Here is a 144,179-nt window from a genome sequence, read left to right as displayed (position 1 = left end):
TTTCCTGAATTACAAACCTAATATAAGATTTACAAACCTCATAACGCATCTCTTTTTTACTATTTTTCTTCTATACTTCACTCTTTTACAGTAAATATTTTATTCATTTTTTACTAAATAGAACTTTTACTGAGTTTAACCATAACAATTACCTATGTTTTCTTTTTTTTATATAACTTTGTATTTAACTTTAATTTTGTACAAACTGGCTAATGCCGTTTGTTGTTATAATAAATAAAAATAAATAGTAAATAAATTATTGGGTGTTTACATAAGTTGTGGTTTTTTTTCCCAAATGAAAAAAACAAGAGGACACAACAAAAAAATATAACGAATTGGTATTCTCCTTCATTATTTACAGCTTCTTGCCTACGTTCTAAAAGTTTTTCAATGTCTGTGCAAAAATAACCATTCATTCTTGACTCGAGGAATTCGTCCGACCATGTCCGCAATTTGACGTCATTATTAAAGGAAACGCCGAGAAAATTGTTCAAAAGTGACCGACAAAGGTGGAAACCTAACGGCGTGAGATCTGAAAATATAATGGATGCCGCAGGACTTCCTAAACAAGCGTTTAAAAGGCATTTTTCGTAATGTTGGCATTATAAGGGAGGGTGGAGAAGTTCTCGTGTTGCAAAATAAACCCATACTGCTGATTTGGCCTTTTTAGTTAAATAACAGTGTGGAGAAATTATCAAACGTTGATTTTTGTTGTTTTGACTTAAAACACGTGGAACCTAAGCACCAAACTTCAGGATTTTGTCCATTGATTTAAGACATGGGACTAGAATGCATCTGCTCAGCCAATTATATGGTGGTAAGATAAAGATTCTCATAAAAAATATGGTTTAGCAATCCTTATCAAAGTCCACAAGTCGTCAGGTACGCTCTATGTTTTTCAGGTCAAAATTACCGTCTTTGAAATGCAAAAATCTTCAACGTACACTGCGCAAATATTGCGGCAGTTTAAATAGATTTATTACCTCAATCAAACTCAAACAGAAGAAGGTATCGACAATGCCCATTTTTGTTTACTTGACATTTAATTTTGAAGGCTTGTAATCGAATAAAAATAAACATTTTACGTTAAAGCAAATACATGAGCTGATAGGATATTTTTTTTCGAACGAAACTATTTTCTTTCACTTTTGATGCTCAATCAAAACCTAATGTTATTAATGATTCGAATTGTTTAAGCATCATTAAAAAAAAAATACGTGTTGCAAAAAATGTCTTGCCTAACCATGATAAATTCATGGCAAGTCGGGATCTGAAACAATTAACCACTGTACATTATAAATAAAGTGAAATAAATTAAAAAATAGCCCAGTTTGAAACCTATCCTTTTTTGTTCATTTAATTGAAAATATATATTTATCCATACAGATTCATTTGTTTTGTTCATTAACATCAAACAAAAGATTTAAAGTTAACCTTTTTGTATCCACTACGGTGGCGGCGCTTTCCCGAGCAATGCACAGAGTATAAAATCTTAGCAGTACTAAGCTCTCAGTTTCCGGTCCTGGGTAGCTGCGGTTCCCCCTTTCCTGGTTGCAGCGCCAGCCCCAAATCCGATCCTTAAACTTAACGGCTGGGGCAGGATTAAGGATATTTGGTATTTTATCCCGATACAGTATACCCTACACAGTGAAAACATTCATCGCCAATCGGCGTTTATCTCGCTAAGGTTTCATACTTAGTACTAAACTGTAAGTTAACTGTTCGGATAGAGTATGTTTAGCGATCATTCTCTCCATGCAAAACTGTTTATTCGACGTGTCATTAAAATGATATTATGTGATGTAATACAAACATTCATGTCGCAACTAAGCGATGATAATTACAAACGTAATAACGATAAAACGAATAGTGATTTGGCCGGATATCAGATATTCGGCGAGTCTCTGAGCCAGATAAAAAAATAAATAACAGTACAATCAGTTACCTAAAGAATAGAAAATTATTGACAAATTTATTTTTTTAACTTTTTGTACATAATGTTATTTGTACATTGGCGGGTTTATTGCCAAATGGCAATTTCTACCAACCAACCAATAAAATAAAAGTTTTATTCTTATCATCCAAGTTACAGAACATATTCAATGGAAAAAAGATTAAAAAGCTAAAGATATATAAAAATTGAAATAAACGTAATAAATTACCTTTAATCAAAACTATTACTCAATGGGAAAAAGAAAAAAAGAGGAAAGAGGAAAGGAGGAAAGGAGGAAAGATTAAGGAAGAGAAAGGAGATGTTTCTTCAGGCGTGATTTAAACAGAGATAATGTAGTAACATCTTTGATGATCGATGGGAGATGATTTCACTGTCGAGCCGCATGGACACTATATGAGTTAGAGAAGAAAGAGGAATTGTGGATGGGTATTAAGAGAGTGCCTTGAGAATAAGAACGAAGAGGTAAACCATGAACTGGAAAGCGTTGAAATTTTTCACGCAGGTATATATTAGCGTTAGGACTATGAAGTACATTGAACAGAAGTGAGAGGAAGTGATAGTCTCTCCGCTGTCTAATTTTGAGCCATTTCAGTTGCCTACGATAATCAAAAATGTGGTCTTATTTTCTAATACCAAAAATATACCTTATGCATGTATTTAGAAGTCGTTCAAGTTTATCTAGTTGCTCACAGCTTAAATCAGTCATGGAAACATCAGCGTAATCTAAAATGGGTAGTAGTAATGCTTGTACAAAAGTGCATTTAGTATCAATGGGTAAAAATTTTTGCAACCTTCTAAGTGAGTGCAGACTGGAACATATTTTGCGGCTTAATTCATTAGTTTAAGCTTGCCAGCAGAGATGTTCATCCATTTATAATCCTAGATTTTTTACGGATTTCCTATTTTGTTAGCCAATGACGTAATGCCATTCATTATTTTACAACAAATTAGTCTATAATTCATAGTATCGTCACTGTACACTACGAAAATAATACAAGCAGCTTTGGCTGCTTTATTCCCTCGATTGAACGCGACCAAAAGTAGGCGAGGTGTCGAAAACGCTCACTTTCGTCTAGTTGATATTTCATTTTTAAGGCTATTAAAAAAAACGTATCATGAAAGCCAACACCATATCTTGTAGATCAGAAAAAATCCTTTCAAATGACATCAACTTTTTCTGATTTTTTTTTAACTTTCGATGCTCATTATTAAATTTGGGAAAACGTGGACACACTTATGTCAACACTTATACAAAAGCCTGTTCGAAATTAAAAATATCAACATTTGACCAACTCATTTTTTGCTTCCGTGATTTTTTTATTTGTCACATGTTGAACGCTCTCTGTCATGTGCCAGCCGCTTATGTGAACTATGCTCTGAACTTTTCACTTACTCGTATATGTTTAGCTTGTGAGTATAATTTAAACTCTTTTTATGTTGCAGACTACTTCACATTCTATTTTGAAGGCTTGTTATCAAATAAAACAATATTTAACGTTAAAGCAAAAACAATATATTGTGGCAGAAAATTTTCTTTCGAATGATGAAATTTGTTGATCTATATATAACCTATACAATTTTGTCAAACTTTTGGTGCTCATTTTTTAATTTGAAAAAAAACAGACACAACTTACAAAAAATATCGAATGAAAAAAACATTGTTTGCTTAACAAATAATAGCCTCGATAAAATTTTATTATCAAATAAAACAGTCGATTTCCAAATTCACATAATATTTTTGAGAATATTTTCCCATTAATTTTACAGCGTGAGTATTGCAGTGTGTATCTGCATTCCTATTGGCGGACGATTTAACGTTTAATTACGTCATCAATTGCGGTGGACTTGTGACGTCACAGCGAGAATATAAATTTAGAGGCAATGTACGCGCGGAGTAATCGACGGTTTGAATATGAAATGACCATCGTTTATTAACTGGTCCAAACCTTTTTTTGTAGATATAAAGCTGTATTTTTTATCGAGCAAGTAATAATTTTAATTTCAAACAAAAAAGCGCAGGCTTTTAACTTTGTATGAAAACATTCGAATTTTGCTTTGAATACGAAAAATATTTTTCATCTACTTTTTACCTCTGATTTTTTTATTAATTATTGTTTAATACATTATAATTTTAATAACGTTAAATTAACCATCAGGAGGCATCGGCAGAATATGGCCTAGCCAACCGCATAGACTCCGCTTGAAGACAATTGTCACCTAAATTTGCTTCGCCCGTTCTCTTATAACTTCATTCTTTACAAAATTGAACCACCACCCACCCAAAATTCTTCTGAGACAGCCTTAACCACGCTTGCCTACTTTACAAGGCATCAAGTTTTTGATGCCCTGGACGTCCGCTACTAACTGTTTGTCGGCAGTTAATGTCTGAACCTAACCTGACTTGGGAGGATGCATACGCGCTAGCAACCGACAAAGGTACCTGGAGGCTCTTTGTGGACACCGTAAGCCCTAACTAAGGTGAAATGATGATGATGATAATTTATTTACTCGTATTTAATTGCATTAAAATCAATCAAACATAAATGTTTGCCGCAGGATGTAAGATTAGTTGTTTACAACGGAGTTCTAGGACCGACCCTTTTCACGAAAACAATGCATGAAATTAAAAAAATAATAAGTAAATCAGACTGAATGCTGTTGAAATACGATCCTTCAGATGAATGTGTATTTAAACTACGTACGATTAACGAACTAAATCGACAAATGAACATCGCGTTGTTTCGGACATGTTGAGCGAATAGACGTTGAAAGAACAACTAAAAAGATTTCAACAATGTTGAGTGTGTCCAAATGCTTGCAGACTGGCTGGATTTCCTCCCTAGGGAGTTAATCATATTTAAATGTATTTCAACAATAGAAGGTGATTTGGTTCAGCCGGATGAATCTCACCCATGTGATAAAGGTTTGAGCTCTTCTACTACACAAAAGTCAACAGATGGAAGAGTTGAGGAAATGTGGATGTTCAAACATGGGCAGAATGGTGAATGTTACAGAGTTTGTAAAGTGGCCACTTAAACCAGCAAATGACAGGTCATAAGCCCTGTAAATGCCTAGACTCACATATTTCCTTCTCAAAAATGTTTTCCCTCTCTGTTGAAATACTTAAATAAAAAGATTTGTATGCAAACGTTTTTGGATAAAAAACGAGAAAGATCATGAAATACCTACCATGACAAAATCCAAATTGCATTTTTACTTGTATTAGTCACCCGAAAATTGATTCTACTGAGAAGAAATGTAACTAAACATTTTTTGTATGTAAATAATTAATTATCAAAACATTGAACTGCTAAAAGCTGCTGATACGAGTAGACGAAAAATCGCTAAGAAACATGGAATTAGTACACGACTTAAAAATCATATCTCAAAGTAAAATGAGTGATAACATTTTATGTTACAATTCGGACAGCCTTTGACAATTCTAACATGTAGTCCAGTTCAGTAATCATTGACTCTACGTAAAAGGTCTACGCAGTTACCATTTTGGTTACTCTGTTTATACGACATGTAATTAACACGCATCAAAGCATGTCATCGTTATTTCTGTCAATTCCAACAGTGTAAATGCATTTATGGCTATCAAATCCTACATAAATACTTAAAGATGACATGTCTAAACGTGCGTGCTTCATCTTACCTTCATGTATTAATTATCAACATGCGTTGCAGTTGGTGTACCAAGGCAGTACCCTATGCATTATTAGGTGTGGAATGGGAATAAAAATAACAAAAAATATGATGACGTGTTTCATTTGTTACAAACCATTATATTTTTCGGTAAGCAGGTGGCCTATTAGGTAGTACAATGTCTCTAGAACTATAAAACTGTGTGGAAGTGGGTAGAACTATGTAGAACTGGTTCTGTCACATGATTAATGGTCAAACGGTCTCGCTTACGACACTGCATACTACGATCTTCTTGTTTCACAGGGACAACACTTTTTCCTAAAACGACCAACTTTTTGGTTCGTGTGAAATAGATTTCCCTCCCTCTTTACCTTACTCGCGACTAGAAATGGGTTGGATCAAAATAACGTTTATAATTTTTTTAACATATTTTTTAATTTTTGCAAATAATATTTTTTCTTCCTAGTCTGTCCCTCGTGACAAGATCGTCACCACCATGTCATTTTCTCGAGACAGTAGTCCTGTTTCCGTCAACTTCAGTTCTTGAGGCCTTGGTGCGTCTGACTGCCTAGGGTATTCTTAGCACCTCCAGCACCACATCTCGATAGCATGTTTTTTGTAATGCGTGGGTTCAAATTGTTTTATTAGAAATCTAAACATTTGACCCAAGAAAGCAACTAACCATTTTTTGTTTAATACAAAACTTAATTTTGTGCAAAACCAATAACAGCACACATGACGTTTTATTCTAAGTAACGAAATCAGATGACAAATCCACTGCAGTTCAATTCAGTTATCGCCGTTGCTTTCGTGCTTTTTAAGCAAATTCCTTATTTTATTGAACATTAAATAAATACCTACGCATATAAGCATAATATCATTTTCTTATGTCACCTCCAACTGGTGCACGAGCTCCTCTAGCAAAAACCTTTTTTTTTTAAATCTTTTTTTGCACCACAACAAGCCAGAAGGCTCAGCTACAATGGTGAATTACAGCGCAGAACATCCAGGCTTGAGAATAATCACTTTGAATTTTTCATTTTCCAGGAATAGAATCTTTCGTGCGTCAGTCAAAAGTCTAAGCCATTAAATATTTTTTATCTTGAAAATATTACTTTTTGGTCAAACATTTTAAATTATTTTACTAAATGTAAGTATCAAATATAATAATAATAATAATAAATAAATAAATATTTTAGCCTTGTTTAAGTGCATGTTCTGACATGGTGGTGTTTGAATCCCCTTTAACTCTGTGTGTAATTTATGTATTTTTCGTAAAAACTATGAATACCGTATACTACGGTGACCGTAAAGGTCATAATATATTTAAGTATTTGCATGTTGGTGTAGTGAGTATCCTGATGAAGAGATGGTTACATCTTAAAACCGGTAGAAATAAAAAGTCGGTAAGTGGTTGAATACTTATATGAACTAATATTTATTAAATATCTTATTAGAAAAATCAGACCCTCCACGCCTCTAGCCGCTCGGTATATACAACTTCTTAATGATAAATGAATTGAAATAATGGATAGTCCAGCTTATTTGCAATCTCAAACTACAAAAGAAAGACCCAATATTTTTCGTAAATAAAAACGCGACCCATCCTGCGACAATTTATTTTCGAAGTTCAATGGTGTTCAGTTAATTAAAAATCCAAATTGGATGAGCCTTGCTTAGCAAAAGTGTCTTTTTTAGACACAAAGTGACAATGAAAAATGTTGTTTTTTTCTACTTTTACATATCAAAGTAGCTACAAATTATACCCGCTTGAAATAAGCAAGTATATCAAACAATAAATTTAATTTTGTCTCGTATCTGCGGCATATTTTTTATTTTGAAATAAATTAAGATGAATGAATTATTCAAATGAAGAGATTATCGAAGCAAATACGGATAAAACATGTATTTTTTTCTTTTTATTATGGAATCTGGTTTGACTTGTAGGAATAACTGTTACCATTCAATAACCTATTCCCTTATAAAATGAAAAAGTAATTAATTGAACGTTTGATATTACTTATTGTATTGTGTTACAATAAGATATGTATGTACATAAACGTAATTATTTATGTGTTTCGGATTACATTAATTGTGAGGATATGTGGTGACGGAGAATTTTGATAAATATGTATTTGAACCTAATTTTCCTGTCACTGTATTAAATATGCCTCCTAAATACTGAATGTGAAAAAAACAACTGCATTTTTGACCTTTTATGCCTAATTAAAAAAAAACAAAATCGACGTTTTGTTGTCCCATTTTCCGTACTCCAAAACTGAACCGATTTTGTTATATTTTTTTTGCAAAAGTAATCAAATAAACCTTTCTGTATTTACACGTTTTGAGTTTTTCAAAAATAGTTATCATATTTGCATACCGTGCACCCAAAGACAGCAGATAAAAACTGACGATTTTATGGGTTTTCGGATAGTTCTAGTTCTCATAATAAACTATGAAATAAATAAAAAATATTATTATTAAAAAAGAAATGGGCCCACACACAGACGCTGAAATCTTTGTGGCCATTTTATCCAAACTACGCCATAGCGTAAATTTAAAATGTATTTTTTAAAGTGTAGTTATGTAATAAAAGTTCTATGTAAATATATGTATGGAAAAAAAAACATGAATAAAGCAAAATTATAAATTAAGCAAAATTATGATGACACGCCGATGGTAAATATTTATCGTGCCATAATTCAGGTTGAAAATACGAAAATACGTTTGTTTGAAAGAAAGTCAGACCGCGTTAACTGGATTTGGCCACCTAAACCAGCCAATGATAGGTCATAAGCCCTGTAAATGCCTTGACATCCATATTCCCTTATTTAAGGTATTCTCCATCCCTGTTGTTATTTGTTAATCTTAATGACTCCCGAGGGGGTGAAATCCAGTCTTTTGTCCACGAACATTTGGACAAACTCAAATATTGTAATTTTACTAAATTTTATTAAATATTTGTATACACCACTAACTGACTTTTCTTTATCTATCGTTTTCGAGACGTGCCCGTCTCTTCGTCAGGACACCAATTAATCTAACATGCAAACCAACATGCAAACGTTGTATAAGGAAAAGAACATATGAGGTGTTTTCACAATAATATTTCTCTGAATTCGCAAATCACCTAATCAATTAAAATCATGACCTTAATAAAAATACAGGAGTTAAAATCTTACATACGAATAATAAAGGGTTTACAGTAAAAATATGGAAATATTTAATATCAATATAAATAGGTGAGCTTTGAAAAATAATTTTCCTTTGACCAATAATCAAACCGATTTCCAATATAGTCCTTTATACGATGTTCCACTGTAATGTTCACCCTATTAAACCTATTAAGCTTACCCCCTCCCTCCTTCCCCCTTACTTTTTTCATTGATTCTCAGACAACATAATTTTTTCATAATTTAATCAGTGCATCTTAGTTCACGTGCGTATTAAAATGCATGTCGTGTTGGTTTTATATGTTTGTTCAACAACTATGGTGAAGGTGTATAGTGGGTTTTGCATGTTGGTTTGCATGTTGGTTTAATTGGTGTCCTGACAAAGAGACGGGCACATCTCGAATCCGGTAGACATAGAAAAGTCGGTAAGTGGTTATTTACAAATATTTTATAACATTTAGTATTGATTTAAAATTTGGTTCTACACTACATTATTCCTTGACTGGCTGGAATTTCAAACACTTATCCTCACCCTCATGTATCATAATATATGATCGATCGGGTGTGGACAGGGGGTGATGATGATGCTGACAGTAGTTACTTTAATACTTAGAGTAACAATTTCTGGCTGCGTTAAAAACCTACCCATTACGAAGCGTAATCAAATTACATTTTTCACAACCCTTTTTGGGATATTTTCAACTTTTCGTCGGCCACTGTCAGTCACATGAGCCAAGTGCTGAAAGTTTGTTCGTTGTTTTGTGATTAATGCAATTTTTCGGGATTTATACCCTTCATCATTTTACTGAAAATTGATTAAATAATTACCAAAAAATTTTATTAGCTTGTAATGGGGCACACTCAAACATAAAAATACGTTCTAATAATAAAAATGTTCTAATAATAAAAACGTTATAATAATAAAAATGTACATGTATTTCAATGATTATGATAAAATTATAAATTAACTTATCAATGAAACATCTTGATTTAGTTTTATTTTTTATTATTTTGACCAACGAGCGCTTTCGCCTAAGTAGGCATCTTCAAAACTGGTGAATTGTTTACAACGTATACAGTTTTTATACTCTTATTAACATATATTCGAGATAATATTTTGTAATTATTTTAACAGGGGACACAAAAAACATAAATATTTACAACTAGTTTGCTAAACAGTTAATTTTTGGGAGGTTTTGGACCGAAATTGGGATTAAACTTTTGTTATTTAAAAGGTGAGAAAAGAACAAAAAAGAACACAGGGTGAAGAATTACAACAGAGTGGAAATACACATTTTAATAGATAAAGTAAGCACAATACTTTGATTTAGTACAATAATAAAAAGTAAAACTAAACCATGAAGTGTCATTGATAAGTTTATTTATAATTTTATCATAATCATTAACTATGGAGTTTTATCAAGAAATATCAACAACAAAAAATCAATATCATACACATATTTTATTTATTAGTTGTGTAACACATATTTTTTCACCTTTTTTTTAATTATGATAAATTTTTTTCTTTATTAATATTTTTCCCATGTCATAATATTTTTTACTGATTTATATAAAATTGTATTTTGTGACTTCACCTTTTTCTAATAAGAGTCTAATGTTCACCTTTTTCCTAGTGTTGTGATCATGTTTATATCAGCATTGATAAAAAAAAACGAAATTTCCTTTTTCATTTTTCAAAAATTAATATTCACGAATATCATCGTACTTCAAAATATTTTTTGTATAATACAGGGTATTCATTGAACCCTTTCACATCCGAAACCACAATAATCAGATGAGCAAGAAGACCTATTGGCATATTACTTTTTTTTTTTAGAACGAATACAATTTAAACAAATAAAATATAAAAAAAGTAAATAGTTGCTTACTTCTGCAGGGGTGAAACGAGGAGGGAGGGAGGAGTCTGATACTGCGCCGCTCTCCCCTCACTTTTCACCTGCAGAAGTAAGCAACCATTTGTTTTTTAAAATATTTTTTTTTTTAATTTTCTTTGTTCTAAATATTTTTTTTAAATGCTTAAATGTCTTCTTGTCCATACTGATCATCGTGGTTTCAGATGTGACAGGGTTTAAAGAGCACCCTGTATATGTGAGCACTTTTTATTCATTTTACATCAAATTTGCATTTTCGTATGGGTTTTTTTAAAAAATAATTCTTAAAGCTTTCAACAATATTTTGAGTTTGTACAAAATTTTGTAGACAAGGACTGGATTTAACTCCCGAGCTGTTAATATTTACATATTACAACAGAGATGAAGAACACTTTACAGACGGTTATCTAGAAGTCTAGGCATCTACATGGCTTATGACCTGTCATTGGCTGGTTTAAGTGGCCACTTTACACACTGTGTTACATTCACTATTCTGCCCATATTCAAAAATTCCTTCAATTCTTTCATCTGTTGATGTTGGTGAAGTTAAAGAGCTGAAACCTTTATGTAGGTGAAATAATTCAATTACATAAATCTCACCCGCTAGTTAATTTACTGTTGATTTACACTATTTATTATATAAGAATGTGTATAAGTATTTTATTTATTTTTTTGCCCACGCGCAGTTACCATTTCTTTTCACAAATTTATTAAATTGAATCCGGGTCATGATTTAGCAATATTCGGGTAACATATTGAATATTTTGAAAACCTGAAAATTCTTCGCCCGAATTCAAATTTTGTGGTAGACTCCTGGTAGTGTAGGAGAATTCTTTTTTAGAATTTAGCAGAGTAATTTACCTTTACAAATACTATTTTTCTTAAACTGCCTTTTATCTTAGATCCAGAATTCTTCGAACAAGTCGACACTGGGGTGCATTTTTAAATATTATTTTAATGATCGGTTTTTGAGCAGACGCGAGAGGCTTATTGATTTAATTGTACCTCCCCATCCTATCATGCCATAATGTTATAGTTACGGTACTTACAATGTAATGTAGTTATTTGAGATTATTTTATTTATTTATTCATACAAATACATATAAACTTAAAACGATAATAACATATTTCTCACACTGTGAGGCCAAAAACCCTGTGTTGAGTTGAAATACAACATAATAAAAAGTGGAAGCATGCACATTATTAAACAATAGCAAAAATAAAAAATAAAATTTATTACCTTGACATTTATTTCAATAAACATTTGGACAACATGCTTAATAGTAAATAAATATATGCAATATCTTGAAGCAGTCTCCAGCAATAGTCTCTTCACTTGGACAAAATCCAAACTTGTACACCTCTCCTGAAAATGGCTTTCATTTTGGAGAACTTAATATGTTCATCCAAGGCATTAAACTCTTGTGGCCTCAAAAGAGAAATTTCGAAAAAATGTTGTTGAGGGTTGGAACTCCTACCCTAGTTGGAAATTGACCTAAGACATGATGTTTTTGTTCCTATGTGAATTTGTTACATAACGAATAAATATACGGAACTTTTACGGAACACGAGAGTAATGACGACAGTAAGTCGAACTGACTACACTTGGATTACATACTGGAATTGAGTGACTGCATTGAGCTGACTTGGTTGGACTTAGTCTTTTGGCTGACTTTCTTGGACTGACTGGACATTACTACGTACTGTGATCTCTTTAAAAGCCGCGCCTCTTTGTTCTTCATGCCTCTATGTCATAAATGTATTGCAAGACGTTGCATGTAGACAGACGTTGTCTGTGAAATACTGTTAGTCTCGCAGAATATGTTGTATTGTTTTCAATAATGAACTGCTTTGTCGGTTGTCGCTCTATACTTCAGTACTATGACCCCTACGAAGATATGGAAACGTTATCTTAATTTTGATGATAAATTAATTGTTTGTATTCTGTACATTCAAAATATTTATCAATAATTTTTCCTAAATAATGTTTAATACAAAACATTCTGAAAAATCACAGTGGGATAGCCTGAAGAAAAATTTCAATTCAAAATATGCTCTGTTATTCTGTAATTGGTACACCATTATATGGTGTTGTGTGTAATTAAAGGTTTTTTTAAGACAATCACACTGCGGTTTTACCAAATGTTACGTATTTGGTTTAAAAACAAAACATTTTTTTGACTCTCCTACGTTAATTGAACGTAGTTATGCAAAAAACAGCCAGCCATAGAAAAGTGAAACTGAGATAATAGCACCTTTGTGAGAAAAGTGAATCATTAAATCTACACAACATTTGGAATGTTTTTGACTTTGACAAATGATTAACAATTAATTTATTTTAGTTGATTTATAAATTGATTGAAAAAAATAATATACATACTTAATAAAAGGGAATCTATATAAAACTTCTTAATATAAAATGAAAACGGAGTGTTCTCTGTTTATGATAGTCTCCATCTAACATGGCACAGCCTGTTCTAAGATAAAGATTTTCTATCTTTAGAGAATAAGTAGTCATATACTAATAAAACAATAACATAAAAAAGAAAAACTGAAACTGAAACCACTTAATTATAAATGAATAGCTAATCAAATGTAAGAAATTAAAAATCGTTATTATACAAATATAAAGTATATATATGTGCCAAAAATACATGTAACCTAAACATAAATAATATAGAATGATATATAATGAAACAAGTATAAAGCAATAAAATACATAAAAATATAAATAATATGTGTACCAATTATATAAAATACTACGTGTTTTGATTTACATATGTTTTTTTTTTAAATCTCTCGCTACAATATTTATATGTGCAGTTATTTCTATTTTAAATTTTGTTTAACATTTTGAGTATTTTATATTTGGCAATAAATCATTAAATATTTTTGGCTTAATTACATTGTTTTGCTTTTTACCAAAGGCGGTTGATACAAATGGGAAAATACAGTTAATTTGTGTTGCTGAACGAGTGTTTATATTTTGTTGGGTTATTTTGACCTCACTTAATTTATCGTGTAATTTAAGTAGGCATCTCACAAACAATTGTCTTACATCCAATACCCTTAACTCATCGAATAGATCTTCCGTTGAATACCTCAAGGGTTTTTTGAGAATGATCTTCATGATCCATTGTTTACTGGTTCAAGGATTGAACGAGAACAACCTCCCTAAGCTAAATTGCAATATGATAGTTTGTTTTTCGCCTCATAAGTTGAGCATTCAAAATATTTCTTAGGTTTTTATAAATGTATCCTGATTTCCGTATTTGCTTGAATATTTCTATAATTTTTTTGGATTACAAAAAAAAATCTTATGTTTGAACAGTGTAAATAAATTTTTAAGTACCGTAAGGTTTTTCTAGTCCCGTGGGTGTTTTCTGCAAATTGAAAAATTCCGTTTTCGTGATCGACACATTTTTCAGAAGAGGATTTTTACAGTTTTTAGTATAAAAACGGTCCGGCTGTTCTTAGCAGAACATAGAATTGACCTTACTGCAGCCGTTAACACCAATATCTCATTTTTTTATAATTTTTGACTGCTTGCCTTCTGCATAACTACGTTCAATTTGTCCTTATTTTTTTCACTATGAACCTGCTAGTCTACAAATTAATACAACATTTTTTTCATAAAAAGTATTTTCTGTTATTAATATTCTGGCGAGATAAACTTCTTTATATGCAAATAATTCGTATTATTTTATTTACTAGACTTGCTGCATCTTTCCGTCTTGGCATTTTCCTACTTCAGAAATAAAGTAAGCACTATCCAAACCTCTTTTCTTTATTTCAATGCTAACATACTCTGTGATCCTTTTATATTTACCCTTACTCCGTTAAACCTTTGTCTTTGAACTAAAAGCCTTTGCTCTGATGAAGGCTAGCCATTTACATACTAGTGCAGTTTATGATGTAGATATGTAAACCTACAATCTCTGGCATACTTTTGTGTTCTAGTTTTATTTAATTTTAGCAAACAACGTTCTAAAAAACCTGAATATCATTGAATTACTATTTTATGTTAATGTTTTTTTTTGTGTCCGTACAAGAATTCAGTTGTCTGTTTAAAATGGACTTTGATTCCTAGGAAATTGTTTTCAACCCGATAGTTACTTTTAGGTGAAAAAACTGAAAGAGACAATCAAGCGTAAAATTCAGAAAATTATACAAAATCTTGTGCCAAATCTTGGCCTGTTTTATTTGCTGTTTTACCCGGGCAGTGTATGGGATTGGCCCTTAATAATACACTTAGAATAAAGTGGTACAATAATATACAACCAGATTTCAGGTATTTATTTTTTAATAATTTGTATTAATATTAAGTCTTATGTCACAAAAGTATCGTTATAACGTACACTGGTAGATCAAACTTATAGTGTCTGGGTCTGGAAGGTCACTCCACTGTTTTTCACTGACAATAAATAATTTCGATTTTCGCAACTTTTTTCTAACATAAGCTTCTTAGAGAACATATTTTTACGCCCTGAATTGAAAATTCTACTCAAAACAGACTTTTCAGGATTCGTGGCTTTTGCCTGAATGGCGACGATGTATAAAAATAAATTGTACCAAATAAAAAGCCCCCTGCGTAACTCTACATTAGGTCAGAATATTTTTTGTAGTTTTATGCAGAATACATTTGATTAAATTTACCTTAAACATATAAAAACTGTTCATACCCTTAGTGTATAACTTTTTAAGGCTAATCAATGTAAAAGTTTTGAAATATTTTATTAAAGATTTGTATGTAACCACTCACCGATTTTTCTATTTCAACCGGTTGTGAGACGAACTCGTCTCTTCGTCAGAACACCAATTAAACCAAAATGCAAAACCCACTATACCTTCACCGTAGTTGCAAAAAATATAAAACCAACATTCCATGCATTTGAATAAGTAACCTTTATTTATTTATTGAACTTTTTGTACTTAATGTTATTTGTACATTGGCGGGCTTATTGCCGAATGGCAATTTATTCCAACTAACCAATATAATAAAAGTTTTATTTTTATAATTCAAGTTACAGAACATTCAACAAAAAAAGATTAAAAAGCTAAATATATATAAAAATAGAAATAAACGTATTTGTTTATAAATTACCTTAAATTAAAACTATTACTCAATGGGAAAAGGAGGAAAGAGGAAAAAGGAAAGGAGGAGAGAAAGGAGAGAGAACCTTTACATGCACTGATTAGGTTATAAAAACATTATGTGCTATGAAAGAAATAGTTGAAAAAAGAGAGGGATGGGATGAAGGGAAGGGCGTGATGTTTATAGATATAAGATGACCATTCCAATGGAACACCGTATAATGGACTATATGAAAGGTTGTTTGATTGTTGATCAAAGTTACATTATTTTGTAAAGGCTTCCTAAAGTGAAATATAAAAAAAAAAAACAACGCGTACGCCTGCCATGCAAGAGGTCTCGGGTTCGATTCCCGACGTGGTTGATATGAAATATTTGTTTAAAAGGGTATTTTCACACTCGTATGACACTGTCATAGTTTTCAAAGGAAAAACCTGGTATGAAACCTTCCACAAAGCTACTCTTGGAATGAAAACAATTAAAGACTGGTTCTCATTGAAAAAAAGGACAAAGGATAACTTCAAATTAATGCTGCATTCGTGTCATAAAAATATATTGAAATATTATGATAATAGTATTACTTGTTCCTGTCCACAGATAAATCAGACAAAAAAGATCAAATATTTGGGAGTAGTCATTGACTAACATCTTCGCCTGAAATCTCATATAGACACAACAACTGATAGATTAAGAAAACTTATTTGTGTATCTTACAACCTAAAAAATGTGTTAGACCTCAGCACTCTTTGATCGGTGTATTTTGCACTATTTCAATCAGTGGCAACATATGGCATAATAGGATGAGGTGGTTGTGTTCAGACAATCTACAGACCGCTCATGATATAGCAAAAAACCATACTAAAAATAATATTTAAATATCCTCCTACCTTTTCATCGGATTTTTTGTTTAAAGAGGCCAAATCCTCTTAATTAGACAAATCTATTATAAGTCATGTCTGATCAACTTTTGGACCACAAGTAGTGAACAAAGAACACAACAGTAAATAATAACGAGATTTTCCTCAAAAGTAAATTACTACGTAACAAAAAGTAAAATAACTTTGGCTAGGAGACATTTCTCTGTGGTAGGTCCAAGAATTTTTAATTTACTAGATCAGGTTACAAAGGAATCTGAGTCATTTTCGAAATTCAAATCTGGTTTGAGTAACTGGTTTGCTCGAACAGGAATGGATTTCTGCGATCAAATGTGGACTAACTGGTAAATGATTAATATGTATTTATAAATGTAAAATATAATAATGTATAAAGTATCAATGATATGTATAAACTTAATATTTATGTAAATGTATGTATGAAATATAATTTAAATATGTGTGTGCGAATATATATGTATATATGTGTGTGAATGTATGATTATGAATGCATTACAAGTGCCCCGATTCAACACGGATTTTCTAGCGAGTCAGAGCAAGTTCACAGACATGGGTCGTTCCTGATTGTGTTGCTATAAACTGTGTCTCTGTCCTTAATAATTAATAAATAAAAATAAATAGTTCCTGGACTGGTACCTGAAGCGTAAGACTGATCATCTTACCTTCATGTAACAAAAATGATCAAGATACGCTGCAATTGGTGTACCAATGCAGTGCCCTATGCACCGTTTGGTTGAGAAAGGGAATGATGATGATGATGATGATTCAGGTACACTGAAAAGGTGTTTTTAGGGGAAAAAATCATTAAAAACATCTTTCGTCTACTTCAATCGTCCATCAAATACCTGAGTACTGGTTTTTAGAAACTTCTTTGAAACGTCAAACGCTGTTTCATAAAAATAATATAAAATCGAACTTTCTTCGGGATTACATCTCAACAAAAGAAGTTCTACCGTAATCCTGAGATATTGCACATAGTGCCGACATTATTTCTGGTGGTTCTACCTCGTTCCTTCTAGTGAAAATAATCCAGGGGAATATGAGACAGAAATAACATTTGAAAAGGAGTTTGCTTTTACGTTTCCAGGTAGAATGATATGGTTTTATGTTTGCCAAATCTCAGGATATTCGGATATTAAATATATCGATTGAAGTTATTACGAGTTCGAACGTTTTACTGTCGAAAATGGGACGTTCAACATTTCCAGATTGACATATTACAACAGAGATGGAGAACATTCAGGAGAAGTAATATGGAAGTCTAGGCATTTACAAGGCTTATAACCTGTCATAAACTGGTGTAAGTGGCCATTTTCAACACTGCATATTACCTACCATTTTGCCTATGTTTTAACATCTATATTCTTGAAATTTTTTTATTATCGTCTTTTTCCGTGAATCAACAGATGGAAGAATGGTGAACAGTTTGTAAAGTGGCCACATAAACCAGCCAAAGACAGATCATAAGCACTGTAAATACCTAGAGTTTTATATTCTCTTCTCTTAAATGTTCTCCATCTTTTTTGTTATATTACTTCTTTTTGCGGTGTCTTGTCAGGTCCTTTCGACGTTGGTGACCTACAGTAAAAGCATCTTGGTCTTGCGCTACTCCTGCTTGTTAGATGTACACGCCATCATAGTAATTCCTGGAAAAATATGACCAAAGTGGTTTCTGGTTGCCTTCTTCAGTGTATTTTCCTGTAGAAGCTACATTCTCTTAGCATTGGTTGGTTCTGGTTTTGGGGCGCCAGAAACTCGTCATTCATCCTCTCGTTATCTGCTGTGATCACATCGTTAAGAGTGTGATCCCATTGCCCAGGATTCGCGACGTAGACTCTAACAAGTCGGACTAGTCAATAGTGTTGCCGGTGGAATGCAGCTGGCCATTCGCAGTATTTAATAGAATCACACCCTCCAGCAAGATGTGACTCACTGCATCCCTACTGACGGTTCGAACCCCTATTTACTTAGTTTAATTAATTTCCATGTACCTTTTTATCGTACCCGTCACACCAAATTATTTGACTGGGACTTATTTGAATTATTTGAGAGGTATCGCTAACCAAAAGCGCTATCGTCCGGGTTTTGGGTTTAATATAATCAATTCCCAGAGAAAATCTCGTACAAACGTTTTGTTATGACCTCTCCTTATTGTTCGACCAGAGAGTGTCAATGCCGTTTTTAGGTAAAGTTGCCTCACATCCAGTACCCTCGTTCACTGGAACAACGGTTCTGATGGATATGTTGGAAGACGCCGGAATATTATTCTAAGCAATAATTTCTGCGAAATTATTAGAGGCTTTAAAATGGATGCCGCCCAACCTCCCCAGCCAGCTATTCCATAAGTTGCAGTAGATTGAAGCAGAGCAAAGTGCATATTTCTGAGAGTGCCAACATCCAGAATGTCGAACTAGTGAGCAATAAATTAAGTTGAAAACAATTGATGTCGCACCATTCATTAAAACAATTAAAATATCATGTTGGAAAAAAAAACAACCATTGGAATATCAATGATGACCAAGATATTTTATAGAATCTACTCTTTTCAAAAGTGGGAATGCGTTATCAAGGTAGATTTTAAGAGTTTAGTTGAATATTTTTTTTTTTAATGAATTTTTTTCTTACCTTATCAATGTTGGCTCTATTGGTTGAGCATATTTATGGTATCCACGAAATCTGTTCAGATTTCTCTATCCGCAATCCAGTGTGTCCCAAGTCAGAGTAGTTTATTTATTCATTTATGCTATTATATAAACATAAAAACTTTAACATTAATGTAAAGTTAATTTGATTGTCTAACTTGAGTACGAGTCAAAAACAGAATGCACAATATATACACAATTAAAACACGTGAGCAGGAGAGAATAGATGCCTTCAAGATGTGGTGTCAAATGCTGAGAATACCATGGACAGCCAGAAGAACAAATGTCTCCATACTGAAGGAACTGAATGTAAAAGTTCGCTTATGGGCCATATGCTGCCAACGTACTCTGCGGTTCTTTGGACACATAGCTAGACGTGACCCAGAAAATCTGGAGATAATGATAATCACGGGCAGTGTGCCAGGACAAAGAAGCAGAGGCAGAGGCAGAGTTGCAGCTTGATAAATCGACCAGGTGAAAACAGCGTCACGGTGACTTTATATGGAGCTGTGGAGAGGGCGCAGAGCCACGAAGAGTGGAGACGCATTGTCAATAGAATGGCTGGAGAGAGTACCAATGATCACGATGCTCAGAACTGAGGAACGACAGAGAAATATAAATACAAATATGTATAAAAAAATAATTAATTAATTATCACAGTCACAAATCGTTTGTTTGTACGTGACGAAAACGAGAGCAAAATACGACTTCGATAGTGTTTGAGTGAGATGGATATTGAAACGATTATATTTCATCCTGCCCCATTTAAGCAGCGCGTAATTAAGCACGGGTCCAAATGATATTTTTGCTACGTCAACATTCAAGCATGGCAATACCACTTCAGACTGTGCATTGAAAAAAATCAAAAGAGCGCCCGTGACAAGCGGAATAAACGTGTAGCTTAACTAAATATAAAATTTATTTTTTTTATATCGAGGAATCATCGCCTTACGGCGTGTAATTACTATGTAATTGAATTTGTAATCGTATTGTCGTTTCAATTTGCCAGAACACGGAATTTTATTATGTATTTTTGTCCATAGTTATTTTTAGGCTTCCTAAATACCCTATTTTATTTTTATATATTTAGAACATATGGTATATTACCATATTTAAAATGGATGATCATAACATCTGTCTGAATCTTGACAATTAACGTAAATTTTCATATATAAAATCGGAATTATTTAACTCGATGCCGAATCGACGACAATGAGATCGGTCGAAGTTTTATTTAGAGGAATGATGCAAACAGCTATAGCTTACGATAAGATGTTGGCCGGATGTACCTTTAAAAACTGGAACCTTTCACATAACACTATTATTTGAAACAGAAAAAAACTTTGAATGTCTACAAAGAAGATTTTAAAGAATTTAACGTGGATGATTGGTGTCAAGAATCAAATATTTAATGTTTATTTTCATTTTTATTTAATTTCTAAAACATTTGACAATTTTTCTTTCAAATTTTTATATTTAGCCAGGTAAACGCACAAAACTTCATAATTTTTGCTTGAAAGAATAAAATTGTAATTTCAAGAGAATGCCTTTGATATTTTGCAATTACCTGATCTACATGTTTTAATTAGCAATACACAGTGATTATTGAGGCTCCGAGATTATTTAAGTTTTGAATCCTATTTTTTATCTTGATTTTTCACACATCTTGTGAGAAGGTCGGACATAATTTTTGTCCACATTTCGGAAAGATTCTCATCTTCACTGGTTGAGTAACACTGGTGAATAGCGTATATTTTGTGATAGATTTGATCTGCATTTATTTGTTCGGCTCACTTTTTTGCATTGTCTCACAACAATGCGCAGAGCGTAGCTGTCAACCAATAAATGCATCATTTAGTTTTGCTATGTAATTAAATTTCAATTTTTTTGTAAATTTTTGAAATCTGTTGATACATTGAGTGTTGACATTCTTTTATTTAAAAAAAAAATGACATTTTTTACACTCCTCGCAAAAGGACGTTACAATATATAGGATTCGAATTATTCTACGAGATAAAGGTATGACATACTTAGACATATGATTCACGTCCTGTAGCTCAGAGTTGTTAATACTAAAATTCATTTTTTTTTAATATAACTTCACAGTTTGGTAATACAAAAAATCAGAAATTCGTGTTTATTTTTAAACATTTATTTATTTGACAATATCAATATTATTATCTCCTTCAAGCACATTTTTTGGTATCACCTTCAGTTCCGTCAGGAATTCGGTATTTATTTCATCTGCCGTCACCAATCGTCTTTTCATAGTTATCTCATTTTTGGGAACAGGAAAAAGACGCAGCGGCCAAGTCCGGTGAGTACAGTGTGTGATAGTCTATGCGGTCTGGTTTTTTGTCGTCGCGAACAAGCCACGAGGCACAAACGGGCGTCAATCATTTCCGCTTTGGAATAATGTTGAAAATTTCCCGATCACACCTGTCAAAAACCATCAACGTTTTCAAAATGGCCAAAAATTGACGGATAACTGACACCAAATGGGCAATCGAGCTATATTGTGGGCATAACTACTGACATATAGTAAGGGATATAAATATTTTTTAATTTTCCATCCTAAAAAAGAAAAAGACGTAAAGTTTACTCAAATTACAATGTTATTTTTTATGTAATAAGTAAACACAGGGAATCATACCTAAATATAGACAAAAATACTCAAAAATTATTTAACTGATGGCACGATTAAATGTTCTACAAAGATTCTAACTTTAAAAATAAAAAAAAACAGAATGTAATAAAACGAAGAACGTTATTTATTAATCATTCATAAAAAAATCATTCCTTACTTCTAGTGCACCTACCAGGTATTCGAATTTGAATTATTTTAAGCAGATCAGGGAGCATTATGGTGTCCAAAAAGAGTATCCAAGCATTTATATCGGCTGCCAGGTCCTGTGCGTCCTCCCAAGTTAGGGTTGCGTCCCGTAGTTCTGACATAAACTGCCGACGAATAGTAAGCCTCGAGATCCTGATGCCTTGTAAAGTGGGCAAGCGTGGTTAACGCAGGAATGAAAGCATCCGCAGTATAAAGTCTAGTCAACCATATCACCTCCGCTTGATGACAGTTGTCACTTAAGTTTGTTGCGTCCGTTCTCTTTTACCTTATTCCTTAGAAAGATTCTTCTGAGATACCCATTGTCAAAACTCAGTATTTTGCCGTTTTGGACCCTAGTGAGATGGCACGATTTGCATCCGTAGAGGAGAATTGGTGTTGTGCAAGCGTCATATAGGCAGAATTTGGTTTTCACCTACTACTCCTAGCCGCAATTCCGTTATATTAGAAAGCTGCCATTTTCTTCAACATAAACTCTCGATAAATTGGTTTGACAGAGCCAGGGGATTTTGAGCATCATGGCACAAATTGTTAAACTAAACATGGGTTTTTTGCAACATTGTTTTTGAAACCCATGCATGCTGAGTGTATATTTTTTTTATCTTCGGTGACCTGAAGACCCCCGACTGAATCGTCAATTATAACTGCATCATCGGCATACTCTAGGTTGCAGAATTTAGGGAGGAGGAAATAGATATTTTTTTAACAAATTACAACTGGGATGGAGAATACCTTAAATAAGGGAATATGGAAGTCAAGACATTTACAGGGATTATGACCTGTCATTGGCTGGTTTAAGTGGCCACTTTACACACTGTGTAACATTTACCATTTTGCCTATGTTTGAACATACATATTTCCTCAATTCTTCCATCTGTTGATTTTAGTTGAAATCCAGTCTTTTGTCTATGAACATTTGGACAAACTCAAATATTGTAATGATATTTCTTAATTTACTTGAATTTACTTTCTTAGGATGAAGTCTTGACAAACTCCGGTAGTAACTTCAAAGCAATCTATGACAACATCGTTTATTCTGATTCGGCATTTACTACTTAAGTGAAGGGCTTTAATAAGTTAGTCGTACGCGGGTGAACCAAATAAATAATTATTATTTACTTTCAAATTTAATCTCAATGTACAAACATTTTTTTGAGATAAAAATTGAAGCCGGTTGGACGTCGCGCCGCTTGAGGTAAACGTGTTTTTGTGCGCCGTATAAAATACTTCCCACGCGTGGTCCTTATTTTACTGCATGTCCTTAATTAATAATCAATAGACTTCACTCTCTAGGCAATAAGTTCCAGGACATTGGTGACTCATTTCACATGAAATTTAGTACATATAGAACGGCTCTTCTTCTTTATTTCATTGGTAATAGTTCTAGGTAACTATTTGTTACTATTGTTAAAAATTTGTTTTAAACTTCTTTCTTAGTGTTTTTTTTTTCTTTTTTCGTTTATTTTCTTGAATTAATTTATAAGTAAAAAATATTTCCCTTTATCATTTTTTTTACATCATTATATATTTTTATACATAAACATATACTATTTACCTAAATATTAGTTTTCAATAATAATACAAATATATATATTTTTTTAATGTTATTCAAAATTGTTTTCTTAGTTTTTTTTAACTGGTTCAAAGTATTTCTAATACTAAATTATCTTTTTTTTATTGATAATTCTATAACTGGTAATATTTTATTATTTTATATAGTTTATATTTCTTAGACTTTCTAAATTAATAATATTGTTTTAAATGCTCTGTATTACTTATGCTTCCATGTATGTATATTTAATTGTATTTGAAACTAATATGTAAAAGGCACTAAGTGCCGTTTATTTCAAAAAAAAAAAAAAAAAAACAAGTGTAGTAATTTAGGGAAATAATACGCACAATTACAAATAAAAAATAAATATTCCATATATTATTTTATCAAACCTTATATTCGTAAGACATACATCTTTGCAATATAACAGAGGTTTTGTTATGGTTAGTTAATAATTCTGATTACAATTGCGGTATGTGATAAAAGTATTCAAATTAAATCAAGCATGCAACGCTCGGTGCATTTAACATTAGATAATAATTATACCAAACGTCATACATCAGTAATAGTGGCGTACATAACACGTGCCACACACGTGCAACGCACAAGGCCACGTCACATTTCACGCTGCTACTCCCTGATGGCTAATTAACTGTAAATTCAATTAACTGTGCCATGTTATCAGGACTGACTGCCATCAACATGCTACTCAATTATTACAAATGCTACATTTGGGCACTTGAATTAGACCGAATGCCTAATTCTACGACATTGGAAAATAATAATGTCTTATATGGATTAGAAACTTAACGAAAAATTTAATGGAACAGATACTTGTACAAGAAATTTGAACAACATTTTTTTATCACGTAGACTCACACACCCATACCAATACATGTTTATCAGGGCCTCGATTACAAAAAGGCGTTCGGACGTCATACCTTCACCATGACGGTATAGTTAAAAGTAAATTCTTATTTTTTTAAACATTTTGAACATAATGTTATTTGTACATTCGCGTGCTTATTGCCAAATGGCAATTTCTTCCAACCAACCAAAAAAATAAAAGTTTTTTTTTATAATTTAAGTTACAGAACATATTCCATAGGAAAAAAGATTAAAAAGCTAAAGATATATAAAAATAGAAATAAACGTACTTTTTTATAAATTACATTAAATCAAAACTATTACTCAATGGGAAAAGGGAAAAAAGAAGAAAAAGGAAAGAAGAGATTAAGGAAGAGAAAGGAGATGTTTCTTCAGACGTGATCTAAACAGGGATAATGTAGTAACATCTTTGATGGTGGATGGGAGATGATTCTACAGTCGAGCCGCATGGACACTATATGAGTTAGAGTAAAAAAAGGAATTGTGGATGGGTATTAAGAGAGTGCCTTGAGAATTAAAACGAAGAGGTAAGCCATGAACTGGTAAGCGTTGAAATTTTTCACGCAGGTATATGGGAGCGTTAGGACTATAAAGTACATTGAACAGAAGTGGGAGGGAGTGATAGTCTCTCCGCTGTCGAATTTTGAGCCATTTCAGTTGCTTACGATAATCAGAAATGTGGTTATATTTCCTAAGACCAAAAATGTACCTTATGCATGTATTCTCCCGAGTGATTACGAAGGTACACTACCGACGCCCTACATTTAAGTTTTGAGGTAAGTACATCGGTATTTACCGCTGAAACTATTACCTGATGGTACAAATATTTACTTATCAGAACTGACAAAAATTTGATTCCACTAAGGAGTTTTCGCATTTATTATAATTCGTTTGATTTTTTAATCATTCTAATGTGGCCAGTATTTTTCTTAAAAGCCTATTAAAATACAAAAAATAAATAAGTGAATTTTGAAGTCGAATCAAATTCTAATATAAATGTCGATTTAAAATCTAAACGGTTAGATGCAATGGCTAGTTGCTATCCTATAAACATATAAGAGCACCTTGTCTTAATAGTAATGCCACCATAAAAAAAAAATGTGGTAATTTTTATCCATATGTTTTACTTTCTTCCTGGGTGTATGAGAGAAGATATAAAAAAGCGTCTTTGGAATATCACGGTAGATATATAAATATAGACGAAAGTTAAGAATAATTTTTTAATAATTAGTAAAATTGGTATAATAATCATGTTCAAGCGACTATATTAGATAAATATTCATTATAAAATGGTTGGCGCATTTGCTAACCATGTTTGAAGACCAGAATTCGATTTCTGAATTTTCTAGTTTTTGTCGTTTTTTTAAAAATGTTGCTTTATTTAATTAAAATTTAATGGCAAACACAATGTGCATGAAGTGTTGGTCTAAAAGGTGGTTTTACGTGGCAATATTTAATTGTCCCTGGACTGAAACTTAAAGCGTAAGAGTGATCAACTTTATTTCAAATAAATCTTAATCATAACAGAATTGCTATCCTCAAATAGTTGTAAAGTAAATAGGTTTTTTTCTTCTTAGAATTTAAAATAAAATTTATACAAAGGGTAAAAGGTATTTATTGAAATAAATATATAGAACAATTGAAGTATACGGATGTTCAAATATTGACTGAACTGACTGGTAAATCTAACGCACGGTCAATATGTAAATTGATCACTAAAATCAGCCAATGTCAGGTTTTAAGCCCTATTCATATTATGTAAATATTTGAACTAAATAATGTTCATTATTTTTGTTGTAACGTTTTTCTCCGTTTCTTAATTTCACTCAGTTGTTGATATGTTTGTAATTCTGTTAAAATTATAAGATTAAAATTAAATTTAAAGCATTTTGTCTTTTATAACTAACTATTTATCTAATTACTGACCGGTGTTGAAGCCGCACAAGCTAATTAAAGCCATAATTTTATATCAAGAACAAATTTAATAATATTTACAATACACATTGTGCTTTTATTTTAATTTTGTAATTAATAACCACAAAGCTAGTGCTTCCAATGTAAATTGTTTAATTTTTTTTTTCTGTAAAGAGGATACGCGGCAGAAGACAATTTTGACACATGGGTATTTTAACATTGTTTTTCTATCACTCTTTCGCAAATGCTTTCCTGGTTCTGTGCAAAAAAAGCAACTGCACTTTGGGCTTATAATGTCTGACCAAATTTGGCAAAATGGACGTTTTCTTGTCCCGTTTCTCCTAGCCAAAACTGATCCAATCAGGTTTTTTTTCTTTTAAAAAGTACCAAAATAGCATTTCTGTGTTAGTATTTTTTATTTATTCAAAATTATTTATCATATTTGTATGCCATACGTACAAAAACGGCAGATAAAACTGGGTACTCTTATAGGTTTTTGGGTAGTCTTAACAATTTATCCATGAATCAAAACTATAGACACGCCAAAAATAAATATTTTAAGTGTCTTAAAAGCACTGCGTTAATACGTATGTATGAAGAAAATCTGCAAAAAAGATTACAAAACTTTTCATTTAATTTGAACATTTTAAAAAGAGCTTGACGGGCTCTGAAAAATTGAAATTTCAGTGTACTAGCCTAACTTTAGCTCTAGATTTGTAAAAATATTTTTCATACAGGATTTTTTTTCGCCATACCTTGTTCACACAAAATACTAAAAAACCCGATGATGTTATTTATTTATTTATTTATTTATTAACGGAAATTGTCCATGCATACAATTTAAAGGGTTTAAATATTACAATAAAAGAATAGTTTAATACATTTAAAACGAAAAGAAGCATTGACAAACATAAGGGACCTCTAAACAAGAACTACTATTTATTGAGTGCTCGTTTAAATCGTTGTAAACTGAAACCAAAAAAGTTTAGATCTTGTCTTGAGTTAACAATACGACAAAGACGGGTCATTGGAGAATTAAGGCCATAGTTTGTTCTATGCTGATCGATGAACAGTACTTCATTGTTTCTCAATCTACGAGTCGGAATATTAAATATAATATATTAAACTCAATACGCCAGAAAAAGGACAAATTATAGTTTTCCATCTTACAGACATTACCGTGGTTCTTTTTTTATACACTTCTTAAGATGTCGCAAAAGCGATAAAACAAGGTATTTCAAAAAAATATATATTGGTGTTGTCAGGTGCAGTAAGATTAATTCTATGTTTTGCTAAAAACAGCTAGGTCGTTTTCATAGAAAACCCGTAATAATCATCTTCTGAAAATAGTTTTGATCACAAAAACAACATTTCTCCATTTGCAGAATTCACCCACAGCGCTAGAAAAAGCTTACGGTATAAATACTCATGAAAAGATTAATGCAGCAAAAAATCTAGTATTTTAAATAAATCAAGGTGGATAAAAACAGTGTTTTAATTGTATAAATTCGTAAGTTTAAGACTATATGTTATTAAGTTAAAATATGTTTCAATACAGAATGTCACCCTATACATTCAAAAGTTGTATGAGGTGTCATTCAATATTAGGTCTGTCCTTAGAGTAATAATGCACCAAGCTATAGAGGAGCCCAAACGAAGAAAAATCATTATATGACTATTGGGTATTAAGTTAGTTACAGTTCGCAGCAAAACAATAAACCGTACTCAGGTCGAAAATTGACAAATGTTTATTAATTTTCATTGTAAACACTTTAAAACATGTACAAATACATGTGTATTTATTATTGCAGGGTTATTTAAATTAATTTTTCTAGAATTCGCCTCATTTTATAAAACTGAAAATACATGTGTGTGTTTATTTTATTATTAATTAGTTCGTTTTATTCGCAATATACTTATGTGACTATTATTAGGACATGAATTCCAGCTCCATGGAACCAAAGTCTGGTGTTTAATTTGTTTGTTTGTCCGTCACATCTCCGAAACGGCGAGTCGTAGCGGCCTGAAATTTGGATACGTCATTTATGATGTGATTTCAAGGTTATCGTTACTATTTAAGAGTAAAATATGAATCGACCTCTATTAAATAAAAACTCAAATTTTATATGAATGCCTAGTGCGGCCCCGACCTATTGCTTTTAATCAACTGTCATTATTAACAGTAAACATAATTTAACTCACAAATTTATCCCTTTAATTGAGAAAAAATATTATTTAAAGTATATATGTTGATATAAGAAATGTTTTTAAGCAACATAATACAAGTTTTGGAACAATTAATGCCAAAAATCAATGGCAATCATGGGAAAATATTCGAAATCAATTACCTTTGAAAACTGACTTCTTTAACACCTTTGACGCTCCTACTGCTGCAACCAAACATACTGCAATTCACCATAGTCGATTTTTATTTATTATAACGTAAATATTCTAGTTATTTACAAACAAAGCCAGGCACAGCGACAAAAGCATCCGACAGAACCGTTATGTGTTTGTTGTCAAACAAAACAAAATGGCCACTAATTTGTTGCTAACCAACATCGCTTGCGTTCTATGAAACATAGAGATAAGTTTTCTCTATATTTTACGCAGTATTACTCTGAGGGTCGGTCTGTTTTTTGCAAAATACATATTTAAGGTCAGCTCAACTTAAAAAATTACCTAAATTCACACATAATTAAATCATTTTTGAAGTTATTATAACAAATAAATAAAGTGATTCTTAAAGTGTTAATTAGTTTTACTTTACTTTAGTGAAAGTATCCATTTATTAATATAAGAGGACATGTTCAATACATAATGACACAACATACAGTTTTACTAGAGCTAGGTGTTTTCTGCAAAATTAATATATTAGGTTGTGTGGGAAGCCAGACTTTAAAAATCATTTAAACTAGTCAAATATATAATACAGTATTATTTATCAAAGTCAAAATCTTTCAGTGCAGTAACGAAGTGAAAAAAATCATCTTATCATCGTATTTGACGTCCATGTATACAGCGGGACTATAGAACAATTATACGCAAGCAGCTTGGAATAAGTTAAGGGTCACATATAATAACGCATACGGGCAATTATTTGGACTGACTAGGAGAGGTAAACAACTTCGCTGCCCTAGTTCGCCAAAGAGCCTGGAGCCTATGGGAACGCCTGAAAGCTCCAACAACGCGCTTCTCCAAGCCACTGCAGGGTGGATCCATTCACCCCAGTTCGAGCAATGGCGGAATATGCTGAAACCACCATAAGTGCTTCAAATATAACATTTATTATATAATTTTGTTTTATATGGTCAAATTGGCTCTGCAATGTGTAGCCATTTTACTGGGAAAAAAAAAAAAAAAAAAACTTTTGTGTAGATTAGACGTAAAGCACTCTTTTTATAAAAGTGCTATTATTTCAGTTTCTTTTTTCAGCAGCTGGCTATTTTCTGTATAACTACGTTTAATTATAATGATGATTCAGAAACAGTTTTCACCAATAAACTTAAATGTTTTCATATTATTTAGTAACTAAAGGTCTTCTCAATTCCACTAACTGTGCGGGAACTTATCTGAAAGCCTCTAACAGATATTACCCACTTAAGATATGGTTCCGACTAACAGGTAATTAAGCGAATGTAACTACATAAATAGTTTGATTGAATCACGGTCGGGCTGTGTGAAGGGAACAGTGGAACAGTGGAATAATTGTGGAATTCCGCAATTACAAGCACCAAACAACAGATTAGTGGGTTCTACTGAATCTACACAGAACAAGCACAACTCCGACTTACGACTGATATTTGCCCTATCTATTAGCGGGTCTATTTTAACCCATATCACCCCACTGCATACAGTCAAAAAAATATGATTTATTTTATTTTTTAATTTACATATACTTCAACAATATTTTTAATTTATCCAAATTTTTACAGACGGTGACTGAATTAGACCCCCCAGGGTGCTGTTAATATCAACATATTACAACATCATCATTCCCTTTCAGCACCTTATGGTGAATAGAGCACTGCAACACTAATCGCAGGGTATCTTGATTATTTTTATTACTTGAAGGTAAGGTGATCAGTCTTACGTTTCTGACACCATTTATTTATTTACAAACATAATGTTATTGGACATTGTTTGATACAATAAGTCCAAATTCCATGGGACTTAAAGTCCTGTGTTGAGATGGGACGATCACACTACAGATACATGAGTATATCACCACAAATGTAGGATAAGAAACATAAAACATATTTGAAAAAACGTATATATGGCACATCAATATGGTTAACAAGCATTTGGAAAATCATCAAGGAGTTTCCTACTCAAATTCCTCCCACTAAGGAAAATCCAGTCTATAACATCTTTCTTTCCACGGACTATAAAATATTGCAATGTAAAAACACCCTTTTAAAGAAATATTTCATATCAACCATGTCGGGAATGGAACCCGAAAATTCTTGCATGGTAGGCAAATACGCTGACCATTACACTGCAAGGCCGACGATTATATAAGGCATATTACAACACTGATTAAAAACATTTTAGTGAAGAGAATACAGAAGAAGGGAAAAGACTGGTCATAAGCCCTGGAAATCCTTAGACTTCCACTTTACCCTCCCGATAATGTTTTCCCTCTCTGTTACAATAAATTTCAATTTTGATAACTGGCTATGGAAGCTAGTGGAATCTTGCCTTGTTTACAAACATTTGGGCATACTTGAAATATTGTTTATCATGATATTTTAATTCAACATCTATAAAACAACTTAATGTAAAAGTTCTGTTACTATACGCACATAAACATTATTCTCTAACTTCTATAACTTCTTTTACAAATACAAGAGTTACTAGATACTCCACCCTGATGATGCAAAAACAATTAAAAAATTGAAACAACCTTTGGTCAAAGAGGATTGGCCTACTACTCGTTTAAAGTGTACAATCTTCTTCCAGTATCCATAAGAACAATAAGTAAAGACTCACAATATAAAATTGCAATTAAGAAATGGATAGTGGAAGTGGGTTGCGCACGGATCGATGAGTGGATCAAGCCAAATAGGTCAAATTTGTGTACTGGTCTACAGGTCTATACAAATCGGTTATGTTTTTTTTTATTATTACTTTAGTTTATACTTAATTACGTTTTTTTAAATTATTTTTATGTTAATTTTGTAAAATAACGAATTTAAGGCATGTTTTAATTTTTGTAAAATGTTTCCCTCGGCACGGGACACTCCAGTGAAGAAACACTATTCTGTATAAAAAAAGAATACAAACATTGCAAAAGTATCATTAAATAAATAAATATTAGTTTCCTTATAAAAAAAACACTAGACGCTTAAATTAACATAAATATAATATTTTGAGTTTATCCAAATTTTTGCAGACAAGGAAGGGATTCAACCCACTGGGGTGCTGTTAATATCAACATTTGACAACAGAGATGAAGAACATTCTAGAGAAGGGAATACAGAAGTCCAGGCATCTCCAGGGTGTATGACCCGTCATTCGCTGGTTTTAGTTTTAGTGCTGCAGAAAAGCGTTTATTTTGTATTTTTACTAACATATCTTAACTACTTACCCACTAAGTTATCGGTGGCACGCAATTTTTAAGAGAGGTCAATTTTACAAACTTTTATATTTTACTGACTTGACAGGCGCCTTGGCGCAGTTGGTTAATCAGCTATCTGTGAAACTGGCGTATCGGGTTTGATTCCCGCCAGTTGCAAGAAAAAAAAAAAAATATTTTTCTTAATTGGTCTGGGTGTTGTGGTGTAATATGATTCACTGCCTTCCCACCAGCTGACATGTCTCTAAAAAGAGGCTTGGTGGGTTGTTGTTGTCAATAAAAAATATAACGCAAGTATTTTTTCAGTTCATTTTTTTCAATTCAAGATCTTCCTTGTTAATCAGTTGATTCTCACCAACATCAAAAAAGGTTTCAGCTCTTTTAGTCCACAAAAGTCAACGAATGGAGGAGTTGAGGAAATTATCAAAATGCTTATAGTAGTTTTATTTACTATTAACTCAAGTTCCTCTCCAAGCACAAGAGCTTGTCTCTTTTTTAAAGAGGAACAGCATTAAAAAAAAATACTAAATTTATAACTAAGGAAATAAAATACAAAACTGCCATTGTGCATGATCACTGTTTAAAATAGTTGTATCTACTTTAAACTCTGTGTTAGTCTCTCTCCAAGCACAACAACTTATGTCTTTTTAGAGAGGAAAAGCATTAAAAAAAAACACTAAACTTAACTTGTAATTGAGGGGGTTAAATGCAATACCGCTACTGTGCATGATCACTGCTTTTGGGAAGACCAACTAAATTAACAGCATAAACCAACAATATTTTGAGTTTGTCCAAATTTTTGTAGACAAGGACTGGATTCAACTCCCTTGGAGCTGTTTATATTAACATATTACAACAGAGCATATTACAACTCAAAATATTGTTGATGAATACACCTGGTCCATGAAGATGTATAGAAATTGAAAAAATAATATTTTCTAAGACCTGTCATTGGCTGGTCATAGTGTGGAAGCAATATATATGTTCAAATATGAGCAGAATGGTCAAACCAGCCAATGACAGGTCAAAAGCCCTGTGGTTGCCTAGACTTCTCTATTACTGTCTTGAAAATGTTCTTCATTTTTTTTTTAATAGGTTAATTTTTTTTTACTTAAACCATTAACTATGGGTCAAACATTTAACTAAATGTTGTTAAATATTTGAATATAACCACCTACCGACTTTTCTATGTCTACCGGTTTCAAGACGTACCACTATACCAACACCTCCATCATAGTTGTTGCATAAAAATTTTAAACCAACACTTCATGCATTTTAATAAACAACCCTTAGTACACTGATAGTGGTTGACTGATTGTTACAACTATGGTGAAGGTGTATAGTGGGTTTTGCATGTTGGTTTAAATGGTATTCTGACAAAACGATGAGTTCGTCTCGAAACCGGTAGACATAGAAAAGTCGATAAGTGGTTATATACAAATATCTTATTTATTTATTAATACTTTTACATTGATTGTATTCTATTTTTTATACAGAATAATGTTCCGTCACTGGGGTGTCCCGTGCCGAGGGAAACATTTTACAAAATGTGAAACATGCCTTAAATTAGTAATTCAACAAAGTTAACATAATAATAATAATAAAAATACGTGATTAATCTAATCAACCTAATTATCATTAACATAATAAACAATATAAACTTAAAAATCATAACAAATATAACCAATTTATACAGACCAATAGAACAAATTTCATAAACAGTACACACATTTTACCTATTTGGCTTGATCCACTCATCGATCCGTGCGCAACCCACCTCATTTATCCGTTTCTTAAAAGCAATTTTATATTGAGAGTGCTTACTAATTGTCCTTATGGATAAAGGAAGTAGATTGTACACTTTAACCGAGTAGTAGGCAAATCCTCGTTGACCAAGGATGTATCAATTTATTTTTTTTGCAAAATCAGGGTGAAGTATCTAGTAACTCTTGTATTTGTAAAATTTAATAGTTTTTTTTAATGTGAATGTAAAAACATAGTCAGAACGGTGAATGTTATACATGACAGGTCATAAACTTTATTGTTTCCTTCTGAAACATACTATTCCGCTGTTGCAATAAATTTTGATCTTTAAAACTCTCCAAGGAGTGAAATTCAGCCAGTCTACAAACACTTTGACATATTAAAATCATTGTTAATTCCAAAACCCTTTATTTAAAAATTAAATATACTAAAGTGTAGCATATGAGACAAATTGAAACATAAAACTGATCACCTTATTTTATTGTAACAGATAATTAATATACGATAAATTGAATTTACCTGCCCTATGCAAATGTAAAGTTTACCTTCTCTCTGTTGAGTGCCCTATGCAAAATCAAGTGTGCCCAGGTGTATTGTTATTTACTTTACGGCAATTTTTGCCTTAATTTTTTTCTTGAAGTTTTTTTTATTAAAATAAATTATTAAACTAAAAACAAATTTTTTTGTTATAAAATTCCTTTCTGACATAATTTCAAATTTGCAAATGTAAACACAAAACATTTTTAGCGATAAATTAAAGGATTTTTTTTTTTAAAACCTTTCTAATCCCGAAGGATTCGAGTGGGATTTAAATAAACCAACACAAATTAAGTGTCCTGTAACATTAGGTAGGTACTTATATTTAAGGGTGTACTTATATTTTAAGGGTTGATACTCAAACAACTCTCCCCACCCCTAATTTTGTGGCTTTATGATTTAACCTTTTATTCAATTAGATTTTACTAACGGAATAATCAAATATAATTTTACATTGATATGAATGTTGAATAAATTGTTTATTTTTAAAATGAATCAATCATTTAAAGTTTGAATTAATACATGTTTATATAAGTTTATATTTTGACACCAGAGACAAAATAACAAATTATAACCGTGTCACTAGAAGTCGAGATTTGCTATTTATCAAATCTTCTATGGGCAACCTTTGTTTTAATGCCTAATGTTCAGAATGAGTAGGCCAGTCAATTCGTCGCATAACTTGGAATTCTTTCTGATAAATCATTTCGCTTTTCGTAGATTTTCCATTAACACAGTGTGAGATGAAGATGGATTGTCATAGCCTAACCCAAAATCTTGTAAGTTGATGATCTTAAATATATTGTATGCCATTATTTTATTGCCCTCGTTTATCTTTGCTAGATAGTTTGATGATCTTTTTGTACAGATTCTTGCATGTGCTTCTTGATATAACCATAATTAATTTATTTATTGACATACTTATGCAGTTCATTCTAACAATGTTAAATACAATTTATTATAATAAATACAGGTACTAATCAAATAAAATACAATTATATAAAATTAAAGCTTTGACAAAAAAAAATACTTCCTCAAATCATGATCCAGTCTTTCTTATTGATTGTTTAAATCTATAAAGACTTACAGCACAAAAGTCTCGATCTTGTCTCGAGTTTACCATACGACACAATCGGGACATTGGGGCATGCAAGCCATAGTTTGTGCTGTGTTGATCAAGGAACAGCACATTATTATTTCGAAACTGGCTGATTAAAACATTGAATGCCACTTGTTCCAGTAACGATGGTACATCAATTAAGCCATTCAGTAAATTAAACATATATATGGAGTTAATGTTACTTCTACGTTTTTGTAGACTTGAGATTTTTGACATTGACTCCATTTCTCCGTAAGTGTAGTCTTCTCTCTCGAGGCTAATGCATTTCTTAACGCGTGATGTAAGTATATGGAACTTAAAGGCTCTTTTAAGACTTAAAGATATTAGTATTTGAATAAAAATTCAATTTTATTTAAAGAATAATTTAATTACGAACATATTTTTATTTTATTTTATTGAAATAAACGGCACTTAGTGCCTTTTACGTATAAGTTACAAATACAATTAAATACACATACATTTAAGCATAATTATATGTAATACAGATCATTTAAAACAATATTCTAATTAACAAATTAAGATAGTCTAAAATAGACAAACATTATAAAAAAATAAAATGTTACCAATTATACAATTATCGATAAAAAATGATGATTTGATATTACAAATACTTTGGACCAGTTATACCAAAAATATATGACCAAACAGTCATAAATATAAATAAATGAACTGTTTTTTACATGTATTTATAAAATTTCGTTGTTTACCATTCCTAAAGATGATTGCTTTGGCAAAAGCACTTAAAAGACAATAAATAATTTGCAAAAAAAGTTTGATTGACACTTTGTTTCATTTTTTTTTCAAGTTACAGAATATAAATAAACACATACCTACATTACAAGTACGCGTGTGCACCCACAATATTGACATTTTTATAAGATTGTATTTTGAGAGGAAAAACTGTTTTTTTAATGGTAGTAAAACAGGCCGCTCGCATTCTTCAGTCATATACCAGCCTTTGAGGGTAGCCCAAAAAGCTTATCAAAAATATTCGTTTTGAGCATGTTCTTTAATTTATCGAAAGAGGTCCCATTTGGCTAAAATGGGCGCACTGAAGAGGTCGAGAAGGGTGAGAGGGGGTTAAAAGTTAAAAGGGGAAGAAAGTGATATTAAGATGCTTCAGACCTATAAATCACCATCGAAGCCATCCACTTTATAAAATAAGTATGTCCGTTTTTCCTAAGTAGATTAAAAACGACAGAAGAAATATTTTTTCAGCTTTCATCATTCTATTATCCCCACTTACAGTCATAGGATACTCCATTATTACTCTAATCGTGTTGTATTTTTATTTATTTATTTAAAATTACACTAGTTCAAATATTAATGAACATATTAAGGCTTTTTAGGCTATGCCCGTATCAAGCCATAATAATTTATAATAAAAATACATAGTTAAATTTATTAGATTAAATTATAATGACATGTGATGTAATAGAGTAATAATCCAAAAAAAAGTGTAAGTAATAAATAATAAATAATACAATTCCAAAGAATACAATGCAAAAAAGATATTTAGAAATAAATTTTAAAATATGAATTGTACATATTAAGATTCACACATAATCAAATATAGAAAACAATGGTATCATTAAAATCAACAAAAGAATAGTAAAATATAGTAGTATTAAAAAAAGACCAAATAATAGTATCATTGAAATTAACAGAAAAAGAATATATAAAAACATAATTGAAATAATAATTGAGATATGTTTTCTAAGAACTCACTCAATAATATAGTAAGAAATATAAAAAATAGGAGCAATAAATCATATGCCAAATAATATTTATTTAATTATACAAAAATTAAATAATACAAAAATACATAATGAAAAAATATCAAGACGTAAAAAAAGCAAATAAAAATTAAAGTATGGAAGGAAAGCAGATTTGTAAATTTTTGCTAAATGCGAACTTTCAAAAATTGACAACCTCGTCCCTATCGATGTGCAGCAACCAATTGCAAACATTTTTCTTAAATACGTTGGTACTTGTGGATCTATATTTGTTGCATTTTCAAATTTTTATTTGTTGCAACAGAGAGAGAAAACATTTTTGACGAGGAAATATAGAAGTTTACGCATTTACAGGGTTTATGACCTGTCATTGGCTGGTTTAAGGGACTTCAGTACACACTGAGTAACATTCACCATTCTGCCTGTATTTAAACATTCACATTTTCTCAATTCTTCCATTTATTGATTTTTATGAAGAAAAAAGCTTAAACCTTTATCACATAGATGTGATTCATCCGGTTGAACCATTTTCCTTGCTTGTTCTTGCCTAGTAGGTAAACGCAAAATACATTATATGAAAGATCGTATAATGTATGATCACCTAAGAAGGCGGACCTTACGGAACTTGAGGTTTTTTTAATTTTATTTAAAGGTTCCTACTTATATAACTGTAGCTGTCAACTTAAATTAGAGGCGTTGCTTCTCTGTAGAGATTCTTCAAGATTAAAGTTAATTCAAGAAGGCTCTGGTTCTGCAGAGGCCCACAAATATAAGGACCCTTAAACACGACTGTTTCAGGAACTGGACGAGCAGGACAGGAGCAGGAAAGAGTAACAGAGCCAATTGCACTGCCTTATATAGCTTCCATGGGTACTACTACCATCGCGCCATTTCTCCCTAGGAGAAAGTAGAGAGGATAGACCGCTTTTATTTGATCAAGTCTTCCTTGATTGTCTTCGTCCTACGTAACCCTTAATTTCCATTTCATATATATCTCTGTTTTACCATTATTTTGCATTCATTCGTTTTACATGACCAAAACATCTCAAGGAATCTTTTTTAATCTTATAAATTACACTTCTCTCAGATTTGCACTCTCGCCTGATTTTTGGGGATTCAAATTGCATTGTGCACTGCAAGTCCAGCTTTGATTAACATATTTTTATCAGTTATTACTGTAATTAGTACGTCCTTTATTTTGTTGCCCGCATTCACTCTGTTTCCAACATATTTTTCTAATATTCCATCCATATAATTAAGAATAGTCCAAAAGGAGCGTAGAATCATATTTGAATACATCGCACTGTGTCCAATAATTCCCCTACTATACTCCGCTTTTGCCGCATTCGTGATGTCACCGTGTAATGTTGCACCATGGGAAAAAAAATCATAACACAAATGTAATGTAAAAATTAGCAATCTGTTAATTTTTCTAAAATTTTATTGACGAAAACATTGATTGACACAACAGAGTAGATAAGTAAAGGGTCATTTAATTAGTGTAATTGAATTAACGAAATTTAAACTTAAAATATAAAACAAACTTTATTTTACACAAAACGGATATTTTTATATCATGTAAAATAACATTTGATGTTTTGAAAATAATTTCGGTCAAATGTCTACCACAGAGTTGTTTAGTCCGTGGTCTAATTTTAATATTTCTCTTATTAGATAAGCAAAGTAGGGTAAAAAAATTTACTACCCTGGCAACACTAACGAATTTTTTTATTTTGTTTCTTCGACAATCTGACAGATGAAAAAATAATTCAATTTTTTAGTAATGCATTTGCTACTTAACATTTGTTTGCTAATAACGCATGAAATGTGATACCATCCTGTTTCTTTAAGATCCTAGCAGTATTTCTACACTTCAAAAAAATACAACACGGCATAGTTGAATTCACATCAGGAGTTGCGTACTGAGCGACGTCTACAAAGAAACTAATGGGTCAAAACGTAAACCTACTCATTTATGAGTAGTTAGGTCGCCACCTATTTGATGTGCGTATGCGGTTTCTGGACTATTATTAATTCTTTGCTTTCATCTTTTGAAAACACACTTTTTATATACAGTCTTCAAGAAAATACACTTGCTAAAGACATTCGATGTTTGCATTTATTTTGCAATTAGTAACCTCACTTTTCTTTCAAATATTATCCCTTTTAACTTTCTTATGTTCATCATCAATTTACTCTTTGGGCATACATCATATATACTAGGTACTTGTTACAAAATCTGTTTGCAAAAAAAACTGCATCGTCAACGTACAACTAACAACTTGCAGCAAAATTATAAATTTTTCATGCAGTTATCCATGAGTAGATAAAACCACCATGCTGACATTATACATCCTTGTTTTACGCTATTTGAACTCGCAAACCACTATGTGAATCCTTTTGCTTCATAAATAAACCAAAATACGTATCTAATGCACCGGAACCTGCCCACAGAGAACCATGCAAATCAAAACCGGTATTTTTAGCCCTAAATAAATTCATATCTTTTTGAATATCATTCCTGATTCATATTTGTTCATAGCAAAGTTTCAGTGTAATAATGAAGTAAATTTTATATTTTTAATCCTTTTTATTAACTGCAGATTTTTTTTCTAAGTTTTTGGCCTAATTCATACTTATCTTTATAAAAAACTCTATTCGATCGCAATTATCATCCTTAAAAAATAATTTCAAAAGAAAGAAACCAAAACTATTTTGCGGTTTGCTTATAGCAATAGACAAAGAAAATAGAACGCCACATAACTATGTTATTGCATACAAACCTAGCCTCTTGTAAAATTTAGAAATATTATTTTAACACTTTATATACAAAAACAGTTTACATACATATGCATAAGGGCGGGCATATTGCCATAAGTAATTATTTTCCTACCTATCTAAACCGTTCAATTTATGAAAATCAGTGGTATGTTTATGAACATATTGTTGGTTTTTAAAATAATTTCTTAACAAAACAAAATATTGTTTTTTTTTTAGAAGTTTAAATTGACTAAATATCAACACTATACAATGAAGAGTGGTGAGGGGAAAGAGGGAAAGAAAGAGAGAAAAAAAATCATATTCGCATACGCAAACGCTAATAAATGGATTCCTACGTTTTTTTCCTCTCAAAACAATTAAAACATTTTCAAATTTTTAATTAATGCGAGGATTGGCCTGTTAGCGATGAACGGACCCGGATTTTATTATATAAGTTTCTTATTTCCTCTCCCAATGAAGTTATCTCACATGGTTTGTGGGAAGTTCTACTCCCCCCCACCCCGATTCCTATTTTATCCTCCCCACCCGATCTTGGCCTCCCGAAACTAACGGCCAGATAATTCACTCGCTCGAGCGCATTTGTTACATTTCATTGGAAGAAGTGTGATTCTGCAGTTATTTTTCTAAAGATGTAAATAACGAAAATTGTAAAATTATGTCTTTTTTCAAAAGTAATCTTAAGAAATGAAGAAATAATACAAATTTTATTTTTAAAGCATTAACCCTTTGATTACTCAATATATATGACATAAAAATAAAAAATTGTAGTGCAGAATTGAGAAAAAACTTTAATAAAGCACGTAAAAGCTCAGAAAGAGATGGGTAATTATAAAAGAATAATTGGTTTAGAACATTTAAAGAACTCCAAATTTAAAGCTCACGTCGGATTAAAGCAGGAGAGTATAGCTTTTCCGAGTTTGTTCAACGTGTATGTCAATCCGCTACATATACAAATTTACAATTAACATGTTGGATATTTAATAGGTTTGACAAAAGTTAACATTATATCATACGCTGATGACATGTTACCGCTAGCTTCATCCTCAGCAGTTTTATGGCAATAACCTTCAAACTTTGAACCGTTTGCCAAAGATTGCTGAATTAAATATAATCCTTAAAATTCGAGATGGTTGTTTTCAAGCCAATAATCTAAATACACATATGCCGCCACTCTTCTTGGGCGATATTGAAGTAAAAAAAAAAGTTATTCAAATATCTAGAAAATATAAATGACGAAAACTGTGCAGTCAATTCTGTTATACGACGACAATATCGAGCCTTTTGTACACCAGCATATATGCTAGCACAAAGATTTTATCAATGCTCCGTAGAAGTGAAGAACAGATTGTTTGAGCTCTATGCGCGCAGCAATACATCAGCGAGGATGAACTGCTTTGACACCGGATAATAGTCGTCAGAGAATGGTTGGAGAAAAGCCATAACATCATAACTAGTCAATTGATGAAGCACTTATAGAAATTGAGGTTGTCGCAGCATTAGAGCACAATGCTTAGCTGCCATTCTTTTTATTATATTTGCCCTTCCAAAGGTGACTTCCCAGATTGGTGGGAAACGGGGTTGATGAAAATTATTGCCAAGCGCTGCGATCGGCTAAGTCCTGAACCTAATGCGTAAAGACCAATCACTCTTCCACCCATTCGGCAAAAAATACTGGAACGACTCATATGTAACAAATTTGAGTCTCATTTAAATGTAAAATATTTCCTCATTATATTGCTTAATATTTTAGGTGCCTTTAATCATGCTTGCCAGCCGATGATTCTATCCAAACTACGACTTTGAAAAATACCTGCGAACTTTTTTATAATTATAATCAATCTTCTGAACACTTCTTGTAGTCTTGTCCCTTTATTCCTCTCTGTGATTACCAAATGGAGCTTCTCGCTACTATCCATGACCCCGTTATAGATCCAGTCAGATAAACAGATCTAGTAGCTTCTGAAAAAAAATTCAAGGCTTCTTCAAAGTTCTGTAATCGTTTCGGCGAATTGATCATGTCCAATCAATTTGATCCCAGTGAGTTAAAAATTCACTTCCTTTTTTTCTCAATCCAATGAAGTTTATTTTATGTACTTCTGGATTACCTTCCGTTTTGCACAAATATGCAAAGGCTACCAGATTACAAAGAGCTCTTTCGGGCAGTTTTTCTCGTTCGACAATTATCAAAGTGTATTTCCGTGTATGTTGGTACCGCCAAGGAGACTTATGTCCTCAAATTCAGTGTTCGGTATGTGATAAACAAGCTGCCATTCTTCTTAATTTGGTTTTCTATTCTACATTTCATTCTAAGTTTCATTAACTTTAAATCCTTTTCTTCTGCAAGTACTGTGACAGAAAACAATTTTCAAATACCTATAAATCAAATTATCTGTCACCGCATATCGTCAGAATTTATGAAACACAAAAAAAACCGAAACACAAAAGTGTATCAATATTTTGTATCTTTTTTGGGTGATACCGTGTATGTTGGATTTGATCCGACGTTTCGGCTACCATTGCAGGAGCCATCTTCAGGGAAAACTGTGTGTTTTATAGAGAAATGTATGTGTTTATGTACTAGTAATTTGTACCGTGTCACAGTCAGCAGTAGGCACATTTCTAGTTTTGTAGGAAAGAATAATTATGTTTATGTACTAGTAATTTGTACTGTGTCGCAGCCAGCAGTAGGCACATATCTATTCGTTTTTGTCATATGTAGTGCTGGGAACCATGTTGATGACCACAAAAATGTATGTTCGTATCTATTTTGAACTAAATACAATAATTAATATCAAACTTTCGAATATGTTCATCAAATGTACATACGAGTATTTGCTCAAATTTAGCAATAGCAAAGCATTGCCAGGTTCAGCGCTTTTACCATAAAATGTAAGCAGTAAGCACCTTTAGTATTTATTTATTTATTTATTTTATTTATTTCATTTTATTTGGGATTTTTACAGCTATTACATAAACAAAATAACTAGAAAAATCTTAACAGTACTAAAGCCAATTAAAAAAATCCACTGTAAATATAATGACACATAATATATAAGAAAAGAAGTTTAGTAATTGTATTTGTGTGACGTTTGTATTCATGTGTATGTGAATGTGTGTGTGCGTGAATGAATGAGGGAGAGGATACATGTGCGTGTGGGAATGAAAGAGGGAGAGGGTGCGTGTGTATGGGTGCGTAAGTATGAAAATAATATATTTGCTTAAAACTTGTAAATTGTATTAAAAATGGTACAATAAAGAGCTTAGTAAAAAGTTAGAAACCTTTTTGTTAAATTTCAAATGACGAAATGATATAAATTGTTTTTTTTATTTTTTTTTTAAGTATGTTAAATTTCAAAACCGTATTCTGAAAGAAAAAAAGCATTTTATTTTTTAAATTAAACTGATACACATCGAATGAATAATGTGCGATGAGTCCTATACAATACAGTAGGTAACCACAAAATGCAGTTAATACGGAATAATGACAACAATAAAATAAGGTTTGACAATACGCGAACGTTGATTCAAAACGAACACACAAATGCATATTATATGCACCTACATAATATATAAATAAGATTAACATATAAGTTTAATAGAAATGATTCGGATTATAAAAAATCAGGTGTCACAAACAGTTGGCCCGCAGTACGGGGATACATAATTATATTAAAAGATCTTCTCACTATAAAACTTATATATGTTCAGGGATAGAGAGCAACGGAGAGGAGGATGCGGACAAAGACAATTTATTACCTATGGCAGTTTTGATAAATTTAATATTTTTGGTAAATATATCTATTTCGTTAAATTTCCTGTTATACGTATCCATAATACGGTTAATCGTAGCGTTTTTTGACGAATTTGTTCTGCATTTAGGTATGTGGAAAAGTTGTGTATAACGCGTTTGTCTCTGTGGTACCTTAAGATGAATGCGGTTAACCAATTTGGGGGATTTGCCTGCTTATCACTATTTCACTGATGTGAAAGATCTCATTACAAATTTATGTTTAAGTATCTGACCAGTGAGTAGCTCAATCTCAAATAACTATCGACGTGCTTAAAAACATGCTAAGCATTTGAGCGATCACAATGAACAATAATGAACATAAGTCAACGCGTGTGTAATATCTAAGTCACCGCTTGTGTCGGTTTTATTTGTGTTTTCCTCGTAGATGAATACAGTTCATTGGCAAAAAATCGGCGTTTACTATAAAAAATATTACAATATATTGCGTTTGTAAAACAGTAATGAGTATCTAATACAGTGAGAATTAAATGACAATTACTAAGGCGACTACTTTTCTTGACATTTGGCTTGCAATAAACAGCGTGGTAAATAATAAATAAATAAATATAAACAGCAGTTTTGAAATATTTTCCATATTTACACCGGTGAAATTCAAATATGTGATTGCGTAGCAGGATTATACGTCGTGAAACGTAAATTTTTTGACATTTATTATTAGGTGTTTACGGATGTTCCATTGTGATTGCGAATACGATATACACCCATGGTGACAAATTGTTATCGCGTCCCTTATTAGCACGTCGATAATTTTTTGTGATTGAGCTACTGCAGTAAGTTGGTTCTGGAAGCCAGGAGATAGAGCCGTCTGAAATATGGTTGTTCTTATCAAAATAATGCATGTTACACAACATATCACTAAAACGAGATAATTCTCGGGTGTAAGCCTTGCAAAAGCCTAGACTTCTTTATTCGTCTAATATTTGTTTTAAATTTGTGCGATTCTAATCATCCTATATTGTAAAATAGACTAAGATTTATATCCTCTGCATTGTATGTTACGTTACATCGATAAATTAATTCTCGTTGATGTATATAGGTACGCGTTTCTCGGCACAATCTGAACCAACAATAGCTGCATGTCAACTGGAGGTAACCATCCTAAATTACATTTCAAATTCCTGTTACAATGATGTATTACTGAAAACGAGAAGTCACGTCTAGAAAACTGTGAAATGTGGTCCTCCAGAGAATACTGGGAATCACTTGCTTGGCAAGATTACATCACAAAATATGAAATACTCGAAGACGTCAAAATAAAAAGTCACTTCAATAGCGTAAAGAACATCGCATTTCAATTAATGAGTAATTACCTTCTGTGTCTTCGTTCTCTCACGTACATTCATAATGCTATCATTTGTGATGAAGAATAGGTATTATTTTATGGCAACCATGAAAACAAAACTGAAATACTGTTTCATTCGTTAATATTGTGGGAGGGCTTGTTTCTGATCCTAGTGTTAACATACGTTGTCTTCGTTTTTTCCAATCAAAACGATCTCCAGAAGTAAAAAAAAATTGTAAAAATTACACCTCAAAAATGTTTTGAGTATGTCCAAATGCTTGCAGACTGGCTGGCTTGATTTCCTCCGAAAGGAGTTATTTATAGTAAAATAAATAAAAAACTTTGTTTTTAACATCTAGCTTTTTTTTTCCACCGACTGGTTTCAAAGCAAACAAGCTTCTTCGTCGAGGATTACGTAACTAATGAATTAATTCCTGTTTTATTTTTATCGTGTTTACTAAATACTATACGTAGTCCCAATAATTCAAGACTTTTTTCCTTACAAGGGTGGTAATTTGATATCAATAATTTCGAAGCTAGACAGGAGAGGACTAAAATAAATTTTATAATAGGAAGAATATAATAGGACTAAAAGAAATATATTCAAATTTGTTGCAACAAATATGGAAAACATTTTTGAGAAAGGGATATAGAAATCTAGATATTTACAGTGCTTATGACCTGCCATTGGCTGGTTTATGTCGTTACTTCACACGCTGTGTAACATTCATTATTCTGCCTATGTTTGAGTATCCACATTTTCTTAACTCTTTTATCTGTCGAGTCTTGTTAAGTAAAAGAGCTGAAACATATACCATGTATTTATGTGTAAATGCAGTAGAAGCTTTGCCTAGTGGGTGAATTGGTTCAACAAATTGGCGAATTGGTGGAACAAATTTGAAGATTAATAACTCCCTCGGGAGGAAATTCAGCCAGTCTGCAAGCATTTGGACATACTCAGAACAATATATCTATGGTAACGAGTAACACAAAGTTAAATGTAACCAAGAAAATAAGGGATATATTATTTTAATAAATGGTTTATTTATTTATTTACATACACAAATTTATTGTACATTATTTGAGACATAAGTCCCAACTCTATGGGACTAAAAGTTCTGTGGTAAGATGGGACGAGCAATTATTTGACACAGACACATGAGTATATCACCACAAATATAAGATCAGAAACACAAAAAATAATTTTAAAAAACATATATATAGCACATCAATATAGTAAACAGTAAACTAAAACATACGAAAAATCATTAAAGAGTTTCCCATTCAAATCCCTCCCACTAAGGAAAATCCAGTTCTTAACTCCTCTCTTGAAAACAGTTTTTGTCGTTGAGAGCTGAATACGCTCTTCTAAAATATTAAAAACTATCAGTGCGATAAATGAGAGATGTCTCTTAGCAAAAGTCGTACGGGTTTTGGGTTTGACATAATTCGTGCTCTGGGAAAACCTCGTATGGACATTTTGCTGAGACCTCTCCTTATTGTTTGACCATAAGTATGTAAGCGCTTCTTTTAGGTACAGTTGTCTCATATTCAGCACCTTCATGTATTGGAACAATTGTTCTGACGGGTATGTTGGAGGGTGCCAAAATATAAATCTAAATAGTCATTTATGTGAAATTGTGGGAGGCTTTAAAATGGATGCAGCACAACCCCCCCAGCCAGCTATTCCATAGGTTACCGTGGATTGAAATAGAGCAAAGTACACACTTTTGAGAGCGTCACTAACCAGAATGTCTCTAAGAGAGCAGAATAGATGGTACAGCTTTCTCAATCTAAAGTTAAGTTTAGTTTAGGTTGTATTTGTATTGAATCAATAAACGTTATTATTAATAAACTGTTTAATATAAACGTAACGTTACAGCTCTTTAATTTCATATAAAACAACAAATAAAAAAATGGAAGAAATGTCTATTTCGTTAAAAAAAAAACATTATACGTTTTTGTAACATGTAATGTTACATTTTTCAAACAAATATAATATTATATTACTCAGTGTGTAAAATGGCCACTAAAACCAACCAATGACAGGTCACAAGCCATGTAAATGCCTAGGAATTCATGTTATTTTCATTAAAATGTACTTCATCTCTGTTGTTGTATGATAATTAAAATAACTCTCGAGGTAAAATCCAGTCTTTGCATACAAAAATTTATTAAAAAAAAATGGTAAATAAAATACGTTTATTATGGGGGCATTCAAAATTTAAAATGTGAAATTAAAAGAACAAAATTTTTCCCTCTTTATGATTTTATAAAAGAATCATCATCGTGCCCTATCCGCACGTAATGGTGCATAAGGCACTTTATTGGTGCGCAATCGCAACGTATTTTAATACATTTTTGTAATAAGAAGGTAGATTATCAGTCTTACGCTTCAGGTGACAGTCCAGGGACAGTGAAATATTCAAGTGTAAAACTTTTTGTTACATAAATACATTTTTTGCACCACAGCAGAGCAGGAAAATTACAGTGGTGAATCACATCACAGAACAAGCTTGAAAAAATCGCAGTTAATTTTTGTGTTTTTACCGGAAATCAAACCTGAAACCTTCCGCGTGTGAGTCAAGCGTCTTGACCACTTTACCACAAATGCTGCATTTCATCTCAACCATATCTAGAATCGAACCCGAGACCTCTTGCATGGTAGGCAAACGCGCTCACCACTACACCGCGAGGCCGACTAAATACACTCATAAAAGAATACAAGAAACTGATTTTTATATTTTCTCTAGTCTATCGCTTTAAAATAAGTTTTAACATATTGTAGGTGTTAAAAATCTCAATTTCGTTTTTTGGGAGCAGCTGTTAAAATAGAAACATCTTCTCAAGAACATTTTCTGAACATTTTTCTCGTTTATAATATTTTCAAGAGTGTTATTTTGAAAATGATAGGATAAAAGGACATTCTTTCACCTTTCGCGTGTGTTTCCTGGTATTTCGCATTCATTTAGACCAAATACAAAAACTCAGACGATATTTACGAAAAAGATTCACAACGATTTCTTTTGTGTATGCAGAGAGGTCACTCATTCCGGATAATTAAGGTCTCTTGGAAATAGAAAAACAAAATCATGTTGTTCAACAAATATCAGTTAATTTTATTTTTTAAATTTACGAATGCCTGAACTTGTAAAACTTGTATTTATTTAATACTTTACAATAATATAAATATTATTTCATTGAATTAACAACGTATATTTAACTGGGAAAACCCGGGCCGAGGAAGACATTTTAGAATTTTAATTTTGTGTGATGTAGACATATTTTTTTTTACACAATCAATTGAACGTAGTAATACAGAAAGCATCCAGCCGTAAAAGAGTGAAACTGAGATAATAGCACTTTTGTGAAAAGAATAACTAATCAAATCTACACAACATTTTGAATGTTTTTGACTCTGACAAATGAAGAACAATGAATACGTTAGTTTTTTTACATGACAAACAATATTCTAATTGTGTGTTTGACCAGCTTTAATGATTTTTCAAGTACCGTGAGATTTTTTTAGTGATGTGGGTGTTTGATGCAAATTGAGAAATGCCATTTTTGTGATCGGCATCATTTTCAGAAAGTGATTAATACAGTTTGGCTGTTTTTAGCAGAACATAGAATTGAACGTACTGCGCCCGATAACACCAATATCTTATTTTTCCAAAACTGTGAACTGGATGCTTTCTGCATAAAAATGTTCAATTGTTTTAGACTTTTAACGTAGATAAACAAAACATAATTATATCTAGGATATTCAATAAACATTGCAATAATATCAACAAATGACTAATTTATGATTTACTGCGTTATCTTTATTTTATATATTTATTCATTATCTTTATTTATATTTCCTTATTTTTATTTATTTTTTTATTATTTTATATGTACTTATGTATGTTATAAGTATCGTGTAATATTATTTGTTTATTCATATTTTTTCTCTTACTAATAATTAATAATGTGACGTCACTGGGGTTACCCGTGCCGAGGACACTTAAGAATATACTTTATATTTGGACCCCTGTATTTAGTAGCCTTACGTGTCATGTACAAGGTTAAGGTACTCGGAAAAAAACGTTTTTGTTTGTCATGGAAATGGGGTGTTCGATCACTGATTTTGGTTAATTACCTTTATGAGTCCAATCACCATTGTTGCAAAGTTCAAGAACAATGGCGCGCGATAACTACTTTTATCTACAGTGTGGATGCGTAAAGTTTTGACTGTACATAATATAATATACTATCGCCTGGTAACAGAGGACTTCATGGATTTCTATAAAACGCCAATATCACATAAGCATGAAACGCGCCAAAAAGCGAGAGGAGATTTCATAGAAAGAAGAGCCATAAATGCGTATGGAGAGAGGACCAGGGCGTATATACTCCCTCGCATAGTAAAGAGACTCCCGGACGAAATAAAGAATAGTGATATGAATAAAAACTAATTAAAATTGGTTTTAAAAAACTTTTTCTTAAATTCTTAGTTTAGTGTGTAAAAAAAAATTACAAAAAATGGGGAAACCAAACAATTTAAAACAGTGTCAAAAAAAGTGTTTGTTAATTATTTTTTTTATATTTCGTTATCAAAAAAGACTTGATTTACTTGTATTTAATTTTTTAAAACTTTTATTTTATTGATATTTTTTAGATTTTTTAAAAAATATTTTATGTAAACATTATTATATTGTGTTACCAAAATGTTTAAAGAGAGAAATCCCTGCAAAAAAACTGCTTTTGCAGTTTGGCGGGAATTGTGAAAAAATGTTTAGAAGAATACTTATGTAAAAAAAAATAAAAAATAAATAAAATAAAAATATATGTTAAGGATATTCCATCTTTCCTGCATTCTGCTTCAAGATTATGGCGTTGTAAACTGAAAAATAGGCACTGAAACAACAGATATCTGATACTCTGTAAAGAAATATCATCGCATAGACAAAAGTCAACATTCCTTAATTTAAACGTGTATAGATAACTTCTCATAGCTCCGTGTCCGGTAAAAATTTGGGTAATTTCGAAAGTACTTTGGTGGTGATGACGGAAGTTTGCTGCATCAGCCAGCGTTAGGAAAAACATTTTAGTGATTTTACCTGTAGAAGAATAGCGGTAATAATCCTCCCAACGCTGCTGTGTATTTTCTTTTATACAGCGTTTAGCCAAGCTAAAGGGAAATTTTGAGAAGAAAGGTACCGTTCTTTTACAAGTTGTGGCTCTTTCTCGTTCATCCGCTCTCTCATTTTCTACGATACCAGCATGTCCTTTTATCCAGCATATATGAATGATCATCCCTCTTATTTACATCTATATTATTTATATTACAAAACACACAATGAAAGAACAAAAACCTCACATAAGCTATACACTTGTGGAGCAGTTGATTCAATATTGATTTGGACGAATAAGACAATCCGTTTTACTTCTACCTAGTTCCTCTATCCATTTTTTATGGCCTTTTTTTAAATCCGCACATTGCAAGAATGTTTTTATTTTTTAGCGTCGATGAACGGTTACCATTTTTTTTCTAGCAACCATTTGTAAACAAAAGATTTCAATGCCCTTATTGCCATCAGAGAAACCTAAGTACATCTTAAGTAAGTTTTTTTCTCTCAAATCCGATTAAGAGAACCAGAACCGTCACCACCCCTTCACTGGCCAAATCATTCAATCCTATTGAGCCCAAAAGAAATAAAACGTTACAGTGTAGAACTATCTTTAAAATCAATAGTTTGCGTCTACCCTGCCAGGAAACGAAACTAGGACCTCGAGTACTGTGAGCAAACGCGCAAACCACTTCACTATGAGGTGGATTCATTTCCACTCGATTTCGTCTGGGGTTTTATTTAAGACACAGAACTGTATTTTTTATCCGCCCAGACGCAGAATTTGCGTAATTTTTAAGGGTTTAATATTTTTTGTTTTGGTCTTATGATTTCGGGCGTTGAGTCCCAGAAAGTTCAAATGAAAAATCTTACAGCCTCTCGAAGCGATTCAAAGATACACGTATGAAAATATTTCAGTCGCAATAAGCGTTGAACATTGTGTTAGAGTTATATTAAACCAAATCTCAAGCTGAATTTATCCCTCCCCTAGTGCAATTCAGTACTACTCAGTTTAAGAAACTGAAATGTTAAAAGTTATGTTGAAAAAATACAAATTTTTACTTCTTTGAAAGCATATTACAACAGACAATAAAAAAACTTTAGTTACGGTATATGGAAGTCTTGGCATTTATTTTAATTATTTGTTTTTATTGGAAATTCTAAGTCTGGGTGAGGCCCCTTTATTGCGGGGTGTAACGCGATCCCTTTACCGGGGCTCTGGGTAAAGACCTTAACGGCTGTGATGACGCAGATGTAGTGCATCAGTATGGGTGCGCACATCTTCTCTCAGACGCCGCACCGTGGCGCAGTTAGTTAGTCAGCGTCGCGAGTTCGATTCCCGCTTGTTTCAAGAAAAAAAATCCGACAAAGATTATTTTATCAATTGGTCTAGGCGATGTGGTCTATTTATCAAGCGCGCTCCACCCATACATACTGTGGATGCGGCGCATCCTTTGACTGTTTGAAATTAATAATACGTAGTTTACTATAAAAAATATGAAAATAATATCTTAAAATATTCCAAAAATTATCTTATTCCATATTTCCAGTCAATTTACTGAATATCAAGGTACCTTGGCCTTGATAGTTGATCGTATTTGTTAGACGCGCTGGAATCTGGATACTACTCTCCCAGTCCTATTACGAGTGATCTAATTCCCGCGCACGCGCATTAAGGTTCATAGCGTTGTCATATTGTTCTACAAGACTAATAGAGATAAAAGCATGCAACTCGTATAATGCAAAGAAAAAAATTCTCCTGTAGGATATAGCATAAAAATTTAAATAGCGTATTATTGAAATTTGGCCAAAACACGTCGAGTTTTAGGTACTTGTAGAAAATTTATGAAGCATCATTTTCTTAATATATAAACCCAAGCGCACTAAATAAAAGTGATTCTATGCTATGTTGATTTCAATCAAATATTTATATATGTACTATTATGCCTACTCAAAGTAAAGACATGTTTTTTTTTGTCAGCATCCCTACTGATAATATATACCGCACGCCCCTGGTATTTATCATAACTTTTCTTCAAAGTACTTCTTTCCCACCTGCTGACGAGCTTCCTAAGTAGAGGCTTAGTGGGTTATTCCTTTTTAAAAAAATGTTTTTTTTGAAGTCCTAGATATACTTTAGGCTATGCACTGTTGGAAGACAGCGGCGTCAGGTAGGTTGTTTTGAATATGGCAGCGGAGGAACAATTCTAAACCCCAGTTAGCAAAAGAAATGGCTGAGGTCAGCGTGTTTGCCTACCATGCAAGAGGTCTCGTTCGATTGGATCACGTGGTTTACATAAAATACTTTTTTTCTTATAATGTGTCTTTACACTAAAATATTTTATAGTCCTTTGACTGGTACCTGAAGAGTAAGACTGGTCTTACCTTCATGTAACAAAAAATGATTAAGTAACGCTGTGATTGGTGAACCAATTCAGTGTTCTATGCAACAATAAGTGCGAAAAAATAATAATGAATATATTTATTTATTCATATATATCAGAAGAATTGAAGAACGTTTTAGACAAGGAAATATGGAAGTTTTGGCTTAAAAAGGCTTATGACCTGGCATTAGGTGACAAGGTGAAAAAATTTACTGCCCTATGCACCATCATGTAATGAATGGGATAATTTTTTTACCCTTTTTCTTTTTTTTAAATTTTTTCAGTTAGAACTTTAGCGAGATGTCGCCGCCATATGTGTGAAAGGCGTCCTAAAGATAGACATTACAGTTCCTGCTTCTATTGCCTCCCTTTAGGGGTTATGCAGAGGGAGGTTCTATTAAGGTACTATTAATACTTAGCAAGTCAGGGGAGATATTACCGGTTCTCAGTACTAAGTCTTCGCTCATTTCGGGAAATCAAGACTCGGAGGTATTATATTTCATATCAATGGTGTTTTCATTGAAACAATTTTAATATTCTGTCAACTGTGGTTTATTTATCTTATTTACTACTTCATGAATTAAAGTTCAAATTCTAGTCAAACATTATAAACATTTAACGCATTAAGTTTATTACAATATTTTGAGTTTGTCCAAATGTTTGTAGACAAAAGACTGGATTTTACCCCCTAGGGAGTCATTAAGATTAACAAATTACAACAGTGATGGAGAACATTTTAGAGAAGGTAATATATAAGTCTAGGAATTTACAGGGCTACTAACCTGTCGATGGCTGGTTGAAATGGCCACTTTACACACTGTGTAACATTTAACATATTGCCTATGTTTCAACACCAATTAGTTTTTATTATTAACCAATATATTTACATAAATGATAGATGTTTTTTTTATTTTTAAAACAATTCTACTTTTATAAATCTAGTAAATGTTATAACTGTAACTTTTAAAAATGAGTATTGCCGTATTGCTTAAATTCTTTCATCTGTTGAGTTAAGTAATGTTAAAGAGGGAGACTTCTATTGTTGTGAAGAGCTTCATTTGATGTAAATGTAAATTCCTCGACTTACATATTCCCTGCTCTAAAATGTCCTACATCTCTGTTATAATTTGTTAATCTTAATGACTTCCTGCTGGTCGAAATCGAGTATTTTGTCTACAAACATTTGGACAAACTCAAACTGGTCAAAGAAGAAGATTAAAAAAATTAAAATTGTTTTCAGGCGTTACCTAGTATTTGAAATAATTCGATCAAATAAATCTTTTCACTACAATCAAGGTTTCGGCTCTTTAACTTCAATAAAATCAACAGATGAAAGAATCAAAGAAATAGGGATGTTCAAACATTGGAAAAAAGGTGAATGTAACGCAGTATGTAAAGTGGCCACTTAAACCAGACAACGACAGGTCATTAAGTTGATGTTAAACGTGTAAATAAATATCAGTGAATATTTGTATATGACAATTTACAGACTTTATGTCTGCCAGTTTCGAAACGTGTCCGTCTCTTTATCATGTCACTAGTTGCGCTTACATGCAAAACCCACTATACACCCTATCTTTATTTACATTTAAATCAAGATAAAAATAGCGTTATCTGAATATTTGAGTTTTTTGTCTCCTCCTCCTTTCCTTCCCATAATCTTCTCTTCATAGTATAGTGTAGATTTTCAGTTTTTTTTTTGTATAATACAAAGTAATGAATATGTATATTGTATGGATATGTTTTGTTTGATAGTAAATTGATAATAGAAACTATATTAATATACCTAGAACATGTTCATACGCTTCTTATTTTTTCAAGCTTAAAAGTTAGGGTAGGTAGAAAGAAATTGCCTTAAGGCAGTTATTTATGACCGCCCTTATTTGTATATTTATTAATTTATTTACGGAAATTGTCCATTTAAACAATTCATAAGGATAAATATTTCTATATAAAAACAGGTAAAAACATTGAAAAGGAATAAAAAAAGCATTGACAAAAATGAAGAATATCAAGACGCAATCTAGACCTTTTATTTAGTGCTCTTTTAAATCGTTGTAAACTTAAACCAAAACAATCCAGACCTTGTCTTGAGTAAAAATAAAAATAATTAATGAAAATATTATGTACTTGTCTATGAAGTGTTAAATAAATAAATACGCCTTCACCATAGTTATTGTACAAAATTAATAAGCCAACGTACTGATAGGACACATGTTTTTAGAACCTGGTGCCCAGGAAATGTCCAAATGGATTAACAATACAGTTCTGTGTGTAAATTAGACAAGAACCTTGGACGACTATTTTCGACTCAATGGCTGCTCTCAGGTAAAAATCCTTAATAATAACAATAAAATCGAATGGAGATAAATTCGACTCATTAGGTAGTGATTGGTGTGTCTACTATTCTGTTCTCGGGGTTCTGGGTTCGATTCCTGGCAAAGTGAACGTGAAATACTTATTATAAAGGTAGTTTAAACTAAAATATTTCATTCTACCTCGACTACACTAAAAGTGCAGGACTGAAAACCTTATCAGTAACAGATGATTGAAATACGCTGCGTTTTGCTTACAAATGCAGTGTCTTATGCACAACTCATTGTAAAAAATGGAATGATGAGGGTTTGGTTTGTTGAAACGTTTCAAAAAATGTAAGGCAACACTTGTATGAAATATAACCACTTTTTCATACCTTTTTGTTTCCCGTCTCTTTGTCAGGACGCTACTCTCGTTAACATAGAAATTTCACAATGCACCTTTACAGTAGTTGTTGCACAAAATTTAACAACCAACTTTATTAAAGGACACATGCTTTTAGAAACTAACTTACTACATAAAGCACAAATATATCAATAATTCAGGAATAATACACACGAAAAAACCCTCCAGAATATTTTTTTTATTTTTCAATTAAATTCGGTGAAACATATTTCATCCTTGCATGTGCTTTAAGCACAATAATTATTGCATTAAATAAAAAATAAGCTTCCATTGTATTTCTCATTATTTATTTATCTATAAAACCATGAGGTTAAGTATGTTTACGAATTTAGTACAAATGCTCGGAAAATCTGCGCGTGCGCCACATTCTTGGGGCAATTTCACCACGATATTATTAAAGCCTTGCAATCAGCTCGTCAGTCGGCTTCTTGCCTCCGTGCTTTAAGCTCGTGTCTAAAAGCTCCGGAAATCCATTACGTATTTCACGTTCTTTCACGTTTCTTATTTAATATTTAAGTGAATCTTAAAAAATGTATCATGGTTCAAACGGCTAATTATTTTTACGGTACATGTAGGTGGTTTAAATCATTTTAGATATTAATATAATCATTTTTATTTAGTAATCTTTTTTGTTAAAATCATGTATTTTTTTACTCTATGAAATATTATTTTCTATTTGTGAGCTTTTTGTGGGGCTTTGACATGTTAAAATCATTTTGATAATTGTGTGACAATAAAAATGAGAGGAAAACTGTTTCATACAATATTTTTTTGAAAATTATTTTATACGCAATATTAATTATTTGAATAAACGTATTTTATGTTTAACATAAAAATAATAATTTTGAATATTTTCAGCTTTCAGAGAATGAAACAATCCATGTAGAAAATTAAATTTAAGGTTTTAACAAATAAAACTCTATTTTTTGTAATAATTACTTCTGGAAATTAATTTTAAATAATGTTTTTTCGAACAAAAGGATTTGTTCATTTAAAATATTGATGTTTTCTTAGCCTTATTTTCAATTCGAATTTTCGACTAAATTACTTTTTTTTTCGCTTTTTTTCAAGCACATAATTAGTTTATTTTATTTATTTATTAATACTGAAATACATACTACAAAAAATATTAACGTATCTCTAACTCCATGCCACTAAAAGCCCTGTGTTGACAGATAACTTCTTCACACATAGCTTATGTCCACCTCAACTGTAGTAGTTGGCGCATTTGATTAACACATTTCGGATACTGAGTTCAATTTTTGGGCAAAATGACATGAAATATTAGTGCAATAGATGGTATTATACTTAAAATGTTCATTTTTTATTTATTGTCATCTAAAAGGTCTAAAGCATAATATCCTACTTTCCTTCAATAGATGATAAAAATCGCAGTTAGGTTAGGATCCTATTTTGATACTCAACGGACTTACATTGTAAAAAAATCAACGCACTTATTAGTCAAAAACATATTTGACAAGGCTATATGAAAGTTTTGGCATTTACAAAGCCTATATATAACCAATCGCGGACTGGTTAAGGTACCAGTCCCGTGACGAAAATACTCTTATTAATAAATATTTTATATTTATATGATGGAAATCGAACTCGAGACCTCTTGCATGGTAGGCAAACATCCACGAGGCCAACAAAACATTGTATTCATAGAACTTCTTTATTGCCCGTTAATTATACTGTAAAATTAACAATAAACAATAGAAATTGATAATATTTAAAAGAAGGGAATATGAATTTCTATGCATTTACGGGGCTTACCACCGGTCATTGGTTGGTTTAAATGACAACTACGCTGCGTTACTACACTTATAATACTACACTTGCCACATTTTGGTGCATAGGGTACCAAATTAATATTTTCCTAATTGCTTATACTACTCTTACGCTATGAATAAAACGTTCATAGGAACTAAATTACTTGGTTCAAAATACACTTAGAATTCGAACCTTAATATTTTTTGGTACTGACGCATTTCCTTTAAAAAACAAGAACGAAGGCTTTTTTTAATCACAACAGGCCAAAAGACCCAATTACAGCGGTAAATTACAATACAGAACACCCAGGCTTGAAAAAAATCAAATTCAATTTATGTGTTCTCACCGGGAATCGAACCCGAACCTTCCATGCGTGAGTCAAGCGTCTACACCGCTACATCACGTGGGCCGCTTTAATGAAACAACACAAAATCATACTACGGAAAACTTTACAATATTTTGATTACATTACATTTTTATTTAAATAATTTTTGCGTATTTTATTTAGTTAACAAATCGACGGTAGAAAGGGACTTGAGACATAAATTCAATTTTACAGAGGAGCCAATGAAACTTTTGTTCTTAAATAAAAAAAAGTTAAATTTTTATTTGAAGCTATGTTGGAATGACGCCAAAAAAAATTAATTTTAGTTTTTTACAGTTAAAAAAAACAAACTTTAATTAATTGCATCGCGCTTAAGAACTTTTTTCTTTCCGCTGTCGATATATTTTTTTTTATATTTATTTAGGGCGTGAAAAATGTCTAGTGATGAATCCTATGACACATATTTTTTTCCAACACTTACATAAGTAGGTATACGAGAATCTTAAAATAAGACAAGTGCATCTAAATGACTGTATAGAAGATCCTGTATTAGTGTTGGTGCGACATGGGGGTGTCACACTGCGCATTTTTCCTCTCCGCGCTTATTTTCCTGGTAACAGCGGATGGTAAGAATTTTTATTAATTCATTTCTTTTGCGTAATTTGTGTATTTTTTTCTTCTGTAGGTAATAAGAAATACTATCACTACTTTACATTTTTCTAACATTGGCAGAATGGTAAATGTAAGGTGCACAGTGTGTAAGCGATCAGTTAAACCAGCGAACGACTGACAGGCTTCCATATTATTATTTATGCATTATTTAATGTTTCTTCAATGAAGGTATAATTTACACGCTTATTGAAAGTGAATGTATAAATCAACAAACAAAAAAACACAAAAATATAGTCAGGTTTCAATAAATCAATACACATTCTAAAAATATTCATATAAATTAACACAAATAAAATAATATTGTTAGTTCCATGTACTGCTATCTTCCTTGTTCTCATTAAGTCCATAATAGGCCTTTTTTAGAAATACGCCTTTAATAAAAATTTTGAATTTATTGTCCGTCATAATAAGGACATTGTCGGGTATTATATTGTAAAAGATGTGGTTACCTTACTTAGCTTTAATTTCAGGAATACTAATTTGTCTTTACTTTAAATATTTTCATTATGTTTTTCTGTATATAAGTTCGATGTATTTTTACTAACATACAAAATTTTCTCATGAATAAACTGACTGTATACCATAACGTCATAACATATGTCATAACGTTTAATTTTTTTAAAAGATTTCATAGAGAATTTTGAAAATGTAAGTTGTGAATACCTCTCACTGCCCTCTTTTGCAAAACAAAAACTGCGAAAATATCGGCAACTCAACCCCACACTAAAATGCCATAAGATATAATAGTGTGAATGTAGCTTAAATAAACTATTCTTGATCTAACTACATCCGTTATTAATCAGATTTTCCTCATGGCATATTGCTGCATATTATTAATACTTAAAGCACTAACTTTTTTGTCAAACATTTTACTCAATGTTTATAAATATTTTTATATAACCACTTACCAATTTTTCTGTGTCTACCGGTTTCGAGACGTACCCGTCTTTTCGTCGGGACACTAATTATATCAACATGCAAAACCTACTATACAACTTCACCATAGTTATTTAACAAAAATATAAAACCATCAAGACATGCATTTTAATAAGCACATGCACTGATTAGATTATAAGAATATTTTATGTTGTTTGAGAAATAATTGAAAAAAAGGAGAGGGAATGGAAGGAGGAGCTTGAGTTTAATAGGTTAAGGGTGACCGTTAATGCTAAAATAATATATTATTTTTTTTAAAAGAAATATTTGTGTTCTTATGATTTACCCAAATATTTAATTTTGAGGGCCATTTTCAACGAGTTGTAAATAACTCACTATTAGAAAATGGAATCGAGTTGGGGTAGAGTGGGATTCGAACCACGGACCTTTGGTCCGTGAGTCCGAGACACTAGCCACAGGACCACAACCCGATTGTTAATGTTAATGAGTATGTTATTAAAATAAGTGTTAATAATTTTATGTACTTTAATTTATTTATTTTTTCGAAATTACATTATTTTACATATTCATGATTTATCAAACCTTTTTAGGCTGTGCCCGTGCTAAGCCATAATAATTAACAATAAAAATACATTGAGAAATTCATTAAATTATAATAACAGGTGATACAATAGAAAAACAAGACAGTAAAACAAAGCATAAATAACAAAATTCTAGATAAGATATCGTAAAAAAAAATGTACAAATAATAATAAATAAATTATACAAAATATAAAACAAAATTCCTACTTAGTAAAAAAAAATCGTTAAATAAATCAAGATATGTAGAAATGTATATAATAATATATGCTCCAGATAAAAATTTAAGTTAAAAATTATCCTCAGTACACAATTTGACACAAGTCAGATTCAGAATTTTCTAAATTGCTCTGCAATTATTAGTTATGAACACACCTTTTAAATATAATACTGTTTTTAGAATTTTTTAAAGTGGTAAAAATTCGGTCCCAAGAAACAGAAATTTCCTTGTCCAAAACTAGTATTTACAAAAGGTCCTGTGTAACAAACGGTTCCTGTCGATCTGGTCTGAACATTTTGTTGAGGTCTCATTTTGTCATTCATTCGTGTTCCAGAAGTAAATAAGAGTTTCTTTAAAAAATAGTTGCCTCATGTCTAAGACCTTATAGTTCATGAAAAATTTGTTGGGTAGGATCAAGGTAATCTGTTGACAATCTTTAAAATTAATTTTTGTGACATAAAAACGGGATCAGGTATAGTTTTGGCACCTCCTCCCCATCCGATAATTTCATAGGTTTCTACTGATTGGAATAGTGCAAAGTAAACGCCTACTAGTGTTGTAAGATCAAGTATATTACAAAGTACATGATAAATAGGAGCCAGTTTTTTTAAGTTTTGCGTCTATACAATTGACATGAGGATCCCAGAAATTTTATCTATATATTCCCATATATTTAATACTGTCGCATTTTTCAATTGGATTGCACCAACACTTTATTGATCTTTTGTGACAAGTATGTATTACAAGTGGATATTGGATTTGCAAGGGAGAAAGGCTTAAGTTTGTATATTTAGTCTTGGCAATATATAAAATGAATAAGTTCTCCTCAAGCCAATTTTTTATCTTATTCATTCCAAAGTTTGCCTTATTATTTTTTTCTGCCTGTTTTTGACATGACCAGACTTAAGATTTTGGTTTATCTGATCATACTTCGTCTTTTTAGGTCATTCTCGTCTCAAGTTACCGTTCGTTTTAGTCATATATACTTGTTTTACCATTCATTTGTCATCCAGAGACCCTTTCTTAAAATTATCAATTATACTTGATTCAGGTGTACACTTTCACCTGATTTCATCATTCGTAACCCTGTCATTCATTGATTTTTCACATATTCGTCTAAAAGATCGCATTTCAACAGCGTTCACTCGACTCTCGTCCATCTTCTGCCAGTTCCATGTTTCACTTCCATACATAAGTTTCGGTACTAAAACTATATTGTGCACTGCCAGTTTAGCTTCGATAGACATATTTTCATTGGCAATTACTGTGCTTAGTGCACCGTTAATTTTATTTCCCGCATTTACTCTGCTTTCAACATCTTTTTCTACTCTTTCATCTCTTGAAAACATGCTTCCCAGATAGACAAATTCTGATGATGGTATTAGTAGTTGTAATGGTTGTTTTTTTACTTGTAAAACATTTCAATTTCTAGATTTTTATATGAATATCAATGAAATATAAAAACGTTATCTATAAGCAAAAAAAAATATCCTAAGCCTTGGAACGAATTCAACTTAATTTTTAAAACGATGATTTTTTATTTTGGTGTATTTACCTGAGGAAAGGATGCATGAATTATTTCCAACAGTTTTCATTACTATTGTGTTTTACTGGTCCCATTATCATAAACACTCAAGTTACGTTCCCCGTATATGAACTCATAAACGGAACCCAATGTGTTCTACGGCTGCGCTCCTGTTTATTCAAAGGGTACACGACTAAAACTGGCTTATGCATTTTTTCGATTTTCGAGATATTAAGGCCATTTTTTTTCTGAGTGAGTTTAATAAAATAGAGTATTCGTTTGTCGGCCTCGTGGAGTAATAATAAGCGCATTTGCCAGCCATGCAAGAGGTCTCAGGTTCGATTCCCGACATGGTTGATGTTAAATATTTATTTAAAACAGTTAATAAGTTTTTCTTTTTCTTTTCTCTCTACGCCTCTAGTGCAAACGCCATGATTGGTCTGACACACGTTTTGCATATCCAAAACTTGATTTCAATCCAAATGTATTCGTCGTATCATTTCTGAGGCATTCAGATGTTTTGCTAACTGAAATGGATATGTCATAATCATCACTGCTACTATGGCTGCATCGTCGACGTGACATGTAATGTTAACGACCTTATCTCCCTTAGTAGATTTACCACTTTTTTTTATTCTTGAAAGCGTTCTTATATATTTATTCTGCTTGTAAAGAAAAAGTTTTTAGCTTATATGTTACTGGGTTATATTTGGTTAAAAAGAAACTACACTTGCTTTGTTTCTTTGTTGTTCTCAATATGTATTGTGTTTTTAAATTTTTATATTATTTAAGTCCCAAATTGAGTCATTGAAACTCTTGGTAATGTCATTCATTTGTATTTTACTAATTTTACTTTGTTATTTATGTTTTTTTTTTTTAAATGATGTCTTAACTCTAAAATATTTCATTGTCTCTAGACTGGTACCTGAAACGTAAAACTGATCATTTTTTCTTTATGTAACAAAAATAATTAAGATACGCTGCAATTGGTGTACCAATTTAGTGCCTTATGCACCATTAGGTGCAGAAAAAGAATAAAGAAGAAAAAAAATGAAAAATATATTATAAAATGGACTACATACCTACCATATGTACAAAACGTTACCGACAGAATAGCCAAAGTGCTGCAGAAACATAATATTGGACCATGTTTAAGACTCTGGGATTAAACCCGAAAATCAAGAATTCCCGGCAAACTGAAGCAATTTATTAACCGAGTTGATAAGGATTTGATGAGTTCATTGGATGAACGGGACGCTTAGCAATAAGATTGTGTTAACTTGGGCACCCTGAAAAATCTGCAATAGCACTTTATCTTAACATGACATCTTTTCGCTTTCGAACCAAAGATTTTGCATGAACCTAAAAATAACTTTGCACGAATAAAAAAAGAGGCCATAGAAATAAACAAGCACCCAAATAACATGAGCAAAGACGATGGGCTGAAATTAAAATTAACATGGTTCCCGGCACTACACGCTACAAAAAGGACACGGAATGTGCCAACTGCCGACTGCGACACTGGACAAATTACTAGTACACAAGCATATATTTTTTCTACAAAACACACAGTTTCCCCTGAAGATGGCTTCTGCGATGGTACCTGAAACGTTGAAATGAATCAAACTAACATGGGATCACCCAAAAAAGATACACATTTAAATCAAAATGAGGCTCCCTGTCTTATAAACTGCTAGCACAAAAACAGCAAAAATCTGACGATTGCTGTAACGAGCTCATTTTTGTCGATTCAAGAAAAAAGTTTAAAAAAATATAAAGCAGAAGTTTTTGTTTGTTTTTTTCTGTGACTTTATTTAATTTTTTTTTATTATAAATTTAAAACCTATTTAATAAAATACATGATCTCAGAGTCCCACAAACAAGGTTTTTATTCTTCTTTTGACTCGCTTGTAAAATTTGTTATTTGTAATGACCCGGTTCTTGCCATGTACCCTTCATTTATTATTTAGGTGCAACCTTCACATGAACATTTCTCCCAGTTACGTTTATTGTTCTTGTGCACTTTTATAATACATAAGTGCATGGCACTTATGTATTATAAGACGGCACGGGGCAGTTAAAACGTCATCGTGACGTAAGACTTTTAAATCGTTAAAATATGTTTTACGATAATGCTTCTGCTTTTTATTACGAAAATATAGTGATATTTTATATTATAATGAAATATATTTTTAAATTTAGAAACTTTTAACGCCCTTTTTAAAAGATAAGTTTTAAAGTTAACTACAAAAAAAAACATATACAAAAACATGACTGTCTAAAAAATTGCTAAAAAGAAGTTGATGCTTAACTCTTAAAAAACAGTGGTAAATAATCCCTATGCGCGCGGTGATGTAACATCGTGTTACCACTAGTAAACGATGGAATATTCTAAAGTTCAGACATTTGAAAAAAAAATATAGATACGTACTGTTTAATAATTCCTTTTCCATAATTTACGCTAATGAACATACTGATTTAGACCTGTTATAAAAAATAAATTAAAAATCATAAATACGCCGCTTATATTACGCGGGTTTGAAGAACACCCGCCACAGAACAGCGTCTCTGTTTTCCTTGTTACGATTTCTATCTTCGTGCTCCCCCTCATACATATGCCTTACTGAACAAGCGGACATTCATTCTTTTAGTAGCAAGGATAAATATTTTTTGTATTAACATCCATCATAGTTATATAAATTTTACTTTCTAAATCCGGCGTGAAAATGTCCATTTGAAGATAACAAAAAATACTACTTCATCATTTAAAAAAATAAGAGAGATATGTCAAGTTTTAAATCGTCTGTCGATTATTGGGACATCACAGCTAAACAAAAGTTGGATTTATAAATACATTTGATTTATTTTACAGAAACATATCTTCAACAATGAATAAATTCTTTAATAAATATAAGGATAAGAGACAGACCAGCGAAGTTTCTAAATAAAAACCGTTCATTTTAAATGATGGTACATTTTTAGATGCATGCGTGTGTATATAAATGAGTTAACTTCGTTTTACACCGGTTTGATTTACGCCGATTTACAACTACGCCGGTTGGTACCGGCGTTGGATTTTCCGGTTCGGCCGAAACCAGACGACAGTAGGCGCCGCGATTCTAATAGCAGAAACACTTTTACACGTTGTTTTATTCTATTTCCATTTACGCGAGCAGCCTATTATGTGTGTGAAATTTTTTACGAGTTAATTTTAGTTTTGTTTTTAGAAAAATAAAGAGGTATAATTATGTTTTTTATATTTTATTATTATTAAAATTAAAAGGATATTCAAATATTAGTTGCTTATGCTATGATTCTGCAAGAAAAAAAGCAACAATCAAAGCAAATGAAATTGAATACTTTTTACAAAAATGTGTTGGAGTGTAATTTACTACCGACGAACTGGTGAGTAAGTTATTATAAAATGTTCATTAATTATATCAAGAGATTATTATTTATTTAGTAAACTAATTTAAACTGTACTTATTAAATACAATAATAATTTATTTTGAATAAATATATAGAGTATGTATTAGATTAACATGTAAGATTGTTTTTAGAATTTCGACACGGAAACCAACCTTATATCATTTAATTTATTTGTGTTCATTTTGCGCTGATTTTTTTTTACGCTGTCGTCACTCGGAACGAAACCACTGCGTAAAACGACATTTACCTGTAGATGTTAAATGGTGTGTTTGTGTGTATTTTTATGAGAGTAAGTGTACACATATATATGTGTGAGATTAAGTGTTCAGGTTTATGTAAGCGTGTGCATCATTAAAAATATACATGTTTATAATACATCTACATAGATTACTGTTTTATAATATTTAATGCTGATACATATCTGATCGCGCCATTTACAGATAAAAGATAGGCGCTCAAATGAGATATCGCTGGTTAAGATAATAATTATATTGTCCAATTGGGAAAGCTCAATGGTTTATTTCAATGTTTTTACGTGTCAATTTATCAACGCCATTACTTTTTTAAGTTTTGTGATTTTGAAATTATTTTGCCTGTGACGTCACAAGTTCTCGATGGCGAGTTGTCCTAATTGGTTGGTTGGCTTCCCGGTTACCGGAAGCGTATCACAACATTCTGTTACTGGTTGATTTCGGAGAACTAGTGACATAGTTCTTTAAGTTCACGAATTTGAATACGATAGGCATTTCATCAATCATCTTCATCATCATCATTCCTCTTTTCGCACCCAGTGGTGTATCGGTCACTACATTGGTAAACCAAATGCAGCGTGTCAGGTAAGGTTTTCAGTCTTACGCTGCATGTGTCAGTCCAAGAACAATGATTTAAAAAAAAAACAAAAACCGTTTTGCGGTCCCGTGGTGAATGTCGTGGATTCAAGAATCAGAGGTCTAAGGTTCGCACCCTGCTCTACCACAATTAAATTCCTATTTTCTAATAGTGAGTTATTAATAATTTGTTGAAAATGGTTCCTTAGACATAAATATTTACTTAACATATTATAATAGAGATGAAGAAAATTTAAGAGTAGGTAATATAGAAGTTTAGGCATCTACAGGGCTAATGACCTGTCATTGGCTGGTTTAAGTGGCCACTTTACACACTGTGTAACATTCACCATTCTGTCCATATTTAAACATCAGTATTCCTTCAATTCTTGCATTTGTTGATGTGTGTAAAGTTAAAGAGCTGAAACCTTCATTTATGCGGGTGAGATTCATCTAATTGAATTATTTCACCTACATACTAGGCAACGTCTGAAAGTTTTTTATTTTTTTTAAATTTCTATACTTCTTCATGGACCAGGTGGATTTATCAACAATATTTTGAGTTTGTCCAAATTTTTATAGACAAGAACTAGATTTAACTCTCTAGGGTGCTGTTTACATTAAAATATCAGAGGTGAAAAACATTTTAGAGTAGGTAATATAGAAGTCTATAATATAGAAGATAAACATTTACGTAAATCATAAGAATGTATATATTGCTGTTTTAAAAAAATAATTTATTTCAAAATGTACCATTGCAGTTTGAACAATCTTTAAAATTATATTCCACGTTCGTCCTTCCAGGGATAGATTCCAGGACCTTTAAAGTGGTGGGCAAAAGCGCCAGCCACTGCACAAGAAGTCGAACTTATCTCTACTCGATTTCTTTATTCTTTTATCTTAGAGCAGCCATCGCGTCAAAAACACCCGTCCAATGTTCTGGTTCTATTTCACACACAGAACCGTCTTTATCTTCCTTGAGAAAAAAATAAATATTTTCAGAAAATTTTAAGGAGTATTTCGACTAAACTAATTTTAAAGCTATGAAGGAAGCGGCGGAGTGATACAGTTTTTGGAAAAGGTTTTTAGTTTAATCGAATCCGGTTCAAATCCTAAAAGGAATTTTACGTAAAGATGTTAATTAAGCTTCTGAATGTCCATTAATTTTATCTTAGATATCAATTTCGGGATTTCCTTCTGATTTCATTTGAGAATAAGTTACCTTTTATGAAAATTTGATTCTGAAATAAAATTTTAATGGTCATTTGACTCAACGATAAAATCATAAAATTTAAATGCCATTTGACAAAATTTTAACAACCTTTTTGAAATCTATCTTTTTTCGTTCCGATCAACGTAACCGTCATTTTTATTTAAAGGTTTTACAGTTGAAAAAAAAATATGCGTATTCAAAGAAAATACTCTGTATTTTTTCCCATTAAATTAATTTTATAATTGTTTTCCATTAACATTATAAAACAGAGATGAAATATATTTTATAGAAATCTAGGAATCTACCGGGCTTATGACATGTCATTGGCTGGTTTAAATGGCCACTTTACACACTGTGTAACATTCACCATTCTACCTATATTTGAACATATATATTTCTTCAATTCTTCCATCCGTTAACGTTTGTGGAGTTAAAGAGCTGAAACCTTTATGTTTATACGCCCTGTAGATGCCTAGACTTCTATATTCCCTTTTATAAAAAGTTCTTTATCTCAGTTGTGTTATGTTGATATTTACAGCTCCCTTAGGAGTTAAATCCAGTCCTTGTCTACAAAAATTTGGAGAAACTTAAATATTTTTGATTATTTTCCATATTATTTTTTTTCCAAAAACTATAAAAAAACTTTTCTTAACTTATAAAAAATTTAAAATGTGAATTAAAATTTATTTTAACATAGAGAAGAAAACAGGGAGAAAATCCACCCAGTCTGCAAGCATTTGGACATACTTTAATATCTAAATTAAAAGTGAAATATTTATAAATACTTTTATTCATAAAATAACAGTTATTTAAAAAAAAACTCACTTTTATAATTTTTATCATTATATTTTGTTGGCCTCTGGGGTAGTGGCCAGCGTGTTTGTCTATTACGCAAGAGGTCTCGGGTTCGATTCCCGACATGGTTGGCATGAAATATTTATTTTAAAATGTGTTTTCACACTATAATATTTCATAGTCCCTGGACTGGCACTTGAAGCGTAAAACTGAACATCTTACCTTCATTTTACAAAAATGATCAAAATACGCTGTGGTTGGTGTACCAACGCAGTGCCCTATAAAGCGTTTGGTGTGGTAGGAATTGATGACGACGGTGATGAGAAAATGGGAATCAAGTTGTGGCAGAGTTGGGTCCGAGCCACGGACCTCTGATCTGTGAGTCCGAGACACTAGCCATGGCACCCCAACCCTGCTTGAAATAAATGTTTAAAAATTATTAAGGTTTTCATTTAATGAACGGTCTTAAATTCTTAATTGTTCTTTTAAAAATTATTTCATTAAAATTTTGTCTGAATTCCTTTATATTATTTTAGTAATCAACTCAAAACTAATAAGTTTTCACCGTGTTATAAATATGTTATATTACTAGTTTATAGGAGAGAAGTGCAATAAAAGGGACACTTAAACGTTGTTATGCAGAAAGCAGCCAGTCCACAATTTTGAAAAATGAAATATTGGTGTTATTAAGTTAAAGAAGGTTCATTCTATGTTCAGTTTAAAACAACCGGGCCGTTTTCATACAAAAAACTGTAATAATCAGCTCTTGAAAATTCCATGACGTCGAAATGGCATGAAAATGAAAGTCATCTCATACAATCATGGTTTGTATGAGGTTTCATCAAATATTAGATTTGGATGTTTTCTGCAAAGTGCATATTTTAGGTTGTGTACTCAGCCCGACTTAAAAAATCACAAATAATCATTTTCGTTTTAATTAAATTGTTTTTGAACGAATTAGTAAGCATTTTTTTTCAATTAAGTACCCTAATGTAAACCTTAAATAATATTTAAAAGTATAACAACAGAGAACGAAAACACTATTGAGAAGGGAATATGGAAGTCTAGGCATTTACAGAGCTTATGACCTGTCATTGGCTAGTATCGTTGAATTAACTACCTGGTAAAAAAAAAGCATAAAAAATCGAAAATTGTTTTCAGACGTTGCCTAGTAGGTGATTTGGTTCAGCCGGATGAATCTCACCCGCCTGATAAAGGTTTCAGCTCTTTTACTTCACAAGAGTCAACAGACGGAAGAGTTAAGGAAATTCGGGTGTTTAAACATGGGCAGAATGGTGAATGTTACACAGTGTGTAAAGTGGCCACTTAAACCAGCCAATGACAGGTCAGAAACCCTGTAAATACCCGGACTTCCATATTCCTTTCTCAATTTTTTTTTCCTCTCTGTTGCAACAAATTTCAGATTGAAAAACTTACAAGGGAAGAAATCCAGCCAGTCTACCAGCATTTGGACATACTCAAATATTGTTGGATAAAATAAAATGACCAATACATAATTTACATTTTTTAACATTTACATTTTTTAAATTTTTTTTGCACGACAACAGGCCAGGAGGCCTGATTACAGTGGTGAATTACATCACAGAGCACCCAGGCTTGAGAAAAATCACATTTTAATTTTTGTGTTCTCACCGGGAATAGAACCCGGAACCTTCCGTGCGTGAATTAAGCGTCTTGACCACTACACCACGGCGGCCGCCAATGACATAACACGCATCAGAATTTTACTAGGACTGGCTGTTTTCTGCAGAACTACTTTCAATTTCTTCAGTTACCATTTCTAGAAAACCGGTAATAGATATTTAAAACAAAATATCTGTTATCAAACGTCTGTTTATTGAAGAACTAAAACAAACCTAATAGAATCAATGGAATGTAACAAAAAAAACCTTTTTAAAACAGATTAACTTTAATGTACCTCACCGTAACTTGCGCACCGATGCTGTCTTTTCTGTGAGAAATTATAAAACCAACATCGGATTCTTTTTCCCACTGCCAAGGATCCTAAGAACAGAGAACAAATCTCATTAAACTGTACTGTCGATGTGTTCCTACAGCAAGGGCAAGCATCCAAAAAGCAAGCGGTGTTGTCACTCCTGACTCGCGACGACACACTTGCCATGTCCGCCTAGATTATGCCATAATTATACCTCATGTAAATTTAAACAGATTTTAAGATCGTTTAGATATAGTGATATTAATCATTATACTTATGAATGCCAATCTGTAAGGGCTTCCATAAGCCTGTTGATTGGCTAAAAAAAAATATTTGAAAAAAACAAAGTCTCCCGTTAATGGGACAATGCAAGTCATGTAAAGGACCCATAGTTATGTATAAAGATTTTAAATTAACAAATATATTTTTCGCCTTTTAAATTTTTTGTAGACAAGGCTGAATTTCACTCCAAAAGAAGTTATAAAAAGTGAAATCAATTGAACGAAAATATTTTTCAGGGGGCAATATGATATAAGTCTTAAGTCAAGGTATTCACAAGACTTATGAACTGCAATAAGCTTATTTAAGTAACCGTTTTACACACGGCGTAACATTCACCATTTTGCCTATGCCTGAAAATCTATATTTCTTCAATTCTAATATTGTTTTTAAAGTAAACTAAACAAAAGACTGAAGATGATACCAAAGCTTTATATCAAATGATAAACATCATCTTTAGTATCATAATTATTTCACTGCTTATGGTTTACAAACCGCAACATATCTTGATCATTTTTATTACATGAAGGCCAAATAATCAGTCCCACGCTTCAGGTACTATTCCAGGGACAATAAAATATCACAGCATAAAAACACCTTTTTAAATAAATATTTCATGTCAATCATGTCGAGAATCAAATCCGTACCAGAACCCGAACATGCATGGTATGCAAACGCGCTGACCTTAACACCACGAGGCGTAATGGTAAACGACGGTTATAATGCAAAGATAAAAGCATTATAAGTAATTTTATAAGGTCCTTTTATGAAACAGTATTTTGAGTTTGTCCAAATTTTTATAGACAATGACTGGATTCAACGGGAGTTGATAACTGGAGAACTGTTGATATTAATATATTACATCAGAGATGAAGAAAAGTAAATAGAAACTAAGGCATGTACAGGGCTTATGACATTTAATTGGCTGGTTCAAATGGCCACTTTACACACTGTTTAACATTTACCATCTGCCCATATCTGAACATCTATATTCCTTAAATTATTTCATATGTTGATGTTTTCCGCATAAATAAAGGTTTCTCTTAAACTTCACAAACATCAACAGATGAAAGAATTGAAGAGATATGGATGTTCTAATATTGATAGAATGGTTACATAATTACACAGTGTGTAAAGTGGCCCCTTAAACCAGTCAATGACAGGTTGTAAGCCCTGTAGATTCCTAGACTTCTATTTTACCTACCTTCTCTAAAATATTCTTCATCTCTGTTGTAATATGTTATTATTATTAAACATTACGAAAAAACAATTAAAATGTTTTCAATTTGATTTGATGCTTTTGATAGAATGGTGATTAAAAAAAAACTAATAAGTTTCAATCAAGTTGTGGTCCCGTGGGTAGTGTCTCAGACTCACAGCCTAAAGATCTTTGTTTCAAATCCCACTCTACCCCAAGTTGATTCCCATTCTCTAAAAGTGAGTTATTTACAACTTGTTAAAAATGGCCCCCAAAAATTAAATATTTGGGAAAATCATAAAAACGCAAATATTTATTTTCTCCTTTAAAAAAAAAGGTTTTTCTAAAAAATACGAAACAGGTGTACTTAATAAATTAAAGTAAATATGGAAAAGTTTCACAACTTTATATTTATATTTCGAACATTGAGTTAAGTTGTCAAGTCGCAAAATGTTCATTAATTTTCGTTTACCTCATAAAATTATAACTTGTGCGTTTTACTCTTTAATTAATACTCTTCTGTAGAAACCATTTTTAACTGCATGTTAACGTTTGTTTAAACATTCGTATGAATTACAACAGTGATAGAGAGGAAAAAGGAATATAAATGTCTAGAGATATACTTACGTATCGCTGGCCGGTAGAAGCGATATCTTTACACACTGTGCAGCGTTCACCTGTGTTAAAAAACACATGTTTTTTAATTTCATAATTTTTTTGTGATATAAAGGAGCTTTTAAGTCCTAATAAATACTTTAGAAAAGATTCAACTGATTTTTTGGCTGAAAATACGCTTCACATTTTTTACACCTCTTTTTAGACTAGTTGGTGTTACTAATAATAATTAGAACTTGAACAAATGTTTGTAGATATGACCAAATTTCAGGAGTGATTAGAATTATTATATTACAATACAGGCAGATAATATTTTAAAGAAGAGAATATGAAAGTGTAGACATTAACAAAGCTCGTGACCTCTTATTGGCTGTTTAAAGTGGCCACTTTACACACTGAATAACATTATCTATTAATCCTATGTTTGAACATCCACACCTGTTTCATTCTTCTATGTGTTTTTTTGTGAAGTTCAAGAGCAAAAACCTTTGTTGATACGGTTGCTCTCGGGTAAAAACCCTGCAAAAAGAAATCCATTGGGGGTTAATCGCTCTCAAGGTGTAATGGTTATTACATAAACCTGGTATTAAATAAATAAATATAATTTAAAAAATAATAATTCAAGTAAAAATAATTTCATCCATTTATTTTAAATTATATTATCATACAAAAACAAAAGACTTGTTTTTATATAATTATTTTTGCATTTCATGTTTTGTATTTGTATCCACACAGTGTCTATGAATATATGTCATATACTCGTATATTTGGCATTTGTGCGGATGTTGGGCTACCGGGAGTTGACAATTTCTTGTTACTTGACCTAATGTGAAATAACTTTGTCTTCAAAGGTGTTAAAAAATATAGTTATCTCCCCAATGAACTAAAAACAATTAAAAATAATATATCAGTAAATAAATTTAAAGAAAATCTAAATAATTTTTTTGAACACGTGTAAAAACAGCATTAAATGTTAATTAGTGTGAATGTATTGTTTTTTTTTTTTTTTTATTAAATTGAAAACATATTATACATAATTATATACAATATTCCAAAGGAGTTTTTTTTTAAAAAAAAACTCATTTAGGGACATACAGATAACAAATTTATTTAAAGACGTTTTTAAATTTTAAATTATAATATTATTTACAAAAGCAAAAAAATTAAAATTATGATCTTCTACAAATTAAAAAGGGTATGAAACAAACTTGAAAATAACAAAATAAACAGAATACTAGGCATGGAAATAAATTCAAAATAATGTTTACACTATGCAATCTGGGAAAGAAAATTTAAAAAGTTTAAAAATTACATGTATGTATATATACATACTGAACTAGTACAAAATAAAATCTTTTTTTTTTAACATTTATATAATATTTATAACATTTACTTTATGTTTAAAAGTAGATATGTATAGAATTTTAAAAAACATGTACCTTCAATGAAATTTATTAATTATAAAAAATACAAAAAATGTCTGCACAGTAGTCAAATATGTGAGCTGTACTAATAATTTAATGTTGTTTTCTTTTTCTTCTCTTTTCTTCTTTTTTTCTTTTTTTTCTTACTCTTTCTTATTTATGTTTATATATCTGAGTGGATTTTAGTATGAATATGGAAAATTTTATATATATTTTACGTATATTTTTTAGACACCATAAGTATAATATGCATACTATATCATGTAAATGAAGGCCTCGGCACGTGTTGTGTCTAATGAGGTATTTATATTTTTAAAAAAGTACTATGTAAAACGTGAAATTAAAAAAATAAAAATACTGTGTTGTAAAATGGGCCCGTAATATCAATGGGTAGTGGTTAGACAAATTCAGCAGACCAGTATCTGTGAATGTACTCCAGACTTCCATATATTATATTTTTTAGTTATTTATATATTTATCATATAAAAGGCTTAAGCTCTTCTTATTTTTATTCTTGGTGGTGGGAGTCAGAGCTATGCATGCTCCTGGCGTCACTGCGACCTGAAAGCCCCATTCACTTACCCGAGTCTATTTTAAAGGTCTTGTAGCCTATTTTCAGATCCGCACATTGCAAAAACGATTTAAAAAATTTAGCTGTAATGAACGGTAAATTTATTTTTATTCAAAAAAATCTTTATGTTCCAAAGATTCAGGTGTTTTTATTTTTTTAGTTTACATTTACCGCTTTCAATGCCTCGATTGCCATCAAAGCAATCAAAGTATATACAGTCAATTTTTCTGTCACCCTGAATCAATTTTTTTCAATTCTGATGACAAAAGGGTATATTATTGACCTGCAGTACTGTGACCTGTGAAGATCTATTGTGACGGGTTCTCGTGAATAATTCTCGCCCTATAAGCCTAGATCTATAAAGAGCCTGGCTATTGTGTGGAAGGCAAGAGTTAACATATCACTTAATCTACCCCTCAAAGCCCAGAACCAAGGCCAAAGCTTATTACAACAGTTATATGAAGAAACACATGTACAAGAAACTAAACAAAAATAACATAAAACGACGTAGCAAAGACAAACAAGGGCAATAAAATAATGGTATACATTTAAAAACACGATCAACATATTAGATTTCAAGCTTTACTAAGAATTCCGAGTTCTGTGACGAATCAATTGAACGTAGTTATGCAGAAAGCGGCCAGTCATTGAACAGTGAAATTGAGATAATAGCACTTTTGTGAAAATAGTTTATAATCGAATCTACAAAAGTTGGAATGTTTTTGGCTTTGACAAATGATAAACATTGAATACGGTCGTTTTTGCACACTTTAAACAAGAATCGAATTATATATATGACCAGTTTTAATAATTTTTAAAGTACCGTAAGATTTTTTAGTGTTGTGGGTGTTTTCTGAAAATTGAGAAATGCCGTTTTTGTGATCGACACCTCACTGAAAATTTCAGAAAGCGATTAATACAGTTTTTTGTATGAAACAGATCTGGCTGTTTTTAGCAGAACATAGAATTGACTTACCTGCACCCGATAACATCAATATATAATTTTCTTAAAATTTTGGACTGACTGCTTTCTGCATTACTACGTTCAATGAATCTACGCATTCTGGGAATTGGGGTATAAAAATAGAAGTTCCTCATAGAAGATTTGATAAATATTATATTTTGACTTCTGGTGACACGGTTAAAGTTAATTTTAAATATTTTTTATTTATTGGTGATATAACAGTTTTTTAAAAACTTTTTAAAGTCTTCTAAAATATATATCTTGTGGAATATGTATAAAAAAATGGGGCACTTTGTAAAATGAATTCATTTTACTATATTACGTACTTTGTTTTTGTTTTTTCATTTACGTATCTTCCTTTTATTCTACTAAACAACTTCCTTTTCTAGTTAGCCATAAGTAAACAGTTCAGTAGAATACTGAACGCAAACCACGAAAAATAAATCATATTTTATTTTTAAAATACTTTTGACTCACAGATCGCATGTCTAAGATTCGAACTCTGGTCTTAACTATTTAACAATAAGGAAGTTCAGCGCAACGGAAAATTTTATATGTAGAACATTTTCTTACACGTGGTAAAAATTTGAATATTTAATTATGGCGAAGCTTCTCGAGAATGTGAAATAAATTCAAGTCAAATCATTATGATAAAAATGAACAACTTTAAAAATTTATAGGTTTTGTTTGATTTAAATTATAAGTTGACGATTCTTGATGGAATTCCATTGAAATGATGCAATGACTTACATTTACATATAAGTTACGAATTAAAAATACTTGGACTTCAGACAAGTCTGAAAATACCCATTAGAGGGTGAAAACGCTAATTGGTCAAACAAATAAGTGAAAGTGTACCAAGTATTTTAAATTATATGTAAATATAAGTTATAACATAATTGCATAAGTTTTAATTAAAATCTGTTTAGAATTGCCAATCAATTTTTTGTTGTGATAGATTTTCGCCCTCCAGTTAGCCATGTTTAGCTCATTTTTATACGTAAGGGGTTACAATGAAAGCATCCACCCCTTTCCCGAAACTGTTCATAAAGACTTGAGTCTTTCTTCAGTTTCGCAAATCAATATCATTTATTTTTTTTTAAACTAATTAAGCGAAAATTTAACATTTCTTTACAATCAAACCGCGAAAATAACAAAACAAATAAACTTTAAAAACTTTCATTGTACCCCTCACTGCAGTTTTGTCAGTTTGTGATCGTAAGGGTTATCTTTTTAAATATCAGCTTAGCTCACCAACTACAAATTCTGACGTCACGGGTGGAGTAATTTAAAACTGTTTTACTCTAAAAAGGCAAAGCAATTATAATACGATAAGAAAATAAAATAAAATATAGAATTGCCATTTTTTGATCGTCTATTAACAATTAAAAAAATTAAAACCACTTATTTATTTTAGTGTGTTCTTGGGTTGTTGTTTTTCAATTTATTTAAGGACGCAAATAATATTACTTGAAAAAAAACGTAATTTATTAAAAAAAAATATTTATTCAAGATGGTGCAAAGGTTATCGTATTTTACTTCCGCTTTAATTTACTTAACCCTTACCCAGATTAAAAAAGTGGAAAACATGGACATACAAAAAAAGTGTTGGAAGGTCACAAAAAAGATGGGTTTATGTCATTGCCTCGATAGTGGATAAAACATGTGTGATAAAAGTGGGTGGAAAGGAATATAGACGTTTTTAAAGAACTCTTATCTATCAGTGGAGAGGACAAAGCCAAAGAAGAAGAAGAAAGATATACAACTGGGTGTGGATTGAGAAATGATTACGATTTTTTCACTAAAATTTATAGTTTTTACATAACGTTCATTTGATGTAATACGAGTATTATATATGTATACATTTTCAAATAACATAGGTGAGAAGCATAACTTTCAAAATTAATAAGAAAATATCACGTTTTTATACAATTTCATAGTTATATTGCTATGAATTACTGTAAAGTAAAAAAATGTCTTTATTACTTCTTGTTAGAAACATAAAATATACTTTCAAACTCATAATTTTGAATTCCCGAGAAAACGGTGATTGCATTGGCCGATTCCTGTTTATTTTAAACTTTATTCTTAACCGTTAAAATTTTTATAGAATCTTCACAAATCTTAAAATCACATTTATCAATGCCAAATATGCCGCATTTTTATAGGAACATTTAAAAAAATATATTTTTTAAAGTTGTGTGCGAAAAATATTTCTCCACAATATACATATTGATTTAGAAAATACAATTGATTTTTCTAAATCCGTTTCATATATATTTGTATCGTTTTTCTTAGTATGTAATATTTCCTTGTTTAAAGAAAAAAATATTATTACGGGTAGTTTTTACGAATTTTAAATTCGCAACAACTGGAGATGGAGACCTTTAAAAAAAAAACCGGAAAAACTTTTTGAAAATTCCGTTTTTTAAAACATTGATCGTTATTCCTCTTCACGACTCATTTGTGCCTGTACGAAACACATGTCGGAACTCTTTTGAGAGGACTCGGCAAAAAGCCTCAATCCTTTGTCCCCCGGGGCATTCTCCATTTTGTTGGTTTTGTTTTATGCCTTTGTTTACAACCTTTGCACAAATTCATTTATCAACACACACACATACACATATATGCATACGCATATAAACAAATACATTTATCTAAATAAATTAACAATCTCCTCCCATTGTTACACTCTGCAAGCTAATTTGAAATGGAAATTATATTCACTTTTATGACTAATATTTGTTTGACCACGATATTTTGAGTTTGTCTAAATATTTGAAGACAAGGACTGGATCCAACCCCCTTGGGATTTAATAAAAATTATATTAATATTTATTTATTTATTTCGACGGCTTACGCCTTTGACAATTTATAAAATAATATTGAAAAACAATTATAATAAAACAAAACTCCTGAACCACCACAGTATAACAAATATAGAAACATGAAATAAAATCAGCAAAAAATAATAAAATAATAAAATAATAAAAAAATTTATTTTTCTTATCTTATTTTATAATTTTCTTCATCATGTTACAGTATGTATGTGGGTGTTCGTGTATGTGCCTGTGAGCGAGTGTGCGTGTGCGTGTATATTTGGTTAATTATACATGCGTGCGCTCGCATGCGCATTTGCATGCATACGTATATGCACTCATTTTTAAAAATAAAAAAATATTCCTTCATTTATTTTTTTAATTATATGTGTATTTTGTACTTAAATTATTAATATTGTAATCCGACAGCAAGCACAAGATGCTGTTTTTTTTTTGGGTGTGGTATTTTGTTTCGTTTTTTGATTCTGTTATTATGCTATATTATGTTTTTTTTCTGTTAACATGTAACTTTATATTATATTTAAAAAAATTAAAAAATCTGTGATATAGACATTGGAGAGCTGAAACATTTATCAATGCGGCTGAGATTCATCTGACTGAGTTATATTACCTAGAAACTAGGCAACGCTTGAAAGTATTTATTAAATTTTAAACTTCGTCTTGGACTTTTGGACAGTTGTTTTTTCATAATATTTTGAGTTTGTAAGGAGATTTTTTTTTCAATACCTTACAACAGAGATGCAGACCATTAAATTGAAGAATCTAGGAAGTCTAGGCATTTACCTGTCATTGGATGTTTTTTTTGTGCCCACTTTACATACTGTGTAACATTCATCGTTTTGCCTATGTTTGAACATCTATGTTCCTTAAATTCTTTCATGTAAAAACTTAAAATATTGTTTACATATACAGGTAATTCAAGAAGGAGTATTAAAATTGAAAATTATTTTTAGGCGTCGCCTAGTATGTAGGTGAAATAATTCGATCAGAATCTCACCCGAATCCATTATGGCTTCAGCTCTTTAACTTCTCAAAGATCAACAGATGGAAGCAAAAATAAGCAGAATGGCGAATTTTATATGGAGTGTAAAATGATCACTTAAACTAGCCAATGATAAGTCATAATATACTATAATGTTTTAAAATATTAATTTTTATTTGAAGTTAAAATCAACTGTGTTTCATTAAAACAATTTTCGTTCAGTTTAAATACCACCTTTGTTAATACTTTTTTAATTCCTGCGCATGTTTGTAAAATTAATTATTAATTCACTTACAATAATCAACTCGTTTACAGGCTGCCTTTGTGGGTAGCGGTTTAGATAATTGCTTACTCATGAAAGGTTTTGGGTTTGATTCCTGGTGAAAACTTCAGAATCAAATAATGTTTTATTTTTTAACACTATAAGTCAGAAGAGGTCTGCCTCGTGGTGTAATGATTAAGGCCTTTACCTATCACGCAAGAGGTCTCAAATTCAGTTCCCGGCATGGTCGATATGAAATATTTACTTTAAAGGATGTTGTTACACTAGAATATTTCATAGTCCCTGGACTGGCACTTGAAACTTAAGACTGATAATTTTTCCTTCATGTAACAGAAATGATACGCTGCAATTGTACACCAATACTTTACCAATTAAAAAAAACCCCCCCATTGTTTACGTCTATTTGTACAATTTTGTAATAGTTATTTATTAATATTTTTATTTTATTTTTTAGGTCGACTAACAAACAGTAACTCAGTCAGCCAATCACCGTCAGCCATTGATGAATACACAAATGGTAAGTTAATGAAATATAAGTGTTTTTTTGTCTCGTCACTATTTATTTTTACGTATTTACAATTTGACAATTCAAAAACTTTGTAAAATTTAAGAATGCAAATCGCCTATAATTGTATTATTTAAAAAAAACAATACATATTGAAATTGAGGACCGTTTTCACATAGTAAAATATCTACAAAAATAAAATATTCTATGTTTTATAGAAATTCTACATTCTAACTCATATACCAGAAATCAAAATTAGAATAAGTGAAACTATTTATTTTAAAATCCAAACTCAACGAAATTTCATCAAAACGCTTTATAAAATCTACATATTTTGTGAAATGAATGTATGAAAAAGTTTATTTGCAAAACAAGCGATTATGCACAGCTTACCATTATATTTGACTTTCGATAATAATATTTTATAGTTAATATCTTTACACGAAAATATATATATTTCTTTAATGTATTATAAATCACTACAACCGTTATATCTTCCTTCAAAAAAAATATCCATGGTGTGCGCCCAGCGCCCATCCCGTTCTCAGTGAACGATAAAACCAACCGATTACCTCAGCTTCCTCCATACAGAAAAAAATCATTCATTCAAAATTACATTCGTTTAAATAAAAGTGAATTTATTAAGGCTTTTTAGGCTGTGCCCGTGTCAATCCATAATAATTAACTATAAAAATACCCAGTCAAATTAATAAGATTCAAATAAATTGACATGTGATGCAATATGATAACAATCCAGAAAAAAAGTGTAAGTAACAAAAAATTAAATTCCAAAGAATACAATTTAAATAAGATAATCAGACATTAATATTAAAATGTAAATTATGTAAATTTAGATTCATACATAATCAAATGTACAAAATAACAGTATCATTGAAATCAACAAAATAAAAGCAAAATAGTAAAATATAGTAGTATTGAAAAAAAAACGAAATAATGGTAACATTGAAATCAAGAGAAAAAGATTATATTTATAAAAACATAATTGAAATGATAATTGATATACAGTTTCTAAAAACTCACTCTACACTGTTAGAAATATGAGTAATAAATAATATTCAAAATAAGATTGAGTACAAAAATAATCAATACAAAAATTCATAATGAAAAAAAAACATGAAAATATCAAGAAATAGAAAAAGCAAATAAAAGTAAAAGTATGGAAAGAAAGCCGATTTGTCAAATTTTGCCAATTGCTAATATCTAACTTTAAAGGGATCGACAACCTCGTCCCTATTTATAACTGTTCAATATTTTACGTCATTAACCCAAGTCAGCTTTTTTAATACTAAAACAAGCTTGCAGATGGCAAACATTATTTGAAGATTCTCTATGTGGAAACTAATATTTTGAACATTATTTTCGAAGGACTATTTTTCTTTGATAGGATACCTTTGACCTATAATGAATCACATAGTAAATGTGGCGTTCGCAGTTGCTGTTTTAGGCGTTATTCATTTTGAAAGGAATCGGCCAGTACTCAGTGTTGACAGTTACTGCTGAACGTCATGGTGGTATTTGTTAATAAACGTTTGTAGAAGTATTGTCTTAAAATAGCGTTAAAAAAGCTACGTACATCGCGTGGTTAATAATAATCGTTGTTTAAGTTGATTTTCACGGAACCACGGAAAAAATAGTCATTTTTAATTATATTTCGTCAATATCATGTACTTATCCGTAGGCAAAAATTAATGGTCATTATTTGTGATTACCTAAAAATTTCAATTACGGCTCGCCACTGAGTAGCACAGGTGGCTTGGATCACGCATATAAGTCATATCTTCTTCATGAATACATCTATAGCGTAGAGAGTGAGACGTAAAAAGTTTTTGAAATAATCGTTTATTCGGTACTCTTTTACTTTATCGCCGCGACAATGCGACACGCTTTTGGCAGTATGTAAATCTTTAACGATAATACTGAAAATCTAAACCCAGTATGTATTATATTTACAGACATGAAAAAATTATTAGATTCAATATGTACTAGCCACAAATATACATAAGCTGGAAGGGAGAGTTAATAGCGTAGTAAATTTGCTTAAAAAATAAACTGATAAATTAATGGCGCAAGTCAGTGGCAACTTTCCCTTATGTCCATTGGGTCAATGACCCCCTTAAATTTGCCACTTAATAAAATAATGTACCTTAAATACATTATTAAGAATTATTAATATGATGCAATTAGGTTTTGTTATATTTAAAAAGAAAATCTTTCATTGAAATATATAAGAACCTATTAATCATCATGTTTTTATAGATGTTATCTAGATTTAAGCACAAGCGCCATCAAATATTCATGTTTTGTTGAATGCGCGGGTCATTTCTGTAATTGTCCCAAAGCTAATGTCTTATCTCTAGATTTTCTCACGAGAAAGAAAGAGATGAAACGTTCCGTGCGTACATGAACATCGGAACATTTCGCCCAAAATTAGTTCGATTGCAGGCATTGTCCCGGGAGATAACAATATGAAACAAGGAAGATTGGAATAAGATTGATAATAATAATTTGATATTGGCATTGGTCGAGACTGGAAGAGATACAATGATAAATAAATAACTATGTATTTTACATACTTACACAAAGCACAAAGACGAATTCTTGATGGAAAGGATTAACATAAGCTTATATTTTCTCATCCCTTTTTACAAGCTTGAAATGAGCTTTGTAAATTTATATTATTATAATATCACATTGTTTCTTGCATGTGTTCAATTACCTGGCGTTTGTCCTGTTTTGTATGCACTTAACTCATATTGACTGGTAAATAAAATAAATGTGTAGTAAAAATAAAGAAATAAAACGTGTAGTATTTAGTGAACGTGATAAAAATAAAAAAGGAATCAATTCATTAGTTACATAAACCTCGACGAAGAAGCTTGTTTGCTTTGAAACCGGTCTTTGGAAAATAAAAATTAGTGATCAAAAACAAAGTTCTTTTATTTTTTTTTTAAATGCATTACGTAACTTAGTAGACATTATAATAATAAATATGCACATCTCCCTTCCCCTCCTTACCCTCTCTTCAAGCATTTTTGTCCTAATCCCGCCCAATTTACAGTAACTTAATGTTCTTAAAATAAATATTAAAAAATTCTTTGATTATTGAGTACATGAAAATAACATTTTTATATGCATACATTGTGTGTATTTATTTGAAATGTAATATATTTTCTTTACTAACTTTGTAAACTTTGTGGAAATCTGTTATTAGTTCTGAGTTCATACACTATATCTGTTTGTTTACTAAAAAAATGTATGTAGAACTGTTGATTTCCCAAATAAAATAAAATAAAATAAAATAATGAATAACTACAAAGAAAGTGCTTCAAATATAATTTTTGCTTTATATTAATTTGGTGTTTATTTTGTAGAACTCCATATTTAAACTTGTAATATAAAAAGTCAAACACGGATTTGAGTTTACTGAACATCAGTAGACTCAAATCAGTGTTTGATTTCTTATGTTATAAGTTTAAACATTTAATTTTTGTAAATTCATTTCACATATTTTTTTAAGTTTTCGTAGTATGTGATATTTCCCTACAGTGTGACTTTGGGAAAACATGACATATGCAATATAATTATCTGTATTTTTACTAGAAAATATCCTTGAATTGTTTAACTGTTGTACTTTGTTCAAAATTAATAACACATAGAACTCGGTTTTTAACGGAGTACAACAAAAGGTACACACCGCTATGACTTACGTGCTTATGATACGAACTTCTATTAGTTGCTGCCCTAAAATTTCTATTATATCATCATAATATTATCAAACTTACCTGCCCAACTGCCGGTTTTCCTACATCAATATCCTAGGTTATACATTTTCCAACCATTTCCTCGAGACAAGGGTTAAATCTAAGTGCAAAGTGGTATTTAACTTAGCGAACAATATGCAGATTCTTAGTAAAACGTTTGCCGAAACTTTACATTGAAAGCGTACACTTTATTTTATTACAAGTGGCACACGCTTCAAAAAATTTAATTTTTACAAACGTACAATTTAAATTCAGTCTTTAAGGCTGTAGTCTGGTAAAACGAACGCAAAATGTGGAAATCTAAAAAAAAAAAGATTTCTTTAATTGCGCAATGATAAAAGAATACAAAAATATAAATAAGATAAAAACAATATTTTATAAAGGTATTTCTATTAAAAAATATAGTTATAAGTTTTATGTAAGTAAAATACATATTCTTTTAGATGGGCAGATTATACCATTTCAAATTCAGACTAAACATAGGTATCTAGGATATCAATAAAGACTAAGTATTAAAATAAATTTTGTTTTAATAATTTAAAGATAATAAATTGAACAGGAAAGTAGCAGAAGCAAAATTTTATATTTTTTATTTTGAAAAGAGATAAAAACATTTTTAATCACATACATTTTTATGACATTTTCCATTTTTTCAAAGTAAAACTATGCCTCCGGTAATATTAAAAAAAAAACAAATATACGGAAATATTTTAGTTCAAACCTTTTTTTATAAAATGTTTTTTTTTTTTTAAGGAGATATTTCTTGTTGTAATATTTAATTTATAACAACGTCTTATTAACGTTTTATGACCTTCAGAACTGCCCTTATAGTTTTCGGTTACGGTACACAGGCTTAGCCTAAAAAGCTTTAATAATTCATGAATAGGTACGTAAACGCATGTAATTTTTAATGAATAAATAAATGCTTTGCTAACTGTGAATTGATTGTATTACGACAAAATACACACTTTGAATAGTTGTTACAGATTGAGTAGGTACGTATTTTAATTTGCACAAATGTTTCAATTTTGCAACCATTTTTATTTATTCGTTAAAAACAGTTTTTTGCAGTTTAGTTGGATTCATGATCCAGAGTCCGCAACACTACCCACGGGACCACAACCACAATATTAATATTAGTTAAACTAAGTTAGCTGAGAACCCTTCTTGTGCAAGCAGTTTTTTTTAGAATAGGCATCGGATATTGTAAAAAAAGTTTTTAATTTAGAATAAAACTTGATGAGTTATCAAGAAATCAGTTTAATTCTATTCGGATTTTCCAATAAATCCAATTTATGGGAATATAATAAAAGCATTCTAAAAGAGCAAAAGTAAAATAAAAAAAGCACCCATTTCCAAACACAATTATGTATAGCTCAAATTGAAAAACGTTAAAGTCTTTTTGAGAATAAACATTTTCGCAAAGATAATCTTGTTGTTTCGGCAAAAACATACGTTTTTACACAAGTTTAATTAAAACATCGAGAGTAAAAATGTTCTGGAAGTTTACATTTATCAAAGACAGCTCCGCCGTCAAAGAAATTCAATTTTATGTATAAAAATTCGTATAAAAAGTTCTCAGGTAAGTAAATCACATTAAATTTCATATTTTTCAGAGTGAGCTTGAGAAAAAATTTATGGATGTAGCGGGCGAAGTTCCATAAATTATATTACTTAAATTTATATAACATTTGTAAACGTGTTTTATCCCAATTTTCGTAGTTTCAATTACACTTAAATGGTTCATCTCGTAAACATGAGAAATATAACCAGATTACCTTGTATTTTTGATTAATTAAGTACTTAAATTAATTTTTTACGGCTCTTAGTTTTTTGTGCTTCCATATTAAAATACTTAATAATTCTTTCTCAACCCGGGGACCATTTTTTCCAGTTAGGAAGTCGGCGGACACAATTCAATCTCATAGCTCAAACTATTTCATCGTTATTATTTCCCATTTGGTACCCAGTGATGCACAGATCACTGAAGTGGATTTTAATCTGTCCACCTTATTGTATTAAATCTGCGAACTGTAGCTAACTTAATACCCAATAGTCATCGAATGATTTTCCTACGTTTGGGCTCATCTATAGCTTGGCGCATTATTACTCTGAGAATGAAATACATATTAATAGTGAGAATAGTAAACAAAAAATTCCAAAAAGGCATGGCCTGTTCGTGAGTATACAAGAAATGTGTATGATTTTTTTGCTCCTTTTATAAACGTACAAATATTCCTTATTATTAAAAAGCAACAAAATATATCGTGGGAAAAAGATTAATATCATTAGTTTGAATTTAGGACGGTGTGTGTTTTTTAAAGACAGAAAATTTTTAATGTCTGAGATTAGAATTACAGCAAAGACGTTAAACCATGAACGGATAAGCGTTGAAATTTTGCACTGAGGTATATTGGAGCGTTAGGACTTTGGAGTCCATTTTAGTTTCCTACGATAATGAGAAATGTGATCATATTTCCTAAGACACGCTTCGGCTAATATACCAAGGTAGCACCATTAGATGCGGAAAGGGAATGATAGCGATACTAATGATTTTAAAATTGCGTAGACGGCTTTTTTTTTTTTTAAAAACAATTTTTAATTTATAAAAAAAATGATTGAAATGGAGTGAAAGTTAATAATATGTAAGAAAAAAATCGTTAATTGAATAAGGAATAAATGCTTACATGTAACGACAAAGCTTCGTTTTTATCATCACCGTAAAAGCTTCATCGCGGTATCTAATCACGAGATAGTGTGGAATCACAATATCACCTCAATCAAGAACTTTTAAGATCACGGGGCGTATTCTTGAAATTATCGGACATGATGTTTTGAAATCGAGAATTTATTTAATAATTATTAATATTTTAGGCATTAACTTTGTGATTTAGTATTTTATTAAATATTTGGGTTTGACCAATTATCAACTGTTCAGTGTTTACCGGTTTCGAGACATACCCGTCTTTTGCCTTGAATAACATGCCTTTATATCCCTTATTTTGAAACCACATGCTTTTAGTAGGCAATCCTTACGTGCACTGATTAAAGTTTATCAAAATGTTTGATTTTGTGGGTGAAATAATTGACAAAGGGGGGAGGAAATGAAAGGAGGGGCGTGAGTTTAATAGGGTTATGGTGACCATTATAGTGGAAGATCGTCTAATGGAATAAATTGAAGGTTGTTTGATTATTGATTGAAGGGACATTATTTTTCAAAGCGTTCCTAATGTCAAATATTTCCATATTATTGAAAATACGGGTAATAGACATAAAAAGTCGGCAAGTGATTATTTTCAAAATTCAATAACATTCAGTATTCATTTATTTATAATTTCATTGATAATAAATATACATGATTTGGTTATGGTGTATTTTTGCTGGAAAATCTCGCGTCAGGGAACACATTTCCCTTTTTTTTAAAGAAAGAACCTTTTTTTATTTTTAATAAACTGGTTTTGTAGAAAATAAAATAAAACATATTTATTGTGTATGCACATAATTGGTAGAATTGGCAGATTGGCAGTAGAATGCATAAATTTTAAATAGTGTATTTGTTGCACAAAAATCCATAATTAAAATAATACTCAGAGTCCCGATACAGACATCTACTGAATAAATATTCCACTAATCACAACTTCTGCCACCAAAGCAATTATACGCTAAAACAATTCTCACTTGCAGATTCAAAAACTATTCTTACTCAAATGATAACCCATAACCCCTACAATCTATCACATACAAAAATGTAATCACTAGATTCTCAACACGTAGACAATTTAAACAAATACAAACTAATACCACTTTTGGACAAAGAGATTTTGGGACAATTAGTAACGAGAAAATGTTTAAAAAGGCCTTAAAAAATTGGATAGTTGAGCTAGGTAAAAGTAAAATGGATTGTTTCATTCCCCAAACCAATATTCAATCAACCGCTCCACAAATGTATTGCTTGTGTTTTGTTTTAGTTTTTTAATTGTGCGTTTTGTAATTTTTATAATAAAGATGTACATAAATGAATTATAAACATAAATACGTAGTGTTTAAAACCGTCTGAACATTTTGTTAATTATGCCTGTTTATTAAGTCTTTTTTGTTTCTTCATAAATGTAAAAATATTTTATAAAAGTATATTGTTAAGTGTCTTCGGCACAGGTAACCCCAGTGAGGTCACATTATTTTTATTATTAATTTTAGTTTATAATGGAAAAAAATATGAATAAATAAATGTATGTTACTCTGTTTTACTGTAATGTGGATTAAGCCCAAAACCTCAATATTTGGTCAAGTTCTGAGATTGTTAATGTTTTTTTCTAAATAAGAAAATAGTTTTGTCCAGTGGTTTTGGTTGACTTTTTTTATTTTATTCGACACGTTGTATGTGCGATAAAGTCTCGCTCTGTTAGAGATTAGAGGCAGAGAGCGAGATGAAAAAAGCCTCCTGGTTTATTGTCGTCTATGTTTTGGTTTATGGTCCGATTCTAAGGGTAGTTTCCCATTAAACCTCCAACCCTTGTGAGAAATGTCTGTTTACACGAGCCTGAAGAAAATCACTTCGTGCAATGAAATTTTACGATTCAATTCTTTCGCACACAAGCATCAACTAGGGTAGCTAGAAAGAACCTAGAAGACGTTTTAATGGGACTCATGATCTTTTACACGCTTTCTTAAGTACAGGTCACTATTTTCCTTGTTTTGTTTCAGTTTTATTATTTTTAATTGAAGTTGTTCTTATGGATTTAATAATATTAAAAATATCGCCATTGGTGTTATTATTACTCACAATTTAAATAAACTGTATGTAACTATTATAAATAAGATATTTATGAATGCCTAACATTTTGTGTACGCTGATGATACTGCACTAGTATTGCCCTTAATAATTTAGTTACAGCTGAGAAATAAAAACAGGATGATTTGATACAATTGCAAAGATTTTCGCATGATGTAAGTTTGATTATCAATGCTAAGAAGACCAAATGAATGCACATTAGATCACCAAATGTCAAATTTGATTTGGAGCCCTGTATAATTGCTCATGATTTTCACTGTATCCATCAGAATATTATACAACCCTGCATTTGTGATATATAAGAAAATATTAGTGAGTATATTTATTTAAGATTAACTATCTATTGCCATTTTTAATGGGATGCTCATGTACAAAAAATGTGTAATAGACTTAGATCAATAGTTGGTAAAATGTATATTTGTATTTAAATATTATGTCCCTGATAGTACTTTAAGAATAATAATTTATTTGTTACTTTCAGAATTAATTATAAGATAAGCTTTAGCCTCATGGGCTTTTTCCAGTAATACAAACATTAACCTTGTTCAGAACTTACCAAATTCAATGATCAAATTATTAATTGAAAAAAAATTGTACTCTCAGTGACACGATATTCCAATATCCTTATTGTATAAATCTATAAATATTTTATCCGTTAGAGCTCTATTATGGTCCAAGCTGGTTTCTCAGCAAGCGTCTCTATCTGAATATAGAAATAAATTGGAGCATGTATACAATACTCGGTTTACTAGTGTAAATGGACTAGCTCTCCCTTAATTCAATAATAAATACGGGAAAAGAATAGTAGAGTACAATACACCAAAAATGTATAATATGCTCCGATTAAATATAAAAAATAAAAACCTGGCTCAAGAAAAAGACGTCTGCTAAGAATCTGGCTTTTAAAACCTGGTTTTTAATATTGAAACTTTTTTGTGTTTTTCTTTTTTACTAGGAAAATTTTTTTTTTCGATGTAGGTACATATTTTTTTTCCATAGTAATAAGAGTTTTTATATGTTTATAGAATTTAACAGATAAGATTATGTTTATATATAAGAACTTAACTAGAAGCACCTGCTGATGAAATGCATTTTATGCAATTCAGTACTACTTGATAGTTTATATGTTAATTTTTGTATGCTTTTAATAAATAAATAAATAAAAAATAATATTTCAATTTACTAAAACTATTATTTCATTTTTTTAATAGAATCGAATAATTTTCAGCATGAGTTCATGAAAAGCTTTTCTTTGTTTTTTATTCTTGTTATTCATTAACTTTTCAACAAAACAAAATTTAAAACAATTAAAATGTCGTCCGGTATTTATATGGTTGAATATTTAAAACAGAATTTTTCACATAAAAATACATTCCATCCACACAAAACATGTATTAGAATATACATAACACAGATTTATTTTTACTTTAAACCGGGCAAGAGAGATGTGCTTGTTAAATTAATTAATGGATGCATTGAGAAAACAGGAAAATGGATGGCTGAAAATAGACTAACATGAAACCCATCTAAAACGGAAGAACTATAGATGGCTTCATCCAGACGACAAAATTTGATTCAGGGTACGGCACTACCCAATGTAAGGAATACCACTTTACGCACCGTTAAACTACTGGGAGTCTTCCTTAATACAGACCTTTTTCTTGACGCTCGAATTGGCCGACCGATAAGTTCATGTTTTTTACAGCTAAGACAAATTAAATGCACTTGATGCCACCCGTCAATTAATAAATGCGTCCGTAGTTTCTGGAGTTGATTATTGTAATTGTGTTTACGCAGGTCTACCAATAAAAAAAATGACTCGCCTACAGTCTGTATTGAATGCCGCAGCTAGACCTAATTTTGAAATATCTAAGTTCAGTCATATCACTATTTCAGGATTAAACAGACAACGTTTTTACACAGAGAGTGGAATACAAATGTGAATTTTCTCAAGCCTGGGTTTTCTGTGATGTAATTCACCACTGTAATTGAGCCTTATGGACTGGCGCAGAAATAAATAAATCAAATAAATAAATAAAGTAACATACTCTGTTAGCTGATTTATTTTATTTACTTAAACGCCTTGTAGGCTTTAACATGTTTTACATACATATATACAAATAAAGACAAACATGTATTTTACACAGAAGTAGCAAAAAATATAAATGATTTCTAAAAGAAAAATAAAAATAATAAAAATATCATCTTTATTTATTAGCATAAAATATATGGGTATACTAAACATAAAGTACATACATAAATAAATAAAAAACAGAAGTGCACCTTTTCGTATTGGTTATGTTAAAATAATTTTAAAATAAACAGAAGTTAGAAAAATACGGTAGACAATTGAAATCAACATAATATTATTTAGTATTACGATTTGAAGTTAGTAAATTGATACACTGCTTTTTAAAATTTAAAAGTGTTATACAGTGTTGTGCAGTATTATACAGAGTTGATCAGTGGCTTATGTATAAGTCACTGCGCAACTCTACTCCAGAATATCTAAGGGAACTCTGCATTCCAGAAGAACTAGCGGACAGACGTCTTACGCTTTGATCAGCTACATCTATGTCGAGAAGAAAAGTTATTTTACATCTCCGCACACAGCGCACTAAATCGGCGAACGCGCATTTGCGATCGCAGGCCCTACGGCATGGCATGCTTTAACCAGCAGAGGTGCAAAACTGTGAGAGTGAAGTGATGTTTTGGAAAAAACTTACAACCTACTTGTTCTCTAAATCATTTTAATAAATCCGCAGCGTATGATAACAAAGTTTATTGTTTTTCTTAAATTACAAATTAAAATAGCTAAAATTTAATTTATTTCTTTGTATAATCACTTTGTTAAGCGCCCACGAGGAAATATATTACAAAGATGGCACTATATAAGTTATCATTAATTATTTATAACCTCAAACTTTAAAACTTCGAAATTACGAAGAAAACGAGATTGGAAAATGTATTATTGACTAATTTGTTATAAAATAATGAAGGACAATTTCTTTCCTTTTTGGGTGAAACTGTGGATTTGTTCCAACGTTTCAGCTACCATTGCAGGAGCCATCTTCAGGGTAAACTAGGTGTTTTGTAGAAAAAAGTTTGTAATTAAATACTAGTAATTTGTACCGTATCGCAGTCGGCAAAAGGTACATTTATATTTATTTTTGTAGTATGTGGTGCTGGAAACCATGCTGAGTTTAATTTCAGCCCGTCATCTTTGTTTATGTTATTTAGGTGTCCGTGTATTTTAATTGCCTCTTTAATTATTCATGCACTGTAATTACTGCATAAACCCAGTATTTTTTTGCATAAACCCAGTCATTTTTCTTACACCAAGGTAAAATGATCAGTCTTACGCTTCGGAGCTAGTCCAGGGATTATGAAATATTTAAGCGTAAAATCACCGTATTAAATAAATATTTTATTTCAACCATGTCGGGAATCGAACCCGAGACCTCTTGCATGGCAGTCAAACGCGCTGACCACTACGCCAAGAAGCCGAGATATTATACTTAGATATTATTTAACTGTTTAAACATAATTTATTTTCATTTCTGTAACTACGCTGAGGACTCGTGTTTATAAATTTATTAATATTTTATAAAAATCAAAGTTCTGATTGAACGAACTTAGTAATTTAAAATGAATAATATGTTAATTTTTCTCTAAAAACATTTCATTCATATTTTGGTTTTTTTTTTTGGAAAGAGGAGCCAGAATCAAAATGCGTATTTGCATAGGCAGAACAAATTATAAATACGGTGAAAGCTTCCAAAACAAATATTGATGTCAAACATTACTTTTTGTAATGTGTTTATTTGTAAGCTGTTGTTGATTCAAAATATGCATAAAGGCTGAATTATGAAATATGTGAATAACCAAAAATGAGATTGTTTTACTTTGAACCGAATAAAAATATTTTTGTTTCGTCGGGGCTTTTGAAATCGGAACAAAAAACAAATGAAATAAAAACGCTTTGGCTAGTTAAGATTTATTTTTTTACCAAAGGTGTATTGACTTTTTTATATATTAAAATGCTTGATTTTGACTAAAATTTTATAAGGCCATTCTGCTAGCCACATTCATTCCACTGCTTAAAATAGGCCTCTTCAGTTTTTTTTCAATATTTAATATGTGCCGCCATCTCACCTCAAGCTGAACACCTTTTTGGGGTCTTCCTACGTCTATTTTGTTGTTCCAAGGCCTCCACTTCAGGGTTCTTGGCTACCATCTGACACTGTCTTGTTCAAAATTATAGTTAAATACAAAGTAATATAATAGAAAGAAAATATAGTTAATAAAACTTACTCAACTCAATTAAAGTCGTGTATAGTAAAAAAAATAATAAAATATTCATGGTAAAACTGTAAAGTATAGAAGAAAGGTAGTAAATAAGAGATACATTTTAGGTTTTTAAACCTTACATAGGCACACAAATTCAGCAAAAAAAAACAAATTGAATCTTTGGTTCATCAGTTATTGTTGCAAAGTCAAGTATTACCAAAAATCCGTTAAAAAAATAAACAGTAAGAAATTATAAGTAATGAAAGGAAAAAATCTTATTGGGATCCATGAAAAGCGATTGTTCTATGTAAACATTCTAAAACAAATTCAATTCAATATTTTCCCTATTATTGTGATCATGTTAATGTCGGCTTTTATCAACAAAAAAAAAACCGAAATTCTGTGTTTTTTTAAATGAATACTACTTACTTATAATTATTTTATGTCTTACATATACGATACATTCTTATGCTGATATAGAATCAATGTTAAATATTTCTAGTCTACAAAAACGTAGAACTAATATTGACTCCATGTATATATGTTCGGCATACTAAATGGTATAATCGATGTTCCATCATTACTGAGACAAGTAAAATTCAATATTCTGACTCGTTGGTTGAGAAACAATAAAGTACTGTTCATCGATCAGCATAGAACAAACTATAGCCTTTTTTATCCAACGGACCCGTCTTTGTCGTATTGTTAACTCAAGACAAGATCTGGACTTTTTTGGTTTGAGTTTACAACGATTTAAACGAGCGCTAAATAAATAGTCCAGATCTTGTCTTCATGTCCCTTATGTTTTTTAATGCTTCTTTTCTTTTTTTATGTTTTAAACTATTATTTTATTGTAATATTTAAACCCTATAAATTGTATACATGGACAATGTCCGTTAATAAATAAATAAAGTTTTTGACTTTTTTGTTTCGTATTATCATAGCTTAAAATTTTGAAATTACTCTTCCTGTGACATCACAATTCGTAGTTGCAATGTTTTACTGTCTCTAGACTTGCACATAAAGTATAAGACTGATCACCTTACCTTTGTGTAAGGTGACTAGTTTTCCGCTTCACGTGCAAGAGATGTTCGAAACACAGTGCATTTTTTCACGAATACAGTGCCCTATGCATCATAAGGTGTTAAAAAGGTTAAAAAAGTTTAATTAATTATTTTTGTAACATTAAAACATACTCAAAATATTGTTGAAAAACTCAATTATTTTTACATTTTTTCGTGTTTTCTTTTTACAAACCCATTTTGATTGTAAAATCAAATTATGCCATACATTTAAAGCGTAGTGCTCGTATTAATAATATTAATGTAATTAACCTAAAACGGATATTTGACTGAATAAAAGTTTTGATAGCATTATAAATAATATTTAATTGAGTTTCCTGAACTAAATGGCTTTTAAAAAATGGTTTGAAAAACGCTTACTTAAATTTTTTTATTTATGTGTTAGGTCCTAGGTCCTTATAAATGCCCATCAGGCGTATATATAAATCACGACAAAATAATAGATAAATATGAGATTTTTGGTTTATAAAAATTTAATTTTTACTAGATTATCACCGTCGATATAATAAGTCAAAAGCTTGTTTTATTAAAATTCATATTTATTAATTATCAATGCAATGATATTTATCTTGACCATTTGACACGTAAATGCAATATAAGAATATAATCTAATCTAATATAATCAGAAATCCAAAATAAGTGTTCCATGTTGACCTTGCCGGAAATCGAACCCAAGACTTCAGGCATGGAAAGCATACGCTTTGGTCAATACACTACGAGAAGAACTACTGTCTACTATTTTTTTTTTAAATTTTTATCTGAGTGTAAACATTTTGTCGATAAACTCTAATTTCAATGAAAAAATAAATAAAAATCATGAAACCGAGCATTCTGTACGAAAATCTAAATGTCTGAATGAAAGTTTAAATTTTCTTTGTCGGTAACCTGTAATTGAACATGTGGAAAAAATACGTACTTCAATATTTGATTTTCCAAAGAGAAAATTCGATTTCGCTCGGTTATCTTTCCATTGTTATTCGAGCCCTTCTTCTATTTCATACATAGAATATAATTTTTTATACTACTCTGACATAGGAAAAAAACTTTAAAATGAAGGAAATAAAAAAAATGCATGTTTAGAAATTACATTATAGAACTTTTTATATAAAATAATGACTAATTTATTATATAAATAAAACACGAGTGATACTTTAATCCACAAATTTGGAATATCCAGTGACCGGTTTCATCGCTTTCGTGACATCTTCGAGACTGGTATCTTAATTAAAGAGTTAAATGTATTTATACAAAACAGAGGTAAGGTAAATCAAAGTTATATGTAAGTAAATTAAATAAAGTTGTTTTTATCTTAAGGATCATTATCAGAAAATTTTCTTTGGGTTAACTAATGAGTTCGAAGATGTCGCGAAAGCGATGTAACCAGTCACTGGATATTCCAAATTTGTGGATTAAAGTATCACTTGTGTTTTGATATTTATTTATTCATTGAAAATACAATCAGATGTACAGGTTAAATGATCACAAATATAAAGCATAAAAATGTTCATATAAACATAGTAAGGCCTGCCATCCGATAAAATATATTCATCTTATTATACCAAAATAAAGCGACGGTGGTTTAAACTATCTTAAAAAAATAAATATACTTTGAATGAATAGAATCTGCGATGCAAGTGTTGGTGGATGCAGAAAACGAGGAAGACCGAGAACGACATGGCACGATCAAGACCATCAAATACTGGAAGATGGACATGTCCAGAGTAGGTATAATCGGCGTGTCATGAGAAGATACACCTCATTTACACCTCATTTACAATTTTTTTTACATTTTTTTTTTGCACCACAACAGGCCAGGAGGCCTAATTACAGTGGTGAATTACATCACAGAGCACCCAGGCTTGAGAAAAATCACATTAAAATTTTTTGTGTTCTCACCGGGAATCGAACCCGGAACCTTCCGTGCGTGAGTCAAGCGTCTTGACCACTACACCACGGAGGTGTATGAATGAAGAGGAAGCGAGGTCTGTATGCAAAGACAGGGTGATGTGTCGTTTTATCTTTTCGGCCTACCCTTACGGGAAAACAGCGTGGTGGTTTGTTTGTTTGTTTGCTATTTTTAAATAAAATAAAAGAATAAGATAATAAAAGAAATATGGACAAAACAAGAAGATAGTGGGAATAAAAATAAAGAAATTGATGAGGAGTGGTGAAGAATGAATGAAGGAAAGTAGGATTGGAAAATTGCATTTGATTTGATGACGAGAAATAAAAAGCAAAAAAAGACAAAACATATATTCTCTGTTATTCTGAAGCAAGCCTAAGTTCTCTTTCGTACCTATTAAATGGAGTGTAAAATATATCAAGACTATTTCAAGTCTCGTTAAATGTTTCACATATACGAGGGATGGTAGAATGTTTCCGATGGTTAGCTTTAATGTTAGGAAGATGGAAAATATCAGACAATCTAGTTGTCTGGAGGGAACACGGTAAGCAAGTAGATTAATTAGTTCTGAGGAATCAAAATTACTATTTACAATTTTGTAAAGCTAAATCTGATCAAAAATACCTCTTCTGTGGGTTAATGAATCAATAAATGCAAATGAAATTTGTATTCTACTTGTTTCATGATTTTTTTTGAATAGTCTCAACTCTATTACGAGTGGGTTCACAAAAAATACTTTTTATTTTATGCCAAGATGTATTGGAATTGTTAAAAAGTAAACAAAATAAAAAAAATATGATTTTCTTGGACTCTATTTAAGGCAAAAAATGTGTGCAGGAGCGACACGCTCACGTCGAGCAAATTGCTATTGACACAAAGTCCTGCCTGTGCGTGTTTACACGAGGATTCATTATTCCATGGATAGCCTGCCCACCTATCTCAGTGGCGATGTCTCGGAACAGTCGTTTGTTCTACAAATTACTGTTTACGCGTGAAAAATGTTTGAGTTCTTGGACAAAACAATATAATACCGTCTCCGTGTAAACAGTCTTAAATTTTTAGTCTCGAAAGATTTTAATTGATCAGTTTTCGTATAAAAATAATTATGTTTCTTTTAATTCCTCCAAATGTAATTAAAACATACTCATTCCAAAAATAAATATTGCCCTTTTTATTTAAATTTTAAGTTTCTGGGTAAGAAATCATTCTACATTTTACATAATTATTTATTGTGTTTCACTCTAACCAGTTGCATCAGCGCCAGAGTTCTTCTCATAGCTGAGCATCCCTTGGTACTCCAGACTAACACTTAGCGACAATGAGTGGTCCGTGGTGCCAGAGACGAGTACCCCGACTCATGAATAAAACAAGAACTCAGTGGTTTGCCAAACCGTTCCATAAAAACTCCATTAAGTTTTAATATTCATGTAGCGAGGTATTACACGCTGCACTGAGGACTTATGCAAAAAAGATGGGATAATTTGTCGCTCATTTTAAAAAAGTCGAGTGGTTGTGTCGATTGAAATATAAAATGGGTATTTTTGGAAACTCGTAGACAATTTATTCACAAAGAAGAACGAAAAAATGACAACATACAAACGTATTAATCAATGGTTCTTGTGCCATACTAAACTTTCTCCTATGTTCTTATTTATTGTCTGTTGTCGAATTTGCTATTTTTGGGATTGTATGTATGAAATACTTTTGTGATAAAAGAAAATGTTTAAAGATAAGTTCTCAAGAATATAATACATATGAGAGTATTGCCATGTCCCAGTTCCGTTACCAGCCCCGACCGCGCAGGGCAAAATAATGGGACAATTTAGCCGTAGTTCATACGCAGAACGCTGCGAAAATGAATACGCAACCTCTTTACAAATATTCCTTTCAAACCAAAACATAACATTTTAATTGCTGAAGGACAAACTATTTAATTAAAAGGCATTTTTTTACAAATATTCGCTAAAGGGGCAATTGTTCTTCAGTCTTGTCTTTACGCGTTCACAAGAGGACACTTCCGCTGCGTGGTGGCGGAGGTAATATATTGTTCTACGGAGATCGCCAGCTTGTCTATCTCTGAGACAATATCTCAGTCTGCTGTCCGAATCTCCAAATTTCAAGTCACACGAGGACAATAAGTTTGATGCTGGGACAAGATAATATTGTATTGTTCTAATATGATCGCTTTTTAACTGAGACACTTCTACGTTTATAATTATATTTTGTCTTTGACACACATTTTGCTGATACATGTTATACGGAATACAAATTTGATATTCACCTAGTGGATTTCAACAACATTCAATTTGTTATATAGATATTTCAAATACATTTATTTTGACATCGAAAAACGAGTGCAAATAATTTCAATTATTAAATTCGATAAAGACTCCTTTGTACAGCATATTTATATTCGTCATTGTTGTTTATTTCAACTTGAATCATTAAACTTCAAATTACCATTCAAAGGAGAATGCGAAGTTTGATAGCTGAAGGCACATGTCGCATGCAATTCTTAGAGTTGAAATGATGTCGACTGGTTTTTAATCGACCTCAGTCTCGTGCGCAATTTAAAAATGTCGTATTTCTATAAAATGGGTAGGTAGGAAGAAATTGACTTAAGGCAATATGCCCGCTCTTTTATGTTTATAAAATGTATATATATATAATAATAAAGGGTTCAATAATAATAATAACATATCAAACGTTCTGTTCTGGCCCCGACTCTGATGTATGGGAGCAAAGTATGGACTTGGAAAAACAGGGATGAAAGTAGGCTGAATGCTGTCGAAATGCAATATCTCAGGTTAGCCTGTGGTAAAATTAGTGTGTGGTAAAACTATGTACGGTAGATGCACAAATGTCTGTACGGCATCTGTGATAGGCATTATCGACAAAATCAAGAAAGGAGCTTTGCGCTGGTTTGGACATTTTGGAAGACCGAGAAAGATATGGCATGACTAAATCTAACTAATACTTGAAGATGGACAATTTAAAAGTCAGAATAATCAGCGCACGTGAATGAGAAGATATATGCATGTAGAGGAAGTGAGAATTGTATGCAAAGATAGAATGATGTGGCGTTTTATCTTCTCTCCCTACCATTACAGGGATACGGTGTGATGGTTATCAAACGTTCGCAAGATTTTAAGACGAATGATTGCAGCATAAGACCCCTGCTCTCGCTGCGCAGTTTTGTGGAAAGCTGTTAGCGAATTTTGAATCGTGAATTCGAGCTAATGTGGGCTGGGGTGTATTGTTTAATGGATTGCGCGAGGTTTCAAAAAATTTCGCGAAATTTCATTAAATCTAATGGGGTTGAATGCAAAAACGGCAATTTGGTTGAAACGACGTGTTTTTTTGTATCAATCACCAAAATTCGCCTATTTTCGCGCTGTTTTAAAAAATTCCATCATATTTTGTTTTTGTTTGCATCACAAATTACCGCTTTTTACAGCGTTCGCGTTAAGGGCATATGAATTCAAATGGAAGATTTATCCGCGTCATGAATAAAGCATTTAATTTTACAATTTTATCTTTAATTCTGTGGTGCAGATGATACGTTAATATTTTTGTGGCAAATAAAAAGAAAACGTATGTTCTATTTCAATTCAAATTATTTCATAATTTTATTGCATGAAAGATATATTTTTAGGAATAAACTATAATACATACATATTTATGTTTTTATAAAAAATGTACGTAGTCTTACAGAAAGAAATTTAATTAGAGACATCTTTATCTAATCGAAGTGATTGATAAGAACCAGCTGACAAGCTTTATGCTTTATGCTGCAAAAAAACTGCTTCTGCAGTTTGGCGGGAATTTAAAAAAAAAATTGTTTTGAATTTAAAAAAGAAAAATAAATAAAAAAAAAATAAAAAAAAATAAAAAAAATTCAGCAGGACTCAAATTTAAAGAATAATGTGTACATATATTTTTTTTAAATAAAACAAAACAAAAAAATATAAAATTATGATTAGAAATCAAACTCTGATTTGAGTCTACTAAATACTTAATTTTATTTTTACAAATATAAACATATAAAAATAAAAACTTTCGTGACAATTATTAAATACTTACTTTGTTTTATTTTCCCTGAAATTCAAATAAAAATACCTAAATTCCCCATTACCTATTAAACACTTAGCCTCACCCTTAACCATTGGTTTTTCCCTCAATTATGATTAATGTACATGCTATAGCTCATAACATTATTTTTATTTTCCACTTAAGTACCTTGAATTTTATAACTATAATATAAAGTCATTCAATCCATATAATCTTCACATTCGTTTGAAAATACCCTAATAAGGCAAAACGAAGTGTCACGAAGTTTTTATTTTTATATGTTTAAATTTGTAAAAATAAAATTAAGTTTATTTCAACAGAGAGGGAAAAATTTTCTGAGACGGAAATATGGAAGTCTAGGCATTTACAGGGCTTATGACCTGTCATTGGATGGTTTAAGTGGTCACTTTACACACTGTGTAACATTCACCATTCTGCCCATGTTTGAACATCCACATTTCCTAAACTCTTTCATCTGTTGACTTTTGTGAAGTAAAAGAGCTGAAACCTTTATCACGTGGGTGAAATTCATCCGGCTGAACCTAATCACCTACTAGGCAACGCCTGAAAACAATTTTCTAATTTGTATACTTCTTCTTTTACCAGGTAGTAATTCAACAATGTTTGATTGACATAATAAAATTAAGTGTTCAATAGACTCAAATCAGTGTTTGATTTCTAATTATAAGTTTAAATATGGAGTTCTACAAAATAAACACCAAATCAATCAACAAAAAAATATGTTTATTTTTGATAAAGAATTAAACAATGATTCCATACTATTTTGCAGCTTACTATTGATTCTTCCCCCTTTAAATAAGTTATCACAAACCTAAATTATTCAAATAACTAAAAACATAAATTGTATGATTCTTACAAAAATAAGGTCATTTAAATATAAACCCATTGAACATGATATGTAGCTGTATAACAGGTAATTTTATATCTAGTTAAGGTGCTAAGAATATTTTCTTGCAATTTTTACATTTCAAGTACTTATTTATATTTTATTTGGCAAGTATGTACATTTTTTTTCCAATTTTATTCCGGCACTTAACTAACGATGTTCAAGAAAGATAAAACCAGGTAACGTGTCAGAAAAATCAACTTGCCATTCACTTTTTAAAAAAGAGCGCATATTTTCTAAATAAAATATTAATAAAAATATGTGCTCTATTTTCATTAATATCAAAATATTTTTATGTTTTTGTTACGTTTAAATATTTTTTTGATTGTAATAAAAGTTTGCATAAAAATTATGCTTATTCAAAATTTGAAGAAATAATTCATGATTTGTTTATAATGTAAATGATACTACACTTTCTCGCAAAACGCTTAGTCTTTAAGCACATACAATAAGTTTAGTATAACGTTACTTTAAAGTGTAGGTTACTTTCTAAAATATCCGGTTACTATTTGTTTATCGATTCTCGCTAACTGTTAGTTCTTTTTTTCAGAATCCCTGTTTCCACAGTTTGCTGAGCCCATCCCTAATGTAACAGTATCGGTTGGAAGAGATGCCCTTCTTGCGTGCGTTGTGGATAACCTCAAAAATTTTAAGGTATTGATATATTTTTTCCCGTTTTTATTAAATTATTGGCATATTTTTAATTACTCCGATTGATTAATTTTGCCATCAGATAAATGCGTGGTAAAACTATGTACGATAAGTGCACAAATGTCCAGATCAGTAAATCTTGTAAGGTATTATATTTTATATAACTTAGTTATAACTTATGGCATAAAAAGATGAGGAGGCACTAATTAATCAATATTAAAACCTCTCAAATTCGCTCAGAAATCGATCATAAAAATAGTTTTTTAAAAGCCCTTCAGGTACTCCAGCGTCAAGTTGTTCGTGGAGTTCGAGATCTTAGATTATAAGACAATTATAAATCTTTAGAATAATAATGTTTGTGAATGCAAATTATTCTACCAAATGCCAAAAAGAACACTCGCACATTACCAGAAGTCAAGCTAGAGAATTGGATGGGGTCTACCACAAACTCTGAATTTGGGCGAAGAAATTTCAGGTTTCTGGGCCCCAAAATGTTCAATATAAATGCAAAACAATAACTTGGATTCAATCAAATAAATTTGTAAAAAATCAGTCACTCAATTTAGGAAAAGAAAAATCTGAAAATTTACTTAAAAACATTCTAAAATAATAAATGGTATTATTAAATATTTTATAACTGTTTAATTAATTAACCAGTTGGTTGTAATGTTATTTATAAACTTATAATATAAGAAATCAAACACTGATTTGAGTCTTCTGAACACTTTTTTTTATTTTTACAAATATAAAATCAAAAATTTCGTGACAATTGTTTCGCCTTGTTAGGGCATTTTCCAATGTGAAGATTATATTGATTGAATGTCCTTATAAAGTTATATAATTCAAGGAACTTAAATAAAAAAATAAAAATAATCTTTTGAACTATAGCATGTACATCAGTACATTAATTAAATTGAGGGGAAAACTAATAGTTAAGGGCAAGGCTTAGTGTTTAATAGGTAAGGTATATAATATTATTAGTAGGTATTTATTATATTATAAGGTAAGGTTTTAAGGTATTTAATGTGTTTATATTTGAATTTCGAATTACGTGTATGTATTGTGAGATAATTAATGAAATTTTATAGTGTTAAATCAGTGTTATTTACAAAATAGACATACTCTATTGGACACTGTATGCGATTGAAAGACATGTGATAGCATTTTTTAACATTTTGATATAATCAATTGAAAAGACACCATTCACCTAATCAATCGATATTTGACTGTAATGTTTTAACATCATTCCAATTATATTTTGAGTTTGTCCAAATTTTTATAGACAAGAACTGGATTCAACTCCGTAGGGAGCTGTTTATATTAACATATTACAACAGAGATGAAGAACATTTAAGAGAAGGTAATATGGAAATCTAGGCATCTACAGGGCTTATGACCTGTCAATGGCTGGTTTAAGTAACCACTTTACACACTGTGTAACATTCACCATTCTGCCTATATTTGAACATCTATATTCCTTCAATTCTTTCATCTGTTGATGTTTGTGAAGTTAAAGAGCTGAAACCTTTATTTATCAAAAAACAATTCAATTTTCACAATTTTGAAATTGATGAATTGATGAATTTTGAAATTTTCAACAAGTTTACAATTTTGAAAAAATGAGATATTGATGTTTTTAGATGCAGTAAGGTTAATTCTTTGTTTTTCAAACAGCCAGGCCGCTTTCATACAATAAAACTATATTAATCGCATTCTGAAAATGGTCCGATCACAAAAACGGCATTTCTCAATTTTCACTAAACACCCACAGCACTAGACAAATCTGACGGTACTTTATAAATTCTTTAAAACTTGTCAAATACTTGAACATAATTAGATTTATGTTTGTAATATTTAAAAAAAAACTAATGATGGTTTATTTTTTATTTATTTATTTATTTACATACTTAAGTTTATTGTACATTATTTGAGACATAAGTCCCAACTCCATGGGACTAAAAGTGCTGTGTTAAGATGGGACGAGCAATTATTTGGCAAAAACACATCAGTATATCATCATAAATAAACGTAAGATCAGAAACACAAAAAATAATTTAAAAAGACATATAAACGGTACTTCAATATGGTAAACAGTAAACTCTAACATACGGAAAATCATCAAGGAGTTTTCTACTCAAATCCCTCCCACTAAGGAAAATCCAGTCCTTAACACCTCTCTTAAAAATAGTTTTTGTCCCTAAGAGCTTAATACGCTCTTTCAAAATATTGAACACTCTCGGTGCGATAAATGAGAGATGTCTCTGAGCAAAAGTCGTACGGGTTTTGGGTATAACATAACTCGTGCTCTGGGAAAACCTCGTACGGACATTTTGCTGAGATCTCTCCTTGTTGTTCGACCAGAAGTGTGTAAGTGCTTCTTTTAGATACAGTTGTCTCATATCCAGCACCTTCATGTATTAAAACAACTGTTTTGACGAGTATGTTGGAGGGTGCCGGAATATTATCATTTGTTAAAGTTTAAAACATATAAACTTTTGTGTAGATTTGATTATAACTCTTTGAAATTTTGAATGATAGGATTAAAGATTTTCTCCAAACAAAATGGGATTTAAGACTTTTTTTCTCCTTTTTTCCAAATCTGTTTAATGTTCCCGTTTTTTGTTGTGCTTTTAGGTGGCATGGGTAAGAGTGGACACGCAAACAATCCTCAGCATTCATCACAACATCATATCACAGAATCCTCGCATCAGCCTGTCCTACAACGACCACCGTTCCTGGTACCTCCACATTAAGAGTGTCCACGAGAATGACAGAGGATGGTACATGTGCCAAGTCAACACGGACCCGATGCGGTCCAGGCAAGGATATCTGCAAGTTGTAGGTAAGAAATAGGTATCTATGATAGCAGAATACCAAATACCAAATACTCATCAAATGGATCGGAAAGTTTGTCGAGTCCTTTTTGGTGAGTTAAACGTTGTTTCCTCGTCATAAAAGAAAAAGAGAGTCGTTTCTAAAACAAGCCATAGACGAAACATCCCATCCAATCCTTAGATTTTTGGAATATAACAACATAACGATTTATTTATTTGAAGTAACTTTAGAATTACCTTTATTATTAAAGTCTGTAGTTTCACTCGGGAAGAATATTGGATTTGACATACTTTACTTATAAAAGAGTTTTGAATACTATTTTACTGTTAATTATAGCGTTAACAAACAATAATTTAATTAGCAAAATTCGCTATTTCGAAAATTGCAGTTTAGTAAGGTGGCGATAAATTAAGTCACATGATGATTCCACGAGTAATGCATTTATTTTAATGTTGGTAATGCCATAGATAGAAATAAGAAGTCGCATGTACGATAAAATATTGTTGACTTTACTTCTTTCACCCCCACTTTACCTTCCGCATTCCAAACATTGACATGTTAACAGATACTAATAATAAAGACAGGTAACATTTTATTAAAAATATTTAAAATTTAGAGGTTATTTTTATTTCTTTAAGTATTTATTAAAATCTTCTTAATTTATATCAATTTATCACGGCAAACTTCATACTTTGGAGTAAGCATTGATTTTTGCTGAATATATTTCAATACTTTTAATCCCCCAACAGCTCTTTTTTACCACTCCAAGGTTTTAAAAAAATGTTTTTTCGGCATATCTATTGATATGTTTCTGCACATAAGATTAATGAATCGACAAAATGCTTTTTATCACAGCTCGTAACAACGATTGATAAGTGACAGGATTTGAACGCCGTAACGTAATCAAACGTCCCAAAGAAATCGGTTGCCACAAATTATAGTGTAGGTTGCCATGCTTACTTGTTACTCTATAAAAACTAAAGACATTTCGAAAAAAACAATTGGTGATGTCACATAACATCCGGTAAAGTCGTGAATATTTCATTTTTCGCATTATTTTAATGATAATAATTCAATATTTTATACCTCCTTTATTTCATTACAGACTTCAATAAGAATAGTACCGATTATCTTGTGATTTTTTAAATGAATTAATTAGTAAATTTTAGAAATTCAGGAGAATTGCCCATTCTAAACCATCATCCTGGACGAGTATTTTAGACTCGATGGTTACTTTAAGGTAAAGTTCTCGAAAAAGGAAATCAATTGGAGAAAAGGTTGACGTTTTCGCCTACTATGCCTTATACCTGTGATCGATTTCTGGAAAGGTCGACATTAATTATTTGTTCATAAAGAGGTTTAACACTGCAATATTTAACTGTCCTTGGTTTAATTCCTGAAGCATAAGACCAATCACCCTCATATTTGTGACTATTTTTTTTATATTGTTGTGTTTTTGTTTACTTTATCGGCCTCGTGGCGTAGTGGGCTGCGCGTTTTTCTACTAGGCAAGGGGTATCGGGTTCGATTCCCAACATGGTTCAAACTAAGTATTTATTAAAAAGGTGTTTTTACACTAAAATATTTCATAGTCTCCGGACTGGCACTTGAAGCGTAAGACTTATTATTTTACCTTCATTGTAATGAGCATCGGGTGCAGAAAGGGAACAATGATGAAATTATGATGATTTTTTTCATTAGAATGAAAAATTTTTTAATCCATTAGATATTTTTATTGCTTACTTTTTTTTTACAAATGTTGACCACTTTCTCTCAATTATTTCAATTCTAGTTAGTATAAACATATTGCTCCTTTTTTGTCGCGAATAAAATCCTCTTATTCTACTTCAATACTCAAAGCTCTTGAAGTTCATAATTTGCATAGGGATCTAGAAGCAATTGAATAAGAATATTTTCTGTCAACACGGCTACCAGAATATACAAGCTTTCCATTTTTAGATCCATTGTTGATCGCTAAAGTGTTCAGGACTCAAATCGCTGTTTAAAATAAATAACGTTTTGGTTGTTTTTTTTATTCTGTACCTAGGCAAATAAAAAATACAGTTCTGATTACGAAAAAAAACAGAAACCTAGACAAGCGTTTTTTACTCGAGGGCTGCTACCAGGTAAAAATCCAAAAAAAATAAATCGAGGTGATACAAGAATGCCTCTTTGTGCAGTGGTTGGTGCATTTGACTATCATTTTTGAGATCTTGGGTTGAATTCCTAGCAGGATGGAAATAAAATGTAGATTTTAAACTGTACTGGCACTTTAAGCGTAAGACTGATCACCATACATTCCATGTATTAAAAATTATCTAGATCGGCTGCAATTAGCATGTACCACTAGGTACGGATAAAGGAATGATTATTTTCTCATTTTTTTACTACTACTATGATCACGCTACTATCCCGTAGGGGGGGGAGAGAAAATAAAAAGCTACATGCGTCTATCTTTACATGCAATTCTAGCTTTTTTCAAAATCATAAATATTGTCAAATAAGCCCTTAAATTGAGTGTTCTTTACTAGTAAGTAGACTTAAAATTTAGATTTTTCTAATTCAGTCTCATCTTTTTTTGCCATTTTCGTTCCAAGTCACTATTTATATTTACCATATCTCTCTGATTTACCATTTTTTCGTCATCTATTCATCTATTGAAAAAACCGGTCACCGGTTATTCCAAATTGGTAGATTTTAATATCACTTGTATTTTATTTCTAAAATAAATTATAACTAAGAATTTTTAGTCATATTAGTAACAGTCTTTTAAGTCCTGCCAGTTTTACAGATCTGGTAGCTTTTAAAAGGATTTACAAGACGTCAAAAAAGTTTTGTAATCATTTCGACGAATTGATCATGTCCAATCAACTCAATCTTAGTCAGTGCAAAATTCACTTCCCTCTTTTCCTCAATCCAATTAAGTGCATAATATGTACTTCTGAATATCCATCTTTCAGCACAAATATGCAAAGACTACCAGATCACAGAGAGCTCCTTCGAACAGCTTTTTTCGTTTGGCAACGACCAATTTTTCCATGTATGTGGCCAAGGAGATTTAAGTCCTCATATACGGTGTGCAGTATCTGGCGGGCAAACTGTCTTTTTATACTGGTATCATCATTTTCATAACCTTGTCCGTACCCGGTGGTGTATAGGGCACTGCACTGGTAAATAAAATGCAACGTTTTTCGATCATCTGTTACAGGAAGGTAAGGTGTTCTGTGATCAGTCTTACACTTCAGTGACAATATAATATTTTAGTAGGAATCACATTTTTTTATTTTATTGACAAAAACGGCAAATCAGCTTTTTACAAAAAATTTTAAGATCAAAATATTTGCCTTAGTATATATTTTTTTTTAACCATAATTTCCTTTTACCTAAGAGAAAAAAATAAATAAACCTAAACTTCATAGAAGATTTATAAAAAAAAAATAACTTAAAAATCATACAACATATTCATTAGAAAGTTTATCAATTCAAAAATAAATGTAAAAAACAAATTTAATAATAATAAATATTTTAAAGTAATATAACAAGAAAATCAGAAATACTGTTGCATACAGCTGGGCAAAGTGTAAATTGTGTATATTATGAAATGCATAAATAAATATATATAATTACCATTCACCATCTTTAAAAAAGTTTAAAAGGTTTGTTCTATGGGAACAATACCCTATACTTAATTTATTAGATACGTGGGAATAACTATTGCCGAGTTCATGAAGTCTGTTTAATACGGCATTACAAGTTTACACTGTCCGTGAATTGTTGCTACAAAACGGTGGCACCTGTCTAGTCATTCTTCCAGGCACCCTGAAGTTGATGAGAGATAATAGTTCAGGGCAATCCCATATTGACTTTGCAATTTTGAATAAATTTAAAAAGTCTATAATTTTTCTATTATCGTTAAGTTTCAACAAATTCAATGTTTTTTTGTAAAAAATCGTAATTTAAAGATTCTTTGTTTAAAATGTATATACCTTAAAATTTTTTTTTGTACTTTTTCAAGAGAATTTAGTTGACAATTAAATATATTTTAAACAAATATTACATGTTGACCTTCCTAGGAATCAAACCCAAGATCTCAGGCATGGTAGGCAAATACGCATATTAGTAAAGAACTACCTCTAATATTAAAGACAAAAATATCCCTCTTAGAACAATCTAAACCATGTTAGATGGAAACTAGCCTTACCAGAGAACTTTCCGTGTGTATATTTAAATGCTCTATCTTATATATAGAGATTCTCTTGTAATAAATACGCACATATATGATATTAACAAATAGAATTAATTAATATTGACTAAAGAAATCCACACTATTATGCCTGACAAGTTTAAAGATGTAACATTAAGCCAAATTTACTATATACATATCTGAGAGCCTTTGAAATTCTTCTTTCCATAATAAAGCCTAAGGGTATTTTAACATTATGTTAAATTCAAATACATTATCATGTCAAGGTTAATTTGAACATGGAAGAAATTATACTGTTCTCAAAATCCTTTACATAGAAATTGATCTTTCATTTTTTAAAACTTAAATAAATATGGATTTTAAAACATAGACAAAACAATGAGTGTAACCCAGTGCTATCCGACATTCCCATTCCCACGCACAAATGAGGCAAAATTGTCAAATATTAAATAACAAAATACTATTTTATTGCGGTTTTTTACACGTATCATTAAAAAAATTACGGCCCTTTTAACTTATTGTAAACAAAAGGATGAGTTTTGTCTTTAGATTTACATTTATAACAGAACTGTTTTTAGTAGTTGATGTAAGTTTTAATATCTTTTGACCAAATTTAAATAAGTATTTGGCGGATTTGTACCACTTTTGTTTATTTATCAGAAGTTATTTGTGTTATTTATTTAAAATTTGTAGCTTTTTTTCTGATTTTTACATCATGATTTTCGAAATTAACCTCTAAAGTATTTTTTGTTTATAATTGGAACGGTTTGCCTTCGACTTAACAGAGCTCGGCAGAAATCAAGTAAGGGTTATCAATAAAACCCTTAGAGAGCACTGATGATTGAACAAACACCTAGCTAGAATGAAACTTTCCGAAACTACTAGATGTTGTTTCTGCAGTGCAGATGAGGAAACCTATTTACACATTATATGTGAATGTCATACCGAGGTTGAATATTCAGGGGATGAACATTCAAATTTGCTGGAAAAGAGGACATGCTGGTATCGTAGGAAATGAGAGAACGGATGAACGAGCAAGAGCCGCAACTTGTTAAAGAACGGCACCTATCTTCTCAGAATTTCCCCTTAGCTTTGCTAAACGCTGTATAAAACAAAATACGCAGCATCGTTGGGAGGATCATTACCGCGCTTCTTCTACAGGTAAAATCACTTAAATGTTTTTCCCAACGCTGGCTGATGCAGCAAACTTCCGTCATCATCACCAAAGTACTTTCGAAACGACCCAAATTTTTACCGGACACGGAGCTGTGAGAAGTTATCTTTATAGGTTTAAATTAAGGGATGATGACTATTGTCCATGCGATGATATTTCTTAACAGAGTATCAAACATCTGTTATTTCAGTGCCCATTTTTCAGTTTGCAACGCCATAATCTTGAAGCAGAATGCAGGAAAGATGGAATATCCTTTACAGATATCCACACTGTAGTTGAAAGTAGTTATCACGCGCTATTGTTCTTGAACTTTACAACAATGGTGATTGGACTCATAAAGGTAATAAACCAAAATCAGTGGTCTTACATCCCATTTCCAAGACAAACAAAAACGTTTTTTTCCGATTACCTTAGCCTTGTACATGACACGTAAGGCTACTAAATACAGGGGTCTTAATATATATTTTTAAAAAAAACAATACGACAAAGAAGGGTCAATGGAGAATTAAGGCCATAGTTTGTTATCTGCTGAACGATGAACAGTACTTCATTGTTTCTCAACCTACGAGTCGGAATATTGAATTTTACTTGTTCCAGTAATGATGAAACATCGATTATACCATTTAGTATGCCGAACTTATATATGGAGTCAATATTAATTCTACGTTTTTGTAGACTACAAATATTTAACATTGACTCTAAATCAGCACAATAATAATAACCTCTCTTGAGTTCAAGCATCCACGCTACTTTTCGAAGCAAGCGATGTTGGATAGGTTTCGTACAATCGCCATCGCTCCGATTACCCGCCCGCTCTCATCACCCTGCGCTCCCTTACTTTATTGCCCGATACTTTACGGATCTGGGCTTGGAGGGGGAGATTAAGCAAAATATAAACACTCGCTTTCCAGACAGTAGCCAGGCTCTTTATAGACCAGAGCTTGGAGGGCAAGAACTATTCGCGAAGACCCGTCACAATAGATCTTCACAGGTCGCAGTGACGTCAGGAGCTTGAATAGCACTGACTGACTGACTCCCACCTCGAAGAATAAGAATAAGAAAGATGCCGAAAACAAGTTCTTTTCGCGGATGCGAATGCGGGGGCAAAGCTCTACTGCTTCAATGATATTATAAAAGGAGAGTAGATTGTATTTGTAACGAGTATCCTAGACGCGATGCTAAATGCAGTGTCAATCGTTGTTTACAACCCCTTACTACTAAAATGACAAGGGTGGGAAGCCACTAACCTTTTCTAAGCGTTTCTCGTTCCTGCAGCACATGGTTGGATCCCGACACTTCACACAATTGAAAATTTGGCACCGATACGCGTAACGCAGAAGGTCTGAAAGAAAAGAAAGAAAAGAAGATGAAAGAACCAATGTATTTAGATACTGAAAATATAAATTAATGCTATAAATTATTTGAAATCACTTTGAGAAAGTAGATTTTTTAGGCTTTTGTTGAACATTTGACGTTTAGATTTGCATTCGTCTGCCTTTGAGGTACAAATATTTTCTTAAAAAAGTGGCGCAGCGGTTGATAAATAATCTTGCTGCTTAACACTGGGTCTAGTTATGGCGGGTGACAGAGGAATACTTAGATATGGTAGGCAAGGTTACAGGTAAATTTGATGTGGAGATTGTGACAATAATTTACACCAGTCAGCGCATACAGACATAATATGTGCAGTCAATAATACATACTATTTTTGTATGTGTTGGAATAAATTAATGTCTTTCTGGGCGTACGCCATCGACATATTTAATTTATTTTAACAAAAAAATTATATTGAACAAAATGGCCAAAAAAAATCTCTGACACATTTTGCTTGTACTAGGCTCAATATATGAAGGGTTCGGCAAGCTAGAAATATTAGTTTGTTTAATGCTGCAATCGATTTTCTATATAGGCAAATGCCTGTTCAAAGAAGCTGATTTATTGCTGCAAATGTGGTTATCGAATATGTTTCCCACTAATAAAAATAATATTTACAAAAATATAAAACCTTAAATAATAAACATTGTAAAAAGGATTGTGTAACATTTAATTGGTAAATATTTGTTTAAGTGATGAACATTAAATCTTTTTACAACAATAAAAGTTGCAGCTCTTTAACTTCACTAAAATCAACAAAGGGAAGAATTCAAGAAATATAGATGTTCAAACATAGGTGAAATGGTGGGTGTTGCACAGTGTGTAAAGAGGCCACTTAAACCAGCCTATGACAGGTCACAAGCCCTGTAAATACCTACGCTTTCATATTCCTTTCTTAAAGGTATTCTCCATCCCTTGTGTAATTTGTTATTCTTAATTACTCCTGAGGGGGTGAAATCCAGTCTTTTGTCTACAAACATTTGAAAAAACTCAAATAGTTTACACTGTTCATTAGATAACTTATTTTCTTGATTCACAGTTCCTCCGGTAATTATTGATGAAAAAACTTCAACAGACTTGGTAGTACGGGAGTCTAGTAATGTAACTCTCATCTGCAAAGCATCAGGATACCCAGAACCGTACGTGATGTGGCGGAGGGAAGATGGAGAGGATTTTAGCTACAATGGAGAAAACGGTAAGAATCCAAATTATATATAAATTATTTATTTATTGGTTTACTAACGGACTAAGTCCATTCGAAAAATGGCAAACACGAACCCTTATAATACACACAGGCACAATTCAAATAAAATTTAAAGCCGGAACAAAAATTAAATAATAATTACTACCTCAAGACAAGATCTGGTCCATTTGTTGATTGTTTAAATATAGAAAGATTTACACCAAAAAAATTCAGATCTTTACTCGAGTTTACAATGCGGCACAATCGGGACATTGCATTGGTGCATGCAAGAACACCACATCATGATTTCGTAACCGGTGGATCGGAACATTGAATGCCACTAGTTCCGGTAACGATGGTACATCAATGTCATTTAGTAAATCAAACGTTATTATAGAGTCAATGTTATTTCTACGTGTTTGTAGACTTGACATTTTCAGCATTGATTTCATTTCTCCGTAAGTGTACTCTCCCTTCTCGAAGCCAATCATCCATGCTACTTTTCTTAGCAGACGATGTTGCACCGATTCAATGTGATTTATCTTGCAGACGATGCCTTAATATATATATCGGGAGAAAATTATAAAACAATTATGGACAGACTAAATCATGATCTTAATAATGTATCACTGTGGCTAAAAATTAAAATTAAATGTTAACAACACTAAATATATGAATATAGGAAACAAAAGAATAAAAATTACACCAACAATTGTAATAGAAAATGAAAAACTTAATGAAGTCACTGAAATTAAATATTTAGGTGTAATGTTGGATTCAAAACATACATTTCACCAAAACGCTAAGATGTTAATAAATAAGATTGCAAAAAAAATATCAATTTTAGAAAGGATCAGAAGATTTATTGATAAGGACTCTTGCAAAACTATTTACAAAGCAATTATTGAACCACATGTTAACTATTGTATGTAGTAGCATTTTATTTTTATCAAACAAAGAAAACATAGATAAACTAACTGTATTACATAATAAATCCAATAGAATCATTTTGAAAAAAAAACAGATACACGAGGGTAAAGTCGATGGTAAATGAAATGAAATTATTAACATATTAACAAAGAATATTTTACAATACAATGATATTTGTTCATAAAATTATAAACTCTAATAAAAAAACAGAATTTTGGAAAAAAATTGATCGGAACCAGCATGAACACGATCACAATACTAGAGAAAAGAACATTAAAAAGTATTACGAAATGGAAAAAAATATTTATGATGAAAAAAACATATCAAAATTTAAAATAATGGTCAAGACATATGTGATAAACAATTTATAAATTAAATATATTTGCAATGTTATTATTAGAACACACATAACAATATGTATGATATGTGTGCCCTACTTTAAGATTTAAATAAATAAATAAATAAATTTATCCGGCGTGCATAGAAGGGAGGGCAGATCATGGAGGCATATTCTAAAAGAAGACGGAAAAGTGAGCAATTCTTCTTCTATTCCACATTCGCTCATAAGTGGAACATGAGGACATTACTAATTTCCTCCAGAACACCTTATCGCCAGCCAGCACTCTCGCCTCCTCCCAAATCAATCCAGCGGCCCTTAGGTCCGTCGAATAAGGTCAAAATATTGCCATCGACGGCCTTCCAAGACTACTTTGATTTAGGTTCTCCTGAGGCATGCGCAGCACGTGTCCAAGCTAGGACCACCGCCGCATTCTCAAGACGCTCAGTATAGGAAGCTGTTGCGTCCGTTTTTGAACTTAATTGTTAGTTATAGATATAATTGTTTGTGTACATATTTTTTTAATAAAAAAAACAGAGGCATTGAGAAGATTCCGAGGGGCGGTTACGACGTGTTGACCTCTGTCCATACGTCCTCCTCCCCCCTCCTTAATCTGCATAGAGTTTCTATTCCTTAGGAATATTTATAATAACTTTCCTCTATGCGCAACTGACAGACAGTCCCCCAGGACTCTATAACAGCTGAGGGTGGATGGTGGGTTTAAGGATCTCCCCACAATGTTAGTTATAGAGAGTGTTTTAACTATGAATATATTCGTTTAGTCACCAGAAGACCTGCTAACTTACTACCCACTGAAGAATGACGGCCACTGAAGTTATGAACAGAAAATTGGCCCATAATAATACAGGTCACATTTTATTATTGGTCACTGAGTATGACCTTTCTTCTTTCCTTCTCATGCCCTCTCCTCTCTTCACAGTAAAGTGTAGATTTTTAGTTAATTTCTGATATAAATTTTCTACAAAATTATTTGATTCTGTACCTAAAAAATGTCCACGTACTTGTTATTTTCTCAAACTGAACGGTTTGGGTAGGTAGGAAGAAATTGGCTTGAAGCAATATCATCATCATTTTACATATGATTTTTTTTGGAAAACCAACACTTCTACAAACATATTAACAGTAAACCACAGATATGTTGTATAATTTCAGAACCAATAACAGATTTCCACAAACTGTACAAAGTTATTAAAGAAAATATTAAACATTTATAATTTAAACATATAAAATTGTTTTTTCAAATATTTTTTTTTATTATGAAAAAATATTAAATTATAAAAGGCGGGGTTAAGACAGGGATGCATGAAGAGTGGATAAGAAAGGGAGGGGAGATGTGCATATGTATTATTGTAGCGTCTATCGAGTTACATAATGCATTTTAAGTGTCAACTTCAAATCCGTCAAAGTGATATTTGTGTAGTCTTTCAATTCACTCTTACATACAAATATTTAATTAAATTTATATAATCGTACAGTTATCAGCACTTAAAGCCCTTACATGAAGCATTAAATAAAATCAAAATAAGGCTTATTTTAAACTTGATTTCCGAGTCTGATGTTTTTTGATCCTTCTAATTTATGTAAATTTTATTTATTTTTTACATAATTTAAAATGATCACAATCGATACAACAAAGTAACAAAGGTAAAAACATTTATTGAAAAACGTGTTTGTATTTTACTTAATATATTATTTGATGCTTACATTTATCAAACCTCTTACACATTTGTCAACAAGAGTGATTAATTATTATGACATCTACAAACAATGCGTGTACAAGCATAAAATATAAAATTGCATTCAGAATTAATTCATTCTATTATTTAAATTATTGTTTCATTGAGTTAGCTACGTGTAAAATTTATTCTGCAGTAACGAAGCGGTGATCAATCAATTTGTATAAAAGGGTGCTCGAATAAAACGTGAAACACGAAAACAATACATTTTTTAGCATTTTATTGAATGATGCGTTTTTAAATAAATGGAACTTAAGCTTGTATTTAGTACATCGATAAATTACAATCTACGTAGCTCATAATAATTCTGTATGTGTAATATAATGTATATATTCAGATGTTTGTAGAAGAAATAAAAACGACGAGTTATTCCTTATATATAACAAAATTTTAATAGTAAAAAATGTATTATTTCACACCCTCTCTGATGACACTCTAACTAGTCGTGTTTATAGATTTTTTAACGAAAACCATTCCACAAAACGATTCGAAACACCCAGAATCCATAACTTCTTTCGAAAACTGATTAAACATATATTTTCTGAGTTGCCTAGATTCTTGTTTAGCTGTATTTTATATAACAAAAGCATTGTAATGTAAATAAATACTGTTAATTTAAAAATAATAACTATCACTGAGTATCTAGGCCAGTAGTTTTTAACGGTGCACCGCAAATAAAATAATTTTTAAACAATCATTTTTAAAATGTATTTTTTTCAATGCCTCTACAGGCCATATTTTGCCTTGACAATTGCGACACCGAGATTCATGCAGATGTTCTATTTTAATTTAAACGGTCACAAATAAAGTTCAAAATTTAAGCAAATCGTGTTTTATTAGGGGCGTGGCCGATGCAACGAACTTTTTCACGGGAATTTAAAATAATAAATTTTAAAATATTTTTTATACTATTAGATACATTTTTTTTCTCGACAGTATTTCATGAAGCCTTATTAATATAATATTCGCTATGATCGTAGAACAGCGACGCCTGTAATTTTATTCAACTTTGCGTGAGAGCGGCTTATTTTTTTTTGACACTTGATGTCACAGCTTGACCAGTACAAAAGTATACCATTTGTTACTTATTAGGTTAGTTATACGAATGTTTTTTTTAAACCTGAAAAAATAACCTTTCATATGACTTTTTCAATATCAAATATAAAAGAAAGTCAATGTCGCATTTTTCGCACACCCGTCGTTGTTCTACGATCCCAACGAATTGAAAAAAAAAGAATTTTTCTTTATTATAACTAACTCTGTTCACCTCTTATTGTAATCGGCGCACTGTGGTGATATTCTGAATCTTCTCTACTTTCTAGAGAGTGATCAATTTGAAAATATTTTTTTTTAAATGACGACACTTTGCTTCATATAATGACCACACTGATGATTAAACGTCAAATGGTGTGGTTAAAAACTTAAATAAAACTAATCGGGTTGTGGTCCCGTGGCTAGTGTTGCGGTATCACGAGGTTCAAACCCCACTTTACCCTAACTTGATCTCCATTTTCTAATAGTGAGTTATTTACAACTCGTTGAAAATGGCCACCAAAAATTAAATATTTGTGTAAAATATAAGAACGCTAATATTTCTTTTATTAAAAAAAAAAAAAAAAAAAAAACAGTTTGGTCAATTCAACTTAATTCAGTGTTTTGGGTTTTGCCAAAGGTTACAATAATGTATTCAATGAAAATCATGGATGTTCAAACATGGGCAGAATGGTGAATGTTACACAGTGTGTAAAGTGGCCACTTAAACCAGCCAATGACAGGTCATAAGCCCTGTAAATGCATAGACTTCCATATCCCCTTCTCAAAAAATTTCCCTCTCTGTTGAAATATATTTTTTTTTAAAAAGAAAATCATCGTGTTTGATTTCACGTTTTCATATTTTTTGACGTTTTTCTTTTACCACGAGTGTGGCTATATATGAAGCAAAAATTAGTCACATGGAAAAAATAAATATTCACAAATCCAGAGAAAAGAAAAGATTTATAATTGCGCCCTTGAGCATGATTTTTACAACTGCTCAGGCAAAAATCCAGAAAGGGAGAAAATGTGCAAATATTTATATTTAAAAAAAGTTGGATTAATAGAAGAACAATAAGCATGTTTTCGTTAATAATGAATGACAAAAATATGTAACTTATTAATGTTATTAACTTTTTTTGCAGTGAATGTTGTGGATGGAGAAGTATTATCAATAACAAAAGTATCTCGTCTACACATGGGAGCATATTTATGTATAGCTTCCAATGGAGTTCCACCGTCTATCAGTAAGAGAGTAATGCTTATGGTTCAATGTAAGTAAATTCGTTAATTTTATACTTTTTATTTATACATAAAGTATTGACAAAAACTGTTTATAAATACGAGTGCACAACCAGTAACCGACATCAAAGTGTTCACCGGTTTCTAAACAGACTCGTCTCTTCCGCAAGACACTCACTTATTTAATAGCTGTTTTTTTTTTAATGAAAAAAATGAAATATTTTTCATGTTCATTTTGTTTACCCAGATATTAAAATTTATCACTTTTTCCTAAAAACCATAAATAATTTGTGCTGGAAAAATATAAATACGGAACTTCAGCCCTACGGCAATTGGATACAAAAAATGTTTTCTTGTGCGCGGTAAAAATTACAGCAGTAATTGATACGGCAAAGCTTCTTGAAAATGTACGAAAAAAATCATGTAAAATATTTTAATAAAAACGGACTACTTTGAACGACGTAACTGGTTTATACATAAATTATTTTTCTGGCAAAATAAAAGATACGCTGCGATTGGAGAGGCAACCTTTACTCTATTTACTATGCACTCTTTGGGTGTGGATGATGGTAATGACAAAATGGTGAGAATTATTTTTATATTTCAGTTCCTCCTATGCTTTCAATCCCTAACCAACTAGAGGCTGCTTATACTGGCCAGGATGTTGCTCTAGAGTGTCATACTGAAGCTTATCCTGCTTCCATCAACTACTGGACTACTGAAAGAGGAGATATGATCCTGTCAGGTAATAAGTCTACCAATATCATTTTTATTACTACCTTTTGTTTAAATAAAATAACCATACGAAAATCGATTATTTTCAAGACACAAAATGCATCATGAATTGTTGTCGTACGATAATTTTACCATCATGAAGCTTAACTATTATTGCGTAAGAATGTCGGCTGTTTCCAATTATTCAAAGCTTAAAATTTCAGCCCTTTAGGCTTTATTTAATTAAACCTTAAAAGACTCATCTAATCGGCCAATTGGGCCTCAATTATTTATAATCTTTGACACTTTGAAATTTAAGCCCTTCTGTTTCTGGCAGCAAATGTATTTTTTCTTAAATTTATTTACTTAATTTATAATAATGTCATGTTTTTTTTTTAAATTGTGCTATAATTTCATTTGCACAACATGTAAACAATAAATAATTAAAGGTTTAATAAAAATAAACACATTTTTTTACCATTCATTCTTGTTTCTCCCAACATCTTGATTAAAAGATAATCGTCTCAACTTAGCGCTTAGTGAGAAATCTTTCATCATATTCTTAAACACCATATATTTTTAATGAAAAAAAAACAGAAAGGATTAATATTCATTACAAATAAGAATCTTATAATTCAAATAATGCTACCATATTCTGAATCTCTTTCACTCTCTTCAATCCATGCCTCATGTCTGAGGATGGTGATTACGCCTGACTTCAGGCTGAGCTCGTCTGTGGACAGTCTTTTTCCATCTAGAATGGTCTTGTACTCTTCTATAGGCATTGGCCAGTGATAATTTTGATAATTCAGTGACTAAACGACTCCATCTTGTCGGTTGACGTCCACGTGACCTCGTTCCTTCGACACTTTCCAAGAGAACAGTTTTCTCCAAGCTATCAGAGTTCTCATCAAATTATCATATTGTGAATGGGACACCACGAAAAAAGGTTAATTAGTAAACGACTGTAAAAAAGACATTTCATCACATCACACCAAAACTCAAAAATGGTGTATGCATAAGAACAAATTGACTTATTAATTAAAAAGTTTATTACATTTTTTTCGAAGATCTAAAAAACTTTTGAACGTTTTGACTACGTCATTTTATACGATGATTAAATGTGTAGAATTCCTTTACTTTTTATCAGTCTACATGTCACAAAATGGTGTCTGATTATAGAAATGGAACCAACAGGTGATAAGTACGAGGCGATATCTATGGACAGCGGCTACACTCGCTACATGATGCTGAAGATCCGAAGAGTTGGGGCCAGAGACTTCGGCTCCTACAAATGCGTTGCCAAGAATTCCTTGGGAGAAACTGATGGTGTCATCAGGTTGGATGGTAAATAAATACTTAGAATCCAAATATATAAAAAAAAACTATTTATTTATTTATATAAAACTTCAAGTACAAAGAATAAGTACTTTGGAGGACTTATTGCTAAAAGCGATATCTTCCAGCCAACCAAAAATCAGGCGAACCCCACCTCCTCCCATCTATCGACAATTTCGCGATCACCGGACAAGCGGGGGTCCGGATTAACGAAACCCTAATGTACTTGTTTGTTCATACGTATCAAAATAAACAAAATATTAAAATTAGCATACATATTACGCTTACACATGCGTGCACGTACAAACATAACATGTATTCAAAAAAAGTATAAAATTAAATATTTACGTTCTTACGATATTTTATTTTATCTTATTTTTACTTCATTTTTTTACATAAATACAAAACATATCATACAATTTATACAATGGTTTCAATATGTCGATAAAAATACTTATATTTATATATATATATATATATATATATATATATATATATATATATATATAATGTGTCTCAATTATATTATGAGAATAACTTCAATTATAACATAATAAAATTTATGCTCAGTACTTGTTTTAGTGTATCAGTGTTACTTATTGTACATGTTAGTGAGAGTGAGTATAAATATATATTAATTGTGAGGGTGTGTGTTACATGTGTATGGGTGTGTGAACATACACATATATTTAAATTTTTGTTTTGTAAATAACTCACTATTAAAACATAAAAACATAGTTGTGGTAGAGCAGGGTTCAAACCCTTGACCTCTGAGTCGTGAGTCTGCGACATTTATCACGAGACCATAACCCATTATTCAAATATACGTTTTTCAAATATAATCAAAAGAATTTTCAAATATAATCACAAAACCATTGACATTAAAACATGTTCACCCTATAGTCCAAGCTACTTATATTTTATTTGATATTTTTAACAGTATACTTTAGTTTCAAAATATTCATATTTACTTCTAAAATCAAATATTTTTTGTGTATTTGTTTAATTAACCCTTTGAAGCATCGTAGTGTAAAAAGGTACCATATTTTCAATGTATTTTTTTATACGAGAACCGTACAACATTGATTATAATACATTATAGACATTATCGCTAACATAATTCACTAGAATTTCTGTCGAGAAAGAGTTTTTCTAAAAAGTTGTTTACTTACTAACTAGCGAAGTGGTTTTTAAATTTATACCATCTGGAAAAACTTTACATATTATATATTTTTTGCATTTTACACGCAATAATCAAAGAAACAATACTTTTTTTAAATTTATTTTTTATTAAATTACAGTTACGTAAAATGATACATGTTTTTTTTCTATTTCAATCTACTTTTATATATTAAGTTAAATTTTAAACTGTTACTTCCCAAAAAATAGACTAGTACAAGTGTTTGGAAATTGAAATAAACTGTTATAGTTATTGGGAAATTTTCATTAATTTCAAATTTACATGAAAAAAATATAAACGAAATGGAAAATAGAAAAACAAAAAATAATAATACAGTAATACTTATTGAAACAGAGTGCTGTTTTTACTCGGGTTCAAAAAAATAATTACATTTTTTAATGTTTGTTTTGTTATACATTAGTTATTAACACTTTGTATCCCGGATCCGTGTAAACACGTGATTATATAACCACGCGCTGCGTCCCGGTCCTGTGTTTACACGTAGTTTACCAGCTGTCTAAAAAAGTTCATTTTATTGACATCTAGTGACTTTTATAGGTACTTTTTTGTTGCTGGTAAACCACGTGTAAACATGGAATCGGGACACAACGCGTGGTTATTATATCACGTGTTTACACGACTCCGGGATACAAAGCACAAAAAAGGAGTGAGACCCTGAATGAGCGAACATTGCAATGTGGCTCTTCGTTAGGCCAATGCTGGCAAACTATCATACAAAAAACACTAATTAAATTTTTTCAAATAAATAAGAATTTTTTTAATTGATTCATTCTAGTATTTTCATAATTATGACACTTTAAAAAACCCTTTACAAAGCATGAATTTTCACAAAAATAGGCCAGCACAGGGTAAATTCTATGTGTATTCGGCTGGTGTTTAAAGTGTTGATAGTTTTTAGTTTTTAATTAAGGAGATAATTAAAATGAATAACTGTGCCTCAAAGAGTTAAAAAAAATAATCAAACTGAAGTTGTTAAATTTATTCCTCTGCATAGGTTGTACCAGTGAGGGATACATTGTTAATTAAACTTTTTTACCTAAAATGTATTCTGGCGAATCATCAAATAAATTAATCATGAAACGTAACAAGTGAGAAGATAATCTACATTGAAAAGTAATTTAAAAACCTATTAATAATTTCAGAAATTCCAGCACCATCAACATCCACCACTTCAGCCCCAATGTTTCCAGATAACATTATTCCTACTAAAAAGAAAGGTATTTCATTGAATTTCATTAAAATCTTACAAATATTGTTTTTTTTTGTATAAAAATTTAAAAAAAATTACGTGATAATAAAAGTTTTTATTTACCCAGTTTATAGAAAACAATATAATTTAATATATATTTTTTGTAAGCAATATAATTTATTTAATTTTACAATACGCCCAAGGGGCATTAACAAAAATAATGTAGTTAAGTACAAACAAAGTAAGTAATAATTTTAAAAATAAACTATACTGTTTTTTTTGTTTTTTTTTGTATACATGTAGAAACAGAAAAATCATGCTGCAATCAAAACTGAAAAAATAGAAAAATGATAGAATTAAAACAAAAGATGTAAATAACTTCTAAAAAGTTTAAACAAAAAAAAATATCAAAAAATTGCATTAACAAATTATTATTCAAAATAAATAATAAAAATTTATTTACAGTAAGTAAATAAGATAATATTTAACTTATATAAAATATTTGATAAATTTATTTCAGAAAGAGATAAGATAATAATAATACACATAAAAAGCATAAAAATAGTTACATCAAAAATAAAGATTTATTGCGACTTTAATAATTAGTTTTAAACAGTGCATTTCAGAACGTTTTAAAATGAATCATTGTTGTATTACAAATGTCTATACAACAAGTAAATTTGTTGGCTAAGGAATGTAAACGCGGAATCGGAGAGTGTCGTGCATAGTTAGTACCTACGTATGTAGTTGCTAACAACTCCGTACTTCTAGTAACTCGATTCGGTATTTTGAAGTTAATATGATTCAGGAGTTCACAACAATCGAGCTCCGAATTTAAAATAAAAAAGGTCATTTATTTTTTACACTCTTTTAATAAAATAAAATTTCAAGCGTCAAATAGATACGCGTAATTTATAATATAAGAATATTCAATTCACAATTTACAAATCTTAAATATTTTCTTTAAATTCTCTCTATGTTCTTTATGTGTAATTTATACTGAGGAGACCACACAGTGGAGTTATTTTCTGTCTTATATTGTTTCTAATTTACCCCTAGTTTTGAATTTTAGTTTTGTTTTCTGAGAAAAGTTGTTTTTGTTTTTTTTAAAAACCTCTTTTTTTAATTTTAGAAAAACATAGGAAAAAGAAGCAGAGATTTCCTCTCAATAAAGTTGTGGACGATTATGAAACCAACGATTGGAAAGACACAGGTATTACAAGTTTTTTCATTTAATTTACAAATGAATATACATTCGTACGAGTATGTATAATACACATCAGGGGCGTGCGGTGGGGTTTTAATTACGGAAGCAATTGATATATAAGTAATTGGTACATCATAATATACACCGTCCTTAAGAAATTAAAGACAAACTCAATACATTCTTCATACGATTAGAAATGTAAACAATAATCTTACATATCTAGTTATTAATTGTAATGACAAATCAACCAACTTCACTTTATATACTATAGTAAAAAACTGCGAAGTATTTTGTGGCATTATATTTTATTTGACTAAAATTCAGTGAAACCAAAATAAACATTATCTTGTTAAAAAACATGACTATTCAACGAAAAAGAATTGGTCATTATTTGAACCTAAAAAATCAACATTTGTAGTAGATTGTAAACTTTTTTCTTATAACAAATCAACATAATATTGATGTTATGTTTGAATTAAATTCTAGATTTTACCGTGTATTTCTACTTTATCACAAAATAATTATTAAACTATTATGTCCAGCGCCAAAATACCGAAATCGCATCTCTGTGCTGCGCGGCGCAGCGCGGGGCGGAGTTGCGTTCGCGTCGTATGTAAACTACATGGAAAATAATGTATTGGTTTATTTCGACTGCTTCCATTGCCTAGTGCGAAATGAAGCGTGCGCCTGCGCCCGGACTGCGCGTTCAGTACGGCGCTGGAACGAAATTTCGAATATGCTTCCATAGCGATCGTTCTTTAAATCGATACCCAGCCAGCCGGTAGCAAGTACTCGCCTATCAGTACGCGCATGACAGCGCTGGTAAATGGATGTATGGAAGGTTACGTTGCTTTTTAACATATATTTATAAGGCGATAGTGAAATTCCTTCACAATTTATCTCGATTATTAATCAAATTATTATTACATAATTTGTTAATAGTAATTTAAATGTTAGGTATTATGACTGATAATTAATTTATTTAATATGCTATTTTATAAACATTATTTGCCAAAATGTAGGGAACTAATGGTTCCATGCGTTCTATGAACGGATCGCGCATGATACACATTGTACATAATGGTGGGCCGATATTTTTTTTCCAATTTTTGAAATGAAAGGGGTCTTAAAAGTTGCCTTTTGGATTACTCGGAATGAAAATTTAAAAAAAAAAATCGATCCTACTTTTGGCACTCAACCAGAAATTGAAGTTTTAGAAAAAGTCATTCTTCTGCGGTTAACCGGCTGTCATTTCGTATTTAAGAAAGAAAATCAGTCTAATTTAATTTTATAATGTGCATTAAATTTTATTTAATAAGTGTCTAATACCCGTATGCAGAGACAAAACTTAAGGTGAGGAAAGTACATTCTAATTTCAAATGCAGAAAATAACCCAAAGGTGAAGACAATAGAATGTACTTTCCTCACCTTAAGGTTTGTCTCTGCATACGGGTATAAGGGCGTGAATTGCATTTTGTTTTTAAGTAAATAAGTAGCATTGTTTTTATGGACCATTGTTTTCGTCAATATTAGCCAGGCGCTCAACGAAATCAGTTCCGCGGAGAGTAAACTTCTTGCTTTATGGTAGTTTTAAAACGTGTTCGAATTTGTAATGTGAACAGAAAAATAATTTTGTCAATGTAGTTAATTAACAAAATGTTCAGACAGTGATTTACTTCAAACCTTGGTTGAGGGCCATCTGGGATCCAAAATGCAACTTTTTAGACCCCTTTCACTTTGACGTCTAAAAAAATAAAAAACTTCATACATCATCGGCCCACTTTATTGTACATTAATCGTTCTTCTTTAAAATAATCTTGATAAATCTCGATGTTCAGAAAATAAATAATAATTACATAAGTTGGCGCGCTGGGAGGGCGCTGAAATATATTTTAGGGTTGCCAGACTAAAATGTTTTCAGATATCGTATGGAATTCCGGCAATTTAAAAAAATATATCTGTATGCACAATATCTAAATATAAATTAAAAACGTATCTTTTGGAACTTCTATAGGAATATCTAAAAATACCTTTAGCTAAGAAAATTCATCTCCAGAAAACAAGATAGTTTTTTGTTTCTTCAAATATAATTTTATTATTTATGTACATTAAATACAAGAAAGTGTAAAAAATCTAATTTATAAGGAATAATAATTAAATATAAGTGTGATCAAACAAATGGATGCCATTCATCATTCTTAAAGTTTCACGGCTCCAATCAAAACTAATGTCGTTTCTCAGATCAATGAGAAGTTTGGGAATAGTAGGTACTTCCTTTTTTACTAAAAACTCTAGAATTTTTTGTCTGATGGCATGGTAATTAATGTTGTCAATTTCGATGTTTTTTTTTCTCTTCCTCTTCTAGTACTTGTTATTTTTGTTGATGGTACCTCAGGGGCAATTCTCTGAATAGACCGTTTAGATACACCTACAAAAAAAACATTACTTCGATAAAAAAATATGGATTAATAAATAATCTTAAAGTATATATCCTATTGTTGACAATATCAAAACTAGATCACATGATCAAAATTAAGTCAATTTGTAAATATTTTTCATTTCTTTTCAGAATACGATTTTTCCTTTGCTTCGGCCCGACCTCCGCCATCAGCTCTGAGTAAAAGTGCTACCCATATTCATTCGAAATCACTTCTCATTTTTAGCATATTTTTCAACATGTGCATTTTATTAAATCATAAATTATCCCAACATTTTTCATTCGTATCTCTAAGATGAGTAATATTACAAGTATTTTAGATTATTAAATATCTAAACTTTTCTTATTTTACGAAAAACGAAAAATAAAACTCGAAAAATTCCTTGGTGTTCCTGATACTTATATTTATAATACATTTGTACTCTTCATGTTTGCATACAAATGTTGCTGAATTTTTACTCAATAAATTATCTATGCATAATTGTTACAACTTTTTTTTGTGTATGGTAATTTTTCAAACGTTTTATAATTTAATTTTATTTACAGGGTTAAATTACATCACATGAAGCCTTAAATTTTTTTTTCAATATCTCATAATTATAATAATCAAAATATTTTTATGTAATTATTCATGGCCGTTTTCGAGTTATTTAGGTACATAATATAAATTAGACAAGATATGTACTTTTCTCATGGGTGTGTTGGGTTCGATTTCTAACGAGACAAACGATCTAAACGGATCAATATTTGTTCCTATGACCAGTTGTACAAAAAAAACGAGTTATTCAATGTTGGAAGTTAAATTATTGTTACGTTTACGTCAAAAAGGGCAAATTGGGTTTTTGTATCTTACATTTTACATGCATCGAATTCTGTCCATTTTGACTAAAACGCAAAAGTTATTCAATTTAAACATGGATTTTACTTGAAAATTAGTGTATCTAGCTGATGCCAATTTTTTTTTTGATAATTTTAGTTCTGTTAGATAAAAACCAACTTTTTACTTTTAAATGTTGTATTAAAAATTAAATCAATTACATAAGATTACGTATATATTCCTTAAAATTATGGAAATCGTAATTTATTTTAAGATATATGCTACCCTTTCCGAAATAAAATTATTCAAATTAATTATTACTACCTAACTAAAGTGTTTTATAAGAAAAAAATATTTTGTGATTTGTAAAATATAATTTTATTTTTAAACTATTATTGTTATACGCGTATTTGTACCTGCAGAAAAGTCATTAATTGTTAGTTTAAAGTTTTAAAAATTATATTTAGAAATAGTTGTTTTTCGTGGATTTATGTAAAAAGCTGTTTAGTTTTAGTAAACATATCAGATTATTTATTTATTGTTATTTGTTCAATTTTTTTATAAAAATATTAGCAAGCAAATCATTTTCAAAGAATCTGTGTTTGTTTACTATTTCTTTTGTGAGTTTATTTTTTTTTAATTAGTTGTATTATAGTTGTACGTATTTAAAAATAACTTCAGTTCTTTCCAGGTATTTTCAAAATACTTTGTAATGAAATTTAAAGCTGACTTCTTGAACATAAATATTTATTAATTATTAATACAAAAATCATAAAAGTGTTTTTGTTTCTTTTGTAATATTTTGTCATTGTATAAAACTTTGCACATATTTAAAAATTAGTTAAATGTTTTACATAACTGTTTTTCCTTAACCAAGCATTTCAACCAGTTTTGAAAGAAGCCGTTACAGATTTGAATGAACTTTCAAGAAAAGTTGGACATTATTGTTGAATCTATTATGATGATGTAAAATAACCTTGATTTTGATAAAAGAACAGCCTGTTATTTAACAAAACGTTTTTTTCACACTTATAACTTATTGTGGTAAGTTCCTGTCATTATTAAATGTGTTTTTTCTAAATGATACATATATGAATGTTTAAACTTACAGAAAAAAAATTTAATATACTTGCATTTGGAAATTGCTAGACTGTATTTGTTTATAATCATGGTTACAATAATAAATGTGCTTCAATTTTAATATGTAGTAATTTGTAAATAAATAAAAAATTACGTTAGATAAAAATAAAAGGTGTTATTTTATTCAGACTCATTACACTTAAAACCTATGTACTTTTAAATTCCTTTTTATTTTTTTACTCCTTTTTAAGTAGTTTTATTTACACTTATATGTTTATAAATGTGTATAAACCACTCTGAGCGCTGTCGGCAAAATGTATGGAAGAATACTGATAGAAAGAGTAAGAAACGTGACCAAGGAGAAAGTATGGGATGTACAGAGTGGATTTATGAATGGTAGAGGATGTATGGATCAAATATTTGCATTACGCAATATGACAGAAAAGTTTTTGGCGAAAAACCAGAAGCTTTTTTGCGCTTTTGTTGATTTGCAAAAAGCATTTGATCGAGTTGATAGGAAAAAATTATGGATGGTTCTATCGGAGTATGGAGTGAGTGACAACCTTGTCCGCGCTATTGCTTCTTTGTACAAAGATAGTGTAGCGTGTGTAAGGGTAAATGGGTCATTAACCTCCTGGTTTGACATCCCTAAAGGAGTCAAACAGGGATGTGTAATTTCACCGTGGTTATTCAACATATACATGGATAAATGTATGAAAGAATTGAAAAGTATGGATGTGGGAGCGAAAATGAGTAATCTAACTGTCAGTTGCCTTCTGTACGCCGATGACGCAGTCCTCCTAGCTGACAGCGAAGAGGAACTGCAATCCTTGGTTACAAAGGTTTACGAAGTGTGCAAGGAGAGTGATTTGCTAATGAATGTGCAAAAGTCGAACGTCATGGTCTTTGAAAGAAATGTAACTATGACTGAATGTAAGATTGTAGTAAATGGAGATAGTTTGAAACAGGTCGAAGAATTTGTATATCTGGGTAGTATGTTTACTAGAGATGGAAATATGGACAAGGATATTGAAAGGAGGGTTAGTGCCGGTAACAGAGTTAATGGTGCCTTAAAGTCTGTCGTAGCAAATAAGTGTCTATCGCAAGAGGCTAAATTAGCAGTTCATAATGGAGTTCTGGTACCAACCCTAATGTATGGAAGCGAAGCATGGAGTTGGAAAAAAAGGGACGAAAGTAGACTGAATGCTGTTGAAATGCGATCCCTCAGGCGAATGTGCGGAAAAACAATGTATGATAGGTGCCCTAATGTCGAAATTAGAGCAGAATGCAAGGCTGAGTTAAGCATTATCGACAAAATTAAGAAAGGTCTTTTGCGATGGTTCGGTCATGTGGAGCGAATGAATGATGAAAGAACGGCTAAAAAGATTTATGATGCGAATGTGTCTGGTTGTAGAAGTCGAGGAAGGCCAAGAAAGACATGGCATGATCAAGTACAACAAATTCTTGAAAGTGGTCATGTGAAAAGTCGGAATAATCGACGTGCGTGCATGAGAAGATGTATGAATGTGAAGGAAGCAAAGGAAGTGTGCCAGGACAGAGTGGTGTGGCGTTCTATCCTCTCTGCCTACCCCTCCGGGGAAATGGCGTGATGGTTAGTTAGTTAGTTATAAACCACTCTAATTTAGAGTTATACTTCAACCGGTTATGAGGTTTCTACCTCATCGCCAGGAATTAAACTAACTTATTATTACTTGCGTTGCTATTTCTATTTTAAATTATTTTATAAAAGTGACAGAAAAATGAAAAAAAGAGAGAGAAAGGAGATAAAATGAATTATTACGGGAATATTTTAAAAATAATTAAGTTAAATTTAATTGATTATTTATTAAATAAAATAAATAAAATAACCACTAATTTTTATTTTTCACTGACCGGTTTCAAAGCAAACAAGCTTCTTCTTCAAGGTTTACGTAACTAATGAATTGATTCCTTTTTTTATTTCTATCATGTTCACTAAATACTACACAAGTGTTTTTTTTTCCTACACGGGTAAACTAAACTTTATATTATGATTATTTATTATTTGAAGTTTTTGATTAATGGCTTTACTAATTTTCTAATCATTCTAAATTGTCTAAACAAAAACCATTTTAATAGACATGCAAAATTTCTAGTCTTAGGTCAAAAGTTAGTTTAATTCCTGACAATGAGGTAGTCACCTCGGAACCGGTCGAAGAATAACTCTTAATTAAAGTGGTTTATACAAATTAATTTATAAGTGTCAAATGTCATACCACAAAGTGAAAAATGTTTTTCATAACAATAATAGTTTTATTTATCTTTTTTTTTTTTTTTTTTTAAGGAATAACCAATATTAAAATATATTATCATCAGTCTGTTTCTGAAGCCCTACAATTTAATCTTGCTTTTAAATTTTAAAATTATCGCGATTCAAAAAATAATGTTATCAGTTCACAAATCTACTACTCTGTGCTACTGCACAAATCTACTACTCTATGCTACTGCATAGAGTAGTAGATTTGGGATTTTAGAAAGGGTGTATTTTGATCAAATTTATATTGAAAATTGAAGATTATTTCAAAACAATAAAATACGGCGTTTTTTGAAGACTTTCCAGAAATAATTCAAAAGAATTTTACCTTCAACAATACGTTTTTTTTTTTTATTCTCACCATTATTCTCTTTTATGCACGCAATAGAACACTAGATTTCGCATAAGTACAACAATCGCTGGGTATCTAGATCAATTATTACTTAAAGGTACGATGATCAGATTTACTCAGGATATGCCAGTCCGTGGTCTATAAAAGTTTACAGTGTAAGAAAAAAAGGGTAAATAAATATTGTATACATATAATGTCGCAAATCGAAAACAAGAACTGTTGTATGGTAAGCAAACGTGCTAATAACTTGACCGTGATGTGGACAAAAACTAGGAGTTACATGAAATACAATATTAAAAATATTAAAACTGAAAGTGACGGTTAAAAGTTAAAATGACTTGTGTGCAATTAATGGGCCAGTAATGTATCATCATCATCATCATTCCATGTCCGCTCCCTAGCCAGGCGGCTGCCAGCTCCAGGTTAGGTTATTAAACGCAAATAATGTCAAATACCAGCAGACCGAAACAAATGAAAAGAAAGATTCTGGCAATTGCAGTACAGTCTATTATCATGTATGCGGCACCAATCTGGCAGAAAGCTCTCAGTCGAGAGTACTGCAAGGAAATGATATGATATGGACAGAGAGTTTTGATTCTAAGAGTATGCTGCGCATACAGGGCCATCTCCACGGATGCCGCGCTGGTGTTAGTGGTAATGATCCTAGCGGATCTACTTGCTGAAGAGCGAGGACGGTTATTCAGGAAAAACCCGCTGATTACCGAAAAGATCAAACGCCAAGAGAAAGAGACGACTCTTCAAAGGTGGCAAGGCAAATGGGACACATCTCTGAAAGGAAGATGGACGCACAGGCAAATAAAATACTCTTTATGAGTTAGGTAAACCAAAAGCACGGCGAAATCACCTTTCGAATGACGCAGTACATGTCTGGGCACGGGGTTTTGGGAAAATACCTCCACAAAATCCAAAAATTCCTGACGGAGGCATGCATGTACTGCGAGACAGTAACCGATGATGCGGAATATACCCTGTTTGCCTGTTCGAAATGGAGCGGAGAGCGGGAAGCATTGATCTCTCAAATAGGACGAAATGTTGATGTAGACTGCATTGTTGACTATATGTTGCAGTCACCGGAAGCTTGGAACTTAGTAAGAACCTTCATGGAGTCCATATTGTCAATGAAGGATATAGACGAAATAAGGTTGGCACCTCTTCTTGTACAGGCAACAAGATAGAGATATGTTATTCTGACAAATTTGCGGTCTCGTGTAGACCATAAGGTAGGGACTGGCCCGCAAAACGGGGGGTTGTAGCCGGTACGAGTCCGGCACTATCCGGTCCATGATGGATTTCCCGGAGGTTCGCGTCCTGCAGTTCTGACAAGGACAGACAACACACTCGTTGAAAACTTATTTGCATAACAGTTTTTTTATATTTTTTACTTTTCTTATATGAACAATTTATCATTCTTGAAGACGCCTAATAAGGCGAAATCGCTTGTTGGCCAACAAACAAATAGTTATTGACATTCTTCATTACGTTTGAACAATGATTTATCAGTTTCAATTTAAGAATGATTATTTTATTTCCTTACTAAGCCAAAATATAAAATGATTTGAAAAAATATGTATTGGTACCAATCACAAATGCCTTCCTGTTTTTTTTTTTGGTATATAAACGTAGTCCACCAATCTGTGACCTTTTTTTCAACCAAAATTTTTACAATGAAACCTTCGCATCTGCATAAAACGCTGCATAAGAACTGCATTGTGGATATTGATCTAGCGTTATCCTTATCGCAAATTTTGTTTTCTTTTATTAACTATTAGTTCTATTCATTTTTTGTGTCGTATTTATTTATACTTTACTAAGAAAATTAATTACAACAAAAGAAAATACATTAATTTTAATAACATTACAATTTAAAATATATTTTTTTTAAATATATATTTTTTTTTAAGGTTTTCCGTTTTTTTTTTTTTAACACGTTATTCTTTAATCTGTACGCCAGAGGTAAACGTCTGTAACTCCAAATATGATAAAATTGAATTATTACGAGTACTACCTCAAATTCAAATTTTTCTTCCTCTTTTACGTGTTAAATAGCATTAACTGCTAGTTCCTTTAATACAAAAGGTAATGCACTTATATTTTATAACTATTTACAATTTTAATCATTTGTTTTCGTACCACAATAGGCCAGGAGGCCCAATTGCAGTGCATTACACATAGGCTGAAAATACCTTTTTTTGTCATCTCATCGGGAATCGAACACAGAATCTTCCGAATTTGAGACAAGCGTCTTAGCTATTACACCACGGAGGCTGCCAATTATTTATTGTCTCCAACTCCTCGCCACATTGAAGGATAAGGACAGTAAAAAGACACACAGTACTCCTGAAGATTTCTAAAATATGTATTTTTGTAATGTGTATCAATATATTCTAGAAAACAAATTTTCTTTATAGCATCTCATGGAATAATACAATATGATCAAAGTATGAAAAATCAATCATTTGTCTATGTTTCATTGTAAAACAAAATATTTATGAACACATATTTTTTTAAGAAATAAAAATTCATAATATATACACACTATACTACGAAGAGGGGAGGGGGTAAAGGGGGAAGGAAAGGGGCAGGAGAAAGTGAAAACTTCAATATTCAGGAAGTGACATTTCATACGTTATATAAATGTAAATAAAGATCGGACGTCTCTGACATCAGTGAGTAGATTATTCTATAGTCGAGCAGCTACTACAATGAAAGAGGAGGCAAAAAATTAGAGCGATGAATTTGTATTAAAAGGTTTCTCTCGTTACTAGAACGAAGAGACAGCTCATGCTGTGATAAAGGTTGAAAAAGCTCATGAAATGCTACCTGATAGCAGCCATCCAGTAAAAAAACACTCATCCAGGGTTCTGGTTATATTTCACATTCAAAACTGTATTCTACATCTGTCTGGACACAGATTAATGATGTGAACGTGTATTTTTGATTGAAAACATAGCCCTGTAAATGCCTGTACTTCTATATTCCATTCCCGAAAAAAAAATCCTTTTGTTTTGTATTAAATTTCTCTAATCTATCTATATTTATAACTCTCAAGAGAGTTATTTATATACGATACATTTATTGATTAAAGTTAAGTTTAAATAATCCCACGCTTAACACACGCCTGCCTCTTTTTGTTTAGCATTTAGTTTTTCTCAATTTTTTATTTATTTATAAATATTTTAACACAAAGCATTATACATATGGAGAGGAAGGTCAGCAGACCGGCAAGAGTGGAGTAGACCCTGGATACAGCCAAAGCCTATCCAGGGATGTCGAGCTTGTGATGATGATGACGATTATACATATGAATTACATTATCTGAAGTTACTACAACTCAATGCAGCTTTAAACAATACTAAAAAAAATTGAAACCAAAAACCACACATAAAAAACAACAAAAAAACAAAATCTCAAAATGATAAAATGTTGTAAAAAAATAAATAGTAAAGATGGGTAGAAGTAAAATGGGTTGTCTCATTTGCCCAAACAAATATTGAATCACCTCCTCTAACGAACAGTTAATGTTATTTTTTTTTTTTTCTTTCATTCTTTTATGTTGTTGTTATGTTATTGTGCGTTTTATAATATAAATAATAAAGGTTTAAGAAATTAACTATTTACCTAAATAAATAGTGTTTAAAACTGTTCTAATATTTTGTAATTTCTCTGTGTATTATGTCTTCTTTGTATATTTTTACATGTAAAAAAAAAAAAAGTTTATCGTTAAATGGCTTTGGCGCGGGTAACCCCGTAGAAGTCACATTATTTTTGTTATTTATTATTGTTCATAATGTGAAGAAATTAATGAATTAAATTAAGTGTAGCACCTTTATAACTAAATATAGCAGAATAATATATAATCCAAAAACCTTTTCTTCCATAAGCAAAATTAATATTTCAAAACGCTTTCAAGAATGGGGGAAGTGGTAAATGTAGAACTAAGGGAGATTAGGCCGTTAACGTCACACGCCACGCAGACGATGCAGCCATAGTTGCAGTGATGATTAGAACAAATCTATCTCAGTTAGTAAAACATCTGGATGCCTAAGATATATCGTATGGTACGATAAACATATACGGATTGGAGGCAAGATTCGGATCTACAAAACGTGAGTCAGATCAATCATGGTGCATGCATGCTATTGCAATAGAAACGAGAAAGATACAGTTAGAACAAAAAAAAGAAACTAGATTTTTGTAAACTGATTTTTAGATGTATTTTATATTCAAATATGTATTATTTTTTATAAAAAGATTTTATAAAATTTCACGAAGTGAAGTGAAAATAACTTTTAGAAATTAGCATATTGATGGGGGTTTGGTTTAATATTTTATGGGTAAGTCTTCCCGAGCATAAATCCAACGTTTTGCTAATCCCTATACATATAACAGGCCTTGCCATAAATAAAATAAACCAAATTTAGGATTCAGTTAATCCGGCCCAGGCACTGTGGTCAAGATAAATCTTTCCTCTCTACCTTTTGCTACCCTCTCCTTACGTCCCGTGCTCCTGGTGTTCTAAACAACCCTTGTACGACACCTCCCCCACCTGGTTGCTAGAAATCCTCTTATCGAATTAATTAATCCGTGATGCAATGCATTCTACAATGCGCGCCGTGTCTCCGTAATTACAAACATGCTCGGCTGGTAATAAAAAATCATCACGTTAATACTTTGTCATATATTCTGACCGTAAGTTATTAGTATTTGCTGAATTATACCGTAAACATTTTTTTTTAAGCCATTTAGTATTTCAACCTCAATATCATAATTTTTTTTATCCGCACCCAGTGGTGCATGAAACATTTCATGTATTGAAATCTTATTGTAAAGTATTTGGCAATTTGTATGTATCTTTTGATCGTACGAACTTCAGAATAAACTGTTTTTATGTAAAAAAACAAACCATCGAGCATTTTTTTTTTATCAAATTGGAAAGCCAACAGACGTTTATAAATTTATATGATACAATTATACCATAAATACATATCATAAAGTCCAATTAGAGGCTTCCACATAATATCGTTATTGTAAATGTTGTCAAATAAATATTACTAGATATGTAAATGTAAATGTTATACACATTATTCAAAATATATCCACTTTTGAATATTGGTCACACAGTTGCACATGATAATATATAATACAAATATAATTGACCATACAATGTACATTTATAATGTGCCTACATACAGAACCTGCATAATATAGGCTGTGGATTCAAGGCGCAACATCATAATTAGAATTATTTTTGAAAATTTCACTTTTAAAGGAAGTTAAAGATATGTTATTAATATCAATACAATTTAATTTTTGGTTACACATATTGCAGGTTCTATTAACAAATGAATTTCGAAAAGATTTAGTGGAACGTTTAGAAATTTTAAAAAGAGATTGGTTTCTGGTCTGCGTTACTGGGACTCTCAAATTAATAAGTGATAGAATCTTAGGGCAATCTATCATGTTATTCAATGTTTTATACATAAAAATGGCGTCAGCCATGTTCCTTCGATTTTAGAGAGTTTGGAGTTTAGCTAAGTTTGTAGATTTATAATAAGATATTTAATATGTGTATCCTATTATAAGTGTTATCTTGAATTTACCCATTTTGATATTCAGATTTTTTATTATAAATTACGACAGTAGCAAAGTGTTATAATTTTTTTTCTGTTGAGAGGATATGCGGTGACAGTAAATTTTACGAAAAGATATTTGACTGTCACCTCGCAGATGCCTTTCCTGTGTGTGTAACTGTGCAAAAAATATAACTGCACGTCGGACTGATTATGTCTTACTTAAATTGACAAAATCGAGGTCTCGTATTCCCAATGAAAATAAATGTAAAACAACTTTTAAAACGCTTATTTTTATTTTTTTCTACCGTCTGGTTTCAAAGCTACACGAGCTTTTTTATCTAGGTATAATTAATGATGTAATAACTTATATTTACATGTAAGTTATTAATTTCAAAAATACTTGGTACACTTCCACTTATTTATTTTGACCAGTTAGCACTTTCACCCTCTAATGGATATCTTCAGACTGTTGAATATTATACAGTGTATGGGTAATTTATGTAAAACTAAATATTATCCTAAGTGTAGGTACATTTAAAAAATGAGTTGAAAAAAAAAAAAAATACAATACGCAATATTTGAATAATTTAAATGAAATAGGTATAATTAACTAAAGAATGTTATCATATTTTATTTTAACGGTGTTTACCAAATATTAAATCTAATAAGTCAAGTCTTTCTGTCATGTTGTTCTTGTAAAGATGGGAGCTGTGGAGTGGGATGAATACAATCTAAATTTGATTTATTTATATGTTTTTCGGATAGTCGGCCTCGTGGTGTAATTGTTAGTGCATTTTCCTACCATGCAAGAGGTTTTGGGCTCGATTCCCGACATGGTTGATATGAAATATTATTTAAAACGGTGTTTTTACACTATAATATTTTGTAGTCCCTAGACCTGAAGTGTAATGCTTATCACCTTACCTTCATGTGACAAAAATGATCAATATACGCGGCGATTGGTGTACCAATTCAGTGGTCTATTCACCATTAGGTGCGGAGAGGGAATGATGATGTACATGTATTTTTTTTATTTTAACAACTAATAACAAAGCTAGTGCTTCAAATATAAATTTTACGAACTAATTTTTTTTTAAAGAAAAATTATCTAATCGCACCACTTGCCTGTTAGTAGATGAATGCTCGAATAGGTCTGGTTCGCGGGATGTGATATCCTTATTCATTTTGTCACTGCACCCCAATACAATTAATGCAATTACCTACCATGTACTGGGGTTCTAGGACCCAATTGTTTGGAACGTCTGTCATTGCAGTCAGGATCCGACCAGATCCTGTTGTCTGGAAGGAGGGGCACTTGACGTGTTTTCTTTAATATTAAATGTAATCACACGATTAAGTGAATTTAATGAGTTGTTAATCGCAAGAATAAATTATTCGCATTCGCGGTGAGAATATCGAAAGCTAAGACAATAATTGGTACCCACAGTAGGCATTGCAACATTTATACGAGGGCCCAGTAGGTGTCAAATATATTTGAAAGCCTCAATCTAGTCAATGTGCTTTACACACATACAGTCATATGTGGCGTAACATATTTTCATACCATACATTTGAATATGGAAGATGAGACTGAATGCTGTTAAAGGTTTTTGGATGATCTTAGCTCGTTATAACAAAAATGTATCTTTCATAAATTCGTTCCATATCCTCCCTTTCCCACCCGCCTTAGCGGGTTATTCCTTTAAGAATGAATAAAAAAATATAGCAGGTTCTACATTCGAATGGTCAATCTATAGTGTGTAATAAAAAATCCTCGCTCTAGTTCTGTTAACGAAAAGCGGACTGTACCAAAAAAACGAATTTCATTTAGTTTTGTAAAAATTCGGAAGTATTTGAAGAAAGGAAAGGAACACGGAATTCGCACCTACCTTTGATACGGTGTGAATGGTCTTCATTTTTGGACACTGGATGACGAAATGTACAACAAAATGTAACCATGTTTACAATGACGCGCGACAAATCTAAAAACTTTTATGTAATCTAATGTAATGTATCAAAACGTAATATTATTTTTAATATCTTTTATCTTGATTTAAGGTAGGTACCATCAGGATGGGTCAACGGAAAGGATGAAAAAGAAAGGTAATCGGCCAAGAATAATATCGATAAATGTTGTTATTTACCAAACAATTGCCATAATCCAAGGATTACGGGATGTACGGGAATACTTTTGTACGATGAAAAGTCAGACCAGAACTACGTGATGAATTTGTTCTTATGAAACAGTTATCTTAATGTCAAGTTCGACATTTTGTGTTTAGATTTTTAAAAATAAGGAATAACATCTCAAGAGCTGACAATGAATGAATACGAAAATGAAATAAAAATAAATATCTTGAAACATGAAAGGATAAGTACCTTCCTTGTAAGAAGATGGCCGAGTTCGACAAAAGGCGCGTACATTTATTATAAGATACCAAATGTAACAGTTTTTCAGCACGAAACAGCCTTTGTCCTGAAAAGCTTGTGCGTGTTCGATGAAAAATCTTCTGAAAATAGTCCCGAAAAGCGGTATAAAAGACTTTTCATAAAAGGAAATGATAAACTTGAGAATTGGGTAAAGATAAGGAATGCGATTCGTGTGATTGGTTTTATCGTGTTATTAGGCTTGTTTTTATAAAAATCAATGTAATTTAATTTACCCATTTTACAAATTTGTTGCCACAGAGAGTGAAAACATTTTAGAAATAGGAATATAGAAATTTTGGCATTTACAGGGCTCATGACCTATCATTGACAGGTTTAAGTGGCCTCTTAACGCGCTGTGTAACATTCACCATTTGATATATGTTTATACATCCACATCTCTGCAACCCTTTATTTGTTGACTTTTATGAAGTAAAAGAGCTGAAACCTTTTTTGATGGGGGAGAGGATTCATTTGGCTGAATTATTTTACCTATAAAACAACACCTAAGAACACTTTTTCAATATTGCACTTCTTATAACAACTAGTTAATATTTGTACACAAGCTGGATTTCTTCCCTGAGGAAAACTACATAAATTAAAAAATTCAATTCAATTCAATTCATTTATTTTAAATATAATATATACATTACAAACATATATTCAATGCGTATATATTATAAAAAAGAAAAAATACATAGAAGAGACTCATGTTAAAGTAGAAGGAGAATCCTGCTCCGGAAAACTCCTTCGGATACATGGAACAGATCAATATCCAGAGCGATGTTGTTCAACATAGCGGTAGCCCTTTCAACAGGCATAACCATTGCAGGTTGGTCATGTTTATTGGAATATGAAACAATCTATGCTGACGCTGTCTTTGGTTATTATCAGGAACAAAAAAACCAATGTTCATCATAATCTCAGAATTATCGATCATACCGCGCAACAATCGATGAAAATGTGTAGTTAAATACACATTCTTTCTAGTCTCTAAACTGTTGAAGTTGCATACCCTAGAGAAACTCGGTCGGGTAGAACCAAGGATAATACGCGCATTCTCTCATGTAGAGATATCTCAGAAACTTCTTTTGAATTTTCTCTATCATAAGAGAGTACTTCAGTTCATGTGGCCCCCAAGTCTTCAGGCGTTGCCTATAATGAAAGTGAAACTATACAATCAGAGGAATATTACCCGTGTCTTTAAAACTTAACGAAAATCAACAGTGGATGTACATTCCTCCACACACCCAAAACTGAAGACCGTGCGTCTTCCTATCGGGTTCAATCATACTAAAAACCTATGTTTTTTGGTCAGCAAACGAGTATCTTTTTTTAAATCTTCAATTCCGTTTATCACAATTTTTATTGAATTTAACCCTACTACGTTCACTGCTCCTTAAACTGGGAGTTTGTCAAATTATATGGAGGGCCTTTGTCGGATATTTTCATTCATCCTCATGACCATTTTGCAAACACGAATACTAGCAATACTATATTTACTTGTATCACAATACCCTTTGTCCATTATAATAATTTTATAAATTGATTAACGTTATATTAGATTAAAATTATCGTTATTTTTACATTATCTAACTCCGACGCCTTTCAAATAAGTCACATCAAGATCAATTCCATAATCATGCATGTAGCACTGCTTTTCTTTAAAGGTTTTAAACTACATCTATTTAATCAATTCACAGTGAAAATATGGTTTGTATTTAGGTACTACGTTTAACAATTTTATCACCAAGGGTTTTAAAATATTAGTTCAGCTCATACCCAAAGACATTAGGCTCCCTGAACAGTATATAAAATCAATTTCATCATTTCGCACATTCTCTCAAAGATGAGCAGATTATTTACAAAAACCAACAGACGGAATAATTGAAGAAACGCGGTTAACATTGGCAGATTGAGCAATGTTACACAGTTTGTAATCCACCTCAACCATCCAAATGACAGATCACGCCCTGTAAATACCTAGACTACCATATTATGCCCTTCTTTAAAATTTTCTGCATTTATCTTGTAATATTTCAAATTATTTAAGACTATGAAAATAGCCACATTTGGCAGAATCTAAGAATCCAAAAACGATTCTTCAGTATTTTGGCATAAACAGTAGTGTAATAATTTTAATCTAGAATTTACAGACTTCGATGTCTTAATTAAAGACATTAATGTTCATTATCACCACTTCATAAATAACATCATAATAGGTCACGATGACATAATTCCATAATTAATCCAATATTGTAACCGGATATTCAAATTTTAGAGATATTATTTAAATAATTATATCTTTTAGACGTAATCACAGATAAAGTAGAGGAGATCCGCAATGAAACGGACACTTCAAACAAATTTCAATTTTAACAGAACTGTTGCCTTGAGACAAAAAACCAAGCAATTACAATTATTTAAGAATCTATCTTTTAATTATTTTAAGAGAGTCATTGACACATTTCTGGTCATGTGATTACAAATGAGATTCTAGCAAAAAGATCATATGACTTTTGCTGTGAGATATTTCTCTTTTGTGGCCCCAAGAGTGTTTAATGTCATGAATGAGCATGTAAAGTTCTCCAAAACCATGCCATTTTTAGGAGAAGTGTACATGTTAAGATTTTGTCGTCTAAAGGAAGAGACTATTGCAGCAGAAAGACCTATTCAGCGTGTTGTACAGATGTTTATTGAAATATATATTTTCGTGATAATTTTTAGTTCTTATTTTTTCTATTGTTTCGAAATGAACATGCTTCCACTTTTCATTATTTTCAATCCCAACTCAACACAGGGCTCTTGGCCTCATAGAGTTAGGGATCCGTGATTATTTTTTGTGGTAATATACATATTTTTTTATAAATGAAATAAATAAATAGATCTTTTACGGATAGTTAAAATAAAATTGTTGAATGAATTATTAAAAAACATTAAAAAAATCGTTTTTATTAAGAACTTACTTTGTCCGTTTCAAAACACCATCGCTTTGAAAAAGACAGTGGGTGTTATGAAACGAACATATTTTGTTTTATTTTATTTAGGAAACCAACAGTTCTACATACATATTTATAGTAAACAAACAGATATAGTGAATAAACTCAGAACCAATATGAATTAAATAAACAATTTATGACGGACGCTGTGGCTCAGTTGGTTAGACTGCCAACTGTGAAACTTGCGTTGCGGGTTCGATTTCACAAGTTGCAAGAAAAAAATCCATGAAAGTTTTTTCTCAATTAGTCTGGGCGTTGTGATGCATTTTTATTACCTCCTTCCATATCCCCTCTATCCTAAACGCAAGTTTAACAATTCGGTCAAGTAATCATCATACATTAAGTAGACATAAAATAAGGTGAGATATGTATGTATCTCTGAAGATTTTTTTTTCAACACTTTTTATTTTTTGAAACACAACAGGCCAGGAGGCTCAATTACAGTGGCGAATACTACCACAGAACACTCTGGCTTGAAAACAATCACAAATTATTTTGTGTTCTCAAACCCGGAGCCTTCTGTGCGTGAGTCAAGTGTCTTTACTACTACGCCACGAAAGCTGCCGCAGTTTTCTCGAAGAAGCCTTCACAAATGGGCGTATCTATTCCGGTGATATTTGTAAATGGTGGGATGTTGATGGTTGGTTTGATACTAAAAATGTCTTCGTTACGCATTTTTGTGGCAGATAGTTGTATAGCTTCTGAAATCGCTCTGTCAGGTATTATGTATACATTAAAATAAAAGAATATTAAGAAAACAAAACACGCTTTACAATATTTTGTTAAATTAAAATACTTAAACCAATAAATAATAGAAGTAATGAAAAATACATTCATTGCGCAATGAGTCCGATTTTTGGCCGATTCAATGCGCACACGTAGTTTACAAATTATAATGACAAAAATACGAGCAATTGCATTATTTCTACAAAAACCTGTTAATATAATAATAAAATATAAATTTACAATTTTTCAAATAATATGCCAAGTGTTGAAAAAAAAAAAATTCAAGCCAAATCAAGAATAGCGTGACCCTCCCGCGCACACCGCTCAAATGAACTGTCAGTGGAAGGGTATCGTATGATACACCTCAGTGGTACTAATGTCAAAGTTTGAAGTTACTGGCGGGACTTCTTTAAGAATAACGATTGTTGGCCGTTTCAAAACCAGGCAGTTTCATTGAGAATCTCCGCTAATGTAATATTTAACAGAAATCACGGAAGCCTTAAATTGAACGATTTATGGCGTTAACTAATACGAATAAATCTTGTACGTTATTTCAGCCACGCAATATTTTACTTAAATGATTTTACATCAATAAATATAAAATAAACCACTTTTTAACATGTTCAATATATCGCGAACAATGACGTAATGCTGAAAAATGGTAATTTTGAAAACGCTAAAACTATATTAAAAATATGAAATTTCTTTTTTTGATAGAAGTACAGATGTTTAACAGTGCTTAGACTATAAAACAGCAATTGTAGACATGCTGAAGAATATTTTCTTTAGAACCCTGAAAGTACAAAATGACACGGCTCCTGTGACCGACGCGGGACCTCAATTTTTGTATTGAGACGGAAGTCGTGTCCGACGCACCAAACATTTTTTTTTAAATATATATTTTTTAATGTAAAACGATGCATTAACATATTGCAACAGATATGAAAAATATTTTTAAGAAGGGAATATTGATGTATTGTAATTTACACGGCTTATGACCTGTTATCAGCTGGTTTTATTGGTCACTTATACTCTGTGTGAGCTCACAAGTTTAAACATACGTATTTCTTCAATTTTTCCAACAGTTGAAAGTAAAAGTGCTAAACCCTTTACTCATTAAATTATTATTTGTTACAGGCCAGGCAACGTTTAATTAATTTATTTTATTTTATGATTCTTCTTGGATCATTGCTTCAATCAAGAATGTTTTAAGTGTGTCTAAATTCTTGTACACAAGGACCGGATTTCAACCATTTGAGAGTGGATGAACCCTGTAGATGCCTTAACTTCTATTACCTTCTCTAAAATTTTCATCATCTCCGTTGTAATATGTTAAGATACGGATAAGTTAAAATATTTAGTGTGTCCAAATGTTTGTAGACAAAAGACTGGATTTCACCCCGAGTGAGTTATTAAGATTAACATATTCCAACGGAGATGACGAACATTTTAGAAAACAAAATATGGACGTCTAGGCATGTACAGAGCCCATAATAAATTCAATATAAAATAACAAATTAGCACCCGAATCGAAAGACATTTATTTACATAAAAGTCTTACAACGGTGTAAGAAAGTTTTAAAAAATAAAAAATTAAAGTAATTTTTATGTTATTAAAACACGTTGTTTCCTTAAAGGAAAATATTTTATGATTTTTTGAAAATACGAAATGAATTTGAATAAGCTTGTTCATTAATAGTTTGAATCAATAGTTTTAAAATATGACAATTAATTAAAGCAGATTATTTATTTATTTTAGTTTTGGAATAATAACAAATTACCAGCAAGACTCGTACGTACATAACAAAATATATAGCTGGGCCAGTAATCCATTAAAACTGTCCACAGCATTCGAATTACGAAAAACAGTAAAATTACAAATGTGAAGAATGAAACTTAATAATATTTTTAAAATTAACAAAAAATAAAATAGGGTATATTAAATATTTTTTGAAAAACCTTCCTTTTCATAGCACTTAATAAGTATCCAAAGATATTTTCAAAACTCTAGTCTATACATAAATTAACAAAAAAACTAGACAGAAAGCTGAGGAATATGTTTTTCATTTATTTATATCTACACCCAATGGGCACTTTTATGGACACATTTATACATGGAAAATTATTATAAAAAAATTAGAAAGATTTAATGGTTTAAAGTAGACTTTGTGGGAGTGGAAGCGAGAGAGAGGTGTTTGTAATTGAATTTGATACAGTGATCGTTTGAAAGAAGATAGCTTTTTATCAAAGAAATCATGACTGGTATGTTTGTTGGCAGACTTAAGAATTCTGGGCATAGAGTACATCTCGTATACTAGACAAAGACGATAATATTTCATCGTTTAGTGAGTATTCGAATATGATTGGATTTTCCAGACGAAAAAATCTCATAACCTTGCAGTTACTTAGGTGTAGATGTAGATTATTGGATGAGCACCAGATGCTAAAAGACAATAAGTCAGATTTTAATAGTAAACAATCGGAAGGGCTGTCAATCTGTTTGAGAATTTTAGTGTCAGCAAACAGCCAAATTGATGAAGTAAGAAAAGCATTTTTCATATCATTGATAAGAATATTATTTTAATTTCTTGAAAGTCCTTTCTCATTTTATTCATGTCAATATGTTTGAAATCTTTTTAAACATTTTTTTTTTATTCTTACACCTTTAATATTTTGATGTGACTTAACAATTGATGTGAAAGTATGTACTATTATGTATAAAATCCACTGATACTGCGGAACGAGTCTGTGGGCCAGTGGAGGGTCTACATCCATAAATAAAAGTAAAATATCATTGAATGTACCTATTGGATGAACATTTTTTCTTTAAACTATGTATTTGTATTATTTATTGGATTGAACAAATAATGAAATAAAAAAATACAAATATTAATGATTCTCGTAGTGAATTTGTGTAACTAATTACACTGTCTACATTTGTAAATAGACCTTAATACGCATCGTTGCTGAGTTTGATCAACGTTATTTAAATCTGAAACAAGTTAAAACTCAAAAAACGTAATTATTCGTACAGTAATATTTTTGTGCACATAAGGTGCCAT

The 144,179-nt window shown here is 31.2% G+C and overlaps 1 protein-coding gene across 4 annotated transcripts; it reads left to right on the top strand.

Annotated features, from left to right (window-relative positions):
• The first annotated feature begins 55,742 nt into the window (after nt 1–55,742).
• On the top strand, nt 55,743–125,966 carry LOC148283558 (lachesin-like). 4 transcript variants are annotated; one of them, XM_088243655.1, is made up of 12 exons: nt 55,743–55,889; nt 57,847–58,048; nt 79,147–79,209; nt 100,575–100,678; nt 103,310–103,517; nt 111,302–111,457; nt 116,647–116,775; nt 117,351–117,488; nt 118,640–118,804; nt 121,139–121,213; nt 122,318–122,398; nt 124,962–125,966. In XM_088243655.1, exons 2-12 carry the CDS (start codon nt 57,988–57,990, stop codon nt 125,126–125,128), a joined length of 1,347 nt encoding a protein of 448 aa, XP_088099781.1. In that variant the 5' UTR covers nt 55,743–55,889; nt 57,847–57,987; the 3' UTR covers nt 125,129–125,966. The 4 variants fall into 4 exon arrangements, with proteins under 4 accessions (XP_088099781.1, XP_088099784.1, XP_088099782.1 ...); XM_088243658.1 differs by having other exon boundaries at nt 55,768–55,895; nt 57,912–58,048; nt 118,655–118,804; XM_088243656.1 differs by having other exon boundaries at nt 55,768–55,895; nt 57,912–58,048.
• Nucleotides 125,967–144,179: the final 18,213 nt, after the last annotated feature.

The sequence above is a fragment of the Micrasema longulum genome, unplaced genomic scaffold, assembly GCF_059751315.1.
Source record: "Micrasema longulum isolate JH-2025_06_02 unplaced genomic scaffold, ASM5975131v1 h1tg000223l, whole genome shotgun sequence".
In the NCBI taxonomy this organism is placed as follows: Eukaryota; Metazoa; Arthropoda; class Insecta; order Trichoptera; family Brachycentridae; genus Micrasema; species Micrasema longulum.
Note: the sequence above shows the minus strand (reverse complement) of the source record. Positions and strands in the feature narration are given on the sequence as shown.

What these genes read in the sequence shown, in the direction of transcription:
- LOC148283558 (XM_088243655.1), top strand. Translation starts at nt 57,988, where the DNA reads ATGGGGGTGTCACACTGCGCATTTTTCCTCTCCGCGCTTATTTTCCTG. An exon ending in CATTGATGAATACACAAATG is followed by an intron (nt 79,210 to 100,574) that starts GTAAGTTAATGA and finishes TCTTTTTTTCAG; the next exon opens with AATCCCTGTTTCCACAGTTT. An exon ending in AGGAGATATGATCCTGTCAG is followed by an intron (nt 117,489 to 118,639) that starts GTAATAAGTCTA and finishes GTCTGATTATAG; the next exon opens with AAATGGAACCAACAGGTGAT.